This window comes from Polypterus senegalus, chromosome 10 (assembly GCF_016835505.1).
Source record: "Polypterus senegalus isolate Bchr_013 chromosome 10, ASM1683550v1, whole genome shotgun sequence".
NCBI lineage: Eukaryota > Metazoa > Chordata > Cladistia > Polypteriformes > Polypteridae > Polypterus > Polypterus senegalus.
This window is the reverse complement of record NC_053163.1, coordinates 36,516,041-36,660,219: the sequence shown is the minus strand read 5'-3', so window position 1 is coordinate 36,660,219 and position 144,179 is coordinate 36,516,041. Positions and strand designations below refer to the sequence as shown.

The 144,179-nt window shown below is 40.7% G+C and overlaps 2 protein-coding genes across 4 annotated transcripts; both read left to right on the top strand.

Moving 5' to 3' along the window:
• Positions 1 to 8,946: 8,946 nt before the first annotated feature.
• On the top strand, positions 8,947 to 29,881 carry LOC120537076. Of its 3 annotated transcripts, none has more exons than XM_039765716.1 (3): positions 8,947 to 9,072; positions 21,357 to 21,506; positions 28,001 to 29,881. In XM_039765716.1, the coding sequence occupies exons 2-3, from the start codon at positions 21,418 to 21,420 to the stop codon at positions 28,728 to 28,730; spliced, it is 819 nt and encodes a 272-aa protein (XP_039621650.1). In that variant the 5' UTR covers positions 8,947 to 9,072; positions 21,357 to 21,417; the 3' UTR covers positions 28,731 to 29,881. The 3 variants fall into 3 exon arrangements, with proteins under 3 accessions (XP_039621650.1, XP_039621647.1, XP_039621648.1); XM_039765713.1 differs by having other exon boundaries at positions 8,948 to 9,072; positions 21,346 to 21,506; XM_039765714.1 differs by having other exon boundaries at positions 8,948 to 9,072; positions 21,270 to 21,506.
• A 51,265-nt stretch (positions 29,882 to 81,146) lies between these two features.
• On the top strand, positions 81,147 to 134,106 carry LOC120538157 (collagen alpha-1(V) chain-like). Its single transcript, XM_039767595.1, has 12 exons — positions 81,147 to 81,341; positions 81,666 to 81,885; positions 81,971 to 84,340; positions 84,688 to 84,810; positions 130,459 to 130,628; positions 131,356 to 131,453; positions 131,756 to 131,883; positions 132,041 to 132,221; positions 132,937 to 133,063; positions 133,164 to 133,239; positions 133,655 to 133,716; positions 134,018 to 134,106. The coding sequence occupies exons 1-12, from the start codon at positions 81,147 to 81,149 to the stop codon at positions 134,021 to 134,023; spliced, it is 3,756 nt and encodes a 1,251-aa protein (XP_039623529.1). The 3' UTR covers positions 134,024 to 134,106.
• The last annotated feature ends 10,073 nt before the right edge of the window (positions 134,107 to 144,179 follow it).

Genomic DNA, 144,179 nt, shown 5'->3' with positions numbered 1-144,179 from the left:
GGTTCATACTACTACTACGGATACACCTTCGGAAAACCGTGGAAGAGGTGCCCCAGGAAATGGCACTGCCGTCTGAAGAGACGTAAAATACAGTCATTGGTTGCGCAGTAAAAGTCATCATCACCTTCATCGTCATCATTTGTACTACACAGCATATTCATCACCATCATCACGTCATATATAGGTACGTGCACTTCGCTATACAGTAACTGTAAACTTATCTATCGATTTCATATTGATTAACAGTTGTCCCTGTTATTAATAGAGTAAAGGGTGGGTTGTAAACAGTACAGGGAGGGTTTAAAAACGTCCAAATACACGTTAAAGTATTAAATAAATATGGTGTCCCTACTTCGCGGAAATTCAGTTATTGCGGTCGGCCTTGGAACCTATCTCCCGCAATAAACGAGGGATTACTGTATAAATATCAAAGTCAGGATATATGTAGTCTTTAGAAAAGGCTTACGAAGAATGTTAAAGATGAATGTCCTGGGGGTGGCTTTTTGATTTAGCAATCGATGTTATTCATGAGATACTTTAGCTGATGATTAGATGAAAAAGGTCAAATGCACACTAAGGAGATGCGGTTGAAACAGCTGCTGTCTTGCTGCTGGCGAGCTGTGTGTTCTGCTTGTTGCGCTTTGCGTTGATCATTTAAAAGCCTGTACGGCAGTTGTCCTTTTGCCACTTTGCGTCTCTGCTGCTCGCATTGTGTGTGTGTGTGTGTGTGTGTGTGTGTGTGTGTGTGTGTGTGTGTGTGTTGGGGGTTTTGTTGGGGTTGAACGCATGCTAAAGAGATGCAGTCGGATCATCTGCTGGCGAGTTGTGTGTTCTGCTTGTCGTTGTTTTAAGAGCTGGGAGCACATGAAGTGTGTCTGCCAAAAGCATTCCAACAACTGCTAGGCAAGATGTCCATGAACTTGTTTTAAATTGTTTGCAAGTAGGGTGTAAAGTGCAGAAGTCACCATCACGAGGTTTTCTTCCTACGGTTGTAATGTCTAGACTCGTGTGGTGTCAAAGTGTCTCTCTGAGATGATCACATCATTCAACCCATACCCCACCGGAGTTGCGCTATGCTCCAGCCACTTCGCGTCTATCTTGCTCGCGTTCTTAAGGGGGTGAGTGGAACGCTCATTAATCATTAAGAAGATGCAGACAGATCAGCTGCTGGCTTTGTGTTCCTGCTGCTGAGGTGCGTGTTCTGCTTGTCGCGCTGCGCGTCGATGACTTAAACGCCTGTACAGCAGCTGTCCTTTTGTCTGACTTGTCTTGCATGATGTTAAAGTGTCTCTCGCGAGAAGTCAAATTGTCTTCCAAGAAGATCATGTCTCATCTCCCTCCCAAGATTTTTTTTTTATATAATATGTGTTATCATTAAGCTATCTCTGTCTGTGTACTAGGGGTGGCATGGTGGCGCAAGGGTGTTCAATGGTTTATCTACCTCAGTAGGAAAGAAAAGAGTTTTCAAAAATGTTTTGTTTTATTTTTCAATATAGTCCCCCTGATAACTTCATACACTTAATCCACTTTCCGGAAATGACTTTAACCCCTTTGAAAAAAAAATATCTTCTGTTTGACCTAAAACCACAACGTCTTAGTCACTTGAAAATCACTGTCCACAAAGAGATTTCTTCAAAACTTGGAACTTGAAATAATCTGTGGGAGCCAGATCAGGACTGTAGAGTGGATGGTTCAGCTGCTGGAACCCACATTCTCAGATGGCAGCCTGTGATTGATGCGACATGTGAACTGGCGGATTGTTGTGAAGAAGCAGCACGCCTGCTGTGAGTTTTACTCTTCTTTTCTCCTTGATTGACTCCCACAAAGCTATCACTGTGCTGGTGTAACACAAACTGGATATGGTTATCTTGTGTGTCATGAACTCCAGAAGCAAAGGTCCTTCAATATCCCATTGCCATGACTTTGCCTGCAGATTTTTCTGTCTTCAACTTTTTTGGGGTGGGGAGTGACTTGTGCTTCCAGTGCATTGACTCCATTGTCGATTCCGGATCTCTGTGATAGACCCAAATCTCATCTCCAGTCACTAAACGATGTAAATAATTCACTTGGCCTTCATGGGGCATCTCCAAGTTTTCCTGACAGCACAGGAGCCTTGTGGCCCTCTGATGTGGCATCAGCATTCTTGGAACCCATCTTGCACTGACCTTTGACATGTCCAACTTTCATGAATTATTTTCCAAATTGTACCTGCCGAGATGCCCATTTCATCAGCAAATCAGGAAACCTTAATTCATTTGTCTGACAAAATCAAATATTATACTTTCTTGCACATTTCTGTGGAAGTTGCTTCCACAGGCCGTCCAGTGTGAGGGCCATCTTCATCTTTGCTTGCTCCAAAATTTTACTTTGTAGGATGATGGGGAAGATTCACCATAAACTGCAGTTATGTGTTCGTGGAACTCCTTTGACCTTTTCCCTTCTTTTGTGAGAAATTATATCACTGAATGCTGCTCCAAATCTAGCATTTTCTTAGTTGATTTGCACAAGGACTCTCCTGACATCCTGTCTCTGAGAATGGTAGGCTTGCACTGAGCCACAACTGTGCAGGAGTAACCATGAGATGTGTCGCAGCATACCCAGACTTGTTCCAACATGCTTGCTATTTTCTTTCATAGAGATAAATTATTGAACACCCCTTGTAGTACTGCTGCTCGCAGCAAGAAGACCAGGGTTTGTGTCCCAGGTCCTATCTGTGTGACGTTTGCACGTTCTCCTCATGTGTGAGTGGGTTTCCTCCAGGTACTCCAGTTTTCTCCCACAGTCCAAAGACTTGAAGGTTAGATGAATTGGCAATCCTAAACTGGCCGCTGTGTGTGTGTGTTTGCACTGTGATAGACTGGTGTCCTTCCCAGGGTTTGTTCCTGCCCTTTGCTAGCTGGATTAGGTTCCAGCAGACTCCTCACAACTCTGTTCAGGACTAAGCAGGTTAGAAAATAACTGACTGTTTTTGTGCACTTATGCTGTAGGCTGTCTGTGTGCAGCATCTTTACTTTTATGAAATACATTTTCTCTTTCACTAAGGACTCTCAAAACTTGATTTGATGTTATTTTGGGAGAATTAAGTGGATAGGACTTAGGAGCTTTGTTGGACTAAATGGCCCGTTCTCATCTAGATTGTTCTAATGTTCTACTGTATGTTTTCTTTTCTCACAAGGTTTCAGTGGAAATGAATGCAATTGCAATAGTGTTAAAACTTATAGATGCATACCTGGTGTTCAATTTGCTGTATTCCATTGACAACTTTTAAGTGACATACACATTTAAAAACAGAATTTCCATTCATTTTGAGAATCTGGTTATTTTATTAACACAGTAGGAGTACACAAAGCACTTGTATAAAATACTCTGAGCAAATGCACACAAGCATTGTTAGAGCTAGTCGATTATTTTTCCCCTGTATTGATCGATTTCAATAATGAATATGATATAGTTTCAAATTCCTGTTTCCATTTTAAAAGAGTATAATATATTCTGAATAAACAAGTTAAAATATAAAAGTATTAATAAGCAGATAGGATTTGTTTTTAAGAAATGGCACATAAACTATGTACATTTAACGTTTCCTTTAAAAATTCTGGAATGTTATTCATTTTAAACATTTCAGAATGATTGCACTTACAGTAGCTCAAATTAACAAGGCAATACATCAGTGTAGAAAAACAGTTTGCAAAACAGTGGAAATATGTTAAATTGCAAGCAAAGCAAATAAATCTGCATTACTTTTTTATAAATTGTATTGTAATCATTCCATACAAATCAATCAATTTTTACAAAATGTAGGATTGAGAACAAATCTGCATTACTAGTTGCAAAAAAATCTACCTCTGTTCTCTTGTCACTTAAAAATATCAGGTAGGACAGAACCTAAAATAATTTGGAATGTTTTGTTTTCTTTCTAGCACACTTTTTTTTTTTTGCTAAAAAGACTAGCCTGTTTAATGTCTCAGGCTTCATGTATTATTAATAAAATAGCATAATAGTCGAAGCAACTCAGTTGTAGTATATTGTAATGTTAGTACTGAAAATGTCATCACACCAACACAACGCATATTCACAACGATAAATTAACAAATAACGTTCATTAACTGATTGCAATGTGCAATCTTATGTCCAAAGCATTGAAGGCAAAACCTGTTTTTCAGCTACTTAGTTCTAACAACTAACGGATCGCTCCGTTATCCATAGTACTACACACCTGGTGGTCCTCTCTAAGCCCCCAGAATGACGGGGCATCCACGAGCGGCTTTGCGATAGCTTCTGCCGTGTAATCTGTGATAAAATATGCAGTTTGGACACATTTGCTCTTCAAATTTCACTCCGTGTCAATTTAGCTAATAGTATGACTTAGTGTATGTAAGGCTCCGATTCCCGACTCGACCATTAAGTCTGTCGTAGTGGCAAAGTATCTGTTTAACGCAGCCTCTGACTTCACCTAACGTTTATCATAAAGCTGTGGGAGCGCCTTCTGAGAAAAATATTTTCGGCCAGGGAGTTTAAACCTGAAGCCTTCTTTTTTTTTGACAACACTCACTTGACACCATGTTCTTCGCCAAGGAGTAATTGTCTGCGTCCGTGATGTCCTCATACCTTTTTGATTTTCTACTCAAAGTTATCACCGCAGAAAATGACGACATAATCGACTGCCGTTTAGGAACAGCACTGCAGTTCGAAGACATAATAGCCACATCACTTGTGGGTTCTTTTTGACATTAGGCATATTTGACTGAATGCTGTTTTTACGGTGGTGGAATAAGTGTGTTGTATTATCCTTTGTTGGCACCTGTTGGTGGCATATCTTGCATACTGGCATGATTTGTGCCTGGTCTGATTTGAGGTAGCTGAACCAATTCCAAACTTTTGCTGACGTGTGCCTTTTCTTTGGATGTATGTCTTCCTGTACAATTAACAGATTTTATTCCGCAGCCTCACTTACCTTCCTTGATGCGCGACAAATTTCCCAAACACGTTGCTAATGTTTACAGCTTAGCTTTCTCGTGGGGGTTGGACAAATTTGCAAAGTGCATCGTGATTGGCTATTATGCTGACATTTCCCCAAGCCTACATGCTGCGTGATAGGCCACAAGCGTTGTCTGTCACAACACACATTGTCTTTTAAAACTATATGGGGAAAAACAAGTTTTTATCGATTTTTGCATCTATCATTGTTTTGTCAAGTTTTTTTTTTTCCCCCAATCAAAAATCGAAATCGTTTTATCACCCAGCACTAATTGCTGTCAAAAGAATGACAGTGTTAGGAAACCATAGTAGTGGAGCTGTGAGGGCCCTCGAACGCACGCTATATACATCTGGATATGGTATATACAGTGAATCTTTCCAGTAGCATTTTAAAGTTCATTGTTACAATTAAGTGAGTAAAATGTAATGTACGAGTATTTCTCTGGCAACATAGTAAACAAAAAATAGACATAATAATCAGACAACCAACAACTGCAAGTCGCGTAAAGTGACATTGACTTTAGAGATGGAGGAAAGCCCACAAACACGAGGAGAATGTGCAAGCTCTGCACAAGGCAACGATCAAGCAGGGGATCTGTGACCTCCTTTACACCTTCCATTAGCATGCACTCTACATCTTGCACCTGGAAATCATTTAGCCCGGTTATACTTGCACTTAGCTTCGTCAGTGTCCACATCATATCTGGAGAACAATCAGTTGCCGTCTTCCTCTGCAAAATTAAAATAATTTTCCATTCTCATGACAGAGAAAGCGCATCTGTATTTGCATCTGGGTTAAAGGTGGTCACTGTCTGTTTCTCAGCACCACTGAATGTTATCATAAGTGTGTTTACAGTTCGTTTTTAATGGGGTACCGTGCTATCCGATCCTGATCAAATTACCAAAAGCACATGTTAGTAAAAGATGTAATGGAGACTGCGCTATGACAAAAGACTACACGGCCAATTCTCATTATTTGCGGTGTTTATATTCCATAGAAACCGTGCAGATATAGAGCAGAGGGGCAGTGTGATCCTCCAGCAGTGCTCTCCCGTGCTGCCGTCAGATAGCCAAGTATATTGTTAATAAAAAAAAGGGTTTTGTGAGACAACAGCCATGCAATCACCGTAGGCCCCATTCAAACTGCTTGGTCAGCACTGCCTATGTATGCCAACGAGGCCGGACCCTATCCATGCAGCCCTGAGTAAGTGGCCGGTCCAGTCTTGGATGAGGCATGGGGTCACTGTAGTCAGTGGCGTAGCTCGAGTTCGTGCATCACGGGGCGGGCGGTGCTTCAGTTTGCCGCCCTCCAACATATCTGAATATGTTAACCTATTTAAATTGAAAATTAAAATGACGTATAGATACAAATTAAGATCAATTTTGCATAGATTTATTCATATATAGAAACAGCAATAATTGTTCACATATAATTATTTATAAGCATCAACTAGACAAGAATATAGTAAAAACGCACAGATAAGCCGTGTTCTAATTATTAGTTTAATATAATTACGCTGCGAAAACCAGAACCAGTGTAATGTACAAGTGATAGGTGGGGACGTTTTCTGCGCAGGGCAAGAACGCAATTCGGACTGATAACGAAACGAAATTATAAATTGTAAATTAGTTGTTTATATTCCTAAAAATTATCATCGGTGTAATGTGATGTTCGTTCTGCGGTGGGCTGGCGCCCTGCACGGGGTTTGTTTCCTTTCTTGCGCCCTGTGTTGGCTGGGATTGACTCCAGCAGACTCTTGTGACCCTGTAGTTAGGATATAGCGGGTTGGATCATGGGTGGATGGATGGTAATGTTCGTTTTTTTTCAACTACTGTGTCAGATGCCGTCACAGAAGGACAGTCTGAAAATTATTTTTGAAGCATTTGTGGATAAAAATAAAAGAATTTTACTTTTTTCATTCATGAGTGATATTTTTCCGAACCCTGCTGCTTACAGTTTAGGCCAATAATGAAGCCGCCCCTAGCTACGCCACTGACTACAGAGCACACACATCCATACATTCAGTCACTGGCTAAAGTAACAGAAATACCTTTGGGATTTGGACTGAAACTTGAGTATGCTGGATAAACTCAGACATATGGGTGACATATTCCTTTTTCACAGGGACATTACCTGATGGCGCAGTGGTAGCGCTGCTGCCTCGCAGTTAGGAGACCCGGGTTCGCTTCCCGGGTCCTCCCTGCGTGGAGTTTGCATGTTCTCCCCGTGTCTGCGTGGGTTTCCTCCCATAATCCAAAAACATGCAGGTTAGGTGGATTGGCGATTCTAAATTGGCCCTAGTGTGTGCTTGGTGTGTGGGTGTGTTTGTGTGTGTCCTGCGGTGGGTTGGCACCCTGCCCAGGATTGGTTCCTGCCTTGTGCCCTGTGTTGGCTGGGATTGGCTCCAGCAGACCCCCGTGACCCTATTCGGATTCAGCGGGTTAGAAGATGGATGGACATTACCCGATGGTTCTCTTTTGGATACAGGATAGCTTAACACACTATTTAAGACAAAAACCATGCAATACATTTATATTACTATGATAAACCACAACATACTGTATGTTTATTAATAAAGCAAAAGCTTTGCCAGTATTATTGTGAATGATGTTACAAATAATGGAATTTCTATATTTGGAATTTGATGGTCCCTTAGGTGAACCTTCAGAAAGAATCGCCAGAATGTAACCTCATTTTCCCTACAGGATCAGTGCTTCAGTATCCGCTATGTTCTTGCTCCTTGAAGCTCAGTAATGATGCTACCGCAGGATCATCTACAGTCTACACTCTTAAAATTATTCACTTTTTATTGGGTTGTGTGGTTCCTCATAGAAACATTGCTTTATAAAGTACCATTTATTTCTGGGAAGGCTTATTTGCATAGATCGCTGGTTCTTTGTGCTTTGAAAAATGTCCTAATATGTGTATGTATGTATGTATGTATATGTGTGTATATGTGTGTATGTGTATATATATATATATATATATATATATATATATATATATATATATATATATATATATATATATATATAATCTTTAATAAGGCTACCAGGCAGGACACTAACAGAAAAAGAAAATCTTGGCCTGTTTGTGTATGCAGCAAGACTCCCTTTAAAATCATAACCCATTGGTACTTCACAAATCTGTTTCCATCTGTTCATGGTTATTTACGCTGGAGCCTGTTATGGATCAAAATAAATTAAGGCTCTTTCTGAAACCTTCATGTGGATGGGTCTTTTGAGAGTTAAAAATGATCCTGCATCCAAAAGTTAACCAACTGGTAATGCTCATGAACTGTTATTGTTTGTTGGGACGAATTAAGCTGCACAAGGCAGCAGTCCATTACAGGGATTACAGGCAGACGCACGATTGGTCAATCAATCCACCGCGCGTGTCTTTGGTTGTGCAGAGGGAAACCCCGCGTACACACGGAGAGAACGAGCAGACTGCATAGGAACCTCGAACGGGATCAGCGAGACAGCAGTGCGCCCAAGGCAAAGTGTCGCCTGTGCTTAAAATCACTCTGCAAAAATAAATTTGCTCAATCGCTTACAGGATATGCAATTTCAAAAATCGCTGAATGATGCTCACCAAATTCAAGTCAACGCTTGTTTTTTCATTTAAATTTGCCCAGAATTGAGCACCGTGTCGCATTCATTCAAGAGTCATTGAAGATGGATAAATACACAGAAAGCTTTTTTATGTTGTTAGTATTAAGTATTAGTATTATATACTAATAGTATCATATAGTTAGTATTATAAACAAAATCTTGCGTGTTTTTAGCCGTGTGTCCAAATCTGCTCTGCCATTTAGTAGCTGTAGCTCTGTCGTTTACTTCGCCTCTGTTTGTTGTAAAAACATCTGATGTTATGAAAACAACTGTAATGTCTAAAACCAGTACCGACAAGAAAGTGTTTGCTATATGCAGACCATCAGCACGTAAACTAGATCAAAAGAGGGAAAGACCCCGCGTCTGATTCGTTACTTGAACCTCGTTCGGTGCTACAAGTGGAAGGACCGCAGTGCACCGTCAGGCTGGTGAAGACAGCAACCGAATAAACGGCCAGTAACTGCGGCATCGCGTTAAGAGGTAAGGAGCTTACTGTGAAGGTTTAGAAGTCATTTCCATGTTTCTTGTTTAAATTTGCTCTTTCCATTTTCTGTAGTTTTCATTCCTATTTTTCATATGCACTGTGTATGTCTGCGTTTTCGTTTTTTCTATATTTTCCAGTATTTCAAACTTTTTAATCGCGTTTTCTTTTTGTAATGGTACACGTACAGCAGTACTTGTGTGTATAAGCGACGTTTAAAGGAAGCTGTCATGCCGCCTCGACGTATGGACTAAGTTACTAAAAAATCTCCAATAAAGTTTTATTTATTTGTTTACCTCAGAGATTTACTTTTTATTTTTTGGCCACTGCTAATGTAAATATGCTGATAACGAAAACGAAATCCATCAAACCTAAGCAATTTTCGCTTGCACTTCGCCAAACATTCTGAACTACGGATTACTTTGGACTTGCAAATTCACCTTGTGAGGGATCACTTTACTTGTATTTTTGTATTCGGTATTTTCCTCTTTTTAATTGTCAGATATCCGCTCCAGTCGGCAGACAGGTGATCGAGCGGGTATTTTGGAAGCAAGTGTTCGCATTTTATAGTTTATTTTTTCTGCCTGAATAATCCACTGTGACAGTATTTAATAAACAAAATATCTCTTTGAGAAAGTAAATTAAAAATTAATAAATGAAAGTGCTTCAGCTTTCCATCTATCCATCCATTTTCTAAACGTATGTAAGAGCAGTAGCCTAGGTGAAGGGAGTCTGCTATTCTCATGTTACCAGAATCCGGCGTCGGTTCTTCTTGGCTTTCGAGCGGCCTCGGTGGCGTAGCAGAGGAGTCCTCGATTAGCGCTACTCACAGTTAGGGCACTTTACTTCTACTTACTGTATAGTTTGAAGTAAAGCGGCCGTTAGCAGGAATCTGTTTGTCTTTTTAAAATTTCAATCGGAGCCAAAATCGGTACCACACTTTTGTGCATTAAACGCGACTAATGACACAGTCCAAACCTGAACGCACCAAAAAGGTCAATAGATTACCCCTTTTACCCGCAAACACACTTGAATAATTATACAGCAGAAATCTCTATTCAGGCATCTGGCAGTAGGTACAATACTTGGACAGGACGACATCGCTGGGTCAACACAAACACACACATCAAGGGCAAATTTAACATCTCCAACGCACTTTTTTTATTTTCTTCTTCTTCTTGTTCAAAACAGTTCATCTGACACCATGCATGCATTTTCTAATTTGATTAAAAAACAATAATATTTTTATTCAGCCAAAAGTACAATGAGCAGACAAAACAAAGCAAAAAAAAAAAAAGTTTCCTGTCATTTCAGTATCAGTATTAGTGGAACTTGTGCTACCTCGCAGTAAGTGTATACTTCGGTTCTCCCTGCGTGGAGTTTGTGTTCCCCTGTGTCTGTGTGAGTTTCCTCCGGGTATGCCTCCCACAGTCCAAGTGCAGGTTAGGTGAATTGGTGGTCTTAAATGGGCCCTAGTGTGTTGGTTGGGGTGTGTGTATGTGCAGCACGGGCAAAACACAGAACAGCTCAGTTCATCTCACTCACACTAACACCTACACAGGGCCAACTAAGAATCATCAAAGAACCTTACTAGGAAATCATTGGACCAGGTGGAAAAAAAGCATATAAATGTAGCGAAAATGTGTCCTCGCCATGTGTCCACTCTTTGGTACAGTCAAAGTCAATCATTAGTTTCCTGGTTTTGCTGATGTTAAGTTGCAGACAATCCTTTCTGCAGCAACAAACACAAATTTCCACCTGACTCATCTCCTCTGTCTTATCCCCCTTATTATTACACTCTGTAAATGCAGAATGAATGGATAGATGGATAGAATAATTAAACATGTTCTACAAAGATATTTCAATGTTCCTTAAAACTTTTGAAGAATCGCCATTCTGAGCTTACAGATGGCTTAACATTTATTACAGAGCTGATTGTGTGGCGATTGGTTACTTGGAGAAAGAACAGGAAGGACAGGAACTGGGGATTAGTACGTTTGAGAAACACAGTACTGCTGCATTAAATGGTTTCATTGAAGGTCGCACACAGTGCAGCAAGCATCTTGCAGAAGGCAGGAACAATCTCTGGACGGGAAGCCAGCTCGTCACTATCACTGCACAACCGTGTTCGCATGTTTAATAACTTGATTTAACTCCAATCATCATGAAAATGATATCAAGTGTACATCTCAGTATTTAAATTATTCAGAGAACTGTAATATCACAAATGTAGTGTATTCTATGTCCTGTCGGAGGAAGAGAAAGCCAGTTTAAGAAGCACGATTGATTCACACACACAGAGCACATAGAAGAACACATACAAAACAAAGCATTTAATGTGCTACTTTAGTTACGATGGTATTTGAGAAATTAGTAAATTAAACGATTTTAAGATGAAGTATATAAAGTTCTACTTTAAAGACAAAATAAACTACATGATTAAAGTGGAGATTTCGAGATTAAAGATGACATTTTTCTTTTCTCTATACCCTAATAAGCTTCCACACTCAGATGGTGGGCTATGACTCGGTGGACACTGTGCGACTTTGTGAACTTGGAACTTTTGAGTTTCTCCGACACTCCATGTCACTCAATCAACTTCTTTTTGTTGTTTATACCACTGTTTAAACCAACAAATAGCATGTTTTCCTTGCCTCCACTTGGTATTCGTTGAAATTCTTCTATTTTCCCCCATGCTTTTGCCATTGTCTTTTCACAGAACGCTGAGCTTAAGGGCTATTTATATTGATTTGCATATTCAAAGAGGCGTAATTCTGGGAGGAGACGGGGTGGGGCAGCAGGAGCGTGTACGTGTGTTACTTTTTACGCTAACCGGGATTTATAGAGGGGAAGAACATGGAAGTTGACATTCGCACAGATTTATGCATCTTGATTTTTTTTGTGCGTACACACATTTCCGCTTTTGTCCGTATGGCATATTTTGGTGTGAATTCTATGCATGGCGTTATGTATGAGGACCCTGGTGATATATTTATAGTCTGAGGTAAAAACAGTGAAGTGAAAAGTAGATGGGACATTTGATGTTGGAATATTCTAACATCATCGGTCTTATGTAAATTTGGTTATAAAATACATTTTTACTTCTTGAACCTGTCTGCCCTCTGTCCATGAATTTTTTTCTTCTTCTACACCTTGCATCATATTTTTAAAAGTTGGGACATCAACAAAAGCATTAACGAAATTCTGTAGCTTTTTGAAGCAAATGTGGAGAGATGTCTTTATTTTCAGGTCTTGAAAGTCTTGTCTAAGCTCCTCACTAAAAAAAGGTTGGCATTGTAGGAGTGCAATCCACCAATATAATGATAAACCTGAAATGTGAATTCTGAACACGTAGGCACTGTGTCTAGGGGGATGATCAGTATATGCTCCCATGGATACAAAAGACAAGGAACAATTGATACTAATGTGTTGTAATGAGAAGTTAAGCAAAATAGCAACTTTTATCAGCTAACTAAAAGATTACAATATGCAAGCTTTCAAGGCAACTCGGGACCCATTACATATTGCCTGAAGAAGGGGCTTGAGTTGCCTTGAAAGCTTGCATATTGTAATCTTTTAGTTAGCTGATAAAAGTTGTCATTTTGCTTGACTTCTCATTACATTCATCATGCCTAACATGGTACCACACCCTAGAACTACATACTAATGTTTTGTAAATAGTTTTGTCTTGAACTTCCTGTGAAAGATGTAATGTCTTTTAGTAGCCCAATGGTGCTCATAAAGTAAAAAGTACTATGCATTGTAATACTATTGGTGTTGTGTAAAAGCGGTTTGGAAGTACTTTTTAACTTCTTGAACCTGCGTTTTCTCTGTCTGCGCTAGTAGTTTTTTCTTTGCTTCAACTTGCCTTCTATTTCTAAAGGCTCAGGTGTAAGGGCTGTTTTGCGTAGGGCTGCCAACTCTCTTTCTCTGCAAGTGAGGACATTTGAGTCAAAAAATTAGGACTTTTGAGGACGCCTTTCCCTATGATGCCATAATATGCCTTTATACTGTCTTATGGTTTTTTAAAAATAATATAAAGCTTTAGTCGCAGTTTATCATTATAATTATGATATGATGGCCACAATCACAGTCACTGGCAAATTAATAACCCATTAAATATTTTGAATATATCAAGCCTCTTAAATTAACAGAGTTCATTCCTTCCATTCTTATTCGGATAGCTTAACTGTCGTAAACCTGTAAAAATGATCCCCATGGTAATTTTACATCAAGTAAAATAAATATAATATTACTCTTTTCAATTTAGTTTATTTGCATTTATCTACATTCTTTTACATTTTTCCACTGAAGCTATTTTTCTCAGTAAATCTGAGTTCCTGGATAAATATGAATGGAAATCTTTACATAGCATGGTACTGAAAATGAATCTTGTGAGCATTAGTCCCTTAAATGAATCCGTTCTGCCCTTTCGGAAACAAGGATACAGTCATATGAAAAAGCCTGCATAATAATTTACTCTACTTTCAACAAAAAAGATAACAGTGGTATATCTTTAATTGCCTAGGAACATCTGAGTACTGGGGTATTTTTCAGACAAAGATTTTTAGTGAAGCAGTATTTAGTTGTATGAAATTAAATTAAATGTGAAAAAATGGTTGTGCAAAAATGTGGGTCCCCTTGTAATTTTGCTGACTTGAATGCATGTAACTGCTCAATAGTGATTACTTGCAACAGCAAATTGGTTGGATTAGCTCTTCAAGCCTTGAACTTCATAAACAGATGTGTCCAATCATGAGAAAAGGTATTTAAGGTGGTCAATTGCAAGTTGTGCTTCCCTTTGACTCTCCTCTGAAGAGTGACAGCATAGGATCCTCAAAGCAACTCGCAAAAGAACTGAAAACAAAGATTGTTCAGTATCATGGTTCTCAATCACAGTCCTGGAGGGCCACAGTGGCTGCAGGTTTTTTTTCTAACCTGGTTGCTTAATCAGAAAGCAATTCCTGCCAATAATTAAATTTCATGGCCTGTTATTGCTTTAGGATATTTTAAGGATATCATCCAAATGATTTGAAGGCTAAAATGGATGAGTAATTCTCAGTCCTTCACTTTTTTCTCTTCACGTTCCTTCCAAGTATTTAATTAAACCCTATAGTGCATGTTAAGTACACACAGGTGTAAATGGTACAAGCTAAATGGAGAAATGCCTGTCTCTGTTTTGGCATTTGCATGATATTGCTAATTAGGAGCAATTAAAAAACGAGACTACAGCTGTTTAAAACTAAAATAAGCAATAAGGGTTCAAAATCTTTACGACTGAGACAACTACGGTGAAGCAGAAGTGTTACTTGACCAATAAGTACTTCTTATTAAGCAACTGGGTTGGAGCAAAAACCTGCAGCCACTGCGGACCATGATTGAGGACCCCTGGTTTAGGGGAAGGCTACAAAAATCTGTCTCAGAGGTTTAAACTGTCAGTTTCAAATGTAAGGAATGTAATCAGGAAATGGAAGGCCACAGGCACAGTTGCTGTTAAACCCAGCAGGTCTGGCAGGCCAAGAAAAATACAGGAGCGGCATATGCACAGGATTGCAAGAATGGTTACAGACAACCCACAGATCACCTCCAAAGACCTGCAAGAAGATCTTATTGCAGATGGTGTATCTGTACATTGTTCTACAATTCAGTGCAACTTGCACAAAGAATATCTGTATGGCAGGGTGATGAGAAAGAAGCCCTTTCTGCACTCACGCCACAAACAGAGTCGCTTGTTGTATGCAAATGCTCATTTAGACAAGTCAGATTAATTTTGGAACAAAGTGCTTTGGACTGATGAGACAAAAATTGAGTTATTTGGTCATAACAAAAAGTGCTTTGTATGGCGGAAGAAGAACACCGCATTCCAAGAAAAACACATGCTACCTGCTGTCCAATTTAGTGGAGGTTCCATCATGCTTTGGGGCTGTGTGGCTAGTTCAGGGACTGCGGCCCTTGTTAAACCCAATATCAACAAATTCTTCAGGATAATGTTCAAGCATCAGTTGAAAAGTGGAAGTTACACAGGGGTTGGATATTCCAACAAGACAATGACCCAAAACACAGTTTGTACTTCTCCCTCTGCATGAATGCCTTTGTAAATTTCAAAGTTCTGGAATGGTCGTCACAGTCCCCTGACTTGAATATCATCGAAAAATCTATGGGATGATTTGAAGCAGGCTGTCCATGTTCGACAGCCTTCAAATTTAACTGAACTGGAGAGATTTTGTATGGAAGAATCATCAAAAATACCTCCATCCAGAATCCAGACACTCATCAAAGGTTATAGGAGGCGTCTAGAGGCTGTTATATTTGCAAAAGGAGGCTCAACTAAGTATTGATGTAATATCTCTGTTGGGGTGCCCAAATTTATGCACCAGCCTAATTTTATGATGCATATTGCAAATTTTCTGTTAATCCAATAAATTTAATGTCACTGCTGAAATACTACTGTCTCCATTAGGCGGCATGTCATATATTAAAAGAAAGTTGCTACTTTGAAAGCTCAGCCAAAGATAAACAAAAATCCAAAGAATTAAGAGGGGTTCCCAAACTTTTTCAAATGACTGTATTTGCTGTTCATGTAGTCTGTGGACTTGCACTTTCTTTTTGGCGTAATGGGTTTTCCTGAATTTATGTAAATGAAAGAATTATGAAAATATTATTAAATTACTTGAAGAGGTGACTTATTACTTGATCAATTGATAACTAAAAAGACAACGGGTTGTAATAGGATTTTTCATTAAAATATTACAAAGCAGGGCGGCACGGTGGCGCAGTGGTAGCGCTGCTGCCTCGCAGTTAGGAGACCCGGGTTCACTTCTCGGGTCCTCCCTGCGTGGAGTTTGCATGTTCTCCCCGTGTCTGCGTGGGTTTCCTCCCACGATCCAAAGGCATGCTGGTTAGGTGGATTGGCGATTCTAAATTGGCCCTAGTGTGTGCTTGGTGTGTGGGTGTGTTTGTGTGTGTCCTGCGGTGGGTTGGCACCCTGCCCAGGATTGGTTCCTGCCTTGTGCCCTGTGTTGGCTGGGATTGGCTCCAGCAGACCCCCGTGACGCTGTATTCGGATTCAGCGGGTTAGAAAATGGATGGATGGATATTACAAAGCAGTACTTACTCGCACTTAAATATGACAGACTGTACCTGGATGTATGAAATTTCTTCTTTAACCAAGCTGCTGAAAGAAGAATCAAAAATAAGATCTCACAAGATGAAGTGAAAATACCAAGTTGGGCAGACATTGACTAATCCACTCAATATCTGCATTGTTTACTACCGGAATGGAAGTGAAGATTCTGGGGGAAAAAAGTGTGCGCACTACTTCTGCAAATGCTGATTGCTCTATGGTTTTCAATTTTTACCATTGATAAGAATATGGAGATTTTCAAATTTTTGGAGCCGAAATTCCAGACATTTTGAAAATGTTATAAATTCCTCCTGGGCGGTCCCTGACACCTTTAAAATGTGGACTTGTCCGGGAAAATGAGGACGGTTGGCAGCCCAATATTTTTGTGTTAGTTAAATCCTGTGCTTTTCTTAGGAAATGAACAGAGATGTTTGTATTTTTTGGCCTTGAAAGTCTTTGCCTAATGCTGCGTTCCATTTACCGTGGAAGTCAGAGCTGGGAATGATGTCATACCTGAGCTGACTGTGTTACAGTAAAACATTTGGAAAACCAATATGAATATGTACAGAACAACCTTTGTTGTACTTACTTCATCAGAATAAATAGCCATTGATAATAAAGCATTATGCGGTATTTTTCATATCTAAACATCGTAGCAACAAGTCCACAGATAGAGGCTGGACAATTCTGTGTGTACGACTGATTTAATGAGACACAAATAGACAAGTGTTAATACATAATATAATTCTACAGCGTTTACTAAAGTTTATGGTGTACATTGCCACTTTGGATTGATGTCAATATTTGAAGTCGGTTGAGATAAGCAGCCCCGAGTTCCTGAGTTGGAAATCTAACTTATTCCTGTTGAAAATTACAACTAGGAACTTGAAAATTACAACTTCCACTTCAGATGGAATGCAGCATAAGTGCTTCATGTGAACATGTGCAGTATGTGCATCATAACTTATTGAACATCTTCTCTGTGTCTTTTGGTTTTGTTCTTCCTCAGCCTCATCTAAACATGTATGCACCAGGTCCTGGGTGATCAACAATAGCGGTTCTCATGTATGCAAAAGATAAGAAGCTGTTGATGCTGCATATGTATTGTAAAGCATTTATTCTTGCACTTCCTTTGGAAGTTCAGGCTGATCTCTTACTTTGGTATGTGTGGCCGTGATCTGCGAAATGGCTCCTGCTTTTGGCCTGACGCCAAGCAGAGGTCCTAGAGATGGCCGATTTTTGTGGTCAAATGGAGTGTAAATCTGTACAGAAAGCTGTCAAGTGTTCCTCATGCATTCTGTGTCTTGCAGTAAACAGGCATTAAGTGTCACTGTTAGTGCTAGTTATGGCGGTTGTTCCTTTTCTGTGCATGATGGTGTGTATTAACTTCTTTAATAAAGAAGTTCATATCTTGTACTTGACGCTCAGCAGATGGCACTTGTTATTGTCAGCCGGGCACACGGCCACTTCTCCTCTTTCCATGAGGAGTTTTAGGGCCACTATGGTGCAGATGTCCAATTCATTGGTTGTGTGGCCCATATCATTGCATAAGCTGTTGAATGCGACCAAGATCATGCTTCATGGGTCAGGGGTACATGAGTTTTTTGCATGAAAGACAGACATTCCAATAGCATTTTATATGCAATGCATGCATGTCTCTGCTATATAATATTTAGTATGGAATTTGTAAAAGTACAAAGTAGTATTAATGTTTGTGATGTGCCATCTGTTGGAATGGCAACACTGTGAGACCTTGAGTGAGTCTCCTAACCTGCGTGTGAAATTTTTTTAAAACAACTCTAATGTATCCCAATCATTCAGACTAAAAGTCCATCTCTCTATTATATAAAAAACTCCTTTTTCATGTCCCGCGAGATGAGACTTTTTACTTGACAGTTTTTCAAGTCACGCCCTCCTCCCAAACATTTTCAAACAAGACCTCAACTCACATTCGGGTGAATGCTTTTGTCAGACACACTTCCTGCGCTCTCAGCTCTTATACATTTTAATGTTTTCCTCACTTTAAGTTCCCAATTAAAGAAGACGTATTATGTTCAAATTTTATTGGAAAATTTCATCACAAAGGGTTATCAACATAAAAAATGAGTACACGCACAATCCTTGCACTGAGAAATGAGGAAGTCAAACGAATTAATGCCAAAAATGTCGATTGGTTACACAACAAATTGGTTAAACGTGTCCAAAAATGTTGTACGGTTACAAGGCAACTTGGTTAAATCTGTATCAATAGACTATGCTGAAACCGTAGAATATCTACAACCGTTAACAACGTCTAGTCTTACAACGCATGAATTGCTGTAGAAAGGCGGATGTATCTAAGAAAGGTAATGTAGTACATCTTCCATGTATAACATTAGACAACAAAGGAGATCTTGATATGCTACTCATATTAAAACGTTTTCTAGTTTCCTGTTAGAACAGTTTTTGCAAAGACAATCAACACATTTCAGAGCCAAACATTCAAAAAAGTCATTTTATTAAATAGAAACAAAGAAATGAAATTCAAACACAGGCATTTATATGTTGCATTGATGGATATATAACAATTCCCATGAAAATAAAAATCTGTTTAAATTGTACATCCGCATCCCTATATGCGAGTGGCAGAACCGTAAAGAGGCTAGTGCATAGCGCAGGCCTGGGGGTTGGTGAGCGAAGCCCCCTAGTATCTAATAATAATTTTTATTTTTAATAAGAGAATCATAGTGGCAAAGCGATAGCACTGCTGCCAAGCCTTAAAAAGACCTGGGCTCTCATCCCAGGTCCTCCCTGCAAAGAATCTGCATGTTCTCTCCATGTCTGTGTGGGTTTCCTCCCACAGTCTAAATCCATGCGCAGGTTAGTTGGATTTGTGACACTACATTGGCACTCGTGTGTGTCAGTGTGTTCCCCTGTGATGGACTGTTGCCCTGTCCAGTGGCTCAGGATTACGCAGGCTTAGAAAATGGTATGGTATTCTTAATAAATCACCTTTCATGCCTGATTCTTATTCTTGGAGTTTGAATGTTGGCATGGAAACTTTACAGAAGACAGTGCCCAATGTTACAGCTAACTAAAAAATGCAGAGGAGTTCTGCTTCTTCCTGGCAGAATCTGGTCACGTTAGGATGGTTGGCAATATGATATCAACAAGTCTCAGTGTTTTGCAAAAGCTGGTGGTTCCTTATTTGTCTTTTGAAACTAATCTTGATCCTGTTTTGGAAAAGGCAGGTTCAGAGTTTTATTGAGTAATCATTTATATTTCAAGAAGCATAATTTCACCAACCATGTCCAGGCTATCTTAAGTGACTCAATGAAAAGCTCTCCAAAACATCAGTGTGAAGCATTAGCTGACTATATTCAGTTTCTAAAGAAACACTAACGTCTAGACAAGAACATAAACAGTATTTATTACAGTTAACTAGTGTGGCGTACAGCAGGGACCGTCGCCTGGCCGGGACACCTCTCTGCTGGAAGGACCAGGAGAGAGAGCTTATCTAGGACATTATCTCCCCCAGAGCACTGGGGCATGGAAGCTCAACCCTGGTGGGGCCTGTGGCCACCACTAAGAGATGCCCTGATGATTGCTGAGCCCTTCTGCCACACCCTGAAGTGCTGCCAGAAGAAGAGCATGGAGCATTCATTAAGCACATGGAGCAGTTATGGGTGCAGTATAAACGGAGCCAGCGGCCACTACTCCGGAAACCAGAGTTGGGTGGAGGAGGAGTGGAGGCAAAGAAAGAAGAAAAGTGTGTTTGATGCTCTTTATTGTGCTTAGGAACTGTGCTGTACAGGTGGGAAACGGAGAAAGGCGTTTCCCACATGGAAAAAAGAAACAAAATAAAAGCGTGTGTGTGTCTGCTGAACTTGTGTCCTGGGTCTATCTGTGTCGGGTTTCACTGCAGGCCACACTAGACTATACAGTAACAATGGTGTCCCAGTTTATATCTTCATGTGTGAATCTGCATGTGTCCTCTGTGTTCATATAGCTTTCTCTTGAAGTACAAGATAACTAACTGTGAAATTTGCTGTGTATCTATAACGTATTTACTGAACGCACTTCAAACAGTTTTGTGGTCTTGGGATGCCAGAGCCCTCATTGCCACCCTGGATGGGATGCCAGAAGAGTAGCTCTCAGGAACTGAATCTTAGAAGTGTTTTGGATTCTTTTTCCAACAGATATCAAAGTGGTAATAACAATACACCCATCACTACCTAAAATGGCCGTATATTTATACTAAGTATTAGACATAGTTACAAATTAACTGAGGATTGGTGAAAGTCAATGCGTGGTTTTAAATCAAAGTTTTCCATTTTATAAATGACATGCTATCTTTGTGTTTGAGGATTACAGATGCATTAAAAGTTACTTAGTATCACATCAGCTTGTGTGTTAGGATTTCAGTGATTTGTATTACTGGAAACTTCGAATATATGACTGATTATTATTTGAACCTCTAGTCACAGCAATTTGTCAGATATTTACACCTCTAGTGCAGATAATGAAATTTGATTCAAATGTCAAGTTTGAATAGGAGGTGAGTTTAACATAAAAATAAATTTAACGCCGGAAATGACATAACAAATATGCTTGAAAGGTAACTAAAGTGGTGAGCCATCTGGGCTTCTGTGCTGCTGCAAACTTTGGAATTAACGCTTTTGTGAAAAAAAAATCCTGTTCAACAGACTATTGACTTTAAAAAATAAAAACAACCAAATGTTGCCAATTTCTTATCTAAGGAATTGCAAAGTTCCTGCTGAAGTAAACAGGTACAAAGAAATGAATGAATGGCAAGGCAAATTGGACAAAAAAATATGAATTGTTTTGTATTTAATTTTGGCACAATCTTTAAATGACTGCATATTATAGTTTTTTAGAAATATTATTCACTTGAAGGTTAAATGAAAATAAAGGGATACCCAGAGCCAATGATGTATGATGTTTTTAAATAATATAATTGCGGAATTTTATTTTACTTTCATGTTAACTAACTAATCAGTTTTTATTTTTTGTGAATTCCTGTTTTATTTATGTAATTGGTGTTTTATTCTCATTTCTTTATTTTCAAACCAGGATCCAGTTTAACTTATCTTTACTCATGTCACCCTGCTCTCTAAACTTTATTAATATATTTTATTTCGCAATATTGGTTTGGGAAAGTTGCTTTACCAACAAGAATATCTGCAACTGCTGAGAGTATATTCTGATTCAACAAAAGGCAATGAGAGGAAAAGAGAAACAAATGAAAATGGGAGAATGGAGCCTACACAAAAGGAAAACCACAAGAAAGGGGGCATTGGAGGAAGATAGGTAAGCATATTTTCGCTTGCTGTAACTTCAATGCAATGGTAATGTAAAGGGAAAGAATCACAAATGTTAAATATAAGGCTATAAAAATGACAAATAAATAAACAAACAGAGGTCTCTATCTATCTATCTATCTATCTATCTATCTATCTATCTATCTATCTATCTATCTATCTATCTATCTATCTATCTATCTATCTATCTATAAATGCAGAGTTGACTGAATGACTGATTCACTTTACTCACTCATGCTCATCAATAAAAACACCATTTCCCATTTAGTTAAAAAGATAAAATTTGTCAGGATCTTGGTAGTTATCTCCTAAGGGCTCGTTTATACTTCACGCTCAGAGCGCGTACACACATGCTTCATGGCTGCCACGCATTCCCAGTGTTCATTTGACGCATCCTCTGAGCAGGTCCTCAGAAATGAACGCGACACGCGCGCGAGTTGCTGTACCAGCAAAAAGTTGGGGGCCGCAGTGTGATAAAAGTTGCAATGTGACGTCAGAGTCTCTGTTTACTATCTACATGTGACAGAAAGCCGCTATGCGGATCCTATGAGATTGATGTGAGCGCTTCTATGTTTGATGAATGGTTCGATGTGTTGAAGCAAAATGCCGACATACAGATGCATTCGTGGTGCTTTTATATTCAAGCGTTGCATATTCCTAATCGTAATGACAAGACACATTTTAAAAGTCTCACATACCATCTTTTGTGCTGCCTTTTTTTTTTCTGGGGTTCCTTCTGACCTGACAGGAGTGGCAAACAGCAATAGATCACCACACAGAACACATTATGTATGATATTCTAACTCTCTTCACATTTAGAATCCTTAGATTTATACTTGATATCACTTTCATGATGAAATGCATTAAAGTATGTATGTTACATTTTACAGATAAATCGTTAATTTCATTTAAATAATGAATACTGTTGATAATTACACACATGGGGGTGACACGGTGGCAGAGCGGTAGCGCTGCTGTCTCACAGCGAGTCGCATCACTGGCATTCCCTGCCTGGTGTTTACATGTTTTCCTGCTGGGTTTCCTCAGTGTGCTTCAGTTGCCTCCCAAAGATATGCAGATTTGGTGACACTAAAATGACACTATTGTATGTGAGTGCTTGTATTCACCTTGCAATGAACTGATGCCCCGGGATTGTTTCAACTTCATGCCCAATGCTTGCTGGAATGGACACATTCCTGGATTGATGGATTTAATCGTTAAACATCCTTTTCAGGCAATTCACAACACAGCGAAGCCGAACCTGTTCTCACCATAATATCTCGCAGTGCCACCTGCTGGATTCCTCCAGATTTATGTAAAGTACGCACGCAAGTATAAACAGTACAACACTTGCGTAGGGGGAGCATGTGTTGCGTCGCGTGAAGTATAAACCTGGCCTTAGAAAGGACATTTCAATATAACAGTATTTAGGGTAACCCCCTTTGCCAAATTGAAAAGCTAAATACCAAAAATCTCAAAAATGCATTCACTGATTTGAATGAAATTTGGTGACATTATTGAAAATAAGAAATTGAGCAGACAGGTGTTTATTTGTCATAAATGTTTCATTTGTTGATATTTATTAATATTATGTTAACTTACTTGATCTGCATTGCGCTGGCAGCATGCTTTATGCAAACGAATGATTGACAGGCCATGCAAATAGCACCACTGTCCAATAGGGTGGATGGACAACTGAAGGTGGAGGAGCAGTGTTGTGGACAGGAAAAAAAAGACATGATTATGTTATGAAATGAAAAGAGAAAGTCTGGTGAAGCACAAGGGAAATAGTGCCTTAAACCAAAAGCAAAACACAGATGTGGTTTTTCATACCATTTTGGTGAAGATCATTCTGAAAGCAGATGGAGTAACATAATCAACATGTTGATTCTAGGCAGCCCATAATCTTTGTAGTTACACAAAGTCTCTGGTCAAATTATCATTTCTGGTCAGTTCTCTCTGTAGCCAGATCGTCAGCTTTCTCTGTCTTTCTAACCAGCTTTCTCCAAGGCTGTGTCCTCATCCAGCTCATTGTCTGACTTTTTAGCATTCTCTAAGTACTTAGGCTCATAAAACCTGCCTATCATTTCCAAAGATTTCTTCCTGAAGGAATGAAGGAGTACCCCTTTCCAGGAGCTAGTGAAATCAAAGGTTTTTCTGCCTCAATATTAAATCCACACTTCTGACATCATAGAAACGTGTTCCAGCATGGTGGATTGAAACCGTGTTACAGCAGTTTTACATTCAGTGATGTTCCTTCGAAACTATCAAGGTACCTTCACAACAACCCACCACCACAAATTTCACATCCTGAGCATTTAAAAGAATCAGAATCTCCTAAAGAACCTTGAGGTTGGGTTGGGTAATCATCAAAGAAACACAACTGTTAATTATTGAATAATAATTAGTAAAACCCTGAAACAATGGCTCTTTTTACCCATTACACTGTAGAATATACACTCACCGGCCACTTTATTAGGTACACCTCACTAGTACCGGGTTAGACCCCCTTTGGCCTTCAGAACTGCTGTTATCTATACTAATAAAAGGCAAAGCCCTCACTCACTCACTGACTGACTCACTGACTTATCACTAATTCTCCAACTTCCCGTGTAGGTAGAAGGCTGAAATTTGGCAGGCTTATTCCTTACAGCTTACTTACAAAAGTTGGGCAGGTTTCATTTCGAAATTCTACGCATAAGGGTCATAACTGGAAGCTATTTTTCCCCATATAATGTAATGGAGTCTTGAGTTGGAGATGGCCGTGGGGGGCGGAGTTTCGTGTGACATCATCACGCCTCCTACGTAAGTACGTAGAGCACAAGGAAGAACTCCAAACAGCGATCAGCACAAAACGCCATTTCACAATTGAGAAGGCAGAAAAACATTATGAAGCAAATGATGCATACAAGCATATTCATAAGTACAGCTACTGCGGAAACAAAGCACGGCGTGAACCGTAAGTTTATATTAAATTAAGTTCATAGACAGGCTGCCTCTAGCGCTTGTAATTTAGTGCCTGCCCATATAAGGCCGCCCATCAGCGCAATCCAATACAAACACTGCCGGTAAATATTCACGGTGAAGGACTGTGCTTATGCAGAGGAAGATGAGATGGTCAGGGTGGTGTTTGGCACAAACTCATTGAAACTGCGAGAGAAAGTTTTAAGTGCCGGGTCTTAGCTGACATTACACGAGATGGCACCAGTACAGCTGGGAACCTTCGATGCAAGAACACCAAGCTGCTCACGGAACTGACGAGTGCACAGACAAAAGCAACAGTTCCAAAGAGTGCTGAACAAAACCGAATTACACAATTGAGAAGGCAGCAAAAAAATATGAAGCGTCTTATACATACAATCATATTCATAAGTGCAGCTACTGCGGAAACAAAGCACACGGTGGAAAAAGTGAATGTCCTGCTAAAGGAAGACAGTGTAAAAAAAAAAACCCGTGCATGCAGTTTGTCACATCACAGATAAAAAGGAAGACGAGCTGTTTATTGATGCAGTAAGGAACTAATCGATGAATGAAACCTCTTATCTTTACAACGATTGACAAACACGGAATGTAACTTGAACACATCCTACAAATACGAGCCTGATTGAAAGAAATAATGATAATCAAATCCTTGATGACAGCAACATTCAATAACACTCACAAAACAATTACTGTATATTGACAATCATGTTACGCTATTTTTAAAATGTTCCCTTTTCTTTTCATAACTTCTACTTCTCCACTCGATACACGGGTATATATATAAATGTATATATATACCCGATCTACAATACATACTTTAGCATAGACAAGCCACACGCTGTGGCTAATTGTAGAGTCTTCCTCTAACGCCGACATTCGAGGTTCGATTCCGAGAGGGATGTACTGACTATGTACGCGCTACCCGATTCATTTTACCTTCGATCTCCTTGGTTTGGGACGTATGAAAAATATTAGGTTAACGCAGAATCATGTTACGCTATTTTTAAAATTTTCCCTTTCTTAGCACAAGCACAGCTGAGAAGCTTCGATGCATGTACTCCATAACGCGCTAAAAATAACGATTTAATCACACTTTCAATTCCAAGCAAACGGGAACTTTTGTCAATGCATGATTTCCTGGTACATCCATTACACTGATGCACACATCACAGCTACAAAAATGTTAGAGTCGGAATAAAGCGCTCCTACGACTGATCATTTCGACTTCCGAGTAAGCCTTGATAAAAGCATGGTTTTGTGCACACTGAAAAGCAAGCAAAATTAGATGCATTACAGAAAGCGGACTTTGTGGCTCTTACTGGGGATCATTGGACTTCCGTGACCGTTAGTAATTCTAAATACATCTAATTACAAAATGTTCAATGATCACACTGTTTTAGCCTAATGTACAAAATAATTTTGGCTAATGTTACTCAGAGTTTAAAGAGTAAGCTGGTCAAATTACCTTTTATGTTTCTGACTTATTTTTTAAGAAGAAAACTGCACTTTATGGTGAAATTTTGGTTATTATTATTTAAAGACAATACTATTCTGAAAATGTACTTAAAGTACTTAAACTACCACTTTATTTTTAAGTCTGCCCAATTTTAACCAGGGATGATATTTTTGTTTCTGTTTTGAATTCAAATGCAGTTTAAAGGCTTTTTTTCAGAAATTAAAACAGCTTCAGTTTACAATATTCATGTCCATGTCTATTATTTGATTCTGTCGCCCACTAAAACCGTTTTAAATAAAAAAAAAAACATTTGCGATTTGGGGCAAATTTACGTGTCGATTACATACGATTAATCAAGATTAATTCTTACACAGCCTCTAATTAATTGGATTAATTTTTTAATCGAGTCCCACCCCTATATATATATATATATGTAGATATATATATGTAGATTTGTATATATATGTGTGTATATATGTATATATATATATGTTTATATGTATATATATGTTTATATATGTGTCTGTGTGTGTGTGTATATATATATATATATATATATATATATATATATATATATATATATATGCCAGCAACACTCATATCAATGACAAAACAATTACATTAACAATCATCTTACGTTATTTTTAAAATGTTTGCTTTTCTTTTTCATAACTTCTTTAACACACTACTTCTCCGCTGTGAAGCACAGGTATTCTGCTAGTCCAGTTATAAATGTAATAAACTACAGATTCAACAGAGTGTTGGAAATATTCTTCAGGGATTTTGGTCCATATTGACATGATAGCATTACACAGTTGCTGCAGATGTATCAACTGCACATTCATGATGCGAATCTGCCATTCCAACACATTCCAAAGGTACTCAATTCAATTGAGAAACTGGTGACTGTGGAGGCTATTTGAATACAGTGAACTCATAGTCATATTAAAAAAACAGTGTGAGAAGACTTGAGCTTTGTGACATGGCACATTATTCTGCTGGAAGTAGCCAACAGAAGATGGGTATACTGCGGTCATAAAGGGATGGACATGGTCAGCTGTGGCATTTAAACGATGCTTAGTTAGTACTAAGGGGCCCAAAGTGTGACAAGAAATATCCCCCACACCATTACACCACCACCACCAGAAAGAACTATTGATACAAGGCAGAATGGATCCATGCTTTCATGTTATTTGATGCCAAATTCTGACCCTACCATCAGAATGTTGCAGCAGAAAATGAGATTCATCAGACCAGAGAAAGTTTTTTCAATCTTCTATTGTTCAATTTTGGTGATCCCGTGTGAATTGTAGCCTCAGTTGCCTGTTGTTAGCTGACAGGAGTGGCACTCGGTGTGGTGTCCTGCTGCAGCATCCCATCTGCTTGAAAGTTCCATGTGTTGTGCATTCAGAGATGTTCTTCTAGATACCTCAGTTGTAACGAGTGGTTATTTGAGTTACTGTTGCCTTTCAATTAGCTTGAACTAGTCTGGCCATTCTCTAACCTCTGGCATCAATAAGGCATTTTGGCCAGAGAACTGCTGTTCACTGGATATTTTCCCTTTTTCAGACCATTCCCTGTTAACCCTAGAGATGGTTGTGCATGAAAATCCCAGTAGATCAGCAGTTTCTGAAATACTCAGATCTGCCTGTCTGGCACCAACAACCATGTCACATTCAAAGTCACTTAAATCAGGTTTCTTCCCCATTCTGATGTGCGGTTTCGTCTTCAGCATTTCATCTTTTTATTACAAAATATTTTATTTCCAATAACAATCCAGTTCAAACTTAAAAGGCATTATAACTAACACAATTTTAACATTACTAAATATTACAAATACAAGTGGAAGTAATGCTTCCAATGCCTCAAAATGCTATTTATACTTTTTAAAGACAGTAAATAGTTGTTGTGCCCTGATTCTGAACACTCTCTATCAGAATGGTAGAAGCACTGGATCCAGATAAATTACCTCTCTACGTCTCAGAGCCAAAAAAAAACAAAACATTTTCTTGGTGAAATAAACAATGGTTTCATTTTATTTGCAGATTAGATGAGGCCGCTGTTGATAAGGAAATCCAGAAGGTGGAGATGTTTTTGAAGATTTTTCAAGAGAAAGAAGAGGTCATTGAGTATAAAATCAACAAGCTGAATGAGGCGGTGAAGTACCTGAATCCATTAAGGGCTCGAACTCAAATAGCAGGTCTACTGATCTTTGGGGGTTTGGTGTTGACATCTGCTATGAAACTTGGAGCTTCCTTACAAACTGCTGTTTTCATCTCCATAGTAGTTACATTTATTTTTGTACTTGCTGACAAAAAGTCATTTAAATACAGAATGCGTGAATTAAAGGAAAGTACTACATTAGGCCTCCTGGAAGTTGGCTTGTTGGCCAGTGGTGCTGCAGAAGCCCTTTTATGGTTAAGTAAGATACCTGAATCATCAGCCCAGGGTGGAAAAATTCAGCGCTTCTTGAAAGTGTTACGGACAGAGGTATGTCTCAGGAAGCTAATGGAAACTGTATCCGAGTTAAGCTTGAGGGAATATGACTGTGTTGAAGGGACAACTTTGAGTGCACAAGAGAAAATATTCCTGGAGATTTTCCCTCATCGCCTAGACCAGCTCTACTCAATGTTTGAAGCCATCATAGAAGCAGACACTGACCAAGACAGCGAACTTAATTCCAGACGGATTTGTGAGTGTGCAGAGAAACTGCAGGAGAACCTCAAAGCAATCCATTGTATTTATTCAGAATTAACCAAATTTTCTAAAGTGTAGGCTGCCCAACTTTCTAGCCTAGAGGACAGTTTGCTTAAGGCTCCTCTCAAACTGTCAGAATTCTTCTGTAATACCGAGAGAGTGAATTTAAGATTAAGTCAGGAAGCTTGGTTCAACCAAATTGCAAATTGAATGTGTAAAAGGCAGCAAATTAGGAAACAATCTTATCAGACTGTGCACACAAGGGTAGGTTTCAAGTGCATGGAAAGTGTTCTTCAATATGTACACATTGCTTTGTTATGAATCCCCAATAGAGGACAGCATACTTCTTTTGTATCAGTGTACAAAGGGTGAGCTGTATTTTGTTGCTGCTGTTGGTTATCCTGACTATTTTATGTCTGCCTCAGTTCAGAACAGTGCATATTGTATTTATGAGCAACCATACAGTTTAAAATTGGGTTCAGCAGTAGGATGCCATCTTTCTGGACTTGCAAGTTCAGAGTGAATAAAAACAGGTGTCTCAAAAACGGTTACTTCAAAGGCATCCACATTCTTGTCTTGAAATTGAACATTTGGTACAATGGCACATTGATTATTGTTGTTGCTTTGCATAAAGTAGGGAGGATGGGAACTCCCAAGTTAATAACGCCACATCAGCTCATGTTAGTTTGCTTTAATGGACTTCAGCATGCACCTTTCAATTTTAAAATGCCCAAGCAGAAAAAGCCAGCAAAACTGTGATTTTATCACTCGTGTTTGGTCATTGAACCTCGTAAGTATATTTGTCCAGGTGCCCAGAACTGCTATGTCTTGACTTTTTGCTTTCCCATTTTCTGCTGTTCATATTTAGTTTTTGTGTTAACAGGAATTTACTGCATGTCATCGTGACTTTGTCTATATTAAAAACTGGGATTCATTTCTGTTGTTTATTTACCTTGATATCTATTTCCATATATTTAGATATTTTAAGACTTTCTACTTCTACATCCATTCGAAATGCTGAGCCCCTCAATGTGTTTAAGAAGCATTTGAAGACTGTCTTGTTAGGTAAATTTCTGTCTAACAGCTGTTAGGTTTTGCAACCTAGAAATTGTAATTCACTTTTGTAATCTAGCTCTGTAAAATTTTTTCCTAAACATCCCCCTATAATTATGTTTACTTGATTATGTTGTTGTTTTTGTAAGTGTAAGTTGCTTTGGATAAAAGTGTCTGCTAAGTAAATAAATGTAAATATAAATGCAATTTTCTTATTTTCTTTCACTGCTGTGTGTTCTCTGGTGCTAAAGGGTGAACACAGTTGATGTCATTGGAATGCTTGCCCTCTCACTTTGTTTCAGTCTTATGTCGTAGAACACACGAGTTGACTGGCACCACAGCCACGGTCATGGTGGATGGTCCCGTACCAAGAAAGAAAGCCATGATAAGGGAGGTTATAGGCTGGCGCTGGCCTCTAGCTCTTTCTCCTCTTCTCCTGCAGAACCACCAATGAACCATCAACCTAACACCACTTCCATTTCCCAGAAGACAACCTAACAGTACATGTCCGGTCCCAAGAACCCACCTACTTCTGATGTCATTTCTGGGTTGTAAGAGTCCCCATACTCCTGATGTCAGTTCCAGTCCAAAGATGCCACTGTGCCATTACATCACTTCCCGTTTTCTAATTATATAGGATAGCCATTTTGTAATCTCTTCAGTTCTGTTTTGGACTCCTGTCTGCAAAGACATATTTTCACACTTGCATTTTAAAGTATACGGGGTGGATCCCCAATTCTTTCATCATGATTAGGAAACTAATTAGGATATGGGGTCAAATAAGTGCATGTTCCCGCTGGACGAGGGGTTCATGCTGTCCTCTAACTCTTTCTCCTGTTCTCCTGCAGAACAACTGATGAACCATCAACCTAATATCACTTCCAATCCCCAGAAGACAACCTAACAGTACTTCCCGTTCCAGTCCCAAGGACCCACCTACTCCTGATATAATTTCTGGTCCCAAGATGCAGCTCTACCATTACATCACTTCCTATTTTCTGATTATATATGACAGCCATTTTATAATCTCTTCGGTTCTGTTTTGGACTCCTGTCTGTAAAGATGCATTTTCACACTTGCATTTTGAAGTATACGGGGTGGATCCACAACTCTTTCATGTGATTTTATGTCTTTTCTTACACTGGGTTTATTCTAAGGAGATAAATTTTGGTTAAAGCTTGGCAACAGAATATATGTTACCGCTAAAGTGCAGAAATCAGTTATTCTACAGATTATCCAGGTAACGTGCAGATTAACTAGGGTGATCCGTTAAAAGTGCCGAAAATTTTTTAATTTCTCAAATTACCTAATAGGCACTCGTTAAAGTGAAAATAAGATCTTTGCTGGAACAACAGCAACGTTTCTGCACGCTTAAATTAACATAATGCAATTTATTTATTTTTCGATATCTAAAGGATCAAGTTAATACAATCAAACAATCAACAAATTAGTTGATAGAATCAATCATCAATCAATGAAAAAACTATAATACAAAGAATCAAACAGTTTAAAATATTACAATTAAGGAAATGAATTTGCAAAACATATGATAAAATTATGCTTACTTATTAGTGCACTCTAAAGATTGGTGACACTTTGAATTACATAGCAATTGGTTTTTGCGACAAGCACACCTATTTGTGGTACATTTAGATTTGCAGTCACATTTTCTGAAACCCTGCCCAGTACCAAGGGATTGTTTTATTGCTGTTTGACGTAAAGATATTTCTACAGCAGGGACATCTTCTTTCGTTAAAAATCTCTCTTTGCAAACACTGAATTCAGATTTTGCATACAATTGTTTTAAAATACCCGTTTTAGTACCAAGTTTATAAAAGCCATCCTCTGTTTTACTAAGAACCACAGCTAAAATCGAGCGGGCATCAGTTTTTGCTCTGTCTACTTCGGGTACTTTAATTCTCACAGTGACACCTTCATCGACATTTGGGTGCTTTGCATTAGAAACTGCTAACATTTTCGGCGACGACAAGACGCTGGCGAAACCAAACTAAAAGTGGAGGGAGAGGGGGAAGGAGTAGGGAAAGGAAATGAGAGATACACACTTTTCAACTTTAACGATACGGAAGCCGTTAATATGCACATTACCTAGGTAAAATGCGGAAAACTCTTGATTCCGCACGTTAACGGAGCAAATCAGTTAATCTGCAGATTAGCTAGGTAATGTGCACATTAACGGCTTTCGAGCTTTAGCGGTAACATATACGTTACTATTTAAAAGTTTGGAATCACTGAGAAATTTTTATGTTTTTGAGAGAAATTGTCACCTTTTTATCAAGATACCATTAAATTGATCTAAAAGTCCAGCCAATACATTACTAATGTGGCTAATAGCTATTACTATTTGAAAAGACTGATTTTTAATTTATCATCACCATATACTGTAACTGCAAAGCTCCACTTTCAGCAGCTAAACCGCTTTAACCTATCCTTAGTTAATCAAGTATAAATGCTAATTGGTAATTAGAGAAACCTTTGTAAATGTATTAGCACTGCTGAAACCTGCTATTCTGTCCAATAAAGTAAGTACTGTATATTATCTTTCCTCGAGTTTCAAGGAACTGACATTCCTAAAGTTCAGTTTTGGGTTCAAAAACGGTCAGCTATTGTGGAGGATAATGGTTATTTGGTGTGTACTTAGGGCAGAAGGCAGCTGAGGACCTGTAAGGCATTTATTTCTCAGACTACAGACTGTGATGTACTGTACTTATTCTCTTATGCAGTTGTTCATCAGGGTCTTCTTCTTCTGGTTAAGTCCATGTTGCCCTCTCCTCTCTATGCTGGAGTGTAAAATGAGTAATATCTAGCATGTAGTTTAATACATAGTCTTTGTTTGTAATGTTAAAGAGTCAGGGAGCTAGATAAACCAGTTTTCTACCCCCAGAGTTTCATCGATAAGGAAAACACCATCTAGGCCTGTTTTATGCTTTAGTTGTTTCCTTCCTTTCTTGTGTGTTTGGAATTACAGAAAATGCTAGACTGTGGGGTTGAGCCTTCATGAGCTGTTTCATTAGTGAATGTTACACCCCCTTATTTTAAAGTAGCTGAATTGGGAAGAAGGGTTGTGCATGTGCTGTTTCATTGGTGGACGGCGTCAGGAAGTATTCTGGGGGGAGTTTAGTCTGATGTGTCAAGAGCTGCAGAGGGTTAATAAGAAGGAGACCTGCAAAGGGACATGCTCTCTGTACCTGATGAACGCAAACCAGATGATGACCTGAAGAGAGAGTTGACCAGAAAGAACAGAATTTAACTACAAGTTTATGTGCCTCCTGAAACTACAAATCTAGCAATATCAGGTTGTATGGTTTGGTTTATAACCAACAACTTCATTGTACTCGCCGTTCTTACAACTTCAACATATTATCAATGATACACTAAATGTAACTTAATTCCTGCCTGTTCTTTTACTCTGTCTAACTGCCTGAGATTGTAGATGTAGAAAGAGCTGAACTGCAGTACCTGACAGTGTGGTAAGAGTATGTAAAAGATGACATTCTGGTAAAGTCTACATGAGATACAGTATTAAATGGATAAATAGGGACACCTAGGACTTTGTACGACAAAACATCTCTAAATCAGTAATAGACACCTTTGAATGAAATCTTCAGTTTCTTGACAATCAGTCACAAGTAATAACCTTCATTCTCCAACAACAAATTAACATGTTCCTTAAGAAAGCTGTTTTATTTTTCCGATTTTTTGAACCCAGAACTGAAGTTCAGGAAAGCCAGTACCACGCAACCCAAGTCAAGAGCATAACAAGATTCATCAGTGCTAATGCAATAATAAAGCATTTAAACATGAACTAATTAAGGACAAGCTAAAGGAGTTGGCCATTGGGAATGGCTGCTGAACATGGGGCTTTGCAGTCATACATGAATAATAAATCAGTCATTCGAAGTATTAATAGCCATTAGCTACACTAGTAACGGTTATATTTTTAATCAGTTTAATGGCATCTTGATAAATCGGTATCAATTTCAGTCAAAAGCATGAACATTTCTGGGTGATTCCAAACGTTTTGAATGCTAATGCGTACACATATTTACAGAGCAAAATGATTATAAGGACACTGAAAGAAAATTTTACAAAAGCACCATTTACACTTAAATACAGGTCACCCTGGTCCTTTGTCTTCTTCTATTTTCTTTGTCCTTAGACTGCAAAAAGTTTCAGAAATTCATTGACAGGAGGGTCTTTCGCATGCAGGTTCAGTAGAGAGAGGACGGACAGTATCAAGGCAAGAGGACAGAGTTGAGCATACAGTTTCAGTGGCAGCATTGGTATCAAGACAGGAGGAAAAGCGAAGAAGACTAGTGAAGAGAAATGGGTTGAGACAGAGGGAGCGGAGGTGACGGCAGAAAGACATAATGGTGGGAATAACAGTGGGGTCAGAATTACGTATGTAGCGGAGTGATAGTATTGTTATTGGGTATGCAGTTCTGTGACAGTACAAGATCCAAATGTTTACCTGCTTTGTGATCTGGTGAGGTGTGGAGCTGTGTGAAGTTGAAAGTGGAAAGAAGAGCAAGGAATCTGTAGAAGGAAGGTCCAGGTGGATGTACAGGTTGTTGAGGATTAGAAGTGCACTGCCATCTGGAATAGATGACAGCAGCACATCCAGCTCATCAAGGAAGTTTTTTAGCAGACTTGGAAGGCAGTAAAAAAGAACAATGTTAATGTTAATAGGGTTGGAGACAGTAATTAGGTGGTACATACAGTGCTCATGCATGGCAAATGCTGGAATGAAGTCCACTTTGTTCACTCCAGACTGACAGTTTTAGAGGCTGAAGGAGAACGGAGTCTCTGAACATTTTCTGCAGTATGTCCTCTCCTGTTAGTGGTGCAAGAGAGACATCTACTGTTAGTCAAAGGGGTATACTGAAAACACATGTTCAGTAATAAGAGAGCAAAGGAAGAGTACCTGGTTGGAGAAGAGTACCCACAGCATTCATTAGTGAACTCGTGTAGGTAGACTCTTGGCATTTACACAGTGTGTGTGTGTGTGTGTGAGTGTTGTGTCGAGCAGCTGGGGGTGGTACCCAGCCAGGACACCCAGGAGGACTGGGGTAGGGCTTGCGCCTCCTCCAGACTACAAGGGGGCGACCACCCTGGTTGCTTTGGGGACCACGGTTACAGAGCTTTGAAGCTCAACCCCATAGGGGCCTTTGGTCAATGCCAGGGGGCGCCCCGGTGGCTTTGGAGCATTGGACCTCAGCACTTCCTCCACACCCAGAAGTGCTGAGGGGAAGAGGACCGGGAGACACACGGAGTGCTTACAGGTGCGCAGTCAGCACTTCTGCCACACAGGGGAGTGCCAGCAGAAGAGTGTCAGGAAGCATCTGGAGCACATCCAGGTGTGTATATAAGGGGCCGCCTCTCTCAATTCGGGGGCTGGAGTCGGGTGGAAGAGGACAGAGCTCGAAGGAGAGGAGTGGAGGCGGACCTGTGAAGAGAGGAAAAACATTGTGTTGAGGGCCTGGACTGAGGGTGATTGGTGCTGCGACACTGGGTTGTGTGTGTCACATACTTGTAAATAGTGTGTTGTGGTGCAATCAATCATGTCTACCTGTCTGTGTCCAGGCTGTCGCCCACACTGTTTAAGTTAATATTTATCATTTTTCTGGGCACAGGTTCAAAGCTACACCTTCAATGCTGTAAAGAAAGAACCTTCACACTTTAATTTCTCCAGAAGTATACTTCCTGCTCATGCATTCCTTTCAGCATGATGGAAGAAAGAAACATTTCAATATCACAGGATGATTTTTATCATCTAAATTTGTTTGGACAGACTACAGGACCCTGTTTCTAATATATGCGGACACAGCTTCTGCCTGAACTGCATTATGAAATACTGGGACAGCTGCAGAACAGGTGGGTACTGCTGTCCTCAGTGCAGAATGAACTTCACTGAAAAGTCTCCACGACAAAAAACATCATTCTGTTGGACCTTATAGAAAAATTCGAAAAGACAAATCTCTCTATTATATAAAAAAATCCAGGGATGAGACGTGACTTTTTCAGGGAGATACTTAGAAGTCCCATGAGACAAGACTTTGTGCCAAGAGATTTAACCACGCCCGGGGCCGGAAATAAAAGGCAAAGAGTAGGTGACAAAGTACTGTAGAATGTCATAAAGAGAGTTTTTAAAATCTTGGCGCAATACACATGCAGAGCAGGTTAGAGATAATGAAAGTACTAAAATTTGAAAGTCTCAGAAAAATGATAGTAAAGATTGCATTAGCGCAAATAATCTCAAATTACTACTCGGTGAAATAATGGAACAGCGAAAAGAGGTTGAATATATTGTTTGGATTTAAACTTTAAGTCAGAGACTTGTAGATCGTCTAATTCGTGTTGCCATCAGGGAAAAGTAGTATTTCTTCCCAATGAAGAGACGTATCAAACAAGAAATTAAAGATTTGTTGTTTGGTGAAAGTGAAATCCACATACATGAGCGGCAGAGACAAGAAGTGGCTGGCACATAGCGCAGGCCGGGTAGTTGGCGAGTGAAGCCCCCTAGTGATTCTTAATGTAAAAGTGCTGCTGACACAAGTGAAGTCCCAACCAATATCTGCTGTGCCAGGAGGTGCAGCACAATACAATCCTCTCTCACTTATGTGATGCATTTTGCACAGCTGACAACCAGACTGAAAGAGAACCAACAGTTTTAAAAAGACCAACTTGACAGAATAGAGCTCGCTGGAAACTACTGAACATTTTTCACAGAAATGATGAAAAAGGTGCCTATGAAAACTGTATTCGGAGTGGCCATGATGGTGATCATGATACAGACTGCACAAAGAAAGCATGACAAGAGAAAGAGGTGAGACTTTTGTATTAATGCAACATGGAGCTATTTAAGAAATAGTTTCAGAAAGCAGCTTGAAAGGGGCTTCAAATGTCTTATGAAACACCCTATGAGTGGTAATCACAGAATGGTGCCTCTATTTTGAATGGAGGAGGAGAAGAAAAAGAAGAAGTAATAGACAGAACTCTTCAACTTAGTTTGTTGCCTGCTTATTTACCTTTTTCATTTGCTTTACTTATACAACAGTTCTTCGTTTTGCTACCAGTTGGTTTTTACAGAGATCCAAAATACATTCATAATAGGAAATAAGGTATGATATTAGTTACTTATTGGTAATTTTCTCTTGCTTTCTCTATAGTATCATACAGATGCAACTGGGGACGATACAGGGAGAAATCCAAAAGAGACACCAAGTAAAAGAGTTCAGGATGAAAGAGATAAACAGCAATGTAATGATGATAAAGGTCTAGAAAAAAATGTATGATTCTATGCTTTTAAACATTCTTACTGACATAAAATTGCAAAACTCACTTTAGTCAAAGCAATGGATGTGCATAGCATTGGGTTACAAGACAGAAAACAAGCCAGGACGTTGCAGGGCAGAGCTCTCCCTCTCTCTCTCTCTCTCTCTCTCTCTCTCACACACACACACACACACACTCTTCAGGCTAAAATGGAGTCACCAATTAGCCTGACACATACACTATCTTTGAGATGTGACAAGAAAACTGGAGTCTCAGGAGAAGAATTCATACAAGCACATGGTGAACATGCAAGCTACACAGAAAATGGGAATTCTAGCCCAGCTCCAAACCACTGCAGCACACACATTTACTAATACTTAAAAAAATACTTTGATTAAGTTAAAATTATTAGAGTGGAAAATGTTATGAATAAGATATTCTGTCTTCTGGAGAATTTAAAAGATCCAGGGGCCTCATGTATAAACTGTGCGTACGCACAGAAATGTTGCATAAGAACGTTTCCACATTCAAATCACAATGTATAAAACCTAAACTTGGCGTAAAGCCACGCACATTTCCACAGTACCTCATACCCTGTCGTACGCAAGCTCTCCGCTTGGTTTTGCAGACTGGCGGCACCCAGCGTCAAAGCAGTGCTTCTATTCCTGTGTGGTTTATCTTTCTTTTTCAGGTCCATGTCCCTGACGTGGTTTTATAAATACACTGAAATTAACCACATATTGTTTATTAGTTTAATGCATCTGATTGTAATTAACCTGTAACAATATAATGGTCTACAGAAAGGTCAAACTATTCTAAATATAATAGCTGCTTTAGCGTTGCTACTCTCACTGCACCTTCTTTTCTTCTTTCAGCTGCTCCCATTAGGGGTTGCCACAGTTGATCATCTTTTTTCCATCTTACTCTCACTGCACCACTCGGAGCAGCTGATCGGAAAGAGAATTAATCGGTATACAGCATCAAGCACACGCTGCCTCAGCCATGCTTCCTATTTGAACTGCTTCTCACAGGGCAAACGCTTCAAAACCTTTCCTGTACGGACCTCGCGGTTCAGAAAGAGTTTCATCCCAATAGCTCTAACGTACTCCATCAATCCATCAAGTGCTCCTTGCAGAACTGTTTGTACTTATAAGTACAATCACCTCACTGTAAACTTGCACTACAGTTACAATATTGCACAACCTGCGCCACTTTATAAAGTGCATATTTACATATGATGGCAATATCATTTTTAAGATGAAATGCAGCAAAATATGTTTATTATATTATGCAGATAAAACTTTAACTTCATTTATATAATCCATATTTTTAATAATTAAAGGACATGGTGTTGCTAGGCTAGCAAGGATTTGGCGCTCTGCTCACGATTGTTCCTGCCTCGCACTGTATGCTTCACTGGGACTGGTGTGAAGGATAGAATAATTGAACATATACTATGAAGATATTTCAATGTTCCTTAAAAGTTTTGAAGAATCGACGTTATAACCTTACAGATGGCTTAACGTCTATTACAGAGCTGATTGTGTGGCAATCGGTTACTTGGAGAAAAAAAAGGAAGGACAGGAATTGGAGGTTAGTATGTCTGAAAGAGACAGTACTGCAGGGGCGGCCTTAGGCATGTGCAAACTGTGCATCTGCACAGGGCTGCCAAGCCAATATATATTGAATATAAAACAGAAAAAGAAAATAACGACACAACTAAAAACGCAGCTGCAAATTTCGGCAAAAGTTAAACGCTTGTGTCATGAGCAGGAGGCGGCTATGCAGTGTCCGCAACGGACGTGGCCATCCGCCGTGCATAAGATACCATATTGACATTGGCGGGCAAAGGGGCCACCGATTCTTTCTCTGCCTAGAACCGCCCCTGAGTACTGCTGCAATAAATTATTTAATTGATGGTCGCACACAATCACTGTGCCACCGTGAAACCCATGTTTAAAAACGTGCTTTAACTCCTTTCATCATGAAAATGATATCACGTATACATCTCAGTATTTTAGTTACTCAGGGAGCTGTAATATCACAAATGTAATGGATTATGTGTCCTGTCGGAGGAAGAGAGCCAGTTTAAGAAGCACGTAGTGATTCACACACACAGATCACATAGAAGATCAAATACAAAACAAAGCATTTAACGTGCTACTTTAATTACGATGTGATCTGAGAAACTGGTTAATTAAATGATTTTAAGATGAAGTTTATGATGTTCTACTTTAATGACAAAATAAACTACATGATTAAAGTGGAAATTTCAAGATTGAAGTTGACATTTCGTGCTTTATCCCCACTGTGTGCCTTTTTTTTTCTCTTTACCCTAATAAGCTTTCATATGACTGCTTGAAAGTTTGTGAACCCTTTAGAATTTTCTATATTTCTGCATAAATATGACCTAAAACATCATCAGATTTTCACTCAAGAGAAACCAGTTAAACAAATGAGACAAAAATATTATACTTCGTCATTTATTTATTAAGGAAAATGATGGAATATTACATATTTGTGAGTGGCAAAAGTATGGGAACCTTTGCTTTCACTATCTGGTGTGACCCCCATTTAGATAGATAGACAGATAGATAGATACTTTATTAATCCCAAGGGGACTTTTAATCATTCCTGCACACCAGCTTGGAGGAATTTTAGCCCATTCCTCCGTACAGAACAGCTTCAACTCTGGGATGTTGGTGGGTTTTCCTCACAATAACTGCTCGTTTCAGGTCCTTTCACAACAAAATTTCGATTGGATTAAGGTCAGGACTTTGACTTGGCCATTCCAAAACATTTTTATTCTTCTTTAACCATTCTTTGGCAGAACGACTTGTGTGCTTAGGGTCGTTGTCTTGCTGCATGACCCACCTTCTCTTGAGATACAGTTCATGGACAGATGTCCTAACATTTTCCTTTAGAATTCAGAATTCATTGTTCCATCAATGAAGGCAAGCCGTCCTGGCCCAGATGCAGCAAAACAGGCCCAAACCATTATACTACCACCACCATGTTTCACAGATAGGATAAGGTTCTTGTGCTGGAATGCAGTGTTTTCCTTTCTCCAAACATAATGCTTTTAATTTAAACCAAAAAGTTCTATTTTGGTCTCATCCGTCCACAAAACATTCTTCCAATAGCCTTCTGGTTTGTCCACGTGATATTTAGCAAACTGCAGACGAGCAGCAATGTTTTTTTTGGAAAGTAGTGGCTTTCTCCTTGTAACCCTGCCATGCACACCATTGTTGTTCAGTGTTCTCCTGATGGTGGATTTATGAACATGAACATTAGCCAGTGTGAGAGATGCCTTCAGTTGCTTAGAAGTTACCCTGGGGTCTTTTGTGACCTTCCCGACTATTACACGCCTTGCTCTTGGAGTGATCTTTGTTGGTCGACCACTCCTGGGTGTTTGTACACAATTTGTCTGATTGTGGATTGGTGGAGTCCAAACTCTTTAGAGATGGTTTTGTAACCTTTTCCAGCCTGATGAGCATCAACTCCTCTTTTTCTGAGGTCCTCAGAATTCTCCTTTGTTCGTGTCATGATACACTTCCACAAACATGTGTTGTGAAGAGCAGACTTTGATAGAACCCTGTTTTTTAAATAACACAGGGTGCCCACTCACACCTGATTGTCATCCCATTGATTGAAAACACCCAACTCTAATTTCACCTTCAAACTAACTGCTAATCCTACAGGTTCACATACTTTTGCCACTCACAAATATGTAATATTCGATCATTTTCCTCAATGAATAAATGACCAAGTATAATATTTTTGTCTCATTTGTTTAACTGGTTTCTCTTTATCTACTTTTAGGACTTGAGTGAAAATCTGATTATGTTTTAGGTCATATTTATGCAGAAATATAGAACATTCCAAAGGGTTCACAACCTTTCAAGCACAACTGTATATTCAAAGAGAATCATGAGCATAAATGAAAATAAGCATTATATCCTGGTGCACATTAAAATAGTAAGGGTTACAGTTAGTCGTAGACCATGAATGAGTTAATTAAGAAAGACCACAATTGATTTTAGCATAAAAGAATGGCCTGACTGCCCTGTTACTTGCTTTGTTTAAAATTTCTGTGAATCAACGACATTGTGTTCTTTGAAAGAAAAAGAGCTAATAAGCAGCTAGATTTTTTTTAGGAATGCAGGTGCTGAGACTTCTGCCTGATATAACAACAACAACATTTATTTATTTAGCACGTTTTCATACAAATAATGTAGCTCAAAGTGCTTTACAAGATGAAGAAAGAAAAAAGAAAAAATATATAAAAATTAGGCAATACTAATTAACAAAGAAGAAAGTAAGGTCCGATGGCCAGGGAGGACAGAAAAAAACACAAAAAAACTCCAGAGGGCTGGAGACCACCCAGCCCTCTCTAGGCATTCTACCTAACATAAATGATCTCAATCAGTCCTCATGGTTTACAGACTTCATGTGTAAGAATTAGAAGACGATGGTCATGTGGACCTCTGGCCTTCAATTCATCAATGTAGGGGCAGCATGGTGCTTTGATCAGGTGGTGGTGCAGATCACCACCACAGAAAACCGAAAAAAGAACAGCAGAGAAAGTAGGTGTTAGTATGGATTGCAGAGCATTGATAAGTATCAGCCTGGCAAATTTCTATAGGTAACTATTCCAGATTTTAAGTGCATAACAGCAGAAGGCCGCCTCACCACTTCTTTTAAGTTTAGCTCTTCGATTTATAAGCAGACACTCATTTGAAGATCTAAGGTTACGATTTGGAGTGTAAGGTGTAAGACATTCCAAGACATAGGATGGAGCAGATTGATTAAGGCTTTGTAAACCATAAGCAGTGTTTTAAAGTCAATTCTAAATGACATGGGTAACCAATGTAGTGACATCAAAACTGGAGAGATTTGCACGGATTTTCTTTTCCTAGTTAAGATTTTGGCAGCTCCATTCTGCACTAGTTGGAATCGATTGATGTCTTTTTTTGGGTGGTCCTGAGAGGACAGCGTTACAGTAATCTAGTCGACTAAAAACAAAAGTGTGAACTAATTTTTCAGCATCTTGCGAAGTTATAAGAGGTCTAACTTTTGTTATATTTCTTAAGTAAATAAATGCTGTCCTAGTAATCTGATTAATATGTGATTTAAAATGTAGGTCAGAGTCAATAATTACCCCTGAATTCTTTACCTCTGTCTTGACTTTTATGCCTAATGGATCAAGTTTATTTCTAATATCCTCATTATATCCATTTTTGCCAATCACTAGGATTTCAGATATCTCTTTATTTAATTTGAGAAGCTACTATAACAGCGGCCGCTCTCGCTTTAACATTAAAATTTTCCACCTTACTATTTAAATTATTATCACTATTATTATCATTAGCATTACAAATTGACTAGTTGTTTAAAATGTTTGTAAACTTTGAAGTTGCAGATGAATCAAAGAAGTGTTTTTTAACAATATGCTTCTCATTAATTTTATCTATCAGTATTTCTTTATTAAATAGTAAGAGAAAATGGTCTGATAAACCGATATCCACGATCTGTCTCACATCCACTTTTAGTAATCACTAAATCCAATGTGTGCTCTTCTTTGTGTGCTGGCTGACTAACATGCTGGCTCAGATCAAAAGAGTGCAGGAGGTTCATGAATTCTTTGCTTTCTTTTGATTATCGATATGAAAATGAAAGTCGACAACTATTAGGAACCTGTCATAGCTGGTAATTATAATCAACACTAAATCTGAGAATTCCTCAAAAAAAGGTGCATTATATTTAGAAGGTCTATGGACAATACTAGAGACTGAGAAACTCCATGAATAACCACAGTAAGATACTCAAAAGACTTGAATGTACTAAAGCCGACATCTTTACACTTTAACCAGTGTCACACACATGTGCATAGGATGCAGCTGAAGGGCTTAGAGAGGACTGATTATACATCTGCCCGGGGGGCGGGGTATGCTGACGCTCTTTCTAAGTTCCCTACAGGTCTTTCCTGGGAAATCCCACCAGGAGCCACCACCTCGAATCGGGAAACATCACTTCCGGCCCCGAGGAAAACATCGCTTCCGGTCCCAGTCCTGAGGACGACATCACTTCCGGCCCCGAGGACAAAGTCACTTCCGGCCAACGTCCTATAAAGCCTCCTTCCTTTTCTCTGGGAGGCAGTTCTGTTTTGGACTCTGCCATGTAAACTTGACTCACATGAATCATTTGCTTTTGCAGCCAGGAAACCGCATTAAACGGGTGGCTGCCCCAAACCTTGCCATGCCTCGTGTCTCTTCTTGTTACACCAGCTACAGTAAATATTTGCTAGACCGCCACCTTTCTTACCTTGGCAGTCCGCAAGAGTAAAGCTGAAATGGATTAAACAAGTTTCTCCAAGCATTCAAGGCTTAATTATGGGAACACTATAGGCAAACTTTCATATTAGCATATGTTTGTGCCTCTTTATGAATAATAATAAAGTTACAGAAAGGTATGTAGTGGTGGTACATGAAGGGGGACATCTTAATGTGTGATGGCGTTTTTCATAGCATTGTCCCGTTTATGTAGTCTATAGTACATCTGTGTAAATGGTGTCCCCCTGGAACCAAAGGGGGAAGGAAAACACTGCAGGACCGTTAACCCTCAAGGTAATTTTCCTGTCCCCCCATCAAGTCTGTCCAGCTTTTTTCCTATTTAAAAGTGAGAAAGGAGGGAAGAAAGTGGAGATAAAGGGGAAAAGGAGGAAAACCAGAACACAACACCGAGTCGCATCACAGTAGACAGAGAAATGCTGACCCCGGTTGTCACGGACCTTTCCACAGCTTGCTGCTCTCAATGCCGGACCAGTAATGATATCACCAGTTTCACAAAACCCAGGGATTCAGAAATATCAGGACATGCCGAGGACCATATGGTGAGACCGTTTCTTTTTTAATCTTGGGAAAGGAGCAAACATTCAAGTGCTTCCATTATTACAATTACCACTGGACAGTTTCTAACCGGTTCAAGGTCATTTCCATTTCTCATTCTCTGGACAATTCCCCGAACTTTATGTGTGTCAGGCGTTTCTTGTGCATCATCATATCTGTTTTATGTTCAGTGAAGGGACATGGGAGGGTTTGTATTATATATTTATTGCTGCACCTTTTTATTATTATATTCTACTGGTCACTTTTGGGGTTGTGTGTTATGGCTGGCTGGGGTGTGATATACTGTATATACATTGTTTGAAGTTTGTTTTATTTCTTTTCTTTAATATATATTCACATTATTATTATACTTTCTGTTTGTCTTTTTGCTTATTTTTGAGCGTTGATTAGGAAGTGTTTTGGAAGAAGTGTGGCTTGTCTAGTCTAACAATGTAAGAATTAATTGTTAAGGACCTGTATTTTTATTTCAAGTAGTCATGAGGCACCATGCCAAGCTGTCTACAGCTTAGCACTTATCAGTGAAGCTGTGTGCTGCCGCCTAACTGGCATGGCTGTCTATTATGTCAGCCTTAAGAGATGCTAGTGCAACAAGTAAACATTAATTAAATTATTAATTAAGCAGTTCAGTTTTCACAGGTGGGTTCTACTGAGTCCAAAGTGGTGGTGAGGACTAAGTAACCAAAGGCCTTCAATCTTTAACAGCTCAGGATTAGGGAGGAGTGATTAGGTGATGCTTACCTCCAGATGGCAAATACATCCTTTCAGCCAAAGCCATTTTAATGAAGAAACAGATAGTGAAGGGTAAATTGTTATAAGAAAGTTTATGATGACAGGTAATTGTTATGAGAAAAGGTTCTGAATGAGGTCATTATTATTAGAAATCATGTAAAGCAGATGATGGGAAACTGTGTGAAGGGGAACATATTTTGTGATAAGAATTGTAATAAATTTGAAGCTCGCGGAGTGCTCAGGGCTGATTTAATCTGAACTGGGACTGCGAGTGCATCATGTAATAAAGCTTGATTCTGCTACCTGTCTTCAGATCCAGAGTGCCTTTTTTGGGGCTGAGGGTGCCCATGCTACCTAATCTACTTCAACAATATTTATAAGGCACTTGGCTTGGTAATATGAGGTGGTGCAAAAGAGTGCTCCTGTAAGAAATGACTACGCAGTTGCACGGATATGTTTGTCCGAGGCACCTATGGGGCTTGGAGTATTACAGGGTCCATAAATTCCACTGGGCAGGAGAACACAACAGCCCAATGCTAGTATGCTGCTGCTTCTAAACAAAGGCAAAGAGAAAGGCAATATATAAGATTGATTGCTGGATTGTCAGAAAGTCATAAGAGAGTTAAAGGTCCGAGGATAAGAGTGCAAGAATACTTGCTGGAGAGGGGTGTTGAACCTTGGATGTCTGAGGGCATGCATGCATACGCAAGTTTGTACCATTGATGTATAGGGTTCCAGCCAGAGTATGCACAAAACACAGTAGACGTTGCAATTGAGGGGACTGGACAATAAAATCTGGCGACCACATAAAACCGAATGGCCAACTTTAGAGGGTTGTGTTTCTTCATTTGTTTTGAGCCTTATTCAGCTCCTGAAGAAACCACAGAAAAGAAGGATGTGAATTGTTCTCATTATAAGTGTCCTGGAGGAGTCTGTTAGGGTTACGCTTGAGCTAGCCATTGGCTTATTTTTGGTGCACTTTTCCCTTTTTAGATGTCCTTTTGTTTTTTTCTTGAGCGACTTTTTGCGGAGGGAAAAGAAGAAAGGCAAAGAGGAAAATAAAAGGTATTGAATTATTGCTTTTGACTTTTCTTTCTTTTCTGCATCAGTTGAACTGTATCTAATGGTGTTTGATGGCCTGACATTGAACTCTAACGTTTCTGGCACTTGTTAATAAAGAAAGATGATTTTTGAACCATCTTTGATTTTTGACTGTGCCCCTTGCTTACACACTGGTTTATGTTGATCATGAACTCTAGATGCCCAAGACTAGATGTTGCAAGGGATGTATAATGAAAGGGGCATTACAACATTCTTGTAGCTTGTCCAGTGCTCTAAATTATAATAGATGTCTTCGTCTACAGTACCCCTATCTTCTTATTGTTTAGTGCTTGTCTTGTATGTCCAGTAAGTCAGGTGTAGACATTGTTACATTGTATTTTAATGCATTTTTTATTTTTACAAATCAGAACTTCAAAAGACTGAAAAGGCCTTGAATGAACTGGGTGCCTCTGTTCAGAAAACCTATGACAGGGTTACTAAACTAATTTGTGTACAGGAAAGAAGTGCACTAAGAAAGACATATGTCCTTAAAAAGAGCCTGGAAAAGGAGATTGTTGACCCAAAGAAGAGAAAGTCTGAGCTTGAAGAGCTTTCTATGACAAAGGACAACAACTATTTTTTACAGGTAACTTATTTGGAATGTTTTGAAATTTTATTAAACACATAAAATAACCAATAATTCTATTTCTTTTTTCAGAAGTTTAAATCCCTTTGTGTCCCACTTGAGCAAAAAAAATACATTGAAAATGGAAGACTTCCCAACTCCTTTATTTGATGCTATGAGGGAAGAGCTATGTCGCTTGAAAGAAGGGAATTTACAAGTGCAAACTGGAGAAAATTAATCAAATAGGTTTGTGGTTATTTCCTCAAAAAGATCAAGACAAAGAGTTGAAAAGAAGAGACTAAAATCAATGGTGCTTTAAGAACAAATGCTTACATCACTCTAAACATTTTATCAATCCATTTTTAAACCTATTATTTCAAGATAAGGGTCAGGAGATGCTGTAGATTATCTGAGCGAAAAAATGGCAAAGCATAACACAGTAGTATCACTGCTGCCTCAACCTAAGGGTACCTGGGTTTATGTCCTACGTCCGCCTTGTGTGAAGTCTTTATGTTCTCCCTGTGTCTGTGTGAGTTTCTTCCCATAGACAGGCAGGTTAGGTGGATTGGCATTATTAAATTGACACTAGTGAGAGTGTGTGTGTGAGAGACAGAGAGAGAGCATGTGTTCTCCCTGCAATGGACTGGTGCTCTTTCCAGGGTATTGTTCCTGCTTATTGCCCTATGTTTTCTGAGATGGCTCCAGCCACTTCACGTCTCTGCCGCTCGTGTTGTAAAGAGTGGGGCTGAACACACCCCAAGGAGATGTGTTCGCTCCTCCGAAAACCCCCTCTTAAACAGTGATACAATGGCAAACATATACAGTTTTTTTTTTACCTTCTCTTTGCTCAATCAGCTGCTGGCTTGCTGCTGATGCTGTGCCGTGTGATCTGTATCTCGTACAGAGCTTCAAACATTTAAAAGCCTGTACAGCAGGTGTCTTTGTCATCTACTCTTGTGTCTTTTATTTCTGGCTCCGGGCATGGTTAAATCTGTTGGCACAAACTCTTGTCTCGCGGGACGTGAGTTCTTGATAATCATTAGTTTATAATTTAAAAATGAATTAAGAATCTGAAGATCTAACAACATCACATTAAAGTTTGAAAATTCTGATATCAAACATAAAAATGTAGGTTTTAAAATAAGCCCGATTTAAAGCGTGACAAAAAGCATGAAATAAAATCGTTGCACTTTTAGGCTTAGGATTTTAAATATAGAGAGTAGATATATATATAGAGTATATAATAAATTAGCCTGTTTATTATGTTTGTTTATCTTATATATAAATGTCTATGTGCGGAAGTGTGTCTGTCTGCCCGGCCCGGAAGTGAGAGGTGGAGTCGGGATAAGGACTCCACCTCCAAAGAAACAGTAAACTCGCTTAGCAGTGCCAGCACATCAGCAAAACGAAATCTCAGAAAAAATACAAAGTCACTTAGCCGCCAACATCGGCAAAACGGTATCCCTTTTACTTTTCCTCACACTGCCACTAATACACAAGCGAGTCCAGCATGTCGTCAAAACAAAACCTCTGAAGAAAGACAAAGTCACTTAGCCGCCAACATGGGCAAAATGGTATCCCTTTTACTTTTCTTCCCGCTGCTAATGCACGATGCGAGCACATCAACAAAATGAATCCTCCTATGCTGAGAGATGCCAAGAGCAGTTCCTTTCAATTTCACGACATCTCTACAGTTCAGTTTTTTTTCTGACGTTTTCAATAGTTTCTAAGACCCCTGGCTTTTTACAGCATGGGCTTACACAGCTAGTATGTTATAATGAAACTATTAGTCACAATTTTATTACTCAGAAGGAGAGAAAGAAGTTTGTAATTTATTACTCAGAAGGAGAGAAAGAAGTTTGTAATATAAGGCAAATGTGACCAGTGTTGCAAAACAGGAAATGAAGTAAAAAAAAATCCATGGAAAAAGAAAAATAAAATCGAACATATAATCCTCAGGTCCGTTATTCAGTTGTAACTCTCAAAATATGCAAAACAAAAAGCTTTTTTTGCTAAAATATTGTTATATAGTTACTTCCTGAAGTACAGTATTATCACAAACATAAACAGTAAACCTAAAGTCTCATTGGACTGACTTTTTGAAATGAAGAACCCCCCTTTCCGTCTTCATAATTAGTCATGAGTCCTGTCTTCAATTCAAAAAGCAACCCCCAACTGTTACTCCCATTGTAGATCAATGCCATTGCCTTCTGTTATGTCAAATTTCTGTCTCTACATTCTGTGTAAAACATGAGGTTAAAAATATTTCTCAGCCACCACTACAAAGAACATGAGGTAAGTTACATATAAAATATCCTTTTAAAGGTGGGGCATTTAAGTTTATCCACCCTTAATTGCTTTTTTATATTTTAAACAGTTGTATCCACTGTTTTATTTTTCTCCTTATTATCATTAGGGTGAAATGATAAAAGACCCAGAAGTTCTCCATCTAAACTGTTTCCAGTTACACCTGTGTGTATTCATAAAGAACTATCTGGTTTAATAAAATATTTTAAAGAGACAACAGTAAAGGAGTTAAAATTAGTTACCTGCTTTAGGCATTAAATCATTTGGATGACATCCTTGGAAAGAAAAAAAACAAGATAAGAATGACCTGAAATAGCTCAATGAAAATACTAACAAGTCATAAAATTAAATAAGCGCTGTTATTGGCAAGGATTGATGTGAGATTAAGAAATGGGGTTGAAACAAACCTCCAGTCCTCCAGGACTGACTTGTCCTAAGACAATGTCATTTTAATTATTTTTGCATTTGAAATTGTTAAAGAACATTGAGGAAAAAATCACCACATACTGCCAGTCTTGTGCAAATTCAAAGACATGCCTGACTATCTGCAAAAATGAGATGGGCAGAAGCCTCACACTGCCTTCTAAAAGTGCAAAGTATAAGGACAAGGTACTCACAGAGGACACTTAGGTAGAGCTAGTAGCTTGTAATACAATGCAAGGACACTTGGCTTTTTTTTAGTTGACAACACACAATGGCTGTGGTGGCATGGCAGATGGTTACTAAGGAAAGCCTGGTATAAATACTGTATATAAATGATAAAAGTAACATTAAAAGAATGAACACAACAAATATTGTAACTATCCTAGTTATGGGTAATCTGGCATAAATGTTGAACTGAAAGCTACTGTGGATCTCTCAATCCTTGTGACCATACTCAGATGACTACCTACTGGAAATCTCTATTCTCAGTCTGCTCTGAAGAAAGCTAGCAACATGTAAGCTGTGGGAATCAAAAGTGTGGAACATGGCCCAGACACAGACAGGTAGACATCGTATTAAGCACCACCACACGTTTATTTACAAGTCTATTTACAATTGTGCACACAACCCCTCAAAACTCACCCAAAGTTCAGGCCGTCTATCCAATGCCTTCTTCAGGCCGCCTCCACTCCTCTCCACCAAGCTCTGTCCTTCTTCACACCCGACTCTAACCATCAAATGGAGGGAGGTGGCCCCTTTTATTCCCACCCGGACATGCTCCAGGTGCCTGGGATGTGCTGGGGTGTGGTGGAAGTGCTGAGGGCCAGGGCTCCTCGGGCATTGGGGCATCCCCTGGCGAGGACCACGGGCCGCTATAGGGTTGAGCTTCCAAGCTTCGTTTCCGTGGTCCCCAAAGCCACCAGGGCGGTCGCCTCCACGTGGTTTGGGGGAGGCGTAAGCCCTCCTACGGTCGTCCGGGGCATCCCAGCTGGGTACCACCCCCAGCCACCTGTGACAAAAGATAACAAGATGAAGTGTTATTATCACTTTTTACTGTATAGCATCATATACTATTCCCAAAAGACCACAGTACAGAGAATACTAGACTTGCATTTTACATAGAATATTACCTAAAACTAGGCTAAAATCCTCTAGATTGTCTATTGACATACACACACACACACACACACACACACACTCAGAACTACGGTAAGAACCATTTGTTATGTATTTGGTAATGAGTATTATTCCATCAGAAAAGAAAAATCTGAAAAGGCCAACTTACTGGCATGGTGGTTAACACTGATGTTTAATAGCTCCAGAGTCCTCGGCTCTGTGTAAAGTTCTATGTTTTTCCCATATCTGCATGGGCACTCCAGTTTCATCCCATGTCCTGAGGATGTGCAGATAGGGTTATCTGGCATCTCTAGATATATAGATGTTGACTAGCACATGCAAGTAAGATTTTCATTGTACTCTGTACAGTGTGATAATAAAGACCTCATAATCCATAAAATGGGCCAGTGCATGAGAAGGTTCAGGTTTTCTGTTCAGGATTGGTTTCTTCCTTAAGCCTAGTGCTGTTAGGAAAGACACCAGCTCCTTTATGAGCCTAACTTGGATAAGCAATTTATAAAATCAAAGGATAAAGATAATGAAGGGGGGAGAAAACTTAAATAATGGATTGTATATTTGTTTCTAAGTAATGCAATACTATTAAAATACAAGCTACAATAAACTTTGATCTTAGCCTGTGATCAATTTTTCTTTCTTAACAACTGAAACAACAGAAGAGATCTCTCTGGCAAAAAAATATCAGGGTTGCCACAAACAGATATGAAACTGAAAAACAAAACTGTTTAAAATGTAGCAAGTAATTTTTGTATAAAATGATTTTCTACTTCATGGAAACAGTGAAAATTCGTAGGTTATAAATTAGAAACATGATTGTGCTCCTCAGGAACCTTTATGGTAGACGTTTTACAGTTTGTCCTGCACACAATCTACTCCCAGAGCCAAACACTACAGTTTAAACATATAACAAAGTGATTAAAGATGCAGTAGTGGCTAGAACAATTATCACGATGAAATCAGAAAAGTATACTCTTGATTTGGCAACAATTTGTGATTTGGTGAGAATGCTGTGTAGAAAAACAGCTAAAACCTTTATTAGTACATTGTAAAGTGCTTTCTGTAGTCATTGTCATCTTATTTATAGCACAGTACAATACAAATTATTTCTTGTATATTGCTCTTCAATAAGTACAGGCACAGAGTGCTGTGAGCAATTCTAACTTAAAATATAAGTACAGATTATACTAATTACTAAATACAGAACTGGTACACATATAAATTCAGATTTGTCAAAACACACAAAGAACAAGGTAGAAACTCTTTAAACATAAATGGAAACCAACAATATCTGTCCATCTGTCAATTGACTAACTATGGCCAGTGGAGATTTAAATTGTAAAAAAAGAAAGTCAAAAATAATGTCACAGTCCTGGAGACTTTGGCCAACTAGCCAACTACCTGCTCTTGGGTTTTCCATAGTGGAATCTGTTCTGATCATCCAGTCTGTAGATAGAATCTATCCATTCGATGATTCCAACACTCCTTTATCCAAGATGACTTTTCCATATGCAAGAGAGCAGCTTGGTACATCCAGATACTGTGAAGACAAACTGAACAGAGGAGGGTTAGTAACAGTTTAAAAATATTGTGATACTTATACTTCTGTACAAATGACTAACACATGGAAATGCAGTGTGCAAGATAATCAGCAGGTCTAGTCAGGTTAAGTTAAACTAAAGTAGTAAGTCTTCAGTCTGGGTTTTAAAGCTTAGACTGACTGGGCATTTCTTATGTTAGCAGTCAGATCATTCCACAGCTTCATCAGCAAAGTCACCATTTTACTTCTTTGTAACAGCTTCAGTACTATTGTAGTAGTATAATTATTGTTAGGAATTATTATTGCTGGCACAAATATATACTGTTGGTAGTAAAATTGCTGTTGCTGACAGGAAAAGGAAATAAAATACTGTATTTCGATTTATACTGTATTTTCTTTTCTTCAGCCAAAACAATGCATGTTTTTAATTGTCAAGGAGTAATTTATTTGTCTTATACAGTCTAAACAAACTCTACCTATAAATCCAAAGGACCCCAAGCAGAAGGCATCTCTTATAAAAGGTTTACAGGAACCTCTAAAGAAACAGAATTCTGGAAAGCATTACGCAAATTTAGTCTAGATCCTTAAAGAGGAGTCATTGAGGAAGTCTGGGTTAAGGGCATTTTACAGGGGTCCTACTTCCTATTAGGTGCATAGTCAGGATGAAATACTTGGGAAATGAGGCTGGTAGGACCCTGTCTAGTGTAAGTGGGTATTCAAATTTTGCTCTTTCTAATACAAGTTAATATTAGGATTAAAATAATATGCTTCAGAAAATGAAAGTATACAACATTGTTGAATGTATTAATTGCAAAGGCCAAGAGCTGTCAACACCAACTACAGCACTGAAATCATGGGCTTAACATAGTATTTATATATAAACATTTATGTTTCTTTTTAACTCTTATCTCATAGAAATAATATCCCAGAAACAATTTCTTTTCCCATTTAAAAGACAGAAATTTGTAAAAACTAATACCTCAACACTGCCCAATCACTATTACTGAAGCAAGCTGGCTAGTTTACATAAAGAAATGGGTAGTCTTTCTAGGGTTTATCAGCACATTTTAAGAAATTCACTCTTGGGACAATAAGTATTGGGACTCAGCTATTCACAAAGTACAATCTTCCCCTATTTGTGCCTAGTGTACTATAATTCAACTACAAAGTATACATTGGACAAAAAATCTCTTTAATACTTTCCAAGAATATGTCCAGGGCTGGATCTGAATGTTGTCAGCATGTGTCCATCTCGCAAGGTCATATGTTTTGGAACTTATCTACAATCAGACCACTCTGGGCCACCTTTTTGCATATCTCTCAGACTGCCACACATGCATCATCACTGTCAACAGTTAAGCAGCAACACCTGATGGGATAATATTATTATAGTAAAAATCTATTGTAACACTCCTACCCAACAATGCTCATGCAACAAATCATCATTTGGAATCAATTTGAAAGAATCTTAAATCCACCTCTCATATTCCTATGGGAAAGTGATGACATATTATTTTGAATTGGAAAAAACAGTTAGTTCTCCAAATAAGGGTTCAAGAATTGTTTTAGAATTTAGTCAGAATTTATTAGTGTTTAGGTAAACATGGCTTTGGAGGTCTTTTCTTTATCTTTATCTTTAATGTTGTTTAATACATACTGTATAATGAAAACATAAACTATGAGATTAAAGTGAAAATTGAGATTAAAGTCAACATCTCAACTTTAATCTCAACATAGACCTTTTTTTTCTTCACTATGTTATTCATTTTTTTCTTTCTCTGTGGCCCTAATACACTTCAATATGACACTCAGACACTCGTGTCTTCATATCGACTTCTTTTGTTTTTCAGGCACTGTGTGACTTTCCTGAACTTGAACTTTAGAGTGCCACTGCATCAATTAAATTTTGTTTTTCATACCACTGCCTAAGCCACCAAATTGTACATTTTTCCTTGCCTCTACTTTTCTGTGAAGGACCCTTAATTTGCATTCAGTGAAATTCTTTTTTTTATTCATGTTTTTACCATTGCCTTTTAACAAAACACTGAATGGATTTCAAATATGCAAAATTCTGGGATGAGTCTAGGTGCGGCTGTTGGCGCGGGCATGTGCATTAAAATTCACGTTGATTGGGGTTTATAAAGGAAAAGTGCATAGAACTTTGCTTACACACAGTTCTATGCATCTGAATTTTTTTGTCCGTATTCACATTTCTGTTTTTGTCCTTACGCCACGTTTTAGTGTGAATTCTACTCACGGTGTTAGACATGAGGTCCAAGGTGTGCAACTAAAGTTGATGTCACATCACACGACTTTGCAGCTCATGTCACATTAACAGAACGATCTTTCAGTGCAGTCGTGCTCGCCCCTTTTTCTGACAGCCAATAGTGTGCTGCCCAAGTACAAAGGGTTATCAGCTGCAGCAACAGTATTTGCCATATAATTCTTTTTTACATTCTGTTATGGTATGTATAATACAAAACATCAGACAAACAAGCACCTCTTCTGCACGTGGGGTCCACACCCATACTGTCTGCCACACAGCTGTCATAGTGCGAAGGGTTAATAGTTGTGGTGCGTTCGAGATGTGTCCAGCAGCAGCCAGGGCAGTTTTTAGGCATACGTCGACACTATGAAGCCCGTACATTTCCGTCACCTTATAAGATATGCCCCTCATGCGCTGATATGTTAACTCACACGTTACATGCCCCTCATATCAATTTCAGACCTATTTAGATAGATAAAAACATAGATAGATAGATGCAGTGGATTTTCCATTTTTGACAGGAGCCTGCTCAGTGCCCCTCGCTCTGCCACGGATGTCAAACTGTCCAGCTCCGTGTCTACAATAGAGTCTGCCTTCCTCACCAGTTTGTCCAGGCGTGAGGCATCCCTCTTCTTTATGCTGCCTCCCCAGCACACCACCGCGTAGAAGAGGGTGCTCACCACAACCATCTGATAGAACATGTGCAGCATCTTATTGCAGATGTTGAAGGACGCCAGCCTTCTAAGGAAGTATAGTCGGCTCTGTCCTTTCTTACACAGAGCATCAGTATCGGCAATCCAGTCCAATTTATCATCCAGCTGCACTCCCAGGTATTTATACAGTAGGTCTGTACCCTCTTCACACAGTCACCTTTGTTGATCACGGGCTCCATGAGGGGCCAGCTCCTTGGTTTTGCTGGTGTTCAATTGTAGGTGGTTTGAGTCGCACCATTTAACAAAGTCCTTGATTAGTTTCCTATACTTCTCCTCCTGCCCACTCCTGATGCAGCCCACAATAGCAGTGTCGTCTACAAACTTTTGCACATGGCAGGACTCCAAGTTGTATTGGAAGTCCGATGTATATAGATGAACAGGACCGTAGAAAGCACAGTCCCCTGTGGCGCTCCTGTGTTGACCACATTGTCAGACCTGCAGTTACTGAGATGCACATACTGAGGTCTGTCTTTAAGATAGTCCACGATCCATGCTACCAGGTATCAATCTACTCCCATCTCTGTCAGCTTGTCCCTAAGGAGCAGAGGTTGGATGGTGTTGAAGGCACTAGAGAAGTTCAGAAACAATTCTTACTGCACCACTGCCTCTGTCCAAGTGGGAGAGGGATCGGTGTAGCATATAGATGATGGCATCCTCCGCATCCACCTTCTCCTGGTATGAGAACTGCAGAGGGTCGAGGGCGTGGTGGACCTGTGGCCTCAGGTGGTGAAGCAGCAGCCGCTCCATGGTCTTCATCATATATGATGTCAGAGCGACAGGCCGGAAGTCGTTCAGCTCACTAGGACGTGATACCTTTGGGACTGGGGTGATGCAAGATGTTTTCCAAAGCCTCGGGACTCTCCCCTGTTCCAGGCTCAGGTTGAAGATGCACTGTAGAGGACTACCCAGCTCCAATGCACAGGACTTCAGCAGTCGTGGAGATACTCCATCTGGACCCACTGCTTTGCTGGCACAAAGTCTCCTCAGCTCTCTGCTTACCTGGGCTGATGTAATTGTGGGTTGGAGATAACCCTCTCCTATGCTGGTATCAGCAGAAGGATGGGTGGAGGGTGCAGTAATCTGAGGTGAGAGTGGGTTAGGGTGGTCAAACCTGTTGAAGAAGTTGTTCATCTGGTTTGCTCTCTCCACATCTCTTTCAATGGTAGCACCCTGCTTCGAGCTGCAGCCAGTGATGATCTTCATCCCATCCCACACTTCCTTCATGCTGTTATTCTGCAACTTCTGCTCCAGCTTTCTCCTGTACTGCTCCTTTGCCACCCTGAGTTGGACTCGGAGTTCCTTTAGCTACATTTTCAGATGGATTCAGGAGCTTTGAAGCCTGTGTATTGGACATTTCGGAAACTTGCAGCCTATCGAGGACTTCCAGATCTGGACCAAAACAAGACACTACTGCAGAATGAGCATGTCTATTATTTTTTTTATATGTACAAAATGTACAAAATGCAATGCATAATAAGAAAAATCACAATGTAATCAGGGCGGCATGGTGGTGCAGTGGGTAGTGCTGCCACCTCGCAGTTAAGAGACCCGGGTTCAGGCCGTCTGTTCTCCCCGTGTCTGCATGGGTTTCCTCTGGGTACTCCGGTTTCCTCCCACAGTCCAAAGACATGCAGGTTAGGTGTATTGGCGATTCTAAATTGTCCCTAGTGTGTGCTTGGTGTGTGTGCCCTGCAGTGGGCTGGCGCCCTGCCCGGGGTTTGTTTCCTGCCTTGTTGGCTGGGAGTGGCCCCAGCTGTCCCCTGTGACCCTGTAGTTAGGATTAAGCAGGTTGGATAATGGATGGATGGATGACAATGTAATCACATTTTAATATAATAAAATACAACTATGTACAAAAAATTACTTATATTTAAGTCAGAACATTAAAAAAATACAGTACAATACAAAGTACAATATTTTATAATAGTCAGTACTATTTGTCACTTATTTACTCTTATGCTTCTCAATGCCTATCAAGATATAACGCACATTCTCCTCCCTAGTAATCTTGTCACACTATGAACTTACAAAAGGAAAGACAGGTAATGCACTTCTTTAATTTTAAAATCACTCTTACAATGAATTCTACATTAAAAAAAAAACACCTGTCAGGGATCTGCTCCAGAAGAAAGATAATCTCACCCTCAGACGTACAAAGAGCCGCACTATCCTTTGCCTTCATGAACCATTTTCACATCAGGGGTCGTGGTATGGCTCGCAACCTTGCCACAAGTATGAAGAGAAGCTTATTACACATGCACAAACCTTCAATGTGAAAGAATGAAAAACTTGTATCTATTTATGTCAAAGTTGCCCTTGCATAAACTTTCAATTTTCCACCCTTGCTATACAATCTTCTTCTTCTTTTGGCAATATATCTCTCAATACAAAAATCACTTGATATAATTTTATAGCACATGCATTTTGATAGCATAATGTTAACATTCTTTTGTATTCTTATTACAGTCAGTTGCATCTTTAAATTAAACCAAATGCCATTTCATTAACTGAGTCATTACTTAACTGATTTAGCGAGGAAAAACAGTAGATGAGTGTAAATTATGTCTCTTTAAATTCAGAAAAAGCAGAAGTTATTTAATTGGGTTGGTAATTCTGTAAAAAAAAAAAACAGAAGACCCTTGTTTTTCCAGTAGGTACTGATAACTTCCTTAGAATGATTTTTGTAGGTATAATTATGTCATATTTATAGCCATATAGCCGACTATACTTTCTTAGAAGGCTGGCGTCTTTAAACATTTGCAATAAGATGCTGCAGATGATCTACCAGACGGTTGTGGCGAGTGCCCTCTTCTACGCGGTGGTGTGCTGGGGAGGACAAACTGGTGAGGAAGGCAGGCTCTATTGTAGGCACAGAGCTGGACAGTTTGACATCCATGGCAGAGTGACGAGCGCTGAGCAGGCTCCTGTCAATCATGGAGAATCCACTGCATCCACTGAACAGGATCATCTCCAGACAGAGGAGCAGCTTCAGCAATAGACTTTTGTCACCATCCTGCTCCACTAACAGACTGAGGAGATCGCTCCTCCCCCACACTATGCGACTCTTCAATTCCACCCAGGGTGGGGGTGGGTAAATAATATTATACAAAATTATTGTCTGTTATACTTTCATTGTTATCAATCTTTAATTTAATATTGTTTTTATCAGTATGCTGCTGCTGAAGTATGTAAATTTCCCCTTGGGATAAATAAAGTATCTATCTATCTATCTATCTATCTATCTATCTATCTATCTATTTTTCTCAACTTTAAACTGTGGTTGTATGGTGTGGGGTACTCAGATACATTTCTGGATGTCCGCAGAGGCTACAGGTTTTCTTAATTAGAACATGCTTATTTACTAATAACATTTTTTTTTGGCTAAGGTTTTTTTTTTTAACTAGCTTTATACAATTGAGGACCCTTAATTTCTTATTTTAGTTTAAAACGGTTACATTTAGGTTTTAATTGTTACCTGTTTTCTTAACCAGCTATCAGTTAATAATGAAGTGGAAATGAGGTTTTCAGACTCTCCTTTTATTTTATACTCTATAGTCCAGGGCAATCTGTCCCAGGCCTAGAAATATGAGGAATCCCCTTTTAAGACTATATCCATTTTCTTTTATTAATTACCTAATTTAAATATTCAATTATTTCCCATTTTTAAGGCTTCTACATGCAGTAGGGTTATTTTGGTAATTTTAACAGCATACTGTTAATTTTTGAGTTAAAAACATTGTAATAGAAGATGACTTTTCATTGATAATAACAAAATAACACTATCTGAATATTACTATTAATATTAGGGGGACGTTTCCCCAAAGCTCCAGCAAAAATGATTGCATTATCCCATTATTATAGCACTCCTGTTTCTATCCACTAGTATTTTTACAAATCACTAGCCCTAGATAGTTTGTGAGTCAAAAATGGTATCTACACATTTGTTGGGAGCATGCACTGTGCTAATTTGAAAATGTCAATTAAGCAAACACATAAATCTTTAGGGATGTGGGAGAATAACGTTGGTAATCAAAGAAAAATTTACACAAGCACAAGGAGATCAAGCAAATTCCACATGGACAACGACCGGGTACAGGATTTGAACTGAGCACGCTGCATCTATGAGGCACTAACCACTGTGGTATCATACTGCACATCAATTAAACCAGACAGTATTTATTAAAAAAAAACAAAAAAAAAACTTATTGCAACATATTTCCATTGCTTTGAAAGTGAGAAAGGATAGTGAATAGTAAAATGCCATCATGCTCTAGCTTTTCTGAAAGTCAAAAACATTACAAATCACAGAATGAACATCACAATTTCTAATTCTTTAATAAAAAATATTGCTGCTGCCCTTAACATTTTTATCTTTGCTTCTTTTAGCACAACGATTACCACATTGTTGTTCCTAATATTTTACCACCAAATCAGAGCAAAGATGAAGAAATTTTATCAATTTGTTTCTTAATGTATATGGCTTCACAATAAGTTAGATTTGTTAATTTTTTACTTCCTAAACTTTCTTTGCCTATTTACTGAAATTCCATGAAACACCCATGATAACTTGCACAGCAACACTGTCAAATTAAATATCAGAAAGGTGACAGAACAAATCCTTTACAACACAACTCAGATATTCAAGGTAAGCTGTACCTGGCAGAGCGTCACTAGCATTCAATTATGAATTTTTAAACTGTAATGGACGGCTGGGTCTAATGCCCGGCCGGGACGCCCTTGCTGCATATGTTCCAAGGGAGCAACCATGGACAGCTCAATACCTTCCCCGGGACGCTTGGTGGCAGCCTCCCGGGCCGACTTTGATTCCCCAGCCTCCCGCCTGGTTCCATGAGAGAAGGAATCGTCCACAGCCAGGTTGGGAGATGGGATTGCCGCTAGGGGGTGCTGTGTGGAGTCAACAGCCCCACCTGGAAGAGCAATTGGGACCAGGTGGTCAAACACCTGGAACGCTACTGGGTGGGCTATAAAAGGGGCCAGCCACCACCACTCATGAGCCGCAGTTGAAAGGAGGAGGACTAAGCTTGGTGAGGAGGAGTGGTGGAAAGAGAGTGTTTTGGTGTACTTGTGCTTTGGGACTGTGTATTACCTGTAGGGTTCACGGGGAAGACGTGCCCCACAGGTGAAGAAAAATAAAAGCCTCTGATTATTTTGTACGTGTCTCTGCGTCAGTCTGTGCCGGGTCGGGCGCTTATATAGCGCCTTATTACAAAACCTTAATTACGCCTATCTCCCAGTCTCTCTCTCTCTCAACCCTTTACTACTCGCGCTGGTCTGTTTTTTACACCAATTTTAGTTATTTTATTACCAACTTCCTTTGATTTAAACCGACTGGCAGTATCCACCATCTGTCCTCAGCTTGATTCAGTACTTTCCCTCCATTGTTCTCCCTGCAGTTGGTTAAATGAGTGGATGCACAGTCGCAAGTTCCACATGGTGCATTTGGTTCACCACACGGGTACTTACATATGTATGACAACAATGAGATGATTTTCTTGCAATGACTTTTTCTGCAAAGAACATTCAAATAATGAGGTGAAATGTGATACGTGTGCAAATCCTGCAGTGGATGAAAGTAAGACCAGTGATGGATGAGCACTGGAGGACTGGATCAGGTTTATTTTCAGATAGTCCTAAACTATGTCATCCTAGTCATGGTATTAAATTACAGTAAAAAGATGTACAATTTAAATTACAATAATTTTAACACTGCTGCATAAAGTACACAGTGCAAATTCTTATGAGATGAGAAATGGTGCGAGTAGTTAAAGGTTAACACATCAGTTAAACCAGACAGAATTTATTAATGATAAAAAAATATCTTATTGCAAAATATTTCCATTGCTTTGAAAGTAAGAAAGGATAATGAATAGTAAAATTCCATCATGTTATGCTGTTAAAATAGAATAAGAAGCTGGTGTGCAAAAGCTATGTGAATAAGTAGCTGACTGCAAGCATATACTGGATGTAGCTAGGACTGAATAAAAAGCCAGCAGAACATGTACCTAACTCCAGCCCCGTGACCATTTTAGAATTAAGGGAAAATACTGTTAAAAGTAATAACCAGCAAGCCCTTTCACAAACATACAGTGACATGCAAAAGCATTCAATCTCTTTAAAAGTCATCCTAATTTTCTGTATGACAAAAGATTTGTCCACGTTTATTAATTCAGTATTTTTAATGTTAACTCTTGTGCTGTAACAATACATTTCCAAACAAACCATTTTTTGTAGATATTTAATTGAAGAAGAAACTCCAAAGTTGGTGTTTGCATTAAATATTCAAGTCCAACACATTCATACTTTGTCAAGAACCCTTTTGCTGCCGTAACAGCCTTCGTTTTATTGGGGTATGTAAGCATGCCCCAGTTCTGCACATTGCTCTGGAGTGATTCTGCCCCATTCTTCTAGACAGGATTTCTAGAGACCCACTATGTTGGTGAGATGGCACCTCTGAACAGCAGTTTTCAAATAGTGCCACAGATTCTCAACAGGCTTTGACTTGGTCACTCCAAAACATTCACCTTTCTGTTATTGAGTTATCCCAGTATCACTTTGGCCTAATGTTTAGGGTCATTATCATGTTCAAAGATGAATCTTCGCCCAAGCTTTCACAGCAGACTGGAACAAGTTCTCCTGAAAAATTGTGCAGTATTTGTATCCATCCCATTATTCCATCAACTCTGACAAGATTCTCAGTCCCAGTGGATGAAAAACATCCCAATAGCATGACACTGCCACCACCATATTCCACTATAGGAATGTTGTTTCTTGAGGCCTGGGCAATATTAGTGTTATGGTGCAAATACTTCTTAAGTCTGACAAAAAACTTCTTTTTTGGTTTCATCTGACCATAAAACCTTCTCCCACATTTTAACCGGGTTTTTCTCATGCTTTGTGGCAAACGCCATACGTTCTTTTATGTGGACCTTCTTAAGGAATGGCTTCTTTCATGCTACCCTCCCATACAGGCCTGTTTTATGGAGAGCACCTTCACTCCACTTGTAGCCAAAGAGCATTGCAAACATCCAAGAGTGACGATTGGATTTCTAGACATCTCTCTCACCAGTTGATGTCTCATTCAGATGTTGAGTTTTGAAGGACAGTCTGTTCTAGCCAGAGTCTGTGTGCTTTGATGAACTTCCCACTTTCTGATGATGGATCCATCAGTGCGCAAAGGGAGATTCAAACTGTTTTGATATTTTTAGAACTATTCCCTTCCTTGAGCATTTCAATAACTTTTTTTCTCACATTGGTAAAATGTTACCCTTGTCTTCATTTTTGCAGTGACTGTCCACCAAAGACTATGGTCCAAACAAAGGGGGCTGTTTACATCCAGAGAGATAGAAAGGACTCACAAGTAGCACCTCATTGTGTTTAGGACTGTTAAATGACTGTCATCTTTGTAATTAATTTGCCATTGGTGTAAAGACAGAGCTTCCAAAGCGCAGAGGTTTAAATACCTATGCAAACATTAACTTTGGAGTTTTTCTTCTTCAGTTAAATGTCTACAGAAAATGATTTATTTTGACTTTGGAAATGTTTTGTCACAGCATAAGAAAAATACTGAATGAATAAATATGTGTATAAATCTTTTGACTTGCAGAATATTATGACTTTCAAGGGGAATGAACACTGTTGTATGCCACTTAATGTTTGTGAAAGGGCTTGGTGGTGATTATTTTTAACATCTGAAAGGATCACGGGACTCAAGTTATGTACACATTCAGCTGATTTTTTATTCACTCATAGCTACATATATGATTGCTTTCAGCTACTTACTCATAAACCAGCTTCATCTTCAATGTTAAGAGCAAGACAAAATATTCCACAGCGTGCACGTTAATCAGCAAACTGATACATAATTTGAAAGAATAAATATTCCAGATTTCATATGAATAAAACCAGTATTGTTCACATGCAAACCAATTAAGTATGCATGCAAAACGATAGTAATTATTCGTAGACCAATAGTATGCACCCATAAACCAATAGTTTTCGTACAAAAATATATGATTTTTGGCCTGTTTGGTTCCTAATATAATTCCGTCAGGTAAGCTTTACCTGGCAGAGAGTCACTGACTAATATTAGGGGTGATGCATGCCAAAATTAAGACTCACAATGCTGGCAAGCTCAGTCGGCATTAACACTTGAAAGTCCTCGTTCATGTACTAGTGTTGCCATGGAAACTGATTCCCATAGTGCACATTACACAAAATGACGGCACAGGAAGGGTATGTGAGTGTTTGTGTCATTACCAGTTTACACATTTTATAGCAATCTTTGCAGTGTATTGTGCAATCTCAAAATACAAACACATGTCACAAGTAAACTTGGAGTATTCCACATTGCATTAGTTTTGTTTTTTATGATGAAAAAACAAACGTAAATTTTATTATCAACGATGACATTAAAGTTTTTGTTTCTCTTTGACTATGGACAAATATTGTATAATAGTTTTTAATATTGTTATAGACATTACCCATTGTAATAAAGTTAACTATTAATATTGTTAATATTAATTTTTTGTTAATATTTTTTAAAAAACCACATTCACATATCGCTAAGGTAGTTAAACAGGAACAAGTTAATTTATTTGTATATTTTGAGTGTTTTAAATTCAACCAGGTAATATGACCTTGTTACTGTTACAGATTTTCAAGTGATCCTCGGGATATTCTGAATTAAGTTGAAAATGTCTTGGAAAACACAGCTCGGCACCTGCAAAGTATAAATTTTCAACAGAGTGACAGAGGTTTTATTAATTTCAGAATAGAGCAAATGTTGAACCATTTGGTAAGATGTTTCCAAAATATCATGGTGCATTGAATCGATTTAGCCATACAGAATCTTGAAAAAGCCCTTGAGTTACTGGGTCCCCAGCCCAGAACTTTCGCTATTGGGTTTGACCCTGGAATAATTTGCAGTGGTAGCAGGGTCTGCTCAAAAGTAAATGTGACTGAAGACCAGCTTGAATTCTTTTTAGAATATGACTTTACTGTTTTGCAAATTGCACAGATGCTGGGAGTGAGTGTTGGAACAATCTACAGAAGAATGGATGAATAGGGCCTTTCAGTCAGCAAGACCTACAGTAATATATCTGATGATGAATTATTTGAAAAAGCTAAAGGCTTCAGGCTATGAAAAAGTGACAGGCTTCCGAAGAAGCGTTGGAATCAGACTATTGTTTGCTATAACTCAAAAGTTATTTATTTATTTATTTATTTTACTATTTAGACTAGTTAATGTAGCTCCTGAAAAATACATGCATTTTTAATTACATACTGTCTCTAACATTTAGAGTGCAGCAGTGAGAGCTGTTGATCCAATTGGCACATTTCTCTGGGGTCTCAGCATTAATTTGGTTCAGCGAAAGTGTTATAGTGTTCCATCACCTTTAGCACTGTGGCACATTGATGGCAACCACAAGTTAATTCAGTAAGTACACTGTATTATTGATGTGCAGTCTAAAGTTAAATTTAAGAATATGGCAACACCAAATGGTTATTATTGTGTTAGATGGAGGATTATAATCCATGGATGTATCGATGGATACAGTAGAAAAATAATTTATCTTAAAGCCAGCAATAACAACAAGGCTTCTACAGTTCTGAGAAATTTTATTGAGGCTGTGAACACATTTGGTTTGCCATCTCGTGTCAGAAGCGCTAAAGGTTTAGAAAACATTCAAGTGGCTAGATTTATGCTAGCACACCCACTTCATGGTCCAGGTAGTTTAACATTCTTTAATTATTATAAATTATGTATCTCCAAGAAATGCAAGCTCTGGACCCCAACAATGAGCTTAGTCTCATTTGCCTGTACTATGTTATGATCCCAAGACTCAATCAGCACCTTGAAATGTTTGCTAGGGGTTGGGATAGCCATCCCCTTTCATCAGGGAAAATGAGATCACCACAGCAACTTTGGATTCAAGGCCTTCTGTCCAATTACAATAAACACACAACTGCAACTGAAATGTTAGGATTAAACCTGGTAAGTTCATTGCACAGCTGCATGTAAAACTAAAAACACTGGTGCTTTTTTAACTGTAGAAAACATAAAAAGAGCACAATGTTTTGTATAGACAGACACCATTCCCCTGTGCAGTTACTTTTTCATATACTTTTTTTTTTTTTTTTTAAAGATGGATTTCACAGAATTGACTGGGATGGACCAGTTCCTCATCATGAAATGCATGCAACAGTAGAAATCACAAAATCTCCAATTTCAAATCAAAATACTGCTGTTGCTACCCTCTCACAGACCATAGATCCACTGAGAGGAAGCACTGTTTTGGTATTTTTATTTTTCCTGAAGCAGTCAGTGTTGTAATTGTTTTGTCATTGTCATGAGTGTTGCTGGCATATATATATATATATATATACACACACACACACACACACACACACACACACACACATATATATATATATATATATATATATATATATATATATATAAACTGCTCAAAAAATTAAAGGAACACTTTGAAAACACATCAGATCTCAATGGGAAAAAGAAATCCTCCTGGATATCTATACTGATATAGACTGGGTAATGTGTTAGGAACGAAAGGATGCCACATTGTTTGATGGAAATGAAAACGATCAACCTACAGAGCCCTGAATTCAAAGACGCCCCAAAAATCAGAGTGAAAAAATTATGTGGCCGGCTAGTCCATTTTGCCAAAATTTAATTTCAGCAACTCAAAATTGTACGCAGCACTTTGTATGGCCCCTGTGTTCTTGTATACATGCCTGACAACATCGGTGAATGCTTCTAATGAGATGACAGATGGTGTTGTGGGGGATCTCCTCCCAGATCTGGACCAGAGCATCACTGAGCTCCTGGACAGTCTGAGGTGCAACCTGGTGGCATTGGATGGACCAAAACATAATGTCCCAGAGGTGTTCTATTGGATTTAGGTCAGGAAAGTGTGGTGGCCAGTCAATGGTATCAATTCCTTCATCCTCCAGGAACTGCCTGCATACTCTCACCACATGAGGCCAGGAATTGTCGTGCACCAGGAGCCACTGTACCAGCATAGGGTCTGACAATGGGTCCAAGGATTTCATCCTGATACCTAATGGCAGCCAAGGTGCCTTTGTCAAGCCTGTAGCGGTCTGTGTGACCCTCCATGGATATGCCTCCCCAGACAATCATTAACCCACCACCAAACTGCTCATGCTGATGGATGTTACAGGCAGCATAATGTTCTCCATGGCTTCTCCAGACCCTTTCACTTCTGTCACGTGCTCAGGGTGAACCTGCTCTCATCTGTAAAAAGCACAGGGCACCAGTGGTGCATCTGCCAATTCTGGTATTCTATGGCAAATGCCAATTGATCTGCATGCTGCTGGGCAGTGAGCTCAGGGCCCATTAGAGGACATGGGGCCCTTGGGTCACCCTCATGAAGTCTTTCTGGTTGTTTGGTCAGAGACATTCACACCAGTGGCCTGCTGGAGGTCATTTTGTAGGGCTCTGGCAGTGCTCATCCTGTTCCTCCTTGCCCAAAGGAGCAGATACTGGTCCTGCTGATGGGTTATGGACCTTCTATGGCCCTCTCCAGCTCTCCTAGAGTAACTGCTTGTCTCCTAGAATCTCCTCCATGCCCTTGAGACTGTGCAGGGAGACACAGCAAACCTTCTGGCAATGACACGTATTGATGTGCCATCCTGGAGAAGTTGGACTACCTGTGCAACCTCTGTAGGGTCCAGGTATCGCCTCGTGCTACCAGTAGTGACACTGACTGTAGCCAAATGCAAAACTAGTGAAGAAACAGTCAGAAAAGATGAGGAGGGAAAAATGTCAGTGGCCTCCACCTGTTAAACCATTCCTGTTTTGGGGGACATCTCATTGTTGCCCCTCTAGTGCATCTGTTGTTAATTTCATTAACACCACAGCAGCTGAAACTGATTAACAACCCCCTCTGCTACTTAACTGACCAGATTAATATCCCATAAGTTTCATTGACTTTATGCTATACTCTGATTAAAAAGTGTTCCTTTAATTCTTTTGAGCAGTATATATAACTATATATGCATATACATATCTACATATATATACACATATATATACATATCTACATATATATATATTAGGGGTGGGACTCGAGTAAAAAAAATAATCTAATTAATTAGAGACTTTGTAATTAATTAATTTTGATTAATCGCATGTAATCGCACAAGTAAATTTGCCCCAAAGCGCAAAGGTTATTTTTAATGTAAAATGGTTTTAGTGGGCGAAAGAATCAAATAATAGACATGAATATTGTAAACTCAAGCTCTTTTAATTTCTGAAAAAAAAAATGCATTTAAACTGTGTTTCAATTCAAAACAGAAACAAAAATATCTTCCCTGGCTAAAATTGGGCAGACTTAAAAATAAAGTGGTATTCTAAGTACTTTAAGTATATGTTCAGAATGGTATTGTCTTTAAATAATAAGAAAAATTTCAACATAAAGTGCAGTTTTTCTTCTTAAAAAAATAAGGCAGAAACATAAATGGTAATTTGACCAGCCTCACCTTTAAACTCTGAGTAACCTTAGCCAAAATTATTTTGTACATTAGGCTAAAACAGTGTGATCATTGAACATTTTGTAATTAGATGTAAGTAAAATTACTAACGGTCACGGAAGTCCAATGATCCCCAGTAAGAGCCACAAAGTCCGATTTCTGTAATGCATCTAAATTTGCTTGCTTTTCAGTGTCATAAAGCTGTTGAATTTTACTTGAAGTAGTCTCTCGGCACGGTAGTCGGAAAGTTGGATCACCTGACGCTAATTGTAGCACATTTTCTAACCCCCTATCTTCCACCACTGTTAGTGGTCTACAGTCCAAAGCAATCCATTTTGTGAGAGAATTTGTATGTTTGACCGATGTTGACTTACTAATTTTGGTCCTGAAGCCAGTCATTTCATCAGGTTTGGGCTGCCGACACCTTTTGTTGGTACTCGCACTGCTAGTGCTAACAGCATACACAGTTTCTGTGCTCGCTGTAACATGTTTTGCATTTAGATGGAACCGTAAGGTTGAAGTTCTTTCCAAACTCCTGCTTGCACAGTTTGCACAAAACCACGCTTTTATCAAGGCTTCCGTTGGGTAGTCTTTTGAAATGAAATTTGCCTCCGATCATTCCTAACAACGCGCTTTCTTCAGACTCTTCCATTTTCGTAGCTCTGATGTGTGCATCAATGTAATCGATGTACCAGGAAATCATGCATTGACAAAAGTTCCCCTTTGCTTGGAATGCAAAGTGTGATTAAATGCGTTATTTTTTTAACGCGTTATGGAGCACATGCATCGAAGCTTCTCAGCTGTGCTTGTGCTAGTGCTAAGAAAAGGAAACATTTTAAAAATAACGTAACATGATTGTCAATGTAACCTTTTGTAGGCTCTGTCCCTGAGACTTATTAATTGTCATCGCGAAGCAGAGCCTTACTGGAAATTGGAGGCATTTGAATTGAAATGGGAGATCAGAGAGTATAAAGGGTATGCGAGGAATACAAACTCTCTCCCCTGAGCAACTGCAGGAAAAATAGTTGCCCCAATTAGGTTCTTTTGCAGACACGTGACCTGAAGTCTCGTGCCGTTACAAAGTCTCGGTGGCTGTGAGGTTTTCAGTAATATTAGTGGTGTCCCAACCCTCAAAATTAGATTATGCTCAGTAGTGCCTGGAGGATTCAGAGTGTGGAGAAACCCTAGAGACAGCGTATGTATTAATTTTTAGATTTTTCTGTGAGTATTTGGTGGCCGCGTCACAGAGTTGCTTCCACTAGACCGCATTAGCTGCAGAGCTCAGCTCAGAGCGAAATGAAGTGAATGAAATGAGGTGAATGGGAGGTGAGATGATGATGTCAATCCCCCCCACAAACAAAGTCTCTCGGAATTTGCATAAGCACTGTCCTTCACCAGCAATTTTAACTTAGTTACAAAGTGATCAAAACTCTCGTTTATACCCTGCATCCTCTCATTAAACTTGTATCCTGCAAATATCGCATTAGTAGTGGGCATGACAATCACCTGCGGCAGCCTGTCTATGAACTTAATTTAAACTTACAGTTTACACCGTGCTTTGTTTCCGCAGTAGCTGCATATGCTTGTATGCGTCACTCGCTCGCTTCTTCTTGTTTCGCTGCCTTCTCAATTGTATAATGCAGGTTTTCTTCAGCGCTCTTTGGAGCTCCTCCTTGTTTTCTACGTACTGCCTTCACAGTCAGTTCACGTGATTACGTGGGAGGCGTGATGACGCGACACACAACTCCGCCTCCCACGGCCATCACGCTGCAGTCTATTACAGTATATGGAGAAAAAATAGGTTCCAGTTATGACCATTACGCGTAGAATTTCGAAATGAAACCTGCCCAACTTTTGTAAATAAGCTGTAAGGAATGAGCCTGCCAAATTTCAGCCTGCCACCTACATGGGAAGTTAGTGATGAGTGAGTGAGTGAGTCAGTGAGGGCTTTGCCTTTTATTAGTATAGATTAGTGAAAAAACTAAACACTAGAACAAATGCCTTCCCTGTTTTGAAACATGGTTTCTATACCTAAACATTTATACCAAAAGGTATAAATTAGGCCATACCAAACCCAGGAGAATTTTTTATCCCAAACTCCATGTCCTCTTTGAAAGAGTTGTAGGAACTCTTGCATGGAATTTGGAAAGTACAAGAGCAAGTGTTTGCTTGTGGGAACTTGGAGTCATCATGAAGAAATTCCAGAGTGGGACATGGGCTAAATCCTAGTGCTGGTATACAGTCACTTCCTGTTGCAAATAAAAGGATTTCTTCAAGTGTGACTCCACAAATTCCCACTGGGGAGCACAAAAATAGATATATTAAAATGCTACATTCTCTCAGTGCATAATACAACAACAACATTTATTTATATAGCACATTTTCATACAAACAGTAGCTCAAAGTGCTTTACATAATAAAGAATAGAAAAATAAAAGACACAATAAGAAAACAAAATAAATCAACATTAATTAACATCGAATAAGAGTAAGGTCCAATGGCCAGGGGACAGAAAAAAAAACTCCAGACGGCTGGAGAAAAAAATAAAATCTGTAGGGATTCCAGACCATGAGACCGCCCAGTCCCCTCTGGGCATTCTACCTAACATAAACGAAACAGTCCTCTTTGGATTTAGGGTTCTCACGGAAGGGCTTGATGATGATACGTTTGACTAATGTAGATTATGCGTGAATAGTCAAAACTCCCATATGTCAAGGAGAACAGTTGAAATCCACTAACTAAGGGTATAGTAGTCCTTGGGTGAATTTGAATTTATAGTGTCACCATAACAAGGCATATGAATTTTAGGCTTAGTGTAAAATGTTCCTTATAACATTAATTAGAATGATTCCGTGTGCCATACATTTAACGTGTTTCATTAACAGCTAAATAGGAAGTTGGTTGATTAAAATGGTGGCCTTCTAGGACTGATTGTAACACCCTGAATTAGTTGGTTATCTGTTGGCTTGCTTTGTATCTTTTACTGTGTGGCTGCTGGTTCAGAAAAAAGAAAAAAAAATAGGCAAATCAGACAAAGTTAAGGCATATTCATTAAGTTAAATTTGCAGCAGTTACTCATTACCAATTATGAAAGTGTCTGGAGTGAAAACCTGCACCCACTGTGTATCTTCCATGATTGGAGTTTGACACCCCTGATATTTTGTATATAACCTATCTATAAACCCTAGCCTGGCTGCCCATGAAACATATGAAAATAATGAAGAAACCATACTCTCTGAATCCAGTAGGTAATCTCTCCAATAGCTGATGGTTTCATTTTCTACTTCATATCGGTTGCTCCCTCTCTCTGAACGATTTTCTTCAAATAACTGTTCTATCATCTCTGCTGTCAGCTTCAGGTTGGTATTTGTGACAATCGGCTTGAATATGGCTGGGTGAGCCCTTACTGCATCAAGAAGTCCACAAGAATGTAGCCCATCTAGGAATCTACAATAAATTAAATATATGTTATATCTTTATCCACCCAGTAATTTTCAGAAATTGTATGGTCTAAATGTATATGGTCACAAATGGTTAAAAGCTTACAGAATCAGTAGCACCTTGTAGAGGAGGTCGCTTACACAAAGATCCAACCTCACTCATACTAGGAAATAAATTCAAGGTTGGCAGTTAAACTAGAAAGGAAATATTTGTAATTGGAATACCCAGGGTAAACATGCCAACTGTACACAGTAATTCATACGAGACCCTAGATCCACAAGGCAACAACAGCATGATTACTTTTATTTCTATGATTAAGTAAGTGAGCCTATATATAGTTAGAGTTTCAAAATATTCTATAAAAAATATTTTTTTTTGTAAATTGATTATAGTACCTTTCAAATGGTGCTTGTTTTCGGAAGAACATACCAGTTAATTACATCTTGCAAAGTAATATTCCTTAAACACCCATCTAGTGTCAGAAGACTGCTGCACTTTTCAACTGCTGTCAACAGTTCCTGTGCACATTCTGATTTTGCCATCTAAACATCCATCCATTATCCAACCTGCTATATTCTAACTACAGGGTCACGGGAGTCTGCCGGAGCCAATCCCAGCCAACACAGGGCGCAAGGCAGGAAACAAACACCAGGCAGGGCACCAGCCCACCACAGGGTGCACACACACACACACCAAGCACACACAAGGGACAATTTAGAATCATCAATGTACCTAATCTGCATGTCTTTGGACTGTGGGAGGAAACCAGAGCACCCGAAGGAAACCCACGCAGACATGGGGAGAACATGCAAACTCCACGCAGGGAGTTGAGGTGTTGTTTTAAAATGTTTGAGATTTAACAGAAAGTGTAATAATAACTAGTAACACTTGGTCACTTGAAACAACACCCTGCTCTATGGCAAGCCGAATTAACATTTAGAGATATCTCAAAATAAATTTGAGCTATCTTAAAATGTAATTTACTTGTTAAGATATCTGAAACTCGCTTTGAGATATCTTAAAATAATTTCCCGCACATTTTAAGATATATTCAATACATTTTGAGATATCTCAAATGCATTTCAAATATCTCAAAATAATTGTGTCTGTATTTCAAGATATCTCAAATGAATTTTCAGATATCTTAAATTGACCTTTCATGCATTTTAAGATATCTGAAATGCATTTCAAGATATCTCAAAATCATTTCCTGTAAAACTGTGTATTATTTCAATGGGACTTCTTGTTTATTATAAGATATCTTAAAATGTATTTGAGATATCTTGAAATGAGCAGGAAGTGATGTTGAGATATCTGAAAATGTATTTAAGATATCTGAAAATGGACAGGAAGCTGTTTTGAGATATCTGGAAATGTATTTTAGATATCTTAAATTGTATTGTAGATATCTGAAAATGGTATTGAGATATCTTGAAATAATTGAGTATCCTTTAAAAGATATCTTAAAATGCATTTTAGATATCTTGAAATACAATTGGAGATATCTTGAAATACATTGTTAGATATCTGAAATGGAGCAGAGACCCATTTTAAGATATCATGAAATTAATTTGAGATATCTAAAAATGTATTTTAGATATCTCAAACAACAGTGAATTTTAAGTTATCTTAAATGTTTTTTGAGATATCTTAATTATTTTTTGAGATATCCTAAAATAACTTCCCAATCATTTTAAGATATCTCAAATTTATTTTGAGATATCTCGAAATAGACAGGAAGTCCCATTGAAAGAATAGGAAATGTTACAGGAAGTGATTTTGAGATATCTCAAAATGTATTTGAGATATCTTGAAATGCACAGGAAGTTATTTTAACATATCTCGAAATGTATTTGTGATATCTCAAAATGCACAGGAACCTATTTCAAGATATCTCGAATTGCATTTAAGATATCTTAAAATGCATTTCAGATATTTCAAAATGTACAGCATATCATTTCAAAAAATCTTGAAATCTATTTAAGATATCATAAAATGCTTTTTAGATATCTTAAAATAGATGCATTTTTAGATATCTGTAATTCAATTTGAGATATCTAAAATGCATTTCCAGATATCTTAAAATCCATTTTGAGATATCTCTAAATGTTAATTTGGCATTGCTATTAACTGCCCTGCATAGAAATAGCCGTTTTCCTTTAAAGCTGTTGGACAAAGAAAAGTGCAATTGTAATCAGATTATGTCAATAGATAGAAAGGGGAAAAAAATTTTTGGACCACAAAACTTGCACAGTGCATGACATAATAGAGTTTGCTGGTTGTCTGAACCTGTGAAAATAGGGCTGTCTCTTATACAGTATGCTGAAGTGCTAACCTGAAAAATTCTCTCATTGGTCCTCCTAAATCCACAGCACTTTCAGAATTCCTAACATCATCAGTAAATTTGATGTCAAGTCATTTTTTAACAGAAAAATATTGCCTTCTCATTGCTCGCAAAGCCCCATCCCAGACATTTTTTCTATTGATATTAAAGCAAACAACTTCATCCATGTTGATTTCTTTGTGCAGTAAGTGCAGAATATCGTGGGCACTGAAACAAAATGATGGCAAATCCTTGCTAAAAACAAAATGTTAAGAATTGCAGATTTGACATTGAAAAATGTAACTTACTTGGCAGCTGTGTCACCATTCAAGGATTCGTATATTGCTTGATTGAGCTCCTCATCTTCACTTGAAATGTCCATATTGATTAGATTTACATAGTCTCTAATGATGAATGCAAGAACAAAATATTTTACAAGGGGTTACCAACTTTCACAAACACTGCTCTTAAAGTTGATCATACCTGTAAATACCAGTATAAGACATATGCTCTGGATCTATATTTTTCGAAGATGTCCTGTGTAGCAACATGTTTTCATCACTGCTTGCTGTAGAATGTGACATACATGTAAATGTCTCATTACCAGAGACAGCTGGTAATCCTTCATCTAAGACTTGAGTCTCACTGGGTGAATCATTATGTAGTTGTGTCTGCCTGAGTAAAGAAATTACAAATAAGCTGGCACTTTTTATGACATGGTTGTCTCACTTTTAAAAAGGTATCTTTCATAATCACTTCACAATTCTCATTTGTTAAATACTGTTTATAATACATCCTTTAATATTTAGCAAGGAAAGGTGGTATGTATAATAATCTAGTGGCTCTACAATTGCTGTATATAGCCACAGGGTACCTGTGCATTACATATTGGTTTACACCAGGCAACAAATTATTAAAGGGAAAGAGGTGGGAAGTGGGAACCTTGTGCTTTAAAGCACAGAGCTTTAGCCATGAAGCTACACTGCTTACTGCACCCTAAACATGCACTGAACATGGAACAAATATACTTTAAATAAACTTTGACTCAATTAACAAGGAGTTGTGGATTATTTAAACCTTCAGATTTTCGGTATTACGGCTAGCTTTGGGTACACGCGCTTGTAGCAAAACACTAGCATTGTAGGTATAACCAAATCAAACATAACAGGCATTTATATATAGTAAAAGTTTGAAAAATACAAAAATACTTCTAAAGAATATATATATATTTATATATATTGTGGTAGATTAGGGGTTTTCTCGCACCCTTGCACCCTCGGACACCACGTCAGACACCAGGTAAAAGTCCAATAATTATTTATTATAATAATTATGTGCACAAAGCACGCTCCTCTCCACAATACTCAATAAACAATCACAAATAACCAATAACAATCCTCCTAACTCCCAGACGCTTAGCCACCCTGCCTCCCAACTCAGCTCCCCGTCTGGGAGCTCCCACAGTTCTTTTATATTCCCTGACCCGGAAGTGTTCCCTATCTCCAGTCCATGTGATTCTCAATCACTTCCGGGTCAGGTAAAAGTTCTTTTCTTCAACCCGGAAGTCCATCGTTCTTACTATGACGAACCTCCGGGTCACAGGGCACGAAGAAGCCCTCGGTCCTCCCTGCAGCTCCCTCCTGTGGCCCCCATGGCATCCAGCAGGGCTGTGCATAAAAACCACATTGTCCATGATGCCCTGCTGGTCTTCTGGGGACCTCCATGCTGCAAGAAGGGCTCCACCTGGCGGCTTGGGGGTATTGGCTGGGATGAACGGACGGCCATATTTTACAGTATTCCCCCCCAAGCGACGAATCATGATTCGGAGCGGCCAGCCCCGCGAGGGATGTCTTCCTCCAGGAGGAGTTGTTGTTCAGGCCCTGGCGAAGTCCAGAAAATTTCTGGGAGAACCTTGGGGGAATATTATATAAAAAAGGATTTCTATTCCACGTCCTCCCAGGACAATTTCGCCATTCATGTCCCGGTCGGCGACATTCGTAGCACAGCTGCCTTCCTCCAGTGTGTATCCCTCTGCGAGTCTGGAAACAGTCTGGAAACTTCCACTCCACCCCTTTGTCCACTGAGGTGGGTTCCACGGCCGCCTCTGAGCTCTCAGCTCGCTGCTCAACTTTGTCAGGAGACCCCCTCTTTATTCCTGGGATCCCTTGTTTAATCTGGCGCTTGTCCACAGTTTGGGTCTCTCTATTAGTGAAAGAGAGCCCTTTTACTGTCTGCACGCCCTTTGATTTATAAATAACACGGCTCGGGGTCTTTAGGACTGAATCGCTCCGAGAGACAGCACCATCCAGCTGCTCCGGCTCGACCGGCCCTTCCCCCGGCCACTCTGTAAACGTTTCGGCCTCTCTTGTAGGGCACGCATCCACTTGGCACCCGCTATGGATTAAACACGGGCCCATGTCACTCTGCGTCCCTATTTCATTATATACGGTACCGGCTTTACCTAACTGTACTGCCAAATCAATTAACACGGGAGGCTCTCGGTCTAATCGCCGTAGGTACTCCCGTACTCATCTTAAAGGCGCTTCGGCCGCTGCTCCCAGATCTCCAACGATCTTCTTAATCACCTCCAAAGTCTGCAAAATACTCCGCATGGGCTCTATTAATTTCTCGAGCTCCCACACGTCAAAACAGTTAGTTAATTCGGCCGGAGATAGGGTTACTTCCTGGTTCACCTTACCGTCCGGCCGGGAGCCAATGAACACGCCCGCTGTCGGCACGTGCAGTTCTCTTTGGACGAGGACCGCGGTGCCGCTTTTGGCTGACTGCGATCCGTCTGTATCAATTTATTGACGACCGATCAGTCACTTCCCGGACCTCCTTACCTTTTTGTAGGGAGGACGGTGCTTCGTTCGCCTCCCCTTTCCCCTTCAGAAAAACCAAGTCCGTCTTTTCTTGGGCAAAGCCACAAACAGCTGGATACGGAACGTCACCTTCCTGGAATCCCTTGTGGTAGGTCACGTGTCCCTCGCTGGCATCTGTAATGCGGAAGTCCTTCGGGTTACTCGTTTGCATGCACAAGAGCGTGCTATCGCCTTCGGGTTTGTCTCCTGCCTCCCGCAGAGCCTTCGGATGGACATCTGGGAGGTATGTACACGGGACAACATGTGTTAAATTAAAAAGATTCTCAAGAACATTTCCCGCACATACCTCGTCGGAGACGTCCTCCTCCGGGAATCTCTCCCGAAACGCATAGCCGCTCCATGGCTCATCTTGAGCGCAGGCAATGTCGAGCGCTAGACCTCCGCTGTTGCTGGCGTTCTGTTTTTGGCGTCTTCTTTTTCCCCATTACGGACTTGAAAAAGGTGAGGTTTCTGGTGATTATTCCTGTGTGTGTTGGAACGCTGTCTTCCCAGGGTATTCTGTCCACAGTAAAAAAATTTTCCAGGTCTTCTGCCAAACTGACGGCCAGAGAATCCTGCTGAGCTACGCCAACTGTGGTAGATTAGGGGTTTTCTCGCACCCTTGCACCCTTGGACACCACGTCAGACACCAGGTAAAAGTCCAATAATTATTTATTATAATAATTATGTGCACAAAGCACGCTCCTCTCCACAATACTCAATAAACAATCACAAATAACCAATAACAATCCTCCTAACTCCCAGACGCTTAGCCACCCTGCCTACCAACTCAGCTCCCCATCTGGGAGCTCCCACAGTCCTTTTATATTCCCTGACCCGGAAGTGTTCCCTATCTCCAGTCCATGTGATTCTCAATCACTTCCGGGTCAGGTAAAAGTTCTTTTCTTCAACCCGGAAGTCCATCGCTCTTCCTATGACGAACCTCTGGGTCACAGGGCATGAAGAAGCCCTCGGTCCTCCCTGCAGCTCCCTCCTGTGGCCCCCATGGCATCCAGCAGGGCTGTGCATAAAAACCACATTGTCCATGATGCCCTGCTGGTCTTCTGGGGACCTCCATGCTGCAAGGAGGACTCCACCTGGCGGCTTGGGGGTATTGGCTGGGATGAACGGACGGCCATATCTTACAATATATATATATATATATATATATATATATATATATATATATATATATATATATATATACTCACCTAAAGGATTATTAGGAACACCTGTTCAATTTCTCATTAATGCAATTATCTAATCAACCAATCACATGGCAGTTGCTTCAATGCATTAAGGGGTGTGGTCCTGGTCAAGACAATCTCCTGAACTCCAAACTGAATGGGAAAGAAAGGTGATTTAAGCAATTTTGAGCGTGGCATTGTTGTTGGTGCCAGACGGGCCGGTCTGAGTATTTCACAATCTGCTCAGTTACTGAGATTTTCACGCACAACCATTTCTAGGGTTTACAAAGAATGGTGTGAAAAGGAAAACATCCAGTATGCGGCAGTCCTGTGGGCGAAAATGCCTTGTTGATGCTAGAGGTCAGAGGAGAATGGGCCGACTGATTCAAGCTGATAGAAGAGCAACTTTGACTGAAATAACCACTGCTACAACTGAGGTATGCAGCAAAGCATTTGTGAAGCCACAGCACACACAACCTTGAGGCGGATGGGCTACAACAGCAGAAGACCCCACCGGGTACCACTCATCTCCATTATAAATAGGAAAAAGAGGCTACAATTTGCACAAGCTCACCAAAATTGGACAGTTGAAGACTGGAAAAATGTTGCCTGGTCTGATGAGTCTCGATTTATGTTGAGACATTCAAATGGTAGAGTCAGAATTTGGCGTAAACAGAATGAGAACATGGATCCATCATGCCTTGCTACCACTGTGCAGGCTGGTGGTGGTGGTGTAATGGTGTGGGGGATGTTTTCTTGGCACACTTTAGGCCCCTTAGTGCCAATTGGGCATCATTTAAATGCCACGGGCTACCTGAGCATTGTTTCTGACCATGTCCATCCCTTCATGACCACCATGTACCCATCCTCTGATGGCTACTTCCAGCAGGATAATGCACCATGTCACAAAGCTCGAATCATTTCAAATTGGTTTCTTGAACATGACAATGAGTTCACTGTACTAAAATGGCCCCCACAGTCACCAGATCTCAACCCAATAGAGCATCTTTGGGATGTGGTGGAACGGGAACTTCGTGCCCTGGATGTGCATCCCACAAATCTCCATCAACTGCAAGATGCTATCCTATCAATATGGGCCAACATTTCTAAAGAATGCTTTCAGCACCTTGTTGAATCAATGCCACGTAGAATTAAGGAAGTTCTGAAGGCGAAAGGGGGTCAAACACTGTATTAGTATGGTTAATCCTTTAGGTGAGTGTATATAAATAAAGTAAATATTACAAAGTGCAAAATATTAACAATTATTACCTTGTGCACTGTCTTATGTGTTAACAAATTGATTGCAGAGGAATCATTTGTTCACATGTCTGGCATTTCTCTAAAGCCACTTCTTGAATCTAAAATTAAAATTTTACACTGGAGTTGATTTAAAAAATAACCATCGACAATTCCTGTGTTATAGTGGTTATGTGTGGATTTTCATATCTGCATTATCAAAATTTCAGAATTAACAATTTTTGTTTTCCAAGAAATAAAGTTTTAATTGTATAAGGATAAAATGTGTAATTCTGTGTAAGATATTTTAATTATTAATATTATAATTAATATAGCTCATCAGTTTTGGCAGTTTGCTGTCTTAAGTTTGAAGTTAGAAGTCACAAGGAAAGTTAACTTAGTGGTGGAGATGAATGTCATGTTATCTGACTGAAATCATTTTTTTGAAAGCATTAGGCTTATATTCATATTGTTGAAAAATAAAGTAAATTAATAAACACAAACATTCATTTGTAAGAAACACTGTTTAGATTAAAATAAAGACGGGGAAACAATGTAACACATCATTAAACAATTACATTTGATTTAAAGCATTTACATTTAAAAGCACACCTGATCTGTCAAATTTAAGTTATTACAAAAGTAAGTCTTATCAGAAATATCACCATTCATTTTAGCAATTACCTCTTGTTCACAGCCACTGTTGGTGTCTAGGTTAGTCTGAAGTGGTCTTAAACACAAAAAAAATATTTAGTATCAATAATTGGCAATATGGCTACGGCTTTGATATTTAGTAGTAAATATGATAAGGTCATATCATGTAGTTGTATTACATGGGGCACCTCAACTCTGTCATCTACATCTAATCGTAGTATATGTTTTGTCAGTTCGGCTCTAGCAACCTATTAAAAGCGAAGGCTTGTCACTGAAAAAGAAAAATTACATTTTTATTAAATAAAAAATATCGTGCAAATAACACAATGCACCTGACAGCATTTATAAGAAGTCATGATTCCCTGTTTGCAGGAAAGATTAAACAAATAGCGTGTACATGCGACAATAATTTATGAAAATGAATAGATTGAAAAATTGTTTCGTACACTAACGCACTTTTACGTGCCTCTGCAGCTACTGCACAAACAAGCAAATACTACTTCTGTTTTGCTAGCCTAAATATCATAATAGACAAGTGGAATGATGTACGTGTATTAATTTCATGTGTTTGTACTTCAGGATTGCCAATACTCTGCCAAAATTTCTATAAAATGTGTAAACTGGTCATGACGCAAACACTCCCATACCCGCCATTATGTGTAATGTGCATTATGGGAATTGGTTTCCGTGGCAACACTAGTACACGAACAAGGACTTTCAAGTCTTAATGCTGAATGACCTTGTCCGCATTACGAGTCTTAACGCTCCGCAAGCGAATGTGCATTCCTGCATTGTGAATCTTAATTTTGGCATGCATCGCCCCTATAGACTAAAAAGAGGTATTTTCCATCCATTTGTTAATTTTTAAACCTTAATTCATATAACGATCACACACTGACACAACCTATTAAGGCACAAAAGAGCAACTCATGAAAACCGAGGGGATAACTTCGAAACCGCTTAGCTTTCATGTACCAACGTTTCAAAGGTAAATTAAAACAAAAATCGTTCATAACTAACGCTTTTCGATGTTAAATTAATGTTAATAAAGTGCAACTAAATTTATTAATGTAGTTAAAATACAGCAAATGCAAAGCTCCCCTAAGCTAATAAACACAAACACGTGCGGATTAAACACTTTCAAAGAATCGTTAAACTGCGAAGAGATAATTATTACCTTAATTTGTACAAAAAGTGTAGCCCGACGACGGTTATAAATAAGACCACGAAAGTCAGACCGATTGAAAAAGTTTTGGTTTCTCTATTGTTCCTTTTTGACTAATGCAGGCTAGAGAGGCGGAAAAAAAACATCAACCCACCACCAAACAACACAGCAACCAGCCTAGATGAGGCACAAATCTGCTCACTGTTAAGACGAGCGCCACAATATGTTACGGGAGAAGCCGGCGTTACCGCCGGGGCTTCCATTGGCTTGTCTGTTGCTGGCAAGCGCGGCTTTTTTTGCGGTGTCTGCCGATCGGCCGCCCTTTATGAACGAAACGGGTGTTTCTGCACGATGGAGTCCTGATACAAGAAAAGAAAGCTCTCGGCATGACGCCGGTAGTAGCTCCCCGGGACGGAAAAGTCTGTTATCTCTGGCTTGGTACAGTGCCTCAAACCTCCGAAGGTTAAACCATTTAAAAGGTACAACTAGTGTAGCAGACGATGAAAACACCCATATTTCTAGCCCTGATAAAATCGTGAAAGAGCCATTAGGCCCAAAGGCAAAAGTCTATAACTTTGAACAGAATTATGAACAGATGATGAAACTTCCACGAGAAATAGATGATGCAGAAATACAAACAGCTAGTAACTTAGATTGGAATGGCTTTGAAAATAAAAGATTTGAGGACGACACAAGAGAAGCCCGTTTAAATGTACATCAGGAAAGTAAATCTCTACCCGTTTCAAAAGTGGTTGCAGCGTCTGCCTTCCTGTCTCCGCAATCCCATGACCGTGGTAAACCCTTGAAAAGAAGCAAACCGTCTGGTAGGTTTTCTCTGCTGGATACTCGTCAGCGGCCGTCACCCAAGTCGGGTCCCGGACGCGCGGGCTCCCCCTCGGTTCCGGCCGCCGGTTTGCCTGGTGCGGGTTCTGCTGCGGGCCCCCCTTCGGTTCCGGCCGCCGGTTTGCCTGGTGCGGGTTCTGCCGCGGGCCCCCCCTCGGTTCCGGCCGCCAGTTTGCCTGGTGCGGGTCCCCCCTCGGTTCCGGCCGCCAGTTTGCCTGATGCAGGTTCTGCCGCGGGCCCCCCCTCGGTTCCAGCTGCCGCGGGTCCCCCCTCGGTACCGGCTGCCAATTTGCCTGCTGCGGGTTTGCCTGCCGCGGGCCCCCCCTCGGATCACAGTGCGGGTTTGCCTGGTGCAGGTTCCCCCTTGGGCCCCCCCTCGGTTCCGGCAGCTGTGGGCCCCCCATCAGATCCCGGTGCGGGATTGCCTGGTGTGAGTTTACCTGGTGCTGGTGTGCCTGGTGCGGGCTCCCCCTCCGATCCCGTTGGGGGTGTGCCTGGTGTGGGTTTGCCTGGTGCGGGCCCCCCCTCAGATCCTGTTGGGGGTGTGCCTGGTGTGGGTTTGCCTGGTGCGGGTTTGCCTGGCGCCGGCCCCCCCTCAGATCCCGTTGGGGGTGTGCCTGGTGTGGGTTTACCAGGTGTGGGTTTGCCTGGCGTGGGCCCCCCCTCAGATCCCATTGGGGGATTGCCTGGTGTGAGTTTACCTGGTGCTGGTGTGCCTGGTGCGGGCTCCCCCTCAGATCCCGTTGGGGGTGTGCCTGGTGTGGGTTTACCCGGCGCGGTCCCCCCCTCAGATCCCGGCACGGGTTTACCTGGTGCGGGTTTACCCGGCACGGGCCCCCCCTCCGATCCCGTTGGGGGTGTGCCTGGTGTGGGTTTACCAGGTGTGGGTTTACCCGATGCGGGCCCCCCCTCGAATCCCGGTGCGGGTTTACCCGATGCTGGCCCCCTCGGATCCCGGTGCGGGTTTACCCGATGCGGGCCCCCCTTCGGATCCTGGTGCGGGTTTGCCTGGCGTAGGCACCCCCTCGGGTCCCGGCATGAGTTTGCCTGGCACGGGCCCCCCCTCAGATCCAGCTGGGGGTTTGCCTAGTGCGGGTTTACCTGGCGCGGGTCCCCCCTCGGCTCCCGGCGTGGGTTTGCCTAGTGTGGGTTTACCCGGCGTGGGCCCCCCTTTGGATCCCGGTGTGGGTTTGCCTGGCGTGGGCCCCCCCTCGGGTCCCGCCGGGGGTTTGCCTGGAGCAGGCCCCCCCTCAGATCCCGCCGGGGGTTTGCCTGGAGCGGGCCCCCCCTCAGATCCCGCCGGGGGTTTGCCTGGAGCGGGTTTGCCTGGTGCGGGTCCCCCCTCGGCTCCCAGTGTGGGTTTGCCTGGTGCGGGTCCCCTCGGCTCCTGGCGTGGGTCTGCCTGGTGTGGGTTTACCTGGTGCTGGTGTTCCGGCAGCTGTGGGCCCCCCATCAGATCCCGGTGCGGGATTGCCTGGTGTGAGTTTACCTGGTGCTGGTGTGCCTGGTGCGGGCTCCCCCTCAGATCCTGTTGGGGGTGTGCCTGGTGTGGGTTTGCCTGGTGCGGGCCTCCCCTCAGATCCCGGCACGGGTTTACCTGGCGCAGGCCCCCCCTCAGATCCTGGTGCGGGTTTGCCTGGTGTGGGTTTACCTGGTGCGGGTTTGCCTGGTGTGGGCCCCCCCTCAGATCCCGTTGGGAGTGTGCCTGGTGTAGGTTTACCAGGTGTGGGTTTGCCTGGCGCGGGCCCCCCCTCGGATCCCGGTGCAGGTTTACCCGATGCGGGCCCCCCTTCGGATCCTGGCGCGGGTTTGCCTGGCGTAGGCACCCCCTCGGGTCCCGGCATGGGTTTGCCTGGTGCAGGCCCCCCCTCAGATCCAGCTGGGGGTTTGCCTAGTGTGGGTTTACCTGGCGCGGGCCCCCTCGCTCCCGCCGCGGGTTTGCCTGGAGCGGGCCCCCCCTTGGCTCCCGGCGCGGGTTTGCCCAGTGTGGGTTTACCCGGCGTGGGCCCCCCTTCGGATCCCGGTGCGGGTTTGCCTGGCGTGGGCACCCCCTCGGGTCCCGGCGCGGGTTTGCCTGGAGCGGGCCCCCCCTCAGATCCTGCCGGGGGTTTGCCTGGCGTGGGTTTGCCTGGTGCGGGTCTCCCCTCGGCTCCCGCCGTGGGTTTGCCTGATGCGGGTCCCCCCTCGGCTCCCGGTGCGGGTTTGCCTGGTGCAGGTCCCCCCTCAGATCCCGTCGGGGGTTTGCCTGGTGCAGGTTTACCCGGCGCGGGCCCCCCCTCAGATCCTGGTGCAGGTGTGCCTGGTGTGGGTTTGCCTGGCGAGGGCCCCCCTTCTGATCCCGGTGCAGGTTTGCCTGGTGTGAGTTTACCTGGTGCAGGTTTGCCTGGTGCAGGCCCCCCCTCGGATCCCGCCGGGAGTTTGCCTGGTGCGGGTTTACCTGTCGCGGGCCCCCCCTCTGATCCTGGTGCGGGTTTGCCCGGCGCGGGCCCCCCCTCTGATCCTGGTGCGGGTTTGCCTGGTTTGGGCACCCCCTCAGATCCCGGCACGGGTTTACCTGGTTCGGGCACCCCTGGTGCAGACCCCCCCTCAGATCCTGGTGCAGCCCCCCACCCCCATCAGACACCCAAGCCTGGCCACCCCTTGGATCCCCAACCGCAACTGACACCCAGGCCAGGCCACGGCCCTCATCCTACATCCAAGCCTGGCCACCCTCGGACCCCGTCCGCGACCGACACCCAGGCCGGGCCACGGCCCCCGTCCCCGACCGACACCCAGGCCGGGCCACGGCCCCGTCCGCGACCGACACCCAGGCCGGGCCACGGCCCCCATCATCCACCCAAGCCCAGCCACCCCTCGGGTCCTGGCACTGGCCACCCCTCAGGCCCCCATCTGCCACCTAAACCGGGCCACCCCTCGGGCCCCCATCCGCGACCTACACCCAGGCCGGGCCACAGCCCCCATCCACGACCGACACAAAAACCAGACCAAGGCCCCCATCCACCACCCAAACCGGGCCACCCCTCGGGCCCCCATCCGCCAACCAAGCCCGGCCACCCCTTGGATTACCGTCCGCGACCAAAACCCAGGCCCGGCCACCCCTTGGGTCCTGGCACGAGCCATGGCCCCCATCCGCCACCCAAGCTGGGCCACCCCTCGGGTCTCCATCCACGAGTGACACCCAGGCCGGGCCTCGGCTCCCATCCGCGACCAACACCCAGGCTGGACTACCCTTCAAGTCATGGCACTGGCCACAGACCCCATCCATCAAGGCCACCGTCCAAGCCAGAGACTGAAGATTCTTGTGAGAGTAGTGATCCACATTTCTTTTTGGAAACGCCATCTCCCTATGGAATTGGTGGTGACTTTGTTAGTGCTGGAGAGATGAATGCACTTTCACATCCACGACCTTCAGGTAGCTTATTTTAACTACAACTGGATTGTATAAATTGTTTAGTTCAATTGCACTAAACAGATGCTCTTAATGTTTGTAGGTTATCAATACCTTTCTGTTCATATAAGTTGCATTTTGATTTTTCTCAAATTTAAGCAATTCATAAAGGTGGAAGCCTGTCAGTTGTGTAAGTTTGCGGTGACACATTTGCCAAGGACATATTATTGTGAAGTTCTATGTTTAACCAATTAATTGAAAAGCTTGCTTTTATTGCTTCTGTGTGTTACTGTTTGCTTTTCGTGTCAAATATTCTGTCCAAACAAGGACTAAGCATTGCAACCAAAGTTAACAATCTAGACTGTCCGTAGGATGCCGGGTTCCTGATGAGATGCACATTCCTTGTGGTCCTGCTCATGTGACTCCTGAAGTTTGCCTCTCACTGGGCTGCTGTGCTGATATCCAGAAGGCGGTTTGCTTTTACCCCTTGGAAGGTATGACCAGCAACCAATTATTTGGACATTAACTGGAGGTTATGCAAATAAGACTTCTAGAAAAGTCACTCCAGGACAAGTGTGTGCTTGGTGTGATGCCTCAGACAAGCATTGAGCTTTCCCTCCCATTATCTTGACCTGACACTCTTATCTCTGAAATTAGATTAACAGCCTATCTACATCTGGTGGCTTTTGTTTCACTTATATGAATTATTTTTCATTCAACAGCTTGCACAAAAGACAGCAACTTTGTGTTTGTGGTTTATCGTAATTCAGCTTGGCCAGAGATCAATCTTCACACCTTGAGAGTTGGTCAGGAGGCATGTCATCCCTTGGTGCTGACTGAAGACTTTGCCATCTTCAAGTTTGGGTTGGGAGAATGTGGAACAAGTGTGTTTGTAAGTAATGGATATTTGCTGGATGTTATACTAATAAAAATCCAGTTCATTAGTGAGAAGTGCAAATGCTTTTTAACTATATGTACAGAAACCTGCATAATGAGTTAAGTGACCCAAAGCCCTCATCATTCTCTTTGCATATTGAGGGATTTATAACAATCCTGCCTTGGCAGTGCAGACCTTTCAACCCTGTTTTGGTTCCCCGGTTCACTTGGCTCATTCCTGTTTGAGTTAAAGTGAGCTGCTAGCAAGCTACAGGTTTGTGTGAAACATGAATTAAAGTGGGCTACTGTGTCAGAAATAGACCTGTATTGTATATTCCAAGTCTAAAGTCTAGATCGTCTACTGCCAGTAAGGTTAGCCGTGGCAACTTCTACATTTGTGTATATCTAAAACAGATTTCTTCATACATCATGCCTACATTTCTTCAGTCTTATTTTCATCCTTTATCAACTGCTTGTCTGTGTACCCTACCTTTTTAGAAATTAACTAAATTTCCCCCTTACCACCAAGGTTGGCGGGTATATAAAAGAGGAAGAGTAACCTAAAATTACAGGCTTCATTCTTAATGCAGAACAAACTGCATGAACACTGAAGGCATTGGTATTTGTTACTTTTTTCCAGCATGTTACTTTTCAATATGACCTTTACTTGTTGTAGTATAGGGCTAGTGTTTGAAAACTTTGCTTGTTGATAGAATATATATATATATATATATATATATATAATTTTATTTTTTTTTTTGCTGTTGCAATACAGGAAATAGGATCCACAAGCCTCTTTATTGCAGAAGTACTGGGCACTGTTGTCACTTACAGCCAGACATTTGGTGAAATAAGTCGGGAGTTTCCTTACAAGTAAGTCTTGGTTTGCCCACATGCTGGTGCTTTGTCCTGCCTATTGCCATCTTGGTCTGTATTTTAATAGAAACCAAATGAATGAGGTACACAATGTAAATCTAATTTTGAAGAGGTTTAATGTATTGGTTCCTTTGAAGCTGGAATTCTTAAGTGCAAGATCAATTATGTACTGACAATTTGCCTTGGTTAGTAGTCTGCCATATGAAGGTTAGCTGTGTTACTAGCAGGATGGAATAGGCTTTATTAAATCTATCGCTGAAAGTTCATAAACTGAAATAACTGCTTTAAAATGTCTTTCTAAAGTTTCAAGATGCAATGCAGCTATTCAGAGGGCAGCCTTGTCAGTTTGGGCTACATAGTGAAGAGTTTGCCACCACAGTCTTTGGTGTCCCATCCCATAGACCCAGGGATTCAGCTGAGAGTGGCTAAAGGTAAGACTTGCATCTGGAGGAAGAATATGGAAAGTAGCTTGATACCCCAACCCCCCCCCACCAAAGTATTCTGGGGTTAATAGGTTGAAACATGAAGTGTCTGAATCCTGTGATATTCCTGCTGGTGCTTGAATTACTAATACTCTATTTGGTTCATTTCAGATAAATGTTACACCCAGTACTATCCAGAAACTGGTCTCCCCTTAAGATTATTGCTAGGTTCTAGTCTGTATCTGGAGTTGTGCCTACTCAATCCTCCTGATCCAGATGCAAAGCTACTGGTGAACTACTGCATTGCTTATCCAAGGTCTTCAGAAGCAGCCTGGGTGCTGATCTACAATGGGTGAGGTTACAAAATGGATTTTTCCTCCTTCCACTGGAGCTAGGCAGAAGATATTTTAATGTTTCCTATTTTTGTAAAGATCCAAGTTCATCATTTTGTTTCAGTCTGACCGACTTGTCTTGTCTCCACTAAAGGGATGCAAAATTATCAAAGGAGGTCCTTAATGTCCCACTTTAGTCCTATTTTCCTTTTACTTAAAATTCAGTAGTTAGAAACCAGGAATTCCAACAAACCAGTCAAATGTAAGGACATTTGCTGTATTTGGCACACAATACCAGGCTTTCTTGGGACACTACATATTTGTAGTGTTTAGATGTAAATGCATAATGTTTTGCCATGAGCCTCATTACAAATGGATATAAGACTTAGACTCTACCTAAAAGTGATTTGACAAAATGGTTATGATGTGAATATTAATGTACAGTATACTTAGTTGATGCTAAGGAAATAGCATTTGTGCATTGTGAATGTTCATATTTGGAATCTGCATTTCCATCACTTTGATTGTGGCTCAGTTGGTAAGATTCGGTGTCTAGTAGCCCAGATTACAACTCTTGGGTATTTGTGCGACTGCTATAGGGCTATTGGATCTCAGTGAGCAAAGATCTAGAAGACCTGAAGCAGATACAATAGTTCAGGAAATTTGTATGACTGTGTGACCTGCTCCCATTTGATACCTGTGGTTTTTAAAATCCCTTTTCAGTTGTCCCAACACCCTGGACCCTTCACCTTCACATCTACGGAAGTCTCCACACAATCATTGCCGGAGATTTGAGATAAAAACCTTCCAATTTGTGGACCGTAGAACAAAAGCATATTTGGATGAAGAGGTGAGTCTTTAGGGATTGGAGCTATGCATCTGTCTACTGCTTGATACAGATTTAACTCAAGTGGTGCATATTTTAAACATGGCTTCATTTCCCTTTTCAGATTTACATCCTCTGTTCTACAGAGATCTGCTCCCCTGTTGAGACTAGATGTGATGGTGCTTGCTTTGATCATGCAGGTAGATTCCCACTGAAAAGTAATTTACAACTTTAAAAATAATCCTATCAGCCAAGTGCAGCTTCTAGGAGCTGATGAATTTGATGCCAAGTATGGTGAAACAAGTTTTCCTTTTTTTTGAACATTAAAGATTATAGTTGAAATGTCTCGGTCAAAATACTAAGCTGCTTAAAAGCTGGGGCTGGTGAACATGTGAGGACCACCTAACCAGATGCAGGATTTGATGCTGGGATACTGAATCTGACCAGATTCTCAGTACTGCAACACAGTGCAATCCAGCTTCTCATATGCACTTGTACATGCATTTCACTTCATTCTTGGCATTTAGTTCCACTACTACCAAGCGTTAAATCCAGCTACCTTTTGATAACTCTCTAAATATAATTGTAGGACTAAAGACAGTAGGACTACTGCATAATTGAGATTCTTTTTGTCAGGGTTACATGTGTCCAGACTACTTGAGGAGGAGCAGCAGCATTCTACCGAGCATATAAAAGGGGTGAGTATTGAAGTTGCATTAACAGACTAGACTGTAACAGTTGACTAAAATATTAATTTTCCCCTCTAGTCTATTTTTGTAATGTACCGTGATGAACAAATGGCTTTATGGTTGAACTGCACATTTGGCAGGTGTTAAAAGTTCCTGCTTATGAAGTCTGTTTTGCTATATTATTGTAGAAGCTATTTGCTTGTCATATTCCCAGTTCTTTCTAGGATGAAGGACCATGCATGCTATAGATGTGCTTGAGAAAGTTTTGAATCTGACAAATGCATTTTCTTTTTGCTCCAGATCTGATCATCTGTGGTGATGCAAGTTACTGGTTTGTGTTCAAGATCTAAATGTATTGATTTGAAACTTCATCTAAATAAACATTTTTATACCTATGTTTGTTGTCCTTGAACAGTGTGGATTATTGGGTAGAATTACTGGCTTAGTTCCAGCATCAATAGTCGAATATTTTTCCCATAGACCTGATCTATCCCCCCAAAATCTGTTACAGTATATATCCATTGTGAGAGTGGGCCCCTCCAGGTTTTTGTACTGTTTTTAATGTTTACTCAAGCATGTGACAAATAGAGAGTTTAAGCAGGTGGGGGGACCAGTCCTCCTTTGAAGCTACAGTGAAGACACTTTAAGGTTTAATCTCATGCAGTACCATTTCGTTCCAAGTGTCCATTAAATCTTCAGGCTTGGTTTAAAGAACTGCAGAAAACTTCAATGGATGCACTTGTTCTAGGGCCTCCATTGTTAAGAGTGTCACTACAGGTTGAATCTCCTAATGAAATTAATTTGATTTAGTCTATTTGGACTTAAACTATTTTACTCAAAAGGCCCATCAACAGAACTTTTGGATTTAAAAGGTGGGGCTCTGAACCAATAGTCTACAATCTTTAGGCTGCAAAGAAAGCCAGCACTTGGATCTTTTAATACTCTCCAGCAGGCACTAACTTCCCTAGTTTATTTCCATGCAACCCACTAATCTAGCAGATGCAACATCTGAGTTAACTTCAGCCATTCTTGTTGCCATGGATAGCCAAGGACCTGGAAAGGGGAGAGATTGTTTCAATGCAGAGCAATAACCTTTAAGGGCAAAATGTGTGAATGCAAATGCTTAACTCTTAACTTGACCAGAGTATTCTGTGGAATATAGTGTAAACTTGGTATACTTAAGACTATTTGCCTACTTGTCAGAGGCAGCATTCCCAAAAGCAGTTAGTCCCCATCAGAGGAATTAGCAGCTTTCCAGATTGACCAGTTTCCATGCTGAAAAGTGCACTGGGGACAGTTTGAGGTAGAACTGCAATTGAAACAAAGTCCCACAGGGGACAAATTAACCACATCACAAGTCCATTGTGGTACAAATTGTATACTTGATTTGTACAAGTATCAATCTTTCAGACAATTTTTTTTTATTTATTTTTTATAAATGGGACATGTCAGTAGACAAGTTAAAAGATAAATGCATCAGTTGGCTTTCCTTCTCTGGCTTATCTACTCCAGATGTCTGCAGGAGTGTAACAGCACTTTGTCACTGTAGCATACTTTTTTTTTGGTTCATTAGATCCAATCAGTGAGTGTCTAGGAGTTTTCTAAGTCTCTAAAACAGTTCTTTACCTTTCTCCTACCAAACCCCAGTAATACTTTCTCATTAGCACAAGAAAGAAAACTAAGCAGCAATCCATAACAAAAGTGAGCAATATAATGAGCATAACTGGAAATAAAAAAAAAAAAAAGAGTGGGCTATGTGAGTGTTAGTGAAAATCTTTGGTCAGGTATGCTACCAAAAAGCCAAGACCTTTGACTTAAAAGATCAACCACAGGTGGAATGTAGGTGCATGACCTAAAATGTGCAGCAGCGATGGGCAGCCTCCTGGTGGTTTATTTAATCTGTCACTTTGTCTTGAAGATAAATGTGCAGGTTGTAGACGTTACATTTCAACTGTAAGATTTGTTTGTTGATTAGTGTGATCCAAGAGTAAATTTGATTACATTATACTACTGTGTCCTTATTCCTATTGTGGTTAGGCAGCTCTTATTTTAAGAGCAATTTCATTTAACTTTATTAGAGCTACCGTGACTATGATTGGTGTATTCCTGTCAAAGCTCTGCCACTCCACTTGAGTTAACAAAATGGGAAGATCAGTTCTGAAAGTATGCAGAATAAGGAAAAGGGACAGGACAAGGAGGTATATGGTATGATGAGTCATGCTTATTCCAACTTTTTGGTTCTACCAAAGACAATTAGAGTAAGTCATGTTGGGTAACCAAGCATTACTTAGCTTGTCCTGTGCTCGGCTAAAGATGAAACTTGGTATAATGTTGTAGTTTGAAAGATCATGAACTTTCTATTCAATGAGAAACAACCTTGGACAGAGATTCTGACTTTCAACATATCTATTGCTGCCATACTCTTTAGCATGCTGTTTTTTAATTTCTGTTCATTACAAAATGGTACAATAAGTTACATAGCCATCTGCACTCTATTTTCTATGGGCAATCTTCTGGGTGCAGACCAAGTGGTGAATACTGTATAAGGGATCCATCAAAGTTAAGGATGTATTAAAGATCATCCAAATGGACTACAGAGAAGCTTGGAATGCCAGCCAGCACTTGTTAATTGAGATGTTCAAAGTTGACCAAGGTTTCACAATCCAAAAGGCATGACCATGAAATGCCACAAGCTTCAAATAATGGAAAAATAATCTTCCTTCTTGCCTTAGTAGCTAAAGCAAATGGCAGGTAGCCACTCTAAGTCCTGCGAGCTGAACCAGCTAAAGACGCTAATGTCATTCAAGAGTTAGGATAAGCGTTTGGCTCTGTAACAATGGTCAGCTGGCTGTAGTCCATGTGCAAAGCTATCAGCTTTGTGTAAATAGGCTAACATTTTTCTTACAGTAACTAGGACTGCTCCAAACACTCAATAAGGGATCAATCATATCTACTACTGAGCGAGCGAGCGGAAGCAGAGAGCGGATCAGCGAGCGGCGGCGTCTCCCACAGGCACGTAGCCCTTAGAAAGCACCCGAGCAAGTTCACCTGAGGTAAAGCCGGCAGCTGACCAGTAGAAATAACCGGCAGTGAGAAATTAAAGTCGATCGCTTAGCGGGTGGTGGAAACTTAAAGCGACGGTGATTCAGCTCAACACGGAAAGCGCAGAAGCACCTATAAAAACGGCAAAGATGACTTCAACATTTAATGTAAGTTCTATCTGCTCTCTGCCCATCGAGGGCACGTTTATATGTTGTGTGTCCTGCAGTATGTACAGCTCAGGTTTTCCGGCCGACAGTGCAGATAGCTTCACCTGCCAAAAATGTTTAGTTAATTTAGAGTTGGTCGGGAAAATACGCGAATTGGAGGACCGCGTTAGGAATCTGATAGCGATTAGGCAAACCGAAAATTGGATCGACTCGGTTTGTTTAGACAATTCGGCTACATCTGATTCGCTTCAGTCTCTCCAGGTCCCACTGTAGTCAGTGCGAGGCCGAAATCAGCAGCACCAATTCAGCCACAGGGCGAGTGGGTAACAGTAAGACGGGGGTCTAAGAATCCAAAATTTAGTCCCCCAGCACCCAGGTCACCAATTCGGACCCAGAACAGGTTCTCAGCTCTCCGCAGCGCGCCTGTGGAAACTGAGAATAATAAAGTGCTCATAATTGGCGATTCCATAGTGCGGAATGTTAGAATTCCAAACTATGTTAAACCAGCAGTTAATGTTAAGTGCCTTGCAGGGGCCAAGATTTCTGGCATAAAGGCCGCATTGGACCGTGTTGCCGACGATGAAGTATCTACCTTATTGCTGCATGTCGGCACTAATGATATTTATTTACAGCAATCTGAGGTATTAAAGCGGAACTTCATCTCTCTATGCACCAAAGCTAAAACAAAATGTCGGAATTTAATTGTATCTGGTCCCTTACCAAGATTGTATAGAGGGATGTGATTTATAGCAGATTGCATTCCTTTCACTGCTGGCTAGAAACCTGGTGTGCAAATAAAAGCATAGCATTTGTGAACAATTGGGATGATTTTTGGGAAAGGCCTGGATTTTTCAGAAGAGATGGTCTTCATCCTAACTGGAGGGATCTTATGTATTATCCCAAAATATGGCAGCAAAACTGCCTGGTTGACTGATTAGAGCACCATCCAGGCCGCAGTCATGTGATCTTAAATCACAGGCTGTTGTTTATCCCACCTGTTATTTTCCTGAAGCTGTTACCCATAATCCCTGTTGTGGGGCATCCAGTAAATTTAGTCTTGAACAAACCATAAATTAATTGATAACCAAAAATAAGGTGTATAATTAGACCAAGGGATAAAACCAGACACTCCACCAGGGGCATCTGTAATAGAAATTTAATTCAAATTAAAACAAAAATATATCAGCAGTTCAGAAAGAACCATGCAGTTTTAAATGCTGTTTATTGAACATTCGCTCTCTTGGCACTAAAGCTGTTTTGGTAAATGATATATATTAAGTACAAAATCTGATCTGTGTCTTCTTACTGAAACCTGGCTTAGTAAATGTGACACTGTCCCCTAGCTGAGGCGTCACCAGATGGATACTCGTTCCTTCATAAGTCTAGAGATTCTGGTCGAGGAGGAGGCCTTGGAATAATTCATTGTAACAAAATGCAAATCACTCCTAAAAATTTAGGCAACTTTACATCCTTTGAGGCATTCATTTTAAATATTAAAACAGATTCCAACACAATTATAGTGCTAGTCTACAGACCACCAGGGCCATATTCATTGTTAATGACTGAATTTAGCAACCTTCTGTCTGATTTGGCTATAAATTATGATCACGTAGTTCTGATGAGGATTTTAATGTACACATTGATGTGGAAACTGACACTTTTAGCAAATGTTTTACTTATTTGTTAAATTCAGTAGGATTTTGTCAGATTGTCAAAGGTCCAACTCATAATCATAACCATACATTAGATTTAATTATAACTTACAAAGTTGAAATTCAAAATTTAAATATTACTCCATTAAATGTAGTTATTTCCGATCACTTCTTAATTACGTTTGATTTAGTTCTGCCCATGCCAGCACTCGCAGATTAAAACAAAGACAGTGCGACATCTAGATTGTAATTCTGCTTCAAAATTTATAGATACCTTGAGTAAGTCGAGTGTAATTGTGGAAAACCATTTAGATCAGTTAACATCAAATGTAAACGTGGAAAACAATTTAGATCAGCTAATATCACATTATAATGTGACCTTGAGAGATGCTCTGGACACAGTGGCTCCCCTAAAAACAAAAGTGATCAAAGCACATAGAAACTCTCCCTGGTTTAATGAAAATACTCGAGCTCTTAAATTAGAGTGTCGAAAACTGGAGCGCAGATGGAGAACAACAAAGCTACATGTCTTTCAAATTGCATGGACAGAGAGTGTAATAAATATAAAAAGGCCCTCTTTAAAGCTCGCTCAGAATACTATTCTACATTAATAGATAGCAATAATAAAAATCCTAGGGTACTTTTTAGAGCAGTGGCTAAATTAACAAATGGGAATTCAGATCAACAGTGCAAAATACCAACAGATATTAGCAGTACAGACTTTATGAACTTCTTCAATGAGAAAATTAAAAATATAAGATCCCAGATCTCAGCATCACAGTACAAACCAAATACTAGCTTAGCAGACCCTGTGCACATTGCATTCAGCACTTTAATAATTTTAATCCTGTAACTCACAGGAAGTCTTAACTTTAATTACTAAAATGAAGCCCACTACTTGTTCCCTAGATCCAGTGCCAACAAAACTAGTAAAAGTGCAATGGATGTTCTTGCAGCCTATTCTAACATTATCAATAGTTCATTACTGCATGGCACAGTACCTGATGCACTAAAAGTGTCAGTCATTAAACCTTTACTTAAAAAGTCAGACCTAGACCCACACATACTAAATAACTATAGGCCTATTTCAAATTTACCATTTCTCTCTAAAATACTAGAAAAGTAGTCGCCAGTCAGCTTCAGTCACACCTTACGCATTACAATTTATTTGAGAAATTCCAGTCTGGCTTTCGCACTGGTCATAGTACAGAAACGGCACTAACACGGGTTGTAAATGACATTCTGATATCCTCTGATGAAGGAAATTCCACTGTAATTATGTTGTTGGACTTAAGTGCAGCATTTGACACCATTGACCATTCTATTTTACTGCACAGGCTAGAAAACGATGTTGGGCTTACAGGCCCGTGCTCGCTTGGTTCAGTTCTTATTTATCAAATCGATTCCAGTATGTACAGAAATGTGCAGACAGTACTCCATCATTATACACAGAAGTTCAATATGGTGTCCCGAGGGCTCAGTACTGGGACCTTTACTGTTTTCACTTTACATGCTTCCACTGGGATCTCTCATTAGGAAACATAATGTTAATTTTCACTGTATGCAGATGACACCCAGTTATACCTTTCATTTAAATCAAATGAAGTTTCTCCGATGTTGTCTTTAATTAGTTGTGTTAGTGAATTAAAGGAATGGATGAATGAGAACTACTTGTCTTTAAATACAGATAAAACAGAGATGTTAATTGTTGGAGGGAATGACGCTGATCACAGCAATATTTTGTCATCATTTAACTCAGTTGGAATCCCAATTAATTTTACTGAATCAGCCCGCAATCTAGGAGTTATCTTTGACTCTAGCATGTCATTTAAAGCGCATATTACAAAGTCGTCCAAAACATGTTTTTCCATCTTAAAAATATTAGGAAATTAAGGCTTTCTAAATAAACAGGATTGTGAGAAATTAATTCATGCATTTATCTCTAGTAGGATTGACTACTGCAATGCGGTGTTCACTGGCTGGTCAAACTGTTCTCTATACAGCCTCCAGTTAATCCAAAATGCGCTGCAAGAATTATTACAAGAACAAGAAAATATGAACACATAACCCCAGTTCTTAAATCTTTACACTGGCTCCCAGTTAAGTTTAGGGCAGATTTCAAAATCCTCCTTTTAACATATAAAGCATTAAATGGCCAAGGTCCGCTTACTTGTCTGAACTTATCATGACTTACAAACCTGAGCGCACATTAAGATCTCAAGATGCCGGTCTGCTTAGGATTCCAAGGATTAATAAAATAACAGTGGGAGGTCGAGCTTTTAGTTACAGGGCCCCTAAACTGTGGAATGGTCTTCCTGCTTCCATAAGAGATGCCCCTTCAGTCTCAGCCTTTAAATCCCGGCTGAAGACTCACTACTTCAGTTTAGCATATCCTGACTAGAGCTGCTGATTAACTGTACATACTGCATCTCTGTTGTTAGTCATTAGCACTATAACATAAGTAACATGATAATTATATTTGAATACTAACCCTCACCTATTCTGTTTCTTTTCTCGGTACCCAAATGTGGCCATTGGTGCCACGCCCACCTGCCAAGTTGTTTGCCTGCCTATGGTAAAGTCATCCCTGATGGAGGATCACAGGAATCATGGGAAAGAGGGGTCCTTTCATCGGAGCAACGTTTCAGCCGTGGCATGGCCAAATGGAGATGCAGCTAGATGGATGAGGTCTCCAGGACACTAAAAATATCCAAACCTAATTATGTCATATCATCTACTGTTAAACCGTAATTCTAAAATTTTTATTATGCTGTCTTAAGGAATTGTTCTGTTGTGTATATTGTATTGTATTGACCCCCTACTTTTGACACCCACTGCACGCCCAACCTACCTGGAAAGGGGTCTCTCTTTGAACTGCCTTTCCCGAGGTTTCTTCCATTTTCCCTACAAGGTTTTATTGGGAGTTTTTCCTTGTCTTCTCAGAGAGTCAAGGCTGGGGGGCTATCAAAAGGCAGGGCCTCTTAAAGCCCATTGCGGCACTTCCTGTGTGATTTTGGGCTATACAAAAATAAACTGTATTGTACTACTGCCATTTCCCAGAACTTTACTATCTGGTGAGTAGCAGGCAGTGTAGGCACTGTCAGTTTTGTTGCAGTCATCACTAGCAGCATAAACCTCTAAGTGCTTCTCTGGGAGATGGCAAAACTATACTTATTTTACAAAATAATCTGTACTGCATTGCCTTTAAATTGTAACCGCCATACTTGTAATCACAAATAGAGGCAGTGTAGTCGTGCATTCAGGTGTTAGTGCTGTCCTTTAACTTTGCTGTGCTGGTTGACAATTGCACTGAGTGGAGACATTGATGTGGGCCAGGTAGAAACCTGGATATTGATGGCATGACGGCCATGGGAATGGCTTGATCCCAGCAACAGGCACAATGTTCCCTCCTCGAAATCCAGGACCACTCTTTATACTGCTAAAAACAATTTGCCCCTAAGATACACCGGCTCAACACACAGGCCAATTAGAACTTGTGGTATAAGTAGAACTGCCTGATTGTAATCCAGAGGCCACCTTAAAACCAGTCCTCAGAAAAACAGAGGTAGTGATGGTTGGGGACTCAGTCATTAGGGGGATTGCAGCACAGGTTTGCTCCAGTGATAGTCTCTCATGGTATGTTGCCTTCCGGGTGCACAGGTGGGTGACCTCCCTGTAAGGGTGGATAGGCTGTTGGCCAAAGCAGGGGTGGATCCAGTTGTCATTGTCCATGTTGGAAAAATAACATAAAGAAGGTGTAGTCTGTCAGTTCTGCAATCCAAATTTAAAAAAAAGGGTAGAATTAGGTGCCAGGAGAATTGGGTACCAGTCTGAGGAGCAGAACTGACAAGGTAGTCTTCTCTGAATTTCTGCCTAGGCCCGCGCGCCAGTCCAGATAACATGAGATCAGATGGCTTAACACGGGACTGAAATTGCGGTGCAGGGTAGAAGGGTATAGGTTTGTGGGGCACAGGGACTCCTTTTGGAACAGATGGGACCTGTTCTACCGTGATGGGTTACATCTGAACTGGAGGGGCACTAATGTGTTGGGGACACATATGAGTAGGCTAGTTGAGGATTGTTTAAACTAGGAAATAGGGGGTCAGGGAGTTTAAGACAGGTCAAGTTTAGAACTGTACATGGTGGAACAAACACTAGTGTGACAATAAAAACGCATAGTAAAGTAAATTCTAACCCAATGTTTAAATCTAAATGTAAAAGGAGTCACACATTAAAAATAGCTTGTCTTAATGCTAGAAGAATCAAAAATGAAACAAGCGAGTTGTATGTAGAGGAGCATAATTATGATATTTTAGCAATAACAGAAACCTGGCTAAATAACAATGATGAAGATGAGTATAACATGGAGGGATACACACTTTTTAGGAAGGATAGGCAGAACAGAAAAGGAGGTGAGGTTGCTGTTTTTGTCAAACAGAATTTAAACGCAAGTCCTCTTCAGTTGTGGCTTCACCTGTAAAGCATTAGGGAAAGAGGCCTTACTTTAGGAGTTTGTTATAGTCCGTCCAATGCAGACACAGTAACTTCAACACACATTTTTAGTAATACTGTATTAAAAAAGCAAGTTTACTGGGGGATATTATAACTCTCCAAATATTAACTGGGATAATCTTGCAAATAGCAGAGCACAAGGAGTTTTAAGAAGAAATCAGTGGCTGTTCTTTAACACAGTATGTTAAAACATGAATGTAGGGTGAAGTCTGTCTAGATTTAGTACTTTGTAAAATTCAGGATAGAATTGAGGGTGTAGAGGTGATTGAACCACTAGGTTCAAGTGACCATAATATAATACAGTTCTCAGTGTCTTATAAGTCAAACACCCCAGAAATATTATCATTGGATACAGAAAAAGCATTTGACATGATTGAATGGAAATACGTTTTCACTATATTGGAGAAATTTGGGTTTGGCTCGAACATTTGTGCATGGATCAAATTACTGTATACCAATCCAGAAGCTTCAGTTTGTATTAACAACATTTGTTCAGAATACTTTAAACTAGAATGTGGTACCAGACAAGGATACTCCTGATCACCACTGCTATTTGCAATCATCATTGAATCACTGGCGGTTCACTTTCGAAATTCTTATCAGATAAAGGGGATATTCAGAGAAGGACTAGAACAGAAAATTTCTCTATATGCAGATGATATACTGTATATATCAGACCCACAAAATTATGTGCCTGCAGTCTTAACAGCATTTACAGAATTTCAAAAGGTCTCTGGTCTCAGAATTAATTTGAATAAAAGTTAATCTTTCCAGTGAATTCTCAAGCACACACTATTAGATTGGACACCTTCCCTTTTATCATTGCAGATCAGTTTAAATACCTAGGGGTAATAATCACAAGTAAACATAAAGCTCTTTATCAACAAAATTTTGCTGTCTGTATGGAAAAAATTAAGCAAGACTTGAATAGATGGTCAAGCCTTCATCTCACTCTAGCTGGAAGAATTAACGTTGTTAAGATGAATATTCTTCCTAAGCTTCTTTTTTTATTTCAAAACATTCCAATGTACATCAATAAATATTTTTTTAAGCAATTAGATTCAACAATAATTTCATTTGTTTGGAACTCAAAATATCCACATATCCAAAGAGCGACACTACAAAGACCTAATACAGAAGGTGGCATGGCTGTACCCAACTTTCACTTTTATTACTGGACAGCAAACATACAAGCTATAAAAACCTGGACACAAACAGATGAACATACACAGGCCTGGTCCACAATAGAAGTAAAATCCTGCAGTACTTCTTTTAATTCCCTGCTTTGTGCCCCAATACATGCAAGTTATCAGCAATATACTAATAACCCAATTGTGCTTCACTCACTCAGAATATGGAACCAATGTAGAAGCCATTTTAAGATGGAGAATCTTTTTTCTGTGGCACCTCTGCAAGAAACCCACCTTTTTCAACCCTCGCAAACATATGCAGTTTTTAATATCTGGAAAAGATTTGGGATTAAATTGCTTAGAGATCTTTATATAGACAACATCTTTGCATCCTATGAACAATTACTTTCCAAATTTAACTTTCCAGCCACACATTTCTTTCACTGTCTTCAAATTAGGAAATTTGTTAAACAGAATCTGCCCGATTTTCCACCTCTTGCACCCTGCTCCATGCCAGAAAAAATATCGCTCAATTTCAAGGACTTCAGCACCATCTCTGCAGTATATAAACCTAGCCATGTGCGCCCAACTACGCTGCACGTGTTGAAGTTGTCTGTGAAGGGCTCCCTGTTTAAACGCGGCTGCCAGTCGTGAACTGGGCCCTTCGTCACACAGCATTATGATTTTTTATAAGGGAAACAAAATAAAAAAACCCTTGGATATTGATTCGACAGGAACGGCCTAGTTAGAATTACTGCCCGAATTGTAATTATGTGGTGGTCATTTCTGCTTCTGTCCGTTCACAGTCTGTCTCGTTTTCACGACTCTGTCGTTTCCTCTCACGATGTCTTCTCAACCTTTTTCCAATCTTGCAGGTTGCTTTGTGGCAATCCAAAGAATAAGGCAATATACACGGAGCAATGGTTATAAAAGGGGGACACATAGGTATCCAGGCTCTTTAAAGCATAAATAGGGATCACTTCACTGACATATGAGGAAGCCACAGTACAACTGTGAGACACGCAGCACTCACCGGCTACAATGTAACAATAATAATTTCCGGAACGTGACGTTACGTTGTCATTCATTTTACCCACTGTCTTTCTTTCACTCATATGTTACGTAGGCACGTACCTTTTATCTTCGGCAATCTCATTCTGTAACCAGGCCTCAGGAGCTAACCGGCGTAACACTGTCCACCACCCCTTTCGCTATTCCGGCACATTGTTGACATCCATGAGTAACAACAGTGTACTAAACTGGAAGGTGGTCTACGCATGCGTGGAATTCGCGGACAAACAAAGATCAAGATCTACATGAAGATCTCTTTAGTTAATTTAGAGCACAACAATTTGTTTAGTTTGAATGTCTGTGTTTTGAGGTGTGACTGGAGTACTACAGTCTTCAGTAGTATAAGTCTGGAGGAGATTCTTAATGCAATGCCTATGTTTTAGCTGTCTCTCTATTGCCATCTAGTGCTTTTTCTTCTAATTCATTCGCGGACAAACAGAGATCAAGATCCAAATGAAGATTATGTATAGAGATTATTTTACAGTCCCTCCCTTTTAAAGATCCAAGAGGACAATGGGAAAAAGATCTCTTAATCAATATATCAGAAAAGGACTGGAAAATAGCAATGCAGAGATTTCACTTGAACTCCATGTGGGCAAAGCATACAATTATTCAACTCAAAATTATATATCGAGCACATCTGTCTCGTCTAAAATTCTCCAAAATGTTTCCAGGGCAGGGTCCAACCTGCGAATGCTGCAATCAAGTTCCAACCTCACTGGGTCACATGTTTTGGGCTTGCACCAAATTAACATCATTCTGCACCAAAATCTTTAAATGCCTTTCAGACGGCCTTGGTGTCACAATCCCTCCTAATTCATTAACAGCTCAATCAATCAATCAATCAACATTTATTTATATAGCACATATTCATACAAAAAAAATGTAGCTCAAAGTGCTTTACAAAATGAATAGAGAAATAGAAGACACAATAAAAGATAAACATAAGTCAACATTAATTAACATAGAATAAGAGTAAGGTCCGATGGCCAGGGTGGACAGAAAAACAAAAAAAAACTCCAAAGGCTGGAGAAAAAAATAAAATCTGTAGGGGTTCCAGACCACGAGACCGCCCAGTCCCCTCTGGGCAATCTAGCTGTGTTTGGTGTTCTTCCAGATGGGCTTAAAGTGGAGAAGGACAAACAAACTGTGATTGAATTCACTACATTTTTGGCACGCAGACTTATTTAGCTAAACTGTAAGAATCCTAACTCTCCTCTTTTATGTCAGTGGAAAACCGATGTTTTATACTATATGAAATTGGAAAAATCAAATATTCTGTTAGAGGATCTGTAGAGAATTTTTTCAAAACCTGGCAGGATCCAATCAATAATATTTTAGAATAAGCTCTTAAAGCACTGAGGAAGCAATTATCTCTGCATTTCTTTTTCTTCCCTTATTCATCTCTATAGCCCTATTAAACTCATCAATTTAGGTATGTTTACAAGCCTCAAGTTTGACTCCGTTGGCCATGCTGTCTCTCTCAGGGGTGGGGGGTGACTTGTTTTCAATCCTATTTTGTGTAAAAATTGATCTACTTGTATGGAATGATTACAATAAAATTAATAAAATAAAAAAAAAAAATCTGAGTCTTTTCAGTTTAAGCAAAAGATGATTAAGAGGTGACATGATTGAAGTGATTAAAATTATGAAGGGAATAAGTACAGAGAATCAAGACTGTTATTTTAAAATTAGTTCACCAAGAAAATGAGAGCACAGTTGCAAACTTGTTAAGGGTAAATTTCGCATGTTAGAAAGTTTTTCTTTACACAGTGAACAGAGTCGCTTGGAGAAACCTACCAACTACCTTGGTAGACAATAAGATTTTAGGGACTTTCAAAACTAGACTTGATGTTTTTATAGAAGAATTAATTGGATAGGACTTGTGAGCTTTGTTGGGTTGAATGGCCTGATCTCGTCTAGATTGTTCTAATGTAAAAACACACACACACACACACACACACTGAAATTAATGTCAGGAAATGCATCAGAAAACAAAATCTCCCCCAAGATGCCTCATTTTGAAACAGCAGGCTTTAATATAAATGGCAGAAAGTGATAATTTCAGATCAGTGATTATTTAATTCAATATTAGCATGACTGACGCTTATATAAATGGATTTCTATTCATACAGCACTGACCTTACGTCAAATAAAATCTTATCCTTATAAAATGATGTAGACAGAAACATTTCATTTGACCTAATTCAGGTTTATAACTACATCAAAAATGAATGCAATTTACTGCATGCAAAGGAAATAAATATGAGATACTAAATATGATAAAATGTATGACAAGCTGAAATTCCAATGCACATAGAACCAGTATTTAGAAAATGTATTGTTGAATAATGAGATTTTTTATTAATACCAAACATGTAAATTAGTTGCCAAATAATTCTGAAATAAAAAAACTTTCTCTAACCACAGTGTGGTCAAGCTGAAAGAGGGGAAATGCATTTAAAGATTAGGGGAACTCAAATTTAAATCTTTGCACAAAATATGTAAAGGAATTCATAAATAACATTGTCTTATGAATCTTTAATAGATATTATTATTGCCATTATTATTATTTTGATAATAATTGATTTAATAGTTTAAATACTTGGGTTCAACAGTACAGAGTAATGGGGATTGTGGAAGAGGAGTGAAAAGAGAGTGCAGGCAGGGTGGAGTGGGTGGAGGAGAGTGTCAGGAGTGATTTGTGACAGACGGGTATCAGCAAGAGTGAAAGGGAAGGTCTACAGGATGGTAGTGAGACCAGTTATGTTATATGGGCTAGAGACGGTGGCACTGACCAGAAAGCAGGAGACAGAGCTGGAGGTGTTACAGTTAAAGATGCTAAGATTGCATTGGGTGTGATGAGGATGGATAGGATTAGAAATGAGGACATTAGAGGGTCGGCTCAAGGGTGACGGTTGGGAGAAAAGTCAGAGAGAGGAGATTGCGTTAGTTTGGACATATGCAGAAAGAGATGCTAAGAATAGAGCTGCCAGGCCTATTCAGGCCTAAGTGGACGTTTATGGATGTGGTGAAAGAGGAAATGCAGGTGATGGGTGTGACAGAGGAAGATGTAGAGGACAGGAAGATATGGAATAAGATGATCCACTGTGGCAACCCTTAATGGGAGCAGCCGAAAGAAGAAGAGTTACAGATACTGTCAAAAAACTAAAAAGTCGTTTTCTTCACCCCAGAAGTACGTCATTCCTTCTGTCCATGTGACTCGTATGTACTTCCGGGGCATAGGGCAAATAGTAGTCCCTGGGTCTCCCTGCAGCGGCCCCTGGTGGTGCCGACGTTATCCAGCAGGGCTGTACAGGAAAACTCCATAGTCCATGATGCCCTGCTGGAATTTGGTGCATCTCCATGTCGCAGGGAGGGCTCCCTCTGGTGGCCTGGGGGTATTGGCCAGGATGAATGGCCAGCCATGGCCCACAAAGTGAACAACATATCAACACAAAAAATTGTCAAAAACTGTTACACAGTATTTACCAATCATAATAGTGCATATAACAGCAATAAAAATATTGGCAGTCATCTTGTTTAACTCAAGGTCATTACCCAAGGTCTCCACAACAACCTCCTCATCAAGGACAATTACAACATTTACTGCACTGGACAGCAATCTTGAAGAGATGCCATGCTTGAACAACTTTAAAAGTCCTATTGAAATGTTCCTTGCATGAGTCTCTAATGGCTCAGAAATCTACAATTTCTGGCGCCCTGCCTGGGGTTTGTTTCCTGCCTTGTGCCCTGTGTTAGCTGGGATTGGCAGCAGACCCCCCGTGACCATGTAGTTGGGATATAGCGGGTTGGATAATGGATGTATATATATATATATATATATATATATATATATATATATATATATATATATATATATATTGTGACAGATTGGGGGTGCTGTCATCCCCTTGAACCCTCTGACTAGATGCAAGACACCAGATAAAAGTCCAAATATAATTTTTATTAAGACAAATATGTGCACAAAGCACCCTCCTCTCCACAATACTCATATAATAAACATCAATAATCAATAATATAATCCTCCACTCTCCCAGGCGCGTTGCCACCCTGCCACCCAGCTCAGCTCATTGTCTGGTATCTCTCCTAGTCCTTTATAGTCCATGACCTGGAATCCCTCAGTCCATGTGACTTCCTAGCACTTTCGGGTCAGATGAAAACTCCTCTTCTTCAACCCAGAAGCACGTCATTCCCTTTGTCCATGTGACTAGGACGCACTTCTGGGTTGTATGCAAAATACTCGTTGCTCCTCCCTGCAACGCCTTCTAGTGGCCCCTGTGGTATCCAGCAGGGCTGTGGATGAAAACTCCATTGTCCATAATTCACTACTGGCCTTCGGGGCACCTCCGTGCTGCAGGGAGGGATCCAGCTGGCGGCCTGGGGGTATTGGCTAGGATGACTGACCGACCATAGTCCACAAGACACATATATATATATATATATATATATATATATATATATATATATATATATATATATATATATATATATATATATATATATATATCACTTTTTTTTTTTTTTTTTTTTCCTGTTGCAATACGTTCATTCATTCCTTGGAAGTTAGATGTGAACTAGCAGGATGGAATAGGCTTTATTAACTTTATAACTGCTTTAAAATGTCTTTTTAAAGTTTCAATATGCAGAGGGCAGCCTGGTCAATTTGAGCTATATAGTGAAGAGTTTGCCACCAGTCTGTGGTGTCCCATCCAATAGACCCAGGGGTTCAGCTGAGAGTGGCTAAAGGTAAGACTTTCATCTGGTGGAAGAACAGGGAAAGTAGAAAGTAGAAAGGAAAGAAGACTACTGCGTAATTTAGGTTCTTTCTGTCAGGGTTACATGTGTCCAGACTACTTGAGGAGGAGCAGCGCCATTCTATTGTGAACATAAAAGGGATGAGTACTGAAGTTGCATTAACAGACTAGACTGTAACAGTTGACTAAAATATTAATTTTCCCCTCTAATCTATTTTTGTAATGTACCTTGACGAAGAAATGGCTTTACGGTTGAACTGCACACAGGTGTCAAAGGTTCCTGCTTATGAAGTCTGTTTTGCTATACTATTGTGTGATTAAAAGAAATAACCAAAACAAATATGAAGGTTTGGGGATTGGCCCTTATATTGGATTTTCCAGGTCAAGATGATAAATGTAATATTTTATCAGACATTCGACAATCTGTTGTTGCTTTTCTTGGCTTTTATACAAAATGTATTCAAAATGGCTACAGGAAGTGATGATAACAGGAACTGACGTCATCATGCCGGGACCGGAAGTGACATCATCAGCGGGAGCCGGAAGTGATGTCATCAACAGGAGTCAGAAGTGTTGCTATGGATGGTGCAGTGTATGATGAACCGTGGTCTATGGAGTTTATTGTTTCTGGTATGCAATTATTTCTCTTTAGTTCTGCAGGGTCAAAAAAAGAGGCATTAACACCATCATACAACACCCCATCTTGTAACCATTCACTCACCTCTGGGCCTGTTGATTGCCTCCTAAGCACACGCGTGTGACATGACCCCCCTCCAGCCCAGACCCATCGGGTCGGGCGGCCTTAACCGAGATGTCGAAGATCCAGGAGAAAGCATCAGCGCTGGGTTGAAGAGAACCCTGCCGATAAGTGACCTTGAACCTGTAAGGTTGTAAATCCAAGAACCACCTGGTGACACAAGGATTAGACTCCCGATTCAGGGCCATCCACTGTAATCCACTGTTCCCGTACCAACAGGTAGTATCGGAGATGTGTCACAGCCCAGTTTATCGCCAAGGTCTCCCGTTCCACCGCTGCATATTTGGTCTCCCTATCCATCAGTTTCCGGCTGAGGTATAAAACAGGGTGTTCAGCACCATCGATGCATTGGCTCAACACAGCACCGAGTCTTGTGTCCGATGCATCGGTCTGGAGGATAAAAGGACAACAAAAGTTAGGAGATTTCAAAACAAGTGCTGAACTAAGGGCCAACTTTATGTCACGAAATGCAGCCTCAGTACAATCATCCCATACCACTTTAATAGGAGCCTTTTTCTTTGTTAGGTAAATAAGAGGGGCAACTCCCTCGGAAAAACAAGGAACAAAACAATGGTAATAATTCTCCAAACCTAAGAAAGCATGTACCTGGCTCTTAGTAATCGGACGGGGCCATTTAATGGTGGCATCAATTTTAGAACACTGTGGCTGAACCGATCCACCACCCACCAGATAGCCTAAATATTTGGCCTCATTTAAGCCAAAGAAATATTTCTTAGGGTTAATATGAAGCCCTGCTTTAGCTCGTGTGAGAAAAACGGCCTGCACGTGAAGTACGTGTTCCTCCCATGTGCCAGAATAAACGACAATGTAATCCAGGTAGGCGGCACTATAGGAATTGTGGGGCCGTAGCAGTGTGTCCACCAGACGTTGAAAAGTTACTGGAGCCCTGTGCAATCCAAATGGAAGGACCCTGTACTGCCAGTGTCCACTACTAAAAGTGGTCTTTTCTTTAGCAGAATCCATTAAGGGAATTTACCAGTACCTTTTGTCATGTCAATAGTAGTTAGAAATTTAGCATTACCCAATCGCTTGAGGAGGTCATCCACTCGAGGCATGGGATACGCGTCAAATTTAGAAACCTGATTGAGTCAACGGAAGTCATTACAGAACCTCCACGACCCATCTGAGTAGCAGGCAGTGTAGGCACTGTCAGTTTTGTTGCAGTCATCACTAGCAGCATAAATGTCTAAGTTCTTCTCTAGGAGATAGTAAAACTGTAGTTATTTTACAAAGTAATCTGTACTGCATTGACTTAAAATTGTAACCGCCATACTTGTAATCACAAATTGAGGCAGTGTAGTCGTGCTTTCAAGTGTTAGTGCTGTCTTTTAACTTTGCTGTGCTGGATGACAATTGCACTGAGTGGAGACATTGATGTGGGCCAGGTAGAAACCTGGATATTGATGGCATGATGACCGTGGGCATGGCTTGATCCCAGCAACAGGCACTTGTCCCCGGTGCATGCACAGTGTTTCCTCCTCAAAATCCAGGATCCCTCTTTATACTGCTAAAAAAATCAGCCCCTAAGATACACCGGCTCAACACACAGGCCAATTTGAACTTGTGGTATAAGTAGATCTGCCTGATAATAATCCAGAGGCCACCTGAAAACCAGTCCTCAGAAAAACAGAGGTAGTGATAGTTGGGGACTCAGTCATTAGGGGGATTGAAGCAAAGGTTTGCTCCAGCTATAGTCTCTCATGGTGTGTTGCCTTCCGGGTGCACAGGTGGGTGACCTCCTTGGAAGGGTGGATAGGCACTTGGCCAAAGCTGGGGTGGATCCAGTTGTCATTGTCCATGTTGAAAAAAAATAACATAAATAAGGGGTAGTCTGTCAGTTCTGAAATCCAAATTAAAAAAGGGTAGAATTAGGTGCTAGGAGAATTAGGTACCAGGCTGAGGAGCAGAACTGACAAGGTAGTCTTCTCTGAAGTTCTGCCTAGGCCACGTGCCAGTCAAAGTAACCTGAGACCAGATGGCTTAACGTGTGGCTGAAATCTCTGTGCAGGATAGAAGGGTATAGGTTTGTGGGGCACAGGGACTCCTTTTGGAACAGATGGGACCTGTTCTGCTGTGATGGGTTACATCTGAACGGGAGGGGCACCCATGTGTTGGAGACACGTATGAGTTGGCAAGTCGAGGATTGTTTAAACTAGGAAATAGGGGCCAGGGAGTTTAAGACAGGTTAAGTTTAGAATGTACATGGTGGAACAAACCCTAGTGTGACAATAAAAATGCATAGTAAAGTAAATTCTAACCCAATGTTTAAATCTAAATGTAAAAGGAGTCATACATTAAAAATAGCTTGTCTTAATGCTAGAAGTAGCAAAAATAAAACAAGCGTGTTGTATGTAAAGGAGCATAATTATATTTTAGCAATAACAGAAACCTGGCTAAATAGCAATGATGAAGATGAGTAAAACATGGAGGGATACACACTTTTTAGGAAGGATAGGCAGAACAGAAAAGGAGGTGAGGTTGCTCTTTAAGTCAGACAGAATTTAAATGCAAGTCCTCTTCAGTTGTGGCTTCACCTGTAAAGCATTAGGGAAAGAGGCCTTACTTTAGGAGTTTGTTATAGTCCGTCCAATGCAGACACAGTAACTTCAACACACATTTTTAGTAATACTGTATTAAAAAAGCAAGTTTACTGGGGGATATTATAACTCTCCAAATATTAACTGGGATAATCTTGCAAATAGCAGAGCACAAGGAGTTTTAAGAAGAAATCAGTGGCTGTTCTTTAACACAATATGTTAAAACATGAATGTAGGGTGAAGTCTGTCTAGATTTAGTACTTTGTAAAATTCAGGATAGAATTGAGGGTGTAGAGGTGATTGAACCACTAGGTTCAAGTGACCATAATATAATACAGTTCTCAGTGTCTTATAAGTCAAACACCCCAGAAATATTATCATTGGATACAGAAAAAGCATTTGACATGATTGAATGGAAATACGTTTTCACTATATTGGAGAAATTTGGGTTTGGCTCGAACATTTGTGCATGGATCAAATTACTGTATACCAATCCAGAAGCTTCAGTTTGTATTAACAACATTTGTTCAGAATACTTTAAACTAGAATGTGGTACCAGACAAGGATACTCCTGATCACCACTGCTATTTGCAATCATCATTGAACCACTGGTGGTTCACTTTCGAAATTCTTATCAGATAAAGGGGATATTCAGAGAAGGACTAGAACAGAAAATTTCTCTATATGCAGATGATATACTGTATATATCAGACCCACAAAATTATGTGCCTGCAGTCTTAACAGCATTTACAGAATTTCAAAAGGTCTCTGGTCTCAGAATTAATTTGAATAAAAGTTAATCTTTCCAGTGAATTCTCAAGCACACACTATTAGATTGGACACCTTCCCTTTTATCATTGCAGATCAGTTTAAATACCTAGGGGTAATAATCACAAGTAAACATAAAGCTCTTTATCAACAAAATTTTGCTGTCTATATGGAAAAAATTAAGCAAGACTTGAATAGATGGTCAAGCCTTCATCTCACTCTAGCTGGAAGAATTAACGTTGTTAAGATGAATATTCTTCCTAAGCTTCTTTTTTTATTTCAAAACATTCCAATGTACATCAATAAATATTTTTTTAAGCAATTAGATTCAACAATAATTTCATTTGTTTGGAACTCAAAATATCCACATATCCAAAGAGCGACACTACAAAGACCTAATACAGAAGGTGGCATGGCTGTACCCAACTTTCACTTTTATTACTGGACAGCAAACATACAAGCTATAAAAACCTGGACACAAACAGATGAACATACACAGGCCTGGTCCACAATAGAAGTAAAATCCTGCAGTACTTCTTTTAATTCCCTGCTTTGTGCCCCAATACATGCAAGTTATCAGCAATATACTAATAACCCAATTGTGCTTCACTCACTCAGAATATGGAACCAATGTAGAAGCCATTTTAAGATGGAGAATCTTTTTTCTGTGGCACCTCTGCAAGAAACCCACCTTTTTCAACCCTCGCAAACATATGCAGTTTTTAATATCTGGAAAAGATTTGGGATTAAATTGCTTAGAGATCTTTATATAGACAACATCTTTGCATCCTATGAACAATTACTTTCCAAATTTAACTTTCCAGCCACACATTTCTTTCACTGTCTTCAAATTAGGAAATTTGTTAAACAGAATCTGCCCGATTTTCCACCTCTTGCACCCTGCTCCATGCCAGAAAAAATATCGCTCAATTTCAAGGACTTCAGCACCATCTCTGCAGTATATAAACCTAGCCATGTGCGCCCAACTACGCTGCACGTGTTGAAGTTGTCTGTGAAGGGCTCCCTGTTTAAACGCGGCTGCCAGTCGTGAACTGGGCCCTTCGTCACACAGCATTATGATTTTTTTTATAAGGGAAACAAAATAAAAAAAAAAACCCTTGGATATTGATTCGACAGGAACGGCCTAGTTAGAATTACTGCCCGAATTGTAATTATGTGGTGGTCATTTCTGCTTCTGTCCGTTCACAGTCTGTCTCGTTTTCACGACTCTGTCGTTTCCTCTCACGATGTCTTCTCAACCTTTTTCCAATCTTGCAGGTTGCTTTGTGGCAATCCAAAGAATAAGGCAATATACACGGAGCAATGGTTATAAAAGGGGGACACATAGGTATCCAGGCTCTTTAAAGCATAAATAGGGATCACTTCACTGACATATGAGGAAGCCACAGTACAACTGTGAGACACGCAGCACTCACCGGCTACAATGTAACAATAATAATTTCCGGAACGTGACGTTACGTTGTCATTCATTTTACCCACTGTCTTTCTTTCACTCATATGTTACGTAGGCACGTACCTTTTATCTTCGGCAATCTCATTCTGTAACCAGGCCTCAGGAGCTAACCGGCGTAACACTGTCCACCACCCCTTTCGCTATTCCGGCACATTGTTGACATCCATGAGTAACAACAGTGTACTAAACTGGAAGGTGGTCTACGCATGCGTGGAATTCGCGGACAAACAAAGATCAAGATCTACATGAAGATCTCTTTAGTTAATTTAGAGCACAACAATTTGTTTAGTTTGAATGTCTGTGTTTTGAGGTGTGACTGGAGTACTACAGTCTTCAGTAGTATAAGTCTGGAGGAGATTCTTAATGCAATGCCTATGTTTTAGCTGTCTCTCTATTGCCATCTAGTGCTTTTTCTTCTAATTCATTCGCGGACAAACAGAGATCAAGATCCAAATGAAGATTATGTATAGAGATTATTTTACAGTCCCTCCCTTTTAAAGATCCAAGAGGACAATGGGAAAAAGATCTCTTAATCAATATATCAGAAAAGGACTGGAAAATAGCAATGCAGAGATTTCACTTGAACTCCATGTGGGCAAAGCATACAATTATTCAACTCAAAATTATATATCGAGCACATCTGTCTCGTCTAAAATTCTCCAAAATGTTTCCAGGGCAGGGTCCAACCTGCCGAATGCTGCAATCAAGTTCCAACCTCACTGGGTCACATGTTTTGGGCTTGCACCAAATTAACATCATTCTGCACCAAAATCTTTAAATGCCTTTCAGACGGCCTTGGTGTCACAATCCCTCCTAATTCATTAACAGCTCAATCAATCAATCAATCAACATTTATTTATATAGCACATATTCATACAAAAAAAATGTAGCTCAAAGTGCTTTACAAAATGAATAGAGAAATAGAAGACACAATAAAAGATAAACATAAGTCAACATTAATTAACATAGAATAAGAGTAAGGTCCGATGGCCAGGGTGGACAGAAAAAACAAAAAAAACTCCAAAGGCTGGAGAAAAAAATAAAATCTGTAGGGGTTCCAGACCACGAGACCGCCCAGTCCCCTCTGGGCAATCTAGCTGTGTTTGGTGTTCTTCCAGATGGGCTTAAAGTGGAGAAGGACAAACAAACTGTGATTGAATTCACTACATTTTTAGCACGCAGACTTATTTTGCTAAACTGTAAGAATCCTAACTCTCCTCTTTTATGTCAGTGGAAAACCGATGTTTTATACTATATGAAATTGGAAAAATCAAATATTCTGTTAGAGGATCTGTAGAGAATTTTTTCAAAACCTGGCAGGATCCAATCAATAATATTTTAGAATAAGCTCTTAAAGCACTGAGGAAGCAATTATCTCTGCATTTCTTTTCTTCCCTTATTCATCTCTATAGCCCTATTAAACTCATCAATTTAGGTATGTTTACAAGCCTCAAGTTTGACTCCGTTGGCCATGCTGTCTCTCTCAGGGGTGGGGGGTGACTTGTTTTCAATCCTATTTTGTGTAAAAATTGATCTACTTGTATGGAATGATTACAATAAAATTAATAAAATAAAATAAAAAAAAAAATCTGAGTCTTTTCAGTTTAAGCAAAAGATGATTAAGAGGTGACATGATTGAAGTGATTAAAATTATGAAGGGAATAAGTACAGAGAATCAAGACTGTTATTTTAAAATTAGTTCACCAAGAAAATGAGAGCACAGTTGCAAACTTGTTAAGGGTAAATTTCGCATGTTAGAAAGTTTTTCTTTACACAGTGAACAGAGTCGCTTGGAGAAACCTACCAACTACCTTGGTAGACAATAAGATTTTAGGGACTTTCAAAACTAGACTTGATGTTTTTATAGAAGAATTAATTGGATAGGACTGGTGAGCTTTGTTGGGTTGAATGGCCTGATCTCGTCTAGATTGTTCTAATGTAAAAACACACACACACACACACACACACTGAAATTAATGTCAGGAAATGCATCAGAAAACAAAATCTCCCCCAAGATGCCTCATTTTGAAACAGCAGGCTTTAATATAAATGGCAGAAAGTGATAATTTCAGATCAGTGATTATTTAATTCAATATTAGCATGACTGACGCTTATATAAATGGATTTCTATTCATACAGCACTGACCTTACGTCAAATAAAATCTTATCCTTATAAAATGATGTAGACAGAAACATTTCATTTGACCTAATTCAGGTTTATAACTACATCAAAAATGAATGCAATTTACTGCATGCAAAGGAAATAAATATGAGATACTAAATATGATAAAATGTATGACAAGCTGAAATTCCAATGCACATAGAACCAGTATTTAGAAAATGTATTGTTGAATAATGAGATTTTTTATTAATACCAAACATGTAAATTAGTTGCCAAATAATTCTGAAATAAAAAAACTTTCTCTAACCACAGTGTGGTCAAGCTGAAAGAGGGGAAATGCATTTAAAGATTAGGGGAACTCAAATTTAAATCTTTGCACAAAATATGTAAAGGAATTCATAAATAACATTGTCTTATGAATCTTTAATAGATATTATTATTGCCATTATTATTATTTTGATAATAATTGATTTAATAGTTTAAATACTTGGGTTCAACAGTACAGAGTAATGGGGATTGTGGAAGAGGAGTGAAAAAGAGAGTGCAGGCAGGGTGGAGTGGGTGGAGGAGAGTGTCAGGAGTGATTTGTGACAGACGGGTATCAGCAAGAGTGAAAGGGAAGGTCTACAGGATGGTAGTGAGACCAGTTATGTTATATGGGCTAGAGACGGTGGCACTGACCAGAAAGCAGGAGACAGAGCTGGAGGTGTTACAGTTAAAGATGCTAAGATTGCATTGGGTGTGATGAGGATGGATAGGATTAGAAATGAGGACATTAGAGGGTCGGCTCAAGGGTGACGGTTGGGAGACAAAGTCAGAGAGAGGAGATTGCGTTAGTTTGGACATATGCAGAAAGAGATGCTAAGAATAGAGCTGCCAGGCCTATTCAGGCCTAAGTGGACGTTTATGGATGTGGTGAAAGAGGAAATGCAGGTGATGGGTGTGACAGAGGAAGATGTAGAGGACAGGAAGATATGGAATAAGATGATCCACTGTGGCAACCCTTAATGGGAGCAGCCGAAAGAAGAAGAGTTACAGATACTGTCAAAAAACTAAAAAGTCGTTTTCTTCACCCCAGAAGTACGTCATTCCTTCTGTCCATGTGACTCGTATGTACTTCCGGGGCATAGGGCAAATAGTAGTCCCTGGGTCTCCCTGCAGCGGCCCCTGGTGGTGCCGACGTTATCCAGCAGGGCTGTACAGGAAAACTCCATAGTCCATGATGCCCTGCTGGAATTTGGTGCATCTCCATGTCGCAGGGAGGGCTCCCTCTGGTGGCCTGGGGGTATTGGCCAGGATGAATGGCCAGCCATGGCCCACAAAGTGAACAACATATCAACACAAAAATTGTCAAAACTGTTACACAGTATTTACCAATCATAATAGTGCATATAACAGCAATAAAAATATTGGCAGTCATCTTGTTTAACTCAAGGTCATTACCCAAGGTCTCCACAACAACCTCCTCATCAAGGACAATTACAACATTTACTGCACTGGACAGCAATCTTGAAGAGATGCCATGCTTGAACAACTCTAAAAGTCCTATTGAAATGTTCCTTGCATGAGTCTCTAATGGCTCAGAAATCTACAATTTCTGGCCCCTGCCTGGGGTTTGTTTCCTGCCTTGTGCCCTGTGTTAGCTGGGATTGGCAGCAGACCCCCCGTGACCATGTAGTTGGGATATAGCGGGTTGGATAATGGATGTATATATATATATATATATATATATATATATATATATATATATATATATATATATTGTGACAGATTGGGGGTGCTGTCATCCCCTTGAACCCTCTGACTAGATGCAAGACACCAGATAAAAGTCCAAATATAATTTTTATTAAGACAAATATGTGCACAAAGCACCCTCCTCTCCACAATACTCATATAATAAACATCAATAATCAATAATATAATCCTCCACTCTCCCAGACGCGTTGCCACCCTGCCACCCAGCTCAGCTCATTGTCTGGTATCTCTCCTAGTCCTTTATAGTCCATGACCTGGAATCCCTCAGTCCATGTGACTTCCTAGCACTTTCGGGTCAGATGAAAACTCCTCTTCTTCAACCCAGAAGCACGTCATTCCCTTTGTCCATGTGACTAGGGCGCACTTCTGGGTTGTATGCAAAATACCGTTGCTCCTCCCTGCAACGCCTTCTAGTGGCCCCTGTGGTATCCAGCAGGGCTGTGGATGAAAACTCCATTGTCCATAATTCACTACTGGCCTTCGGGGCACCTCCGTGCTGCAGGGAGGGATCCAGCTGGCGGCCTGGGGGTATTGGCTAGGATGACTGACCGACCATAGTCCACAAGACACATATATATATATATATATATATATATATATATATATATATATATCACTTTTTTCTTTTTTTTTTTCCTGTTGCAATACGTTCATTCATTCCTTGGAAGTTAGATGTGAACTAGCAGGATGGAATAGGCTTTATTAACTTTATAACTGCTTTAAAATGTCTTTTTAAAGTTTCAATATGCAGAGGGCAGCCTGGTCAATTTGAGCTATATAGTGAAGAGTTTGCCACCAGTCTGTGGTGTCCCATCCAATAGACCCAGGGGTTCAGCTGAGAGTGGCTAAAGGTAAGACTTTCATCTGGTGGAAGAACAGGGAAAGTAGAAAGTAGAAAGGAAAGAAGACTACTGCGTAATTTAGGTTCTTTCTGTCAGGGTTACATGTGTCCAGACTACTTGAGGAGGAGCAGCCATTCTATTGTGAACATAAAAGGGATGAGTACTGAAGTTGCATTAACAGACTAGACTGTAACAGTTGACTAAAATATTAATTTTCCCCTCTAATCTATTTTTGTAATGTACCTTGACGAAGAAATGGCTTTACGGTTGAACTGCACACAGGTGTCAAAGGTTCCTGCTTATGAAGTCTGTTTTGCTATACTATTGTGTGATTAAAAGAAATAACCAAAACAAATATGAAGGTTTGGGGATTGGCCCCTTATATTGGATTTTCCAGGTCAAGATGATAAATGTAATATTTTATCAGACATTCGACAATCTGTTGTTGCTTTTCTTGGCTTTTATACAAAATGTATTCAAAATGGCTACAGGAAGTGATGATAACAGGAACTGACGTCATCATGCCGGGACCGGAAGTGACATCATCAGCGGGAGCTGGAAGTAATGTCATCAACAGGAGTCAGAAGTGTTGCTATGGATGGTGCAGTGTATGATGAACCGTGGTCTATGGAGTTTATTGTTTCTGGTATGCAATTATTTCTCTTTAGTTCTGCAGGGTCAAAAAAAGAGGCATTAACACCATCATACAACACCCCATCTTGTAACCATTCACTCACCTCTGGGCCTGTTGATTGCCTCCTAAGCACACGCGTGTGACATGACCCCCCTCCAGCCCAGACCCATCGGGTCGGGCGGCCTTAACCGAGATGTCGAAGATCCAGGAGAAAGCATCAGCGCTGGGTTGAAGAGAACCCTGCCGATAAGTGACCTTGAACCTGTAAGGTTGTAAATCCAAGAACCACCTGGTGACACAAGGATTAGACTCCCGATTCAGGGCCATCCACTGTAATCCACTGTTCCCGTACCAACAGGTAGTATCGGAGATGTGTCACAGCCCAGTTTATCGCCAAGGTCTCCCGTTCCACCGCTGCATATTTGGTCTCCCTATCCATCAGTTTCCGGCTGAGGTATAAAACAGGGTGTTCAGCACCATCGATGCATTGGCTCAACACAGCACCGAGTCTTGTGTCCGATGCATCGGTCTGGAGGATAAAAGGACAACAAAAGTTAGGAGATTTCAAAACAAGTGCTGAACTAAGGGCCAACTTTATGTCACGAAATGCAGCCTCAGTACAATCATCCCATACCACTTTAATAGGAGCCTTTTTCTTTGTTAGGTAAATAAGAGGGGCAACTCCCTCGGAAAAACAAGGAACAAAACAATGGTAATAATTCTCCAAACCTAAGAAAGCATGTACCTGGCTCTTAGTAATCGGACGGGGCCATTTAATGGTGGCATCAATTTTAGAACACTGTGGCTGAACCGATCCACCACCCACCAGATAGCCTAAATATTTGGCCTCATTTAAGCCAAAGAAATATTTCTTAGGGTTAATATGAAGCCCTGCTTTAGCTCGTGTGAGAAAAACGGCCTGCACGTGAAGTACGTGTTCCTCCCATGTGCCAGAATAAACGACAATGTAATCCAGGTAGGCGGCACTATAGGAATTGTGGGGCCGTAGCAGTGTGTCCACCAGACGTTGAAAAGTTACTGGAGCCCTGTGCAATCCAAATGGAAGGACCCTGTACTGCCAGTGTCCACTACTAAAAGTGGTCTTTTCTTTAGCAGAATCCATTAAGGAATTTACCAGTACCTTTTGTCATGTCAATAGTAGTTAGAAATTTAGCATTACCCAATCGCTGAGGAGGTCATCCACTCGAGGCATGGGATACGCGTCAAATTTAGAAACCTGATTGAGTCAACGGAAGTCATTACAGAACCTCCACGACCCATCTGAGTAGCAGGCAGTGTAGGCACTGTCAGTTTTGTTGCAGTCATCACTAGCAGCATAAATGTCTAAGTTCTTCTCTAGGAGATAGTAAAACTGTAGTTATTTTACAAAGTAATCTGTACTGCATTGACTTAAAATTGTAACCGCCATACTTGTAATCACAAATTGAGGCAGTGTAGTCGTGCTTTCAAGTGTTAGTGCTGTCTTTTAACTTTGCTGTGCTGGATGACAATTGCACTGAGTGGAGACATTGATGTGGGCCAGGTAGAAACCTGGATATTGATGGCATGATGACCGTGGGCATGGCTTGATCCCAGCAACAGGCACTTGTCCCCGGTGCATGCACAGTGTTTCCTCCTCAAAATCCAGGATCCCTCTTTATACTGCTAAAAAAATCAGCCCCTAAGATACACGCTCAACACACAGGCCAATTTGAACTTGTGGTATAAGTAGATCTGCCTGATAATAATCCAGAGGCCACCTGAAAACCAGTCCTCAGAAAAACAGAGGTAGTGATAGTTGGGGACTCAGTCATTAGGGGGATTGAAGCAAAGGTTTGCTCCAGCTATAGTCTCTCATGGTGTGTTGCCTTCCGGGTGCACAGGTGGGTGACCTCCTTGGAAGGGTGGATAGGCACTTGGCCAAAGCTGGGGTGGATCCAGTTGTCATTGTCCATGTTGAAAAAAAATAACATAAATAAGGGGTAGTCTGTCAGTTCTGAAATCCAAATTAAAAAGGGTAGAATTAGGTGCTAGGAGAATTAGGTACCAGGCTGAGGAGCAGAACTGACAAGGTAGTCTTCTCTGAAGTTCTGCCTAGGCCACGTGCCAGTCAAAGTAACCTGAGACCAGATGGCTTAACGTGTGGCTGAAATCTCTGTGCAGGATAGAAGGGTATAGGTTTGTGGGGCACAGGGACTCCTTTTGGAACAGATGGGACCTGTTCTACCGTGATGGGTTACATCTGAACTGGAGGGGCACTAATGTGTTGGAGACATGTATGAGTTGGCAAGTCGAGGATTGTTTAAACTAGGAAATAGGGGCCAGGGAGTTTAAGACAGGTTAAGTTTAGAATGTACATGGTGGAACAAACCCTAGTGTGACAATAAAAATGCATAGTAAAGTAAATTCTAACCCAATGTTTAAATCTAAATGTAAAAGGAGTCATACATTAAAAATAGCTTGTCTTAATGCTAGAAGTAGCAAAAATAAAACAAGCGTGTTGTATGTAAAGGAGCATAATTATATTTTAGCAATAACAGAAACCTGGCTAAATAGCAATGATGAAGATGAGTAAAACATGGAGGGATACACACTTTTTAGGAAGGATAGGCAGAACAGAAAAGGAGGTGAGGTTGCTGTTTAAGTCAGACAGAATTTAAATGCAAGTCCTCTTCAGTTGTGGCTTCACCTGTAAAGCATTAGGGAAAGAGGCCTTACATTAGGAGTTTGTTATAGTCCGTCCAATGCAGACACAGTAATTTCAACACAAATAATTTTAGTAATACTGTATTAAATTTATTACATTTAAATTAAAATATTAAATTTATTAAATTATTGTGAATTTCCCCTTGGGATTAATAAAGTATCTATCTATCTATCTAAAAAGGCAAGTTTACTGGGGGATATTATAACTCCCCAAATATTAACTGGGATAATCTTGCAAAAAGCAGAGCACAATAACAGGAGTTTTAAGAAGTAATCAGTGGCTTTTCTTTAACACAGTATGTTAAAACATGAATGTGGGGTGAAGTCTGTCTAGATTTAGTACTTTGTAAAAATCAGGATAGAATTGAGGGTGTAGAGGTTCAAGTGACCATAATATAACACAGTTCTCAGTGTTTTATAAGAGTGTGGATGTAAAGACTAAAACTAATTTAACTTTGGTAGGGCAAATTTTGAGCAAATGCTTCAATATCTAAGGAGGATAAACTGGGATAAGCTTTTAAGTATGAAGAGAAATGAGGAACAGTGCAACAACTTTTACATGTAATGCAGGACAGGTACATACCTAAATTGGGAATTTACAGGAAATTAAAAAAAAAACTCCCCATTGGGTTAATAAAGAGTTAAAAAAGAAGCTGAAAAGGAAAAAATGATGTGCAAGGCGTATAAAACTAATAACTCCAATGTGAATTGTAGGGCATAAAAGAACGTGGAGGCAAACATTAAGAAGGATATTAGGGAGGCTAAAAGACAGTTGGAGAGGAATACAGCAGAAAAGGTGAAAAACGACACAAAGAGAATCTTTCAGCATTTTACTAGTAAATCAAGGAGGAGGTGAACTACATTCGGGAATAGTAATGGGGAATTAAAATTTTCAAACAATAAAATAGTGGATGCTCTAAATAAGTATTTTTCTGAGCTCTTCAGAAGTGGAAAGTTGATAACCTCCCAACCGTAAATGGGATTACTAATTGTACAGGGATAAATACTGCTCATCTTAAATAGACTGAAATCAAACAAATCACCAGGACCAGTTGATATTTACCCCTGAGTTCTTAAGAAGGCTAGTGAGTATATATATAAACCCTTGACACATATTTTAGGAAGTCACTGCACGCTAGGGAAATTCTGAAGGCGTGGAAAAGGGCAAATATCATCCCTTTATATAAAAAGGGTGATCAGGCAGATCCAAGCAACTATAGGCCAGTAAGCTTAATGTGCATCACAGAAAAATTAATGGAACAAATTATTAAGGATAACATTGAGGCAAATGGCAAGTACTGGAGGTTTCCTGAATAGGTTTCAGAAGGGACTTGGATAGCATAAAGGCTTGAGCAGATTTGTGGCAGGATGAAGTTTAATGTCAGTAAATGTACAAGGGGGACCCAAAAATAACTGGAATTTTGTTGTTGTTAGGTTGGTACTTGTAGTACGTGATTGGGCCGCTAGGGTGATCTAGTTACACTCCTCACAAGTCAGTCTGCCAAGTGCCATCAGTCTGGAAGGTTGTGCTTGTGTTCAGTGAATTTTGTAAAAGTAGTTTTGTGCAAGCGTCATTTTTTTATGATGGCTGATTATCGTGAGCAACACACGGCAGGGAAATTTTGTTTTCTTCTTGAAAAAAGTTTTGCAGAAACTATTGTTATTGAAACGGTATGACAACCCTGAACGACCCACCCTACTCACCGGATTTAGCTACATGTGATTTCTTTTTGTTCCCTCAGATGAAAAAAGACTTGAAAGGAAGGCGTTTTGCTGACGTCGAAGGGGTAAAACAAGAAACGACCAGAGCATTAATGGGCATTATTTCAGACAAATTTAAAAAATGTTTCGAACAATGAAACAATTGGTTAGATAAGTGTATTTTCGCCAATGGAGAGTACTTTGAATGAGACTAATTGTAGTTTGTACAGAAAATTAAATTAAACACGTTTTAAAAATATTTCCGGTTATTTTTGGGTCCCCCCTCATAAAGTATTAGACAAAAGAAGTAAAAATGTTAGGCTTGAATACACAATGGGAGGTCTGACAATTGACAGTACACCTTATGAGAAGGACTTCGGAGTTTTAGTGGACTCTACGTTATCAACATCCAAACAGGGTTCAGAAGCTATTAAGAAAGCTAACAGAGTGTTAAGTTATATTGCACAATGTATAGAGTGCAAGTCCAAGGAGGTTATGCTCAAGCTTTATAACACACTGGTGAGGCCTCATTTTGAGTACTGTGTGCAGTTTTGGTTTCCAGGCTACAAAAAGGAAAAAGCAGTGCTAGAAAAAGTCCAGAGGAGAGCAAGAAGACTCATTCCAGAGCTACAGGGGATGGATTATGAAGAAAGATTAAAACAAATCTGAGCCTTCTCAGTTTAAGCAAAAGATGATTAAGGGGTGACATGATTGAAGTGTTTAAAGTTATGAAGGGAATCATAACTGCTATTTTAAAATAATTGTTCAAGCATAAGGTTGTTCATATGTGCACTTGGCACCAGGACACCCTAGGCCTCAGGTCGATGATAGACTTTGTGGTCGTGTCGTCGGACTTGCGGCCTTATGTCTTGGACACTTGGGTGAAGAGAGGGGCGGAGCTGTCAACTGATCACCACCTGGTGGTGAGTTGGCTTCGATGGTGGGGAAGATGCCGGTCAGACCTGGTAGGACCAAACGTGTTGTGAGGGTCTGCTGGGAACGGCTGGCAAAGTCCCCTGTCAAAAGTAGCTTCAACTCCCACCTCCGGCAGAACTTCAACCACATCCCGAGGGAGGTGGGGGACATTGAGTCCGAATGGGCCATGTTCCGTGCCTCTATTGTTGAGGCGGCTGACGGAGCTGTGGCCGCAAGGTGGTGGTGCCTGTCGTGGCGGCAATCCCTGAACCCGTTGGTGGACACCGGCGGTGAGGGATGCCGTCAAGCTGAAGAAGGAGTCCTATAGGACTTTTTGTCCTGTGGGTCTCTGGAGGCAGCTGATAGGTACCGGCAGGCCAAGCGGAGCGGGCCGGTTGTTGCTGAGGCAAAACTTCGGGCATGGGAGGAGTTTGGAGGCCATGGAGAGCGACTTTGGACGGCCGAGGAGATTCTGGTCCACCGTCCGGCGTCTCAGGAGGGAAGCAGTGCAGTGTCAACACCGTATATGGTGGGGATGGTGCTGCTGACCTCGACTCGGGGCGTTGTGGGTCGGTGGGGAGGAGTACTTCGAAGACCTCCTCAATCCCACTAACATGCCTTCCAATGAGGAAGCAGAGCCTGGGGACTCTGAGGTGGGCTCTCCCATCTCTGAGACTGAAGTCACCGAGGTGGTCAAAAAACTCCTTGGTGGCAGGGCCCCGGGGGTGGATGAGATATGGCCGGAGTTCCTTAAGGCTCTGGATGTTGTAGGACTGTCTTGGTTGACACGTCTCTGCAACATCGCATGGACATCGGGGACAGTGCCTCTGGATTGGCAGACCGGGGTGGTGGTCCCCTCTTTAAAAAGGGGGGACGGAGGGTGTGTTCCAACTATAGAGGGATCACACTCCTCAGCCTCCCTGGAAAAGTCTATTCGGGGTTCTGGAGAGGAGGGTCCGTCGGATAGTGAACCTCGGATTCAGGAGGAACAGTGTGGTTTTAGTCCTGGTGCGGAACAGTGGACCAGCTCTTCACCCTTAGCAGAGTCCTGGAGGGTGCATGGGAGTTTGCTCGACTGGTCTACATGTGTTTTGTGGACTTGGAAAAGGCGTGTCCCTCGGGGAATCCTGTGGGGGGTGCTCCGGGAGTATGGGGTACCGGACCCCCTGATAAGAGCTGTTCGGTCTCTGTACAACCGGTGTCAGAGCTTGGTCCGCATTGCCGGCAGTAAGTCGAGCCCGTTTCCAGTGAGAGTTGGACTCCGCCAGGGCTGCCCTTTGTCACCGATTCTGTTCATAACTTTTATGGACAGAATTTCTAAGCGCAACCAGGGTGTTGAAGGGGTCGGTTTGGTGGACTCAGGATTGGGTCACTGCTTTTGCAGATGATGTTGTCCTGTTTGCTTCATCAGGCCGTGATCTTCAGCTCTCTCTGGATCGGTTCGCAGCTGAGTGTGAAGCGGCTGGGATGAGAATCAGCACCTCCAAATCCGAGAGCATGGTCCTCAGCCGGAAAAGGGTGGAGTGCCCTCTCAGGGTTGGGGGAGAGATCCTGCCCCAAGTGGAGGAGTTCAAGTATCTGGGGTCTTGTTCACGAGTGAGGGAAGAATGGAGCGTGAGATCGACAGGCGGATCGGTGCGGCATCCTCAGTGATGCGGGCTCTGCATCGGTCTGTCGTGGTGAAAAGGAGCTGAGCCGTAAGGCAAAGCTCTCAATTTACCAGTCGATCTACGCCCCTACCTTCACCTATGGTCATGAGCTATGGGTAGTGACCGAAAGAACGAGATCGCGAATACAAGTGGCTGAAATGAGTTTCCTCCGCAGGGTGTCTGGACTTTCCCTTAAAGATAGGGTGAGAAGCTCAGTCATCCGGGAGGGGCTCAGAGTAGAGCCGCTGCTCCTCCGAATCGAGAGGAGTCAGATGAGGTGGCTCGGGCATCTGATCAGGATGCCTCCTGGACGCCTCCCTGGTGAGGTGTTCCGGGCACGTCCAACCGGGAGGAGGCCCCGGGGAAGACCCAGGACACGCTGGAGGGACTATGTCTCCTGGCTGGCCTGGGAGCATGGGATTCTCCCGGAAGAGCTGGAAGAAGTGGCCGGGGAGAGGGAAGTCTGGGCCTCTCTGCTTAAGCTGCTGCCCCCGCGACCCGACCTCGGATAAGCGGAAGAGGATGGATGGATGGATGAATGGATATTTTAAAATTAGTTCATCAAGAACAAGCGGTCACATTTGGAAGCTTGTTAAGGGTAAATTTGCACAAACATTAGAAAGTTTCTCTTTACACAGTGACCATAGTCACTTGGAATAAACTACCAACTAGCCTGGTAGACAGTAAGATTTTAGGGATTTTCAAAACTAGACTTGTTGTTTTAATAGAAGAATTAAGTGGATAGGACTAGTGAGCTTTGTTGGGTTGAATGGCCTATGCTCATCTAGATTGTTCTAATGTAAAAACACAAACACACACACACACACACACTGAAACTAATGTCAGGAAATGCATCAGGGAACAAAATCTCCCCCAAGATGCCTCATTTTGAAACAGCGGGCTTTAATATAAATGGCAGAAAGGGAAAATTTCAGATCAGTGATTATTTAATTCAATATTAGCATATTAGTTGGGATATAACGGGTTGGATACTGGATGGATAGATATTAGCAAGACTGACACTTATATAAATGGACTTCTGTTCATACAGCATTAACCTTATGTCATTAACACATTAGCCTTATAAAATGATGTAGACAGAAACATTTCACATGACCTAATTCAGGTTTAAAACTACATGGAAAATGAATGCAACTTACTGCATGCAACAGAAATAATTTTGAGATACTAAATATGATAAAATGTATGACAAGCTGAAATTCCAATGCATATAGAACCAGTATTTAGAAAATGTATTGTTGAATAATGAGATTTTTTTATTAATATCAAACATGTAAATTAGGTGCCAAATATTTCATTTATATTAATAAAATTTTTTCTAACCACAGTGTGGTCAAGCTGAAACAGGAGAAAAGCATTTTAAGATTAGGGGAACTCAAATGTAAATCTTTGCACAAGATAGGTGAAGGAATTCATAAATAACATTGTCTTATGAATCTTTAATAGATAATAATAAAAAATAATAATGATAATAATTGATTTAATAGTTTAAATACTTGGAATCAACAGTACAGAGTAATGGGGATTGTGGAAGAGAGGTGAAAAAGAGAGTGCAGGCAGGGTGGAGTGGGTAGAGAAGAGTGTCAGGAGTGATTTGTGACAGACGGGTATCAGCAAGAGTGAAAGGGAAGGTCTACAGGATGGTAGTGAGACCAGTTATGTTATATGGGCTAGAGACGGTGGCACTGACCAGAAAGCAGGAGACAGAGCTGGAAGTGTTACAGTTAAAGATGCTAAGATTATGTTGGGTGTGATGAGGATGGATAGGATTAGAAATGAGGACATTAGAGGGTCGGCTCAAGGGTGACGGTTGGGAGACAAAGTCAGAGAGAGGAAATTGCGTTAGTTTGGACATGTGCAGAAAGAGATGCTAAGAATAGAGCTGCCAGGCCTATTCAGGCCTAAGTGGACGTTTATGGATGTGGTGAAAGAGGACATGCAGGTGATGGGTGTGACAGAGGAAGACGTAGAGGACAGGAAGATATGGAATAAGATGATCCACTGTGGCAACCCCTAACGGGAGCAGCCGAAAGAAGAAGATGAATAGATACTGTCGACACACTACAGGAAAATATGGAATTGTTAAAATATGTGGAAGTACTATTTCATTAATTGGAAAGAACCACAACAACTATTGCACCCAGGAATACACAAGGGTTATTAAAGTTTTGGAGTTCCTACAGAAAACAAGTATAGGTTTAAATCATAGAGTAAAAGATTTTATGTGATACAAAAAGGGAGACTGTGCTCAGCTGTTCATCAGTCTAATATATAAAACTGAATGTGTGTTTGTGTTTATCCTGTACCAGCAAACCAATCTCAGCCAAATTTTGTAGCCCTTATTTGTTCATGGAAATTCCACCGGTAATGTGTCCTTCCAAAATATTTCCCCTTGGGGAATTTAATTCAGTGGGCATATCTGAGATTTATTCATGAAGTGCAGCAGGAGACATTTTGAGAACTTAACACAGATATGCAAACTTGATCCATACCCTTGGTTAGTCAGTAAAAATTTGATTTGGTGTCAAAATGTTTCCCAATGGGGAATGCATTTAATGACTGCACCTGCACATTATTTCACCCGAGGAAGCACCCGACACCCTTATTACACATAAACTAAACCTGTCAAGAACACACAAGAAGTTTTATGCTTCTGTCTTATATGAAAGAATGGGAAATTGCCATCTAACCTTATAATGGCCCATTTAATATAAATGAATTAATGCTGATCGTCAGATGAAGTGAAACCACTAAAGTTCTCAGGTTTTCAGACTCTCCTTTTAGTTCATCCGATACAGGCCAGGGTAGTCAGTCTCATGCCCAGAAAGCTACAGAATCCCCATTTAACACTATATGCACTTTCTATTATACACCCAATTTAAATATGCAATTATTTTCCATTTTTAAGGATTCTACATTCAGTAGAATCATTTTGGTCATTTTAAAAGCTAAATCTTTTAATTTTGAGGTAAACAACATTACAAATGCCGATGACTTTTCATTAATAGTAACAAATAACACTCACTATCTGAATATTAATATTATGTTAGTATGACATTTCCCTAAAGCTCCAGCTAAAATGAATGCATTTTCTCATTTCTCTAATATTTTTACAAATCACTAGCCCTGGATATCCTGTGATCCACAGGCACGCACACTATGCTAATTTGAAATTGCCAATTAACCAATCAAATAAATCTTTAGTGATGTGGGAGAATAACCTTGGGAACCAAAGAAAAATCTACACAAGCACAAGGAGAACAAGTAAATTCCACATGGACAATGGCCGAGTGCAGGATTTGAATTGAGCACGCTGCATCAATGAGGCACAAACCACTGTGGTATCATACTGCAAATAAATTAAACCAGACAGTATTTATTAGTAATAAAAAAAACCTAATTGGAACATATTTCCATTGCTTTGAAAGTGAGAAAGGATAATGAATAGTAAAATGCCATGATGTTGTAGCCTTTCTGAAAGTCAAAAACATTACATGTCCTCATATCACAGACTGAACGAATTTCACAATTTATAAATTATTTCATTAAAACATATTGTTGCTTTAACATTTTCATCTTTACTTCTTTCAGCAAAACAATTACCACGTTGTTTTTCCTAATATTTTACTACCAAGTTACAGCGATGAAGTAATGTTATCAATTTCTTATTGTATAAAACTTGTTAGATTTTGTTAATTTTTTTCTTTCTAAACTTTCTTTGCCTATTTAATGAAATTCCATCAAACATCCATGATAACTTGAACAACAACATTGCCAAGTCAAATATCATAAAGGTGACGGAACAAATCATTTACAACACAAGTCAGATATTAAAGGTAAGCTTTACTTGGCAGCGCGTCACTAACTTAAAGGTAGGATTTTCCATTCATTTATGAATTTTTAAACCTTAATTTCGCCTATTTCCCAGTCTCTCTCTCAACCCTTTACTACTCGAGCTGGTCTATTTTGTACACCAATCTCGCTTATTTTACCATCGTCCTTTGATTTGAACCGACTGGCAGAATCCGCCATCTGTCCTCAGCTTGATTCAGTTTTTTCCCTCCAGTGTTTTCCCAGTCGGTTAAATGAGTGGATGCACAGTCGCAAGTCCCATATAGTGCATTTGGTTCACCGCACGGGTACTTACGTATGTATGACAACGATGAGATGTTTTTCTTGCAATGACTTTTTCTGCAAAGCACATTTAACAAATGAGGTGAAATGAGTTACGTGTGCAAATCCTGCAGTGAATGAAAGTGAGACCGGTGACGAATGAGCACTCGAGAACTGGATCAGGGTTTTTTTTTCCCCAGATAGTCCTAGACTATGTCATCCTATTCATTAAATTACATTAAAAATATGTACAATTTAATATTATTACAATAATTTATAAACAGCCATTTTAACACTGGTGTATAAAGTACACTGCGCAGGTTCTTATGACAGGAGTAATGGTGCGACCAGTTAAAGGTTAACACATCAATTAAACCAGACAGTATTTATTAATAATAATAAAAAAAAAATCTTATTGCAACATAATACCATACTTTAAAAAAGTGAGAAGGAATAATGAATAATAAAATGCCATCATGCGCTATCCTTTCTGCAAGTCAAAAACATTAGGCTACATGTCCTCGTATCATTGACAGAATTAAAGTCACAATTTATAATTCTTTAATTAAAAATATCGTTGCCTTAACATTTTCAGTTTTACTTCTTTTGGAAAAACGATTACCACATTGTAATTTATAGTTTAGCACCAAACAATAGCGAAGATAATCGTATATGATTTCACAATAAGGTAGACACTGTTAACATTTTACTTCCTAAAATTTCTTTGCCTAATTAATAAAATTCCATCAAGCATCCATGATAACTTGCACAGCAACTTTGCCAAGTCAAATACCAGAAAGGTGATGGAATAAATCCTTTACAACAACTTAGATTTTCAAGCTAAGCTTTACCTGGCAGAGAGTCATTGACTAAAAACAAGTATTTTCCATCCATTTGTTAATTTTTAAACCTTAATTCCGACTCTCTCTCTCTCTCTCTCTCTCTCTTTATTCATATAACGATCACACACTGACACAACCTATTAAGGAGCATCGGGCACAAAAGAGCAACTCCTGAAAACCGAAGAGATAACTTCGAAACAGCGTGGCTTTCGTGTACCAACCTTTCAAACATAAAATTAAACGCTACGTTTTAAATGAAAACCAAGATCGTTCCAAATTAACGCTTTTCGATGTTGAATTAATGTTAATTAAGTGCAACTAAATTTATTCATTTAGTTAAAATATAGCAATTGCAAAGACTGATCCGCTAAGCTAATAAACGCAAACACGTGCAGATTAAACACTTTCAAACACTCGTTAAACTGGGATGAGCTAATTATTACCTTAATTTGTACAAAAAGGTGTGCCCGTCGACAGTTATAAATAAGAGCACAAAATCAGACCGATTGTAAAAAGTTTTGGTTTCTTAATTGTTCCTTTTTGACTACTATAGCCTAGAAAACACCACAACGCAAGAACCAGACCAGAAGAGGAACGGATCTGTTTACCGTAAGACGAGCGCCACAATATGTTACGGGAGAAGCCGGCGTTACCGCCGGGGCTTCCATTGGCTTGTCTGTTGCTGGCAAGCGCGGCTTTTCTTACGGTGTCTGCCGATCAGCCGCCTGTTAAGAACGAAACGGGTGTTTCTGCACGATGGAGACATGATACAAGAAACGAAAGCTCTCGGCATGTCTCCAGTAGTGGCTCCCCGGGACTGAAAAGTCTGTTATCTCTGGTTTGGCACAGTGCCTCTAACCTCCGAAGGTTAAACCATTTGAAAGGTACAACTAGTGTAGTAGACGATGAAAACACCCTTATTTCAAACCCTGATAAAAGCGTGAAAGCGCCGTTAAGTTATTCAGTGGGACAATTTACCCGGAACACTGGAAGCACAGCATTGAAGTCAGAAGACTATGAAGAGAATTATGAACAGCTGCTGAAAATTCCACGAGAAATAGATGAAGATGTAGTAATAAAAACGGCTAGTAACTTAGATTGGCATGAATTTGAAAATAAAAGATTAGAGGACGACGAAAGAGAGGCCCATTTAAATGTACATCCAGAAAGCAAATCTCTACCCGTTGCAAAAGTGGTTGCAGCCTCTGCCTTTCTGTCTCCGCGATCCCATGACGTTGGTAAACCCATGAACAGAAACAAACCATCTGGCATGTTTCCAGTGTGGGATACTAATCGGTGGCCATCACCCAAGTTGGGTCCTGGTATGGTGCGCATCCCACATCTGCCGGGGCCCAAGCCGGGCCATCTACCGGGCCATCCCTCGGGCCCCGGCCATCTGCCGGGCCATCCTCGGCCCCGCCATCTGCGGGCCATCCTCGGCCCGCCATCTGCCGGGCCAGCCCTCGGGCCCCGGGCATCTGCCGGGCCATCCCTCGGGCCCGGCCATCTGCCGGGCCATCCCTCGGGCCCGGCCATCTGCCGGGCCAGCCCTCGGGCCCCGGCATCCTCGCGACCGACTCATAGGCCGGGCCAGCCCTCGGGCCCCGGCCATCTGCGGGCCATCCCTCGGGCCCCGGCCATCTGCCGGGCCATCCCTCGGGCCCCGGCCATCTGCCGGGCCATCCCTCGGGCCCCGGCCATCTGCCGGGCCATCCCTCGGGCCCCGGCCATCTGCCGCGACCGACTCATAGGCCGGGCCCCGGCATCCACCACGAACGACTCATAGGCGGGCCCGGGCATCCACCGCTGAAGCGACTCATAGGCGGGCCCGGGCATCCACCGCGAAGCGACTCATAGGCGGGCCCCGGCATCCACCTGAACGACTCATAGGCGGGCCCGGGCATCCACATGAACGACTCATAGGCGGGCCCCGGCATCCACATGAGCGACTCATAGGCGGGCCCCGGCATCCACCGCGAGCGACTCATGGTCCGGGCCACCCCTCGGGCCCCGGCCATCCACCGCGACCGACTCGTAGGCCGGGCCACAGCCCCCGTCCGTCAAGGCCACCATCAAAGCCAGAGACTGAAGATTCTTGTGAGAGTAGTGAACCACATTTCTTCTTGGGAACGCAGTCTCCCTATGGAATCGGTGGTGACTTTGTTAGTGCTGGAGAGATGAATGCACTTTCACGTCCACGACCTTCAGGTAGCTTATTTTATCTACGACTCTCTAATGTATAAGTTTAGTCCAATTACACTAAACACGATACTCTTAATGTTTGTAGGTTAATATTTTTCTGTTCATTTTTAAGTTACATTTTGATTTCTCAAATTTAAGTGCAATTCATAAATATGGAAGCTTTTAGTTGTGCAAGTTTGTGGTGACACATTTGCCAAGGACACATTGTGAAGTTCTATGCTTAACCAATTAAGTGTGAAATGCTTGTTTTTATTGCTGCTTCTCTGTGTTAGTGCTTAGTTGGACTGAATATTTGACAGGAAAAGTAACCAGTAAGCATTGCAAACAAAGCTAACAATCCAGACTGTCCGTAGGATGCCAGGTTCCTGATAAGATGCACATTCCTTGTGGTCCTGCTCATGTGACTCCTGAAGCTTGCCTCTCTCTGGGCTGCTGTGCTGATATCCAGAAGTCGGTTTGCTTTTACCCCTTGGAAGGTATGACAAGCAATCAATTTTTTGGACATTTTGTCCTAGAGTAACTTTTCTAGAATACTTATTTGCATAACCTCCAGTTAAATGTGTGCTTGGTTTAGATCCCTCAGACAAGCATTGAGCTTTTCCCTCCCATTATCTTGACCTGTTACCCCTCTCTGGAATTTAGATTAACAGCCTCTCTACATCTGGTGGTTTTTGTTTCACTTATATGAATTATTTTTTTTCATTCAACAGCTTGCACAAAAGACAGCAACTTTGTGTTTGTGGTTTATCGTAATTCAACTTGGCCAGAGATCAATCTTCACACCTTGAGAGTTGGTCAGGAGGCATGTCCTCCCTTGGTGCTGACTGAAGACTTTGCCCTCTTCAAGTTTGGGTTGGGAGAATGTGGAACAAGTGTGTTTGTAAGTAAAAGCGTATTTGCTGGAAGTTACAGTAATGAAAATTCACCTCATTATTGAGAAGTGCAAAGGAATTTTAACTATGTACAGAAACCTGCATAATGAGTTAAGTGGCCCAAAGCCCTCATCATTCTCTTTGCATATTGAGGGATTTATAACAATCCTGCCTTGGCAGTGTAGACCTTTCAACCCTGTTTTGGTTCCCCGGTTCATTTGGCTCATTCCTGTTTGAGTTAGCGAGCTGCTAGCAAGCTACAGGTTTGTGTGAAACATGAATTAAAGTGGGCTACTGTGTCAGAAATATACCTGTATTGTATATTCCAAGTCTAAAGTCTAGATCGTCTACTGCCAGTAAGGTTAGCCGTGGCAACTTCTACATTTGTATGAAGAAATCTGTTTTAGATATACACATCATGCCTACATTTCTTCAGTCTTATTTTCATCCTTCATCAACTGCTTGTCTGTATACCCTGCCTTTTTGGATTTCCCACTTTACCGCCAAGGTTGTCATGTATAGAAGAGGAAGAGTAACCTAAAACTATGGGCTTCATTATTAATGCAGAACACTGTATGAACACTGAAGGCATTGCAATTTGTTACTATTTCATGAATATGACCTTGAAGTGGTATAAAGCTGGTGTTTGGAAACTTGTGTGATGTCCTCTAACTCGTTGTGTGATGTCCTATATATGTATGTGTGTATGTATAATATTTTGTTGTTGCAATACAGGAAATAGGATCTACGAGCCTCTTTATTGCAGAAGTGCTGGGCACTGTTGTCACTTACAGCCAGGCATTTGGTGAAATAAGTCGGCAGTTTCCTTACAAGTAAGTCTTTGGTTTTCCCACATGCTGATGCTTTTTCTTGCCTATTGCCATCTTGGTCTGTATTTTAATAGAAACAAAATGAATGAGGCACAATGTAATTCTACTTTGAAGGGGTGTAATGTATTGGTTCCTTCCTTGGAAGTTAGTCAGAATATTTAATTGCAAGATCAATTATGTACATTTTGCCTTGGTTAGTAGTGTGACATATGAAAGTTAACTGTGTACTAGCAGGATGGGATAGGCTTTATTAAATCTCTCCGAAAGTTCATAAACTGAACTCCTTTTGAAATGTCTTTCTAAAGTTTCAAGATGCAATGCAGCTATTCAGAGGGCAGCCTGGTCAGTTTAGGCTACATAGTGAAGACTTTGCCACCACAGTCTGTGGTGTCCCATCCCATAGACCCAGGGGTTCAGCTGAGAGTGGCTAAAGGTAAGACTTGCATCTGGAGAAATGGGGAAAGTAGCTTAATCTCACCTACCCACCCGCCCAAGGTATTCTGGAGTTAACAGGTTGAAACATGAAGTGTCTGAATCCTGTGATTCTTGTTGGTGCTTGAATTACTAATACTCTCTCTGGTTCATTTCAGATAAATGTTACACCCAGTACTATCCAGAAACTGGTCTCCCCTTAAGATTATTTCTAGGATCTAGTCTCTATCTGGAGTTGTGCCTCCTCAATCCTCCTGAACCCGATGCAAAGCTACTAGTGAACTACTGCATTGCTTACCCAAGGTCTTCTGAAGCAGCCTGGGTGCTGATCTACAATGGGTGAGGTTACAAAATGGACTTCCCCCTGCCACCAGAGCTAGGCAGAAGATATTTTAATGTTTCCTATTTATGTAAAGAGTAATTTCATAATTTTGCTTGTCTGACCGTATTCTCTTGCCTCAACTAAAGGAATGCAAAATTACCGAAGGAGGCCCTTAATGTCCCACTTTAGTCCAATTTTCCTTTTACTTGAAATTTAGTAGTTGTAAACCATGACTTAAATCAAAGCTGTTGTCCTTGCATATGAATGATTTAACCTGCTAAATGCATTTGGCTTTCTTAGGACACTACATATTTGTAGTGTTTAGATGTAAATGCATAAGGATGTGTTTTTCCATGAGCCTCATTACAAATGGATATAGGGCTTAACCATTTAGTCAAATTACTTTCAGATTTAGTCTAAGATGTGAATACTAATGTATAATTAGTTGATGCTAAGGAAATAGCATTTGTGCATTGTGAATGGTCATATTTGGAATCTGCAAGTATGCTTGCGTTTTCAGTCACTTTTTTCAATTGTGGCTCAGTTGGTAAGATTACTTTGGATGTCTAGTAGTCCAGTTTACAACTCAAGTATTTGTGCAACTAGTAAATGGCTATTGGAACTCAGTGAGCAAAGATCTAGAAGACCTGAAGCAGATACAGTTCAGGCAATTTGTATGACTGTGTGACCTGCTCCCTTTTGATACCTGTGGTTTTTAAAATCCCTTTTCAGTTGTCCCAACACCTTGGACCCTTCACCTTCACATCTACAGAAGTCTCCACACAATCATTGCCGGAGATTTGAGGTGAAAACCTTCCAATTTGTGGACCGTAGAACAAAAGCATATTTGGATGAAGAGGTGAGTCTTTAGGGAATGGAGCTATACATCTGCCTACTGCTTAATACAGTTTTAGCTTAAGAGGTGCATGTTTTAAACATGGCTTCATTTCCCTTTTCAGATTTACATCCTCTGTTCTACAGAGATCTGCTCACCTATTGAGACTAGCTGTGATGGTGCTTGCTTTGATCATACAGGTAGATTCCCACTGAAAAGTAATTTACAACTTTAAAAATAACCATATCAGCCAAGTTGCTACTTCTAGGAGCTGAGGAATTTGATACCAAGAATGGTGAAACAAGTTTTCATTTTGAACATTAAGGATTACAGGTGAAATGTCTGTCAAAATACTAAGCTGCTTAAATGTTGGGGCTGGTGAACATGTGAAGACCACCTAACCAGAAGCAGGATTTGATGTTGGAATACTGAATCTGACCAGATTCTCGGTACTGCAACCCAGCTACTCGTACGCACTCGTACATGTGTTTCACTTCATTCTTGGCATTTAGTTCCACTACTACCAAGCCGAATTCAGCTACCTTTTGATAAGTTGATATAATTGTAGGACTAAAGACAGTAGGACTACTGCATAATTGAGATTCTTTTTGTCAGGGTTACATGTGTCCAGACTGCTTGAGGAGGAGCAGCAGCATTCTACTGAGCATATAAAAGGGGTGAGTACTGAAGTTACATTAACAGGCTAGACTAACAGTTGACAAATATTTTTCCCCTCTAGTCTATTTTTGCAATGTACCTTGATGAACAAATGGCTTTATGGTTGAATTGCACATTTGGCAGGTGTCAGGTTCCTGCTTATCAAGTCTGTTTTGCTATACTATTGTAGAAGCTATTTGCTTATATCCCCAGTTCCTTCTAGGATGAAGGACCATGCTTGAACTGTTCTCAAGCACATCTAAAGTATGCAAGTCTGGTAAATTTTTAAATTTGATAAATGCGTTTTTCTTTTTCCTCCAGATCTGATCTGTGGTGATGCAAGTTACTGGTTCATGTTCAAGATCTAAATGTATTGATTTGAAACTTCATCTAAATAAATATTTTTCCACCTATATTGCCCTTGAACAGTGTGGATTATTGGGTAGAAATACTGGCTTAGTTCCAACATCCGGTTCATGGGGGAAAATATTTGACTATTGATCTAAACCCCACCAAATCTGTTACACTATATATCCCTTGAGAATGGGCCCTGCAGGTTTTTTTGTACTTTTTTGAATGTTTACTCAAGCATGTGACACAGTTTAAGCAGGTGGGGGCGACCAGTCCTCCTTTGAAGCTACAGTGGAGGTTATTTTAGGTTTAATCTAATTCAGTACCATATACATTTCTTTCCAAGTGTCCATTAAATATTCAGGCTTGGTTTAAAAAAACTGCAGAAAACAATTCATGCACTTGTTCTAGGGCCTCCCTTGTTAAGAGTGTCCCTACAGGTTGAATCGCCCAATGAAATGAATGATTTAATCTATTTGGACTTCGGCCTTTTGAGTAAAAGTTTATCAATAACTCTGGAATTAAAAGGTGGGGCTCTGAAGCAATAGTCCACAAGCTTTAGGCTGCACACAAAGCCAGCACTTGGATATTTTAATACTCTCCAGCAGGCACTAACTTCCCTAGTTTATTTGCAAGCAACCCACTAATCTAGCAGATGTAACATTTGAGTTAACTTCAGCCATTCTTATAGCCAAGGACCTGGAAAGGGGAGAGATTTTTTTCAATGCAGAGCAATAACCTTTAAGGGCAAAATGTGTGAATGCAAATGCTTAACTCTTAACTTGACCAGAGTATTCTGTGGAATATAGTGTAAACTTGGTATACTTAAGACTATTTGCCTACTTGTCAGAGGCAGCATTCCCAAAAGCAGTTCAAGTCCTCATCAGAGGAAGTAGTTGCTTTCCAGATTGACCAGTTTCCATGCTGAAAATTGCACTAGGGACAGTTTGAGGTAGCACTGCAATTGAAACAAAGTCCCACAGGGGACAAATTAACCACATCACAAGTTTATTGTGGTACAAATTGTATACTTGGTTTGTGCAAGTATCAATCTTTCAGACTATATTTTTTATAAATGGGATCTGTCAGTAAAGTTAGAATTTCAATGCATCAGTTGGCTTTCCTCCTCTGGCTTATCTACTCCAGATGTCTGCAGGAGTGTAACAGCACTTTGTCACTGTAGCAGGTGTGGTTTTTTTTTTTTTTGGTTCATTAGATCTAATCGGTGAGTTTCTAGGAGTTTTGACCCTTGTTTTCTAAATCTCTAAAACCGTTCTTTCTTTCTCCTGCCAAAATCCCAGTAATACTTTATTAGCACAAGAAAGAAAACTGAGCAGCAATGCCTAACAAAAGTGAGCACTACAATGAGCATAACAGGGTGGGGGGGGAGTGAGTAGGCGGAGTGTGTGAAATTCTTTAGTCAGGGCTGCCACCAAAAAGCCAAGACCTTTTGACTTAAAACATCAACCACAGGTGGAATGTACGTGCATGATCTAAAATCTGCAGCAGCGATGGGCAGCCTCCTGGCAGTGGATTTAATTTGTCACTTTGTCTTGAAGATAAAGGTGCAGGTTGTAGATGTTTCAACTGTAAAAATTGTTCTTTGATTAGTGTGATCCAAGAGTAAACTTGATTACAATATACTATGTCCTTATTCCTATTGTGGTTGGGCAGCTCTTATCTGGAGAGCAATTTCATTTAACTTTATTAGAGCTACCATGACTATCATGGGTGTATTCCTGTCAAAGCTCTGGCACTCCACTTGAGTTAACAAAATGGGGAGTTCTGAAAGTATGCAGAGTAAGGAAAAGGGGACAGGACAAGGAGGTATATGGTATGATGAGTCATGCTTATTTCAACATGTTGGGTAACCAAGCATTAATTAGCTTGTCCTGTGCTCGGCTAAAGATGAAACGTGGTATAATGTTGTAGTTTGAAAGATCATGAACTTTCTAGTCAATGACCAACAACCTTGGACAGAAATTCTGACTTTCAACATATCTATTTGTTGCTATGCTCTTTAGCATGCTATTTTTAAATTTATTACAAAATGATATTTTCTGTGCGCAATGTAACTTATTGTACCAGTGTAGCTGGCCATCTTCTGGGTTCAGCTTAAGTCAAGCAGACCAAGTGGTGAATACTGTATAAGGGATCCATCAAAGTTAATGTATAAAAGATCGTCCAAATGGACCACAGAAGCTTGGAATGCCAGCCAGCACTTGTTAATAGAGATGCTCAAAGTTGACCAAGGTGTTTCAGAATCCAAAAGACATGACTATGAAATCCTATAAACTGTGGCTGATTGGAAAAATAGTCTTCCCTCATGCCTTAGTAGGTAAAGCAAATGGCAGGTAGCCACGCTAAGTCCTGGGAGCTGAACCAGCTAAACACGCTAATGTCATTCAAGAATTTGGATGAGTTTAGCTCTGTAACAATGGTCAGCTGGCTGTAGTCCATGTGCAAAGCTTTCAGCTTTGTGTAAATCGGCTAACATTTTTCTTAACTAGGACTGCTCCAAAGACTCAAATAGAGATCAATCATATCTAATACTGCCATTTCCCTGAACTTTGCAACAAAACTTCGTGCCTATACTGCCTGCTACTCACCCAATAGCAATCATCACTAGCAGCATAAATCTCGAAGTGCTTCTCTGGGAGATGGCAAAACTAATTATTTTATAAAATCTATACTGCATTGCCATAAAATTGTAACCACCATACTAGTAATCACAAATAGAGGCAGTGTAGTCGTGCATTCAGGTGTTAGTGCAATTGTGATCCAGCACAGCAAAGTTAAAAGGACAGCACTGAGTGGAGACATTGATGTGGGCCAGGTAGGAACTTGGATATTGATGGCATGACGGCCTTGGGCATGGCTTGAACCCAGCAACGGGCACTTTTCCCCGGTGCATACAGTGTTCCTTCCTCAAAATCCAGGACCACTCTTTATACTGCAAAAAAATCCGCCCCTAAGATACACTGGCTCAACACACAGGCCAATTAGAATTTGTGGTATAAGTAGATCTGCCTGATAGTAATCCAGAGGCCACCTTAAAATCAGTCCTCAGAAAAAGAGGTAGTGATAGTTGGGGACTCAATCATCAAGGGGTTTGAAGCGCAGGTTTGCTCCAGTGATAGTCTCTCTTACTAACATGTTGGAATTCTATGAGGAAGCAATAAAAGGGTATGGCCAAAGTCCATTCATCCATCCATCAATTTTCCAAACCACTGAATCCAAACACAGGTCCATGGGGATCTGCTGGAGCCAATCCCAGCCAACACAGTACCAATCCTGGGCAGGGCGCCGACACTCACCAAGCACACACTAGGGCCAATTTAGAATTGCCAATCCACTGTGGGAGGAAACCGGAGCACCCCTATGCAGACATGGGAAGAACATGCAAACTCCACGCAGGGAGAACCCAGGAAGCAGACCTGGGTCTCCTTACTGTAAGGCAGCAGTGCTACCACTGCGGCACCGTGCCGCCTATGATCAAAGTCATATGATATTATTTATATGGACTTTCAGAAAGCATTTGGTAAAGTGTCACATGAGAGACTGGGCATTAAACTAAAAAAAGTGGGAGTTCAGGGTGATGTTTTCAGATGGGTGCAGAATTGGCTCAGAAACAGGAAGCAGAGGGTGATGGTGTGAGGAAGTGCATCAGAATTGGCTGGAATTAAGAGTGGCGTTCCAAAGGGGTCAATGCTAAGGCTGCAGCTATATCTAGTACATATACATGATTTCGATAATAAAATAAGTAAAAGTTGGTTTAGTTTGGAGATGATACCAAGATAGGTGGATTGGCATATAATCTTGAACATGTTAAATTATTACAGAGGAACTTTACTAGCATACAGGCTTGAGCAGATTTGTGGCAGATGAAGTTTAATGTCAGGAAATGTAAAGTATTAGACATAAGAAGTTAAAAAGTTAGGTTTGAATACACAATGTGAGGTATGAAAATTAACAGTACACCTTATGAGAAGGATTTAGGAGTCTTAGTGGACTCTACGTTATCAACATCCAAACAGGGTTCAGAAGGTATTAAGAAAGCTAACAGAATGTTAAGTTATATTGCACAATGTATAGAGTGCAAGTCCAAGGAGGTTATGCTCAAGCTTTTGTGGACTAAGCCCCGGACACAGACAAGCAGACGTGGTATTATGCACCACCATACGTTTATTTGCAAACTATTTACTATGTCCAAGTGCACCACAAAACCCCAAGACTTCCCCAAAAGTCAGGCCTCTCACACTAATTGCCTTTCTTCTTCAGACCGCCTCCACTCTCTCTCCTCCTGCTTCGTCCTCCCCTCACCCGACTCCAGCCTTGAATGAAGGGAGGCAGCCTCTTTTATCCATACCCGAATGTGCTCCAGGTGTCTCCCAGCAATCTCCCACTGACCCGCCCCAGTGTGGGGGAAATGCCGACTGTATCCCCGGAAGCACTCCGGGTGTCCCTGCTCATCTTCCCCCCAGCACTTCTGGGTGTGGCGGAAGTGCTGAGGTCCAGGGCTGCAAAGGCACAGGGGCGCCCCCCTGGCGGTGACCACGGGCCCTACAGGGTTGAGCTTCCAAGCTCCCATACCCGGTCTTCAAAGCAACCAGGGCGGTCGCCCCCACATGGTCTGGGGAAGGCGCAAGCCCTTCTCCGGTCCTCTTGAGCGTTCCGGCCGGGTCGCCTCCCCAGTCATCTCTGACAGTGCCCCATTGCCAGCGAAGAGCCGTTGGGCGGACATAGAAGCCAGCTGCCAGACGCCGCCATGCCAACCAGCACCACGGGTTGCAGCCGGAGGTAGGTGACGGGCCCGAGGGTTAAGGGCCGCAGGAAGGGTTTTCCGTGTTTGCATCAGCCTACCTCCTAGATGCCAGGGGGCGAACCACCTGTTGCTGGCCAGATGACGTTTGTTTGTGGCGTGACTATGGAGAGAGCTCAGGAGAGAGCGAAGCTGAGCTGTGTCTTCCCCACAGTCTGATCCATTGCCATGAAGAGGAGAGCCCGGACGAGCTTCCCAAGGCAGTGTCCCTGTTAGTGGAGCAGGAGCTCCTCATTGAAGCAGGTAAAAGGGGGGAGGGCGTGTGTCAGTTACCCACCGAGGTAGATTGGCAGGCGGGGACGACGTACCCTCTCCCCACACCGGATCACCCGAAGGGGCCTGCGGAGGTCCCTCAGCACCTCGATGGCTCGTGGTCGGCGGGAGGGGATGAGGGGAGCCCAAGTCCCCTGCCAACCGAAAGTATTGACTTTTCTTCATCTGCATGGGAGGTGCAATCTGTGCTCCTGCCCCTGTAGTCTTTGGTTAAGGTTTTCCAGGTCCTGCAGGAGACAAAGGAGGGTCTGGACAAGAAGCTCGGCGTGCCTTTGGAAGCCATTACTGGGTGGCTCAGCAGACGTGGCGCGTCATCCTCCAGCCTGCAGGACACAGCGGTTCAGGTAGGTAAAGCCTGGGCCATAGAGGAAAGGGGCGGAGTGCAACGGCTGCAGTTATGATCAGTGCTGCTTGCCAGGCCACTCAGCCCACTACACAAGATGCTGCCACGTGGACCGACACCATCACAGAGGAGCATGCGGAGAGGCAGCTGGTGAATGTCAGCAGCCAAACAACTCCGCCCTGGCTGCCGGCGCCGGTCTTGCGGTCGTTTAAAGGGGTGCAGACGCCACAGGGTCCCCCTTTATCCCATAAGGGGACTCGGACCGTCAGTACATCCCAGAGGAAGAGGAGGACCCGGACAAAGAGGTTGGGAACTCCTAACAAGGTGCAGCGTAAGCCCGTCGGTATGACGGTGTAGGAGGGCTTCACTGCGGAGGGGAGGACACATCACGAGCCCTCCTCTGAGCGGGTGAAGGGGCAGGAGTTTCCTGCCTGCTTCCACTCTCACAAGGGTCGGGCTGGAGGAGGTCGGCTGTGCTATAACTGCGGCCGCAGTGGCCAAGTCTGGAGGTGTTGTCCAGAGAGAATGTCCGAGTGGAAGGAACGTTGGGGCAGCACCCCCAGACCTGTTTATTATGTTTTCACAGGATGCAGCCGCAGAGCCAAGGACACCTACTCCCTGTCCTGGAGAGGACCGGCCCTCGTGGGGCAGGACAATGAGCCCAACAAGCCTCATCTGAGGGAGGGGCACTGTGGCGGACAGCCAGGTCCCATGCTCAGCCGGGACTCCCCTGCTGCATCTGTTCCGTGGGAGCAACCATGGGTAGCTTAATACCTCCCCCGGGACACTTGGTGGCAGCCTCCCTGGAGGACGGTGATCCCCAAGCCTGTTGCATGGCTCCATGGGAGATGGAGTCTTCCACAGCCTGGTTGGGGGCTCGGATGGCCGCTAGGGGGAGCTACATGGAGTCAGCAGCACGGCTGAATGAATCTTCAGCCCCACCTGGAAGTGCAATTAGGACCAGGTGGTCAAGCACCTGGAACGCTTCCGAGTGGGCTTTAAAAAGGGTCAGCCACCACCACTCAATGGCCAGAGTCGGGAGGAAGAGGACTAAGCTTCAGGAGGAGTGGTGGTAGAGGATAGAAGAGAGTGTGTTGAGTTGTAGTTGTGCTTTAAGGACTGTGTATTGCCTGTGGGTCACAGGGAAGACGTGCGCCGACGGGTGAAGAAAAATAAAAGTTTGTTTATTTTTATTTCATGCCTCCGTGTCCATCTGTGTCGGGTCAGGCACCTATATAGCGCCTTTGTTACATTTTATAGCACACTGACGAGTCCTCATCTGGAGTACTGTGTGCAGTTTTGGTCTCCAGGCTACAAAAAGGACAAAGCACTACTAGAAAAGATCCAGAGAAGAGCAAGAAGACTCATTCCAGAGCTACAGGGGATGAATTATTAAGAAAGATTGAAAAAATCTGAGCCTTTTCAGTTTAAGCAAAAGATGATTAGGGGGTGACATGATTGAAGTGTTTAAAGTTATGAAGGGAATTAGTACAGAGAATCAAGACTGCTATTTTAAAATTAGTTCAAGAACAAAGGGACACAGTTGGAAAATTGTTAAGGATACATTTCACACAAACATTAGAGAAAAAGCCAAGCAAAATGACACCTTTTATTAGCTAACTAAAAAGATTACAATATGCAAGCTTTCGAGGCAACTCAGGCCCCTTCTTCAGGCAAGATGTAATCACTGAAGAAGAGTCCTGAGTTGCCTCGAAAGCTTGCATATTGTAATCTTTTTCGTTAGCCAATAAAAGGTTTCATTTTGCTTGGCTTTTCTCTACATTCATAACTGTTAACACAGTATAACACCCTAGTACTACGCACAAACATTAGAAACTTTTTCTTTACACAGTGACCAGAGTCACTTGGAATAAACTACCAACTAAAACGAGACGATGTTTTTATAGTTGAATTAAGTGGATAGGACTGGTGAGCTTTTTTGGGTTGAATGACCTGATCTCATCTAGATTGTTCTATTGTAAAAACACACACACACTGAAATTAATGTCAGGAAATGCATCAGAAAACAAAATCTCCCCCAAGATGCCTCATTTTGAAACAGCTGGCTTTAATATAAATGGCAGAAAGGGATTGTTTCAGATCAGTGATTATTTAATTCAATATTAGCATGACCGACATTTATATAAATGGATTTCTATTCATACAGCACTAACTTTATGTCAAATGACATCTTAGTCTTATAAAAAGATGTAGACAGAAACATTTCATATGGCCTAATTCAGGTTTTAAACTGCATGGAAATTGAATGCAACTTACTGCATGCAAAGGAAATAAATATGAGATAGTAAATATGATAAATTGTATGACAAGCTGAAATTCCAAAGCACATAGAACCAGTATTTAGAAAATATATTGTTGAATAATGAGGTAGAGACTGTGAGCACATTACAATTTAGGAAAAAAATGTGGTGCATGCGCAATAGTCTTGTGGGGAGTGTCTTGCCTAGGTTCAGCATAAAGCAGGGAATTTTATACATATGTAATATGGGCTGAAGACAGTGGCACTGACCAGAAAGCAGGAGACAGAGCTGGAGGTGTCAGAGATAAAGATGCTAAGATTTGCACTGGGTGTGACGAGGATGGACACGTTTAGAAATGAGTACATTAGAGGGCCAGCTCAAATTGGTTCAGAGAAAAAGTCAGAGAGGCGAGATTGCATTGGTTTGGACATGTGCAGAGGAGAGATGCTGAGTATATTGGGAGAAGGATGTTAAGGATAGAGCTGCCAGGCCTATTCAGGCTTAAGAGGAGGTTTATGGATGTGGTGAGAGAGGACATGCAGGTGATGGGTGTGATAGAGTAAGATGTAGAGGACAGTAAGATACGGAAGAAGATGATCCACTGTGGCAACCCCTAACGGGAGCAGCCAAAAGAAGAAGATGAATAGATACTGTCGACACACTACAGGAAAATATGGAATTGTTAAAATATGTGGAAGTACTATTTCATTAATTGCGAAGCACCACAACAACTATTGCACCCAAGAATACACAAGGGTTATAAAAGTTTTGGAGTTCCTTCAGAAAACAAGTATAGGTTTAAATCATAGTGTAAAAGATTTTATGTGATACAAAAAGGGAGACTGTGCTCAGCTGTTTATCAGTCTAAAATATAAAACTGAATGCAGGTTTGTGTTTATCATGTACCAGTAAACCTATCTCCGCCCAATTTTGCACATTTTTAGAGCTTAACATAGATATGCAAACTTGCTCCATATCCTCGGTTTATTCCACTGTAAAATAATTTGTCCTTTCCAACTTGAAATTTTCTAGTGACCTGTTGCACTGAAAAATTTTAGTTCACCTAATTAAAGTTGTGTAAATTGATTGTTTTGATTTGTGTTGACATCTTTACCATGTTGGCTCAACAATAATAGGTTGTGTCAGTTATATGTTTTGTACTCATCAAATCAGCTTGTTGTTATAAATACATATTTTGTGTTTTATTAAATACTGTTATTTAGTTTAGTTAACTACAAAGCCAGTATCAAAAACTAAACACAACTGTAAATGTTATGTTCTACAAATTAAAACTAACACAGAATTTATTGAATAATGCAGGACAAAAACAAAATACTTTAAATGTTTTATTAACACACTAGCAAAATACCTGAACTTCGCAGCTGCAAAATACTGCCTTAAAATTTTTATTAAGAAGAAAATTAAACCTTTTTAAACTGAGGGAAAATATACCAATAATTACTTGTTAAGGATCTCTTTGTATACCACATTGTGAGTTCGGCCCTCCGGTTGTAATATGACCAAGCTGTGCACTGAGCTTACTCTTGAGCATGCAACGTACAGTTGGCCATGTGAACAGTAATCTTGTTTCAAGTCTCACAGCTTGGATTGCTGCTGTCATAATCGGTTTGAGTTTCATGGTTTGTTTCAATTACGACAGTATTTGTAGGACTTGTGTTGAAGTGACATTCGGCATCTGTCAAGCGTTGTAAGTATACAACCGGTTTCATCGATAACTTCACATCCAGCTTTTGAGAGTTTAAACATTCATAAACATCAAAGTGTCCACTACTGAAATCGTCACCCGTAAATCTAAAATTGTTTAAGAGGCATTGGCGGTTGTCTAAAGGTGTAAAATATTTGGCCATTTCGGTACACTTGAAAGCGACAACCGAACAATTCAGCGGCAGCCATCAACTCACATGCAGAACCATAGGTGAAGGGCTTAAGCATTTCACTCTTCTAGTGCTCCTGTGTAGTATAATTATCTCCTGTACCATCATTAGTCCACACCTTGAACCTGTCCCAGTCATTCAATACATAAGACACAATGTTCCTCCGGATATCAAGAGTGAGCCTGATATGGCCATGCAATATGAAACAAAGAGAATGGAAAAGGTAGGTGCCATCTCTGGACATGGAAACCACTCGGTAGATGACAGTTCTTTGATCGATGGTGATCACCTCGATAGACATGTTAATGGGGGTAAGGTTGGAACGATAAAGGAAATGGGGACCTGAACAATGTAAAGTAAGTCTAAAATACCTAAACAATAACTATAATTGTAATAAATGAACAATAAAACAGCGGAGAAGCTGTGGATTAAAAAAAAGGCTGCGGTTATCAGCAGGGAGACGTGAATCCCGTGGCGAAGCAAGGAAGGGAATGCAGAGACCAGAGCGACGGATGGCCTTATATATGCAGGCAGCCAA

What these genes read in the sequence shown, in the direction of transcription:
- LOC120538157 (XM_039767595.1), top strand. Translation starts at nt 81,147, where the DNA reads ATGCAGGTTCTGCCGCGGGCCCCCCCTCGGTTCCAGCTGCCGCGGGTC. An exon ending in TCAGCTGAGAGTGGCTAAAG is followed by an intron (nt 131,884 to 132,040) that starts GTAAGACTTGCA and finishes GGTTCATTTCAG; the next exon opens with ATAAATGTTACACCCAGTAC. An exon ending in TGCTTGCTTTGATCATACAG is followed by an intron (nt 133,240 to 133,654) that starts GTAGATTCCCAC and finishes TCTTTTTGTCAG; the next exon opens with GGTTACATGTGTCCAGACTG.
- LOC120537076 (XM_039765716.1), top strand. Translation starts at nt 21,418, where the DNA reads ATGAGAGGAAAAGAGAAACAAATGAAAATGGGAGAATGGAGCCTACAC. An exon ending in GGGGCATTGGAGGAAGATAG is followed by an intron (nt 21,507 to 28,000) that starts GTAAGCATATTT and finishes TTTTATTTGCAG; the next exon opens with ATTAGATGAGGCCGCTGTTG.